Below are 111,105 nucleotides of genomic sequence, written 5' to 3'. Positions count from 1 at the left end.
TCTCTGATGATAAAGGTTATCCTTTGCTGAGGTTCGCGTAACAATTACTAAAACGGCTTCAAGCGTTAGCTCACTCAGCGTCTCGCCGAAAATCGCACACCTGGCAGAGAGCGTGTGGTTTTGGCACAGCAGCGCTGTCCTGATAAGACACTGACCCAGTTCCTTTAAGCTTTTGTCTGTAAAACGGTTCAGTTCAAATGAGCCACCTGAATGTGAAAAGTGAGATAGAAAGAGAGAAAGGCGGACAGAGAGAGGGTGAGAGAAAGAGAGAGAGAACGAGAGCTGGAGTAGCAGAGGTGTCTGACAAAACGGCAGAGGAAAAAGGATCAAGAGACACCTCATCTCATCTCATGACCACTGGCACACAGGCCCATGGGCACAGCACGTGTCCTGCCAAGGCCACTCAGCACTTTTCACGCTCCCTCATTTTCTTTCTCCCTCTCTCTCTCTCACACACACACACACACTCAAACCCATCTCAAATCAAGTGTTACAGGGCCACCAAAGCGGAACCACACCCTGTATGACTAGCTGAGAGAAATGATTCCCTGAGTGAAATAGTATTACCTCCTTTATTCACCTTTTCGGCTCCTTTGACTTGCTATTTGCTATGACGTTTTGTCATTTGGGCTAGTCTAATTCATTTCGGGCAAGCAAAATCTGAAGCACGAGGGGCTACCAGGGATTTAGAACCTTAGAGAGCCCCTGTGTTAGCACTGGATCAGTGCAAATCTACAGTAATATCAGAGCTTTAAAAACTCCAGACTAATACTAAGTGACACTGCTCCACAGACAATGCTTATAACTCTCAACATGATATGGAATACACATATGCCTAGAAGATTTCACCCAAATCAGCAGTTTCTGCTCTGAAATCAGGTTGCAAATAACAAATCTTTCTGAAATTGATTGAACCTTAAGTACGGCGCATGTCGACACTAGTAGGATACTGTGAAAGATTTCACAATCTGATTCAATGTCTCTACTTCTCCTCACACTTCCTTCTCTCTCCTGTGCTTCAGGGGCCAGAGATGGGGTAACGGAACTGTGGCAATGTTTAAGGGACAACTGTCCAACCTCATTAATGAAGTGAAACTAATTCAATAAAAGAAGCTTTTTCCAGCAAACTTGCCGCCACTAAACTTCGGGAGGAACAAGCTATTGAGGGGAACAAGCTATTGAGGGGGCCAATGTGTGAGCAGGAGAATGGGGAGCACTTGTTTGTATGCTCTCTCTCCCTCTCTCTCTCCCTCTCTCTCTCCCTCTCTCTCTCCCTCCCTCTCTCCCTCCCTCTCTCCCTCCCTCTCTCTCTCCCTCTCTCTCCCTCCCTCTCTCCCTCCCTCTCTCTCTCCCTCTCTCTCTCCCTCTCTCTCTCCCTCTCTCTCTCTCTCTCCCTCTCTCCCCCGGTGTGTTGCACGCCTTTGCTGAGAGGCATTGCATCATGATCCCGAAATGGCTTCTGCTTTGCCACAACACTTGTCTAAACTAGTGCATATCACATGACAGCTGACGAAAGATGGGGGGCATCGCGTTCACTCCGCTGCCCTTTCCAAGCTAAAAGGACACCACCGTTTGAGGGATAGGTGGAGAAGGAGAAGGAGGAGGGGGGGGGGGGGGGTCATAGGACTTCTGAAGATGTGTGCATTCCGTAGATGTGTGCATGGGTGCTGCTGGCTGACAATCGATGGGCGTCTCCTCCCTCTCTCGCACGCCCCTAACAAACGCTAATTCCACTTTTAATTGATTATTGATTTGCAGTGGTGAATCATCCACAAGTAGACCCCTTCAACACCCCACCTCCATATATACACACACACACACGCACACACGCATACGCACACACGCAAGCCGCAACTCAGAAGGAAAAAACCAGACCACGAGCAGCACATGCCGACCCTCAGCAGTGGACAAGATAGCGGAAGGGACGGCGTGTGAAATGTGTACTGGCACTGTGTGAGTGTGAGTGTGAGTGTGAGTGTGAGTGTGAGTGTGAGTGTGAGTGTGAGTGTGAGTGTGAGTGTGAGTGTGAGTGTGAGTGTGAGTGTGAGTGTGAGTGTGAGTGTGAGTGTGAGTGTGAGTGTGAGTGTGAGTGTGAGTGTGAGTGTGAGTGTGAGGTGGGTGATATGGGCAAAAAAGAATATCTCGATATTTTTTTTCATTTTGACGATAATTAGACGATATTTAAAAAAAATGGGATTGGAATTCTCAGAGTAATACCTTCTTGGAGATTACAATAATGGGCACAATGTTTAAGGAAAACATTTCTTTATTGTCTTTAAACTAAAATAACTTAATATTGAACTCTTGTAATAAAGTGCTCCATGCATCCATGAGAATTATTGCACATCAACAGCAGTGCTTATGGCCTTATTAAACTTAAAATTCTACAGGGGGGGACAACGGTGACGCATAGTTTGGATGTAGCGACAAACATTTATGTGTTGTGAAAGTGTTAACCAGTATGTGAGTAACGTGAGTTTTATTAAAGCATAGCGTGTGGAATGTGTAGCTATTTCATTCCGTTTGCTAACCTTTCCTGCTGTCTGTATTTACTAACCAGCAGCAGCTGAAAGGAAAGGGAATTAACCCCGAAGTTAAAAACATGTAATCTACTTCGGCCGTGGAGCATTTTACTCCCCTGCAATCTCCAACTACGTTCATAGACTGACAGCAGGAAAGGTTAACAAACGGAATGAAATAGCTACACATTAAACACGCTATGTTTTAATAAAACTCACGTTTTATGCTACACCAACGGAGGCACAACAGACATCACCATGGGCCGCTAACCTGTTGCAAAGTGGATGCGAGAAGCCATGTCACGTGATCACGTAGGCCCACTAGTCGTGTGAGTGCCGTGCTGTGGGGACAGCTGCTGCGCCGTAGGCTATATTAAGAACATGATGTGAACAGTTTCCCCGTGTGTGTCATTGTAAGTAATTGAAATACTCGATAATGTAATTTTGCACATCGTTTAAACAACAATGACGATATTATCGCAGACGATAGATATCGCCCACCCCTAGTGTGAGTGTGAGTGTGTGACTGTGTGTGTCTCTGCAGAAGCCCCTGAGTTCGCTAGCGCTATTCTCCCTCTCTCTTGCTAACACAATTATCTCCCTTTCTCTCCATAGAGCTGTTGTCTGCTAGCACCGCCAGCTAAAAGGAACTTTGCATTGCAAATGGGCCCATTTATGGCTGTCAAGATTTGATTTTCCTCATGACAATACAAAGGGGTCAATGGGGAGTACTGGACCACACCAAGCAGGAGGTGGCACTGTAATCTGGGTCAAACCAGAATGCCATTTACGGTTGAGAAATTATATCTGTCAAATACAAAGAAACCTACAAAACCAAGGGAATGATATCATCCTTGAAATGCTGCTTTTAGTCTGCACCGCTTATGCAAGACCCCATCGGTGTGTGTGTGTGTGTGTGTGTGGTCGGACCCCCAAAAGAAAAGAAAAAAGATGGCTACTCACTTCTCTGGCAGTGGTCCTGGTTCCAGCAGCGGTCGCCAAAGTGCCAATTGAGCGTCGTCTGCTGGCAGAGGTTTTTTCCGGTCACAGTGCCGGGGCACACGTCACCACACTCGCGGGAGTCCTTGTTGGCCACGATGAAGTTGTCCTCCATCGAGTCCAGCACCTTGGACCAGTCGAGCGTGGACAGGTAGCACAGGTCCGGGTTCTTCTCGAGACGCACAGCACCGCGGGTGATGTTCATCAGACTGTACAGGCCGATCTCCTTCAACTGGAGATTCTCGAACATGACCAGCCCATAGTTGAAGAACAGGTTGTTACCGCGGATGACCGTGAGGTTGGGGAAGAGGTCACTCAAGGTCTCCAGGCCGTAGACACGGAAGACGAGCAGAAAGTCGGTGATGACCGTCAGCAGGGGGAAGCTCAGGCCACGGAAGTCCTCCGCCTTGGTCTTGAACATCAGCAGGATCTTCAGGTGGCCTTCGATCACCGTGCAGTTCTCTAGCAGGGTGAGGTTGGCTGCATTGTTCCGGATGTCAATGCTGGGGCAGACTGAAGAAGCAGAGAAAAGAGAGAGCAACAATTATACACCTTGAGACAACACTAGTGCATGTGATGGAAAGAACACATAGATTGATGTGAACAAATTTGCTGCGGTTCATGTTGCTTTGGACAAAACATCTGTAATTTTTAAATAAATAATTTAAGAACGATTTTAAAATGTTGACTAGATAGAACTGTCTGAGTTCATCTTTTCAACAAGAAATGAGTCCGACTAAAACTGTATACAGTCGAGTCACAACCATCCATAAAAAGCATCTTTAAATAAAGCGCACTCCGCAGCTCCTTATAACACCACTATGAGGGTTTGCTTATTGGCACACACTCGCTCTGCTCAGTCGGGGTACTTGAGCATTTCAGCACCCCACTGGAGTCTCTTCCCTGCGCCGGGCTCCCTGTGGTGCTAACTGACGCTGAGCCCCGGCTGCTCAACAACAGAGAGAAAAGAAAAAAAAGAAAGACACACAAGCACAAGAACGAGGAGCCTGGGAGGCAGCTTCCCTTCGCTTCATTCATAATCTACAGTGCCCAGTGTGTCTGTGTCTGTGTGTGTGTGTGTGTGTGTGTGTGTGTGTGTGTACGTGTGCGCTGATAGACGAGATCGGGAGAATTCATTAGCGGTGAGGATCGGCTGGCTCTGAGCATGTGCTGATGGAGCCGATGGATAATAATGAGTTGTGTGGTGTTCGGTGGCTGCTGGCCATGGCTACGGCGCTCCCGCTCATTACAAAAGAGATTACGTTGATGCCGCTTTCATTGTTCTCTCGCCGTTACACATTTTTTTCCTCCTTTCTTTCTTTTCTCAGCACGCCTCCTCATAAGGTTTTTCCTAATTTTCACCTGAATATGTTAAGCTGGCTTAAGCTGGAAACTGTACTTAAGACTGCTTACAGCAGGAGGTTCATGCATTTTACAGTTAAAATATTAGTCACAGTTTCCAGTCGGGGATGGTTTCCCCCCTTCCCCGATGTTACATCATTTTAAACTGGTTCCCTTAATGATTTCCTTCCTGAAACATTAAAGCAACGATGGCACTTCATCGTGGACATTGGTAACTACTACATTTTAGACAATGTCAAAGAACTGCACTTCCTACGTTCCCAAAATCCCAAATCAGGCAGGGAGGTATAAAGGTAGAGTTTATCTATGATGGTGGGAGTCAAACCGTGAGTGAAGTACTTCAGTCTGTGTGCAGGTGTGCTAACACTCTTGTCTCTAGCATCTTCAGCCCACACCTGCGTCTTAATGGATACAGCATCTTTGGATACGCCCTACACCACACTGCATTTTATCTATTTAAACACCTGCACGTAAACATCTTGTGTGAATCCATCCACACAAAGGGGAGCATAAAAATAACTTGCTTCGGAAAAACAGCAGAACTGAAAAAATAACATGAAGAAGTAATTCTGTGAAAAACACTATACGACAAAATGTACCCATGACGTTCACATTCTGTGTATGATTACAGCAACATTTCCTTTCTTAAAACGAGGTTCTTATATTTATAGTGAAAAAAAGGTATACACAATGTTGACAGAAGAACAAAGTGTACGTGAGAGCATATCCCACAATTACAGGGATTCTCCCCCAAAGGTAGAAAGATCTGTGGATTTTTTTTTGTCGTTTTTTAAGATGTAGCTACGCCTTCACGATTGTTTTTATAATGTCAGAAAAAAACAAATGGCGTAGAGGGAGGACAGGTTTAAAAGTTCATCATTGCTCACACATTACCACACAAACTCACAAGGGACTCAACCTTGTCTCAGCATTTCACATGGCCACATTTGGTCTATAAATTTAAGCAGTGATAACAAAGTCTTCAAAAGCTGCTTTGAACAGATTCATGCTACTGCCCACAATTCCATATAAGCACCAAAAAGGAAAGAGAAATTGCTTCATCAGGCTCGCTCAACTGGGTAAACAGTGGAGGCAACCCCTCGCCATGGAAACACATTTTAGAGAACACCAAACAGACAGGGAGCTGGACGGCAAAAAAAAAAAAAAAAAAAAAAAAACTCACAGGCAGGAAATATGGAAAATATTTTGGGGGAATTGATACAAACTGTATGCTAATGGCACTAATACAGTTGATTTATGCTTAGATTGACTTGCCTAGCAAATGCACAGAACAAAACAAACAAGCCATGTCACCATTTAAAGACTGTGCATACCAAGTCATTTACAATAGAGTTGTTGACTAGATGTATACTTTTCCCATCCAGTTGGTTCCCTACATTCATTTCCTAATAATATGGTTTTCTTCTTCACTTCTCTGCTGCCATACACACTGGGAAGGGATTTGTGATTCAAATCAGCACTTCCCAGGAAGCAAGCTTGCCTTTAACGGCTTAGAGCAAGGCCAGACTAACCCGATTTTCATACTAACCGTGACGGAACCATGACAAACTGGCCTCCCGGCCAGACAAATCTGCCATTTGGCGCGTCTCTTACCGTCGCGGTTAGAATCCTCTCTCCAGAGTGGGTAGATTGCATCCTGCCCTGCTATCAGAGCCTGTCTGACCGAATCTGATGACGTAATTATTCCACGTGTTGTCATGAGCCTGCCATTTGCTTGGAAGATAGAAAGCTGTTTCCCTAACAGAAAGTCTGAAGCTTAAAGTTCTTTTCAAACCTTTGCTTGGGTAGCACTGTTAAAATGAGCAGACATGCATACTACATTTGAGTACTCATCACGTAACATTCGTTTTTTAAAAACAATCACATAGTATTGCATGTTTTACTGTGGTAGAAAATACGTTGGGAAATCCTATAGACGCCGCGCTAGGTATTAGCATCAATTCATTCACGTTAATGTTTTTGTATGAGCTTGACATTTGCTCTGCAGATAGATAACAGGTTCCCTAACAGAAAGTCTGAAGCTTGAAGTTCTTTTCAAACGTTTACTTGGGAAGCACTGTAAAACTGAGTAGACATGCAGAATATTTTAGTAACCTCATCTCGTAACATTCGTTGATAGAATGCAGGCTGCGAGGCTCGCGTAAGAGCTTCTTCTCCGTTTCCGGTAGCACCCTTCACAGCGCCACCAACAGGCCTGGCATATGTACTACAGCAGATTCACCAGTTTCAGTGGGTGTGTGTGGCCGCAGGACAGCGCAGCACAGCTTTGTCTGGCCGCGATTGACTAAACCCGAATCCGTTCCGGTCATTGTGTATCTCAGGTTAGTCTGGCCTTGGCCATAGAAGTCAAAGCAAATTTCAATCAATAATTAACTCAACATTACTGTACAATACAGTCACCACAGTTCACTGACGCCATCAGCTTCATGAGGAAGACGCAGGAGTATAAGGTGGGAGAGAAAGGGTGCGTATGCATGTGTGTGCATGTGTGTGCATGTGTGTGCATGTGTGTGCGTGTGTGTGCGTGTGTGTGATGATGTGGGACCTCCTGCACTGAGCTGTTCTCACACATGCTTGGCATAACACACTTCCCCTTCTCCCAGCGCCTCAATCTATTAGCCTTTGGCACTGCCCCCCTGGCATTCACTCCGCCCACACTTCCCCGTCAGGCTCTGACCTTTGGCACTGCCCCCCTGGACAAGAAAGGGAACACCAGCACATCACTCAGGCCGCTGATTTAGAGCTGTCACCCTGGTGACGTCAAGTTCAAATACGACCACTTGTTTACACCATTGCTTCAAATTGCAGCTCTTTCTTGAGCAGACAGACAGACAGAGAGGGAAAGAAGGACAGAAGAGAGAAAGAGAGAAAGAAAGAGAGATACAGACAATTAGACAGAGGAAAAATGAGAAAGAGAGCTAAATGCGAGACGATAGATCTCAAACATTGCGCTGAATCTATGGAATCTGCGCCGGCCAAAGGCCAAAAGAATCCAACATCACACAGAGACAGTGAGCCACAGCACAAACACAATGACTGCAAATGGAAGGGAAAAACATCACTTGAAAAACCAAACAATCAACAAAAAAAAGAATGTATAAAAAAAGAGAGCAAACCAACAAAAGGATTCTGGGAAAGACAGCAGAGCCCATCTCTGGTCCGAGCGCCTGCTGCCCTCTGCCTCACCTCACTGCTTAAATGAGCAACGACAACGTTTCTGGTCTGATTCACTAATATAAACTTCAACTCATCTCTCACATCCTGGTCTCTGTTATAGATAGACCTTCACTAAAACGGTTTACAATCGTTTCCAAGGGGACAGTAACACGGTAGTAACCAGAGAGCCCAGACAAAAAAAAACTAACTTTGGATTACTATTTGCCTTGGCTACTGGCCCGTTCACTGCTCACACAGAAAAAAAAAAAAAAAAAAAAAATCATAAAATATCACATGACATAATGACGTTCATTACAATCACTTCACTAAATCGTCCTCAGGATAGACTACTGCGTAGGGCCTTGACTAGGGTCCGGAAACAAAACAAAAGAGGAGAAAACAAATGCCTGATAAGGGCTGGGAAAAAGGTAACCCAACACCTCGTGCTCTATCGTTGCAGCCCATCAGCCTGCTGCACGCTGACAGGTTCGCCTCTTGATTGATTGGGCTTGTTGCGTAACATGCAGTAACAAATGTCATACGAGTGCAACTGCAGTCAGCCCCCCAGCTACCATCGTCGCTCCTCCATTGTCGGCTCAGCCCTGACAGGAACACGCTCCTCCTCAGTAAAGGCAAATCTTGCTGCATTATTAAAAACATAACGCTACAGAAAACAGTTCTTGCGTAAGAGTGAGAGCGTTTGGGAAGCACACGACACAAAAGTAAAGTATTGCCTTAAGGCTTCAGATTTTGGGTTGTGAAATGTTGGTCAACTGAGCGGAGGCGGTGTGGAGTTGTACAGTGAAAAGTTTCTCCGCTGCAAATGCACTGTAAATTAAAGCAGACACTTTCGAACTGAAACATGAGTACCCAGTCATGTATGACAAGAAACTAGCAGGTTAGCTTACATCACACAAATGAAAAGGGGGGGGGGGGGGGGGGTTGGGGGCTGTAGACAGCTATTCACCTGGTGCAGACAGGCAGACAATGCAGAGTGTTCAATCTGATTTCCTTATCTGAGCTGGAGATAATATTAGATCACGCAATAGCAGAGGAAAGAGATACCAGGCTTGTGAAACACCTCAGGGGAGTGGACCCACATTACTGCTTTCTCCCTTCAGCTCTTAGCACATCTGACACTACTGCTTACAAAAAGACATAGCAATACACAAAAGAAAACTGTCACAGTTGTAAATAATTATACTGCAACAAGTGGACTTAGTTTGTTACACCATAACCGATGGAAAACTCTGCAAATCTGTCCAAACCTCTTTTTTAAAGTGCAGCTTTAATTGGTTTCAAAGGATCTACACAAAATGGACAAAGGGAATTAGAGGCAGGTGAGGGGGTCTATCCAACTGCACCACCCATCACAGTGTTCATTTTCAGAGGGATCCTTTATTTTTAGCTTGGCATTCCTACACCAGAGAATTGAATACGCTTCTACCAATAGTAACTGGTGCTTGGAAACTGGAACATGCACCGGGGCGAACCACATGGCAGGAATGCTGAGGCAGTGAGGGCTTTGGGTGACTGATAGCCCCAGCCAACAGAAGCATTATCACTACAGGAAACCTGCACTGCCAATACACTACCGCAGATGTCAACAGGAAACTACTGACGCTAAAGCACATAATACGGATGCCACCATATCTAAAATTACTACAATTATTTCTGCCAAATAAAATGACCGGATCGGATGCCACGATGACGCGTCATATCAAATCTGGCCAACTGATGTCAGAGTGCATTTCCATGATGCTAGAACAGGAACAACAACAAGTCCAGAGGGGGTGCATGGGGTGGAAAATGGAAAGTTCCAGACAGATATGTGAAGGCTGACTGATGGATGACTGCCTTGATTCTCCCATCACCTTCACCCTCAATTTAAAAGACCAACAGCAGGTATAAGGGCACCTGGCAGGGTGACTGCCTCCGCCGCCTGCTTCGAAAGCGAGCCTATTTATAATTAGGATCTAGATAGAGGACACAAGCCAAAGCATGGCAGATTGCTCCACGCATAAAAGAGCAACATTCAAGGTCTGCCATGCTGTTAGATCTCCTGCCAGGAGACACCTGACAAAATCCTGGAGGTAACATCAGATTCTACTCATGTTCTTCGCAATAAGATTCAACAGAGACGTGCCACGAGAAGCCATGATAGGTTGTTGATCCTTTCATTTTAGAGGAGAAGAATCGAGGGACGAAATAGCTCAGCTCAAAGTCTGGTTGCTGAGTGGAAGGCAGGAAAGCTTACGGTATCAAATAAATTGGTGATCAAAACCAAGGTATTTACACCGGATTTTGAACCAACAGCGAAAGCAGGTCTGTTTGAACAGAACTTTTTTCCCCTGAGAGAGGACCATGGGTATGCCATTGGTAAACTTATTTTAGTCTGTGCATGAGGTAAAGGGATCGGCTGCTAGGCTAATACTTGCTTGCAATGTACGCCTTGGAAAATATTTCAACAAAGAGGGAAGAAAAAAAAAAAAAAAAAAAAAAAAATCACAAACCAGGTGCTGAGCCAAACAAATAAAAAAGAGAACTCCAGAAAGGAGCATTCCTCAAATAGCAGCCTAGCAGAGGAAAACACACACGCACACGCACACGCACACGCACACGCACACGCACACGCACACGCACACACTAATGAAGAGCAGACTAATGGGGCGGCCCTCTGATAGCGGAGGCTCTGAAAACACACCAGGCAGCGCAGACGAACATGTGACGCTTCTTTTCATTTCGCATGACTTTTTACTGCAGGACAAAGTAGCCCAAACACGGAGGAATCTGTCTAGAAACACACATAATTCCCCCCCTCCCCCTCCCCTTCACTCTCTCCCTTCCAGCAGACCACAGAGCAGCTGCAGCCTCCCTCAGGGTCGGCGGACTCGGCCTCAGAAACCAGAGGTATTCCGCTCCGAGTACATCAATTGAAAAACAGATGGATACTGGCATCTTGACTATTTGACAATTTCTCACAACATTTTTACGGACCAGATGGGTGGAGCTCACTACCATCGCTGGAAGGGGAACATTCGTCGTCCCCCCCCATGCATGCATGATCACTTACGAGAGGACATTTTCATGTCTGAGGTTTAGGGAGCACTTCACTGATCATCTGGACAATTTTCCATTAAAGTGAATGGTTCCTCCTCTCAAATATGTGCCACTAAAACACGAGGCGCTCGGCTGAGGGAGACCAGCACCCAAGGAGCGCATCCTCCCACTTAAAGCATTAAAGAGCTGGGGCCCTTGCTGACTGTCATTACGCTTAATTACGTGACAACATCAAACTGGCACAAGGGCCACCTCTGTCACATAGAACAAACTCTAAGTAGCCTTCAGCACTTAAGTGAACCAATTCAAATTAATCCGAGTTTACTCGTCAGATGCAAAGAACATGTGTCAAACAGAGAACGCTGTATGTATGTACTGCTATTCACTGCTGACACAAACTTGATAAATACCTATATGATGAGGTGGAGCATGTGTGGAACTGCAAAAACAACTCTTGACGAGAAGCAAGGAAGGGGGAGGGGAGGAGGAGGAGAGGAGAGAACAGCTCGTCTTCCCAACGGAAACAATGGTGCCGAGTGTCTCTCCCCTGACCAGTATGAATGTCCAGCTAGTACTCACTACCATGCCTCTGCCACCCCCAGTTCTATGTTAACTCGACAGATAAAGGGTTTCATATGAGGTCACTGTATATGAGGTCAACCCATGTGGATGAGCCCACAGCATTAAGATTTGGAAAAGTTTTCTGTGTAAAAGATATAAACAAGAAAAAATAATGACAAGATTTTTCACTTGTTTCGCCTGGCTGCTCCTAAAGCACTAAGGCAAGCAAGTGAGCCATTATCCCACTGATATTTAGTTGTGATAAGAAAAAAATTGACCATTCCAAACAAATCATATCAACCAGGTGATGCATTTCATAAGTAATAACCGCAGTCAAAATTAAGACCGAGCTGAGGGGCTCAGCAATACTTTCAATATTTGCTCTTCCATTGCAAACCCTGTTGCCAAGATGCATGTTGTGTTTTCCATTCCTAATTATGCAATGTTTGCACACTGAATCACAAAATATTCCTGGAGGCCCTACATAAATCCATATCTAGGGCCCTATCATTTCGGCAATGGGGAAACCAGACGGAATCTCTGAATTCAGTAAGGAAACGGTAATCACAGTTAAACACGGAATTGCCTGAGAGAAACACATTTGATAGCGTTATAAACTACATTTTTGCCAGCTTAAGTGACAGGCACATCAAAAATGTTGTCAGAGACAGCTAGACAAAGTTTATGAAAAAACAAAAAGCTAGGTGAATGTCATTATATCAACCACTCGCATTCTGTGGTTTTAAAATAAATAGTGGCATTCATGGCAAACAGATGCATCCCTATGCATTGTGAACCATACAGGAAATATGGTCACTTGTTGAAGACTGGCACAAGAGACTGAAACTGGCCACTGTGGATAGCATCTCAATATTCTTAGAACAACAATAACACTAACAATGTACAGTGCCCTCCACAATGATTGGCACCCCTAGTGAATATGAGCAAAACAGGCTATAAAAAAATATGTCTTTGCTGTTTATTCTCTTGGTCTTTCACTCAAAATATTCAAAAAAATCTTACCTTTACATTGAAGTAAAATTATTGAAAGAAAAAAAAAACTGTTAAGATTAAATAAATATTTTTCTGCAAAACATGTGTGCCACAATTATTGGCACCCCTAGAAAAATCTTATGACTGAAGTATATTTCCAGTCATGTTTTACATTTTTAAGTTCACCTGTTTGATAATTAAATCTAAAGAGGTCTACCATTACTTCCTGTTCCACTGGCGTACAAATATGAGGTGATGCAGGCCAAATTCCATTAGTCATTCATCACTATGGGAAAGACCCAAGAACACAGTGACGATGTGTGACGAAAAGTTGTTGAGCTGCACAAATCAAGAAATGGACACAAGAAAATCTCTAAACAGTTGAAAATACCCATTTCTACTATCATGGAAATATTAAGAAGTTTAAAGCGACAGGAGATGTTAAGAATCAGCCTGGAAGAGGATGTGTCTGTACATTGACCCCACGCACCGTGAGGAGGATGGTTCGACTGGCAAAAGAATCTCCAAGGATCACAGCTGGAGAATTGTAGAGGTTAGTTGAGTCTTGGGGTCAGAAAATCTCCAAAACTACCATAAGACGCCACCTACATCACCACAAGTTGTTTTGGAGGGTTGCCAAAAAAAAAGCCTCTGCTGTCAATCAACAACAAACTAAAGTGCCTACAGTTTGCCAAATGTAGGTGAGTCTTTATTGGGACCGAGTTATATGGTCAGATGAGACCAAAATAAAGCTTTTTGGCAACAAACATCAAAGGTGGGTTTGGCATAGACAGAAAGATGGCCATACAGAAAAGCACCTCATACCTAATGTGAAGTATGGTGGAGGATCTTTGATGTTTTGGGGCTGTTTTTCTTCCAAAGGCCCTGGACATCTCGTTAGGATACATGGTATCATGGACTCCATCAAATACCATCAGACAATTAATGAAAACCTAACAGCCCCCTCCAGTAAGCTTAAAATGGGCCGTGTTTGGACCTTCCAGCAGGACAATGATCCTCAAATACAACACAAAAATGGTTCACCGACTGCAGATTAATGGTTTTGCCATGGCCATCACAGTCCCCCAACCTTAACCCCATAGAAAATCTGTGGGATGAGCGGAAGCCGAGTCTACAAACGTTGACCTCAGAATCTGAAGGATCTGGAGTGATACTGCATGTAGGAATGGTCTCAGATCCCGTTTCATGTGTTCACCAACCTCATCACGCATTATTGGCAAAGGGAGGCTGCACAAAACATTAAATTAAGGGGTGCCAATAATTGTGGCACACATGCTTTGTGGAAAAATATTTAATTAATGTCAACAGTTTTTTTTTCTTTCAATAATTTTACTTCAATGAAAAGGTAAGATTTCTGTGAATATTTTGAGTGAAAGACCAAGAGGATAAACAGAAAAGAAATGTTTTTTTAAAGCCTGTTTTGCTCATATTCATTAGGGGTGCACTGTACATTCAGACTATTACCACAGTAACTCAGTAGTTGTAACTGTATGTTTTGTAACTGTAAGAATGTATCTCCCTTTGCAGTGCCAATTACTGTGCCAAACTAGACCAGGAGAATAAAGGCTGACACAGTCATCTCAGGTCTAGAGGCAAACCCCATGCCCTATCCGTCACACAATGCCGGGAGTGCCTAAGTCCACACGTGGAACCACGGCACAGCAGGTAGGCCTTATACATGGAAATGACACCGTCACCGAAGGTGGGCAGATATGCTAACAGAGGAGGGGCTAGACTAAGGTAAACATCAATTAAACACAGAAGAAGTAATAAGTAAGACACTCTAATACCAGACACAAAAGGGAAGGCATACTCACGTTATTTCAGAACAACGACAACAAGTATGCACGCCCAAGGCATGATGGGAACCAAGTCTCAATGCACATTGAAGCGCTGCTACCCCCTTACATGCTACAATACATTTGCAATTTTTGAATTCTGTCAAAATAAATAGAAAATATATACCATATGCTGTATCCTAGCATTGCTCCCCTACACTCCCTACTAGGGGTGGGAAACTATTGGCACCTCACGATTCGATTCCGATTCAGAGGTCAACGATTCGATTCTAAACCAATTATCGATTTTAAACCGATTATCGATTTTAAATCAATTATCGATTATCAATTCTAAAACGATTATCAATGCATTTCGACTTTTAAATCATTTGAGTTTGAAACTCAGAGTCTAAAATCACTTCCCACTTTGTGTTTGATAATTAAAGAAAATCAACAGAGGAATTACCTTCTCTATTTTCTTTATTAGAGAAAAAGCTTTTTCTTGTCACAATTTTGATTTTCTATGAGCAATGCAATAATCGAAGCAGCTTGCATTTCAACATAAAATGGATGTGTAAAAAAACCTAAATTTTCTATTTATTACAAAATCGATTATAAACTTTTCTGAATCGAGACAGAATCGTTTTTAGAGAGAATCGAGAAAAATCGATTAATCGATTTTTTCCCCCACCCCTACTCCCTACCCTATGACAACATAGGCCCATCAAGGACAGATAAATTATGTTTGTAAAAGACAGTAGCATATATCCTGAGTAAATCTTTTTGATTGGATGTATGATTTGATGTTAATCAAATTGATAAAACTGAATCTAGCAGAAATAAAATAGAAAAAAAAACACTGAATCTGGCCACAAATAAAACAGATTTCGACAACAGATATCTACCCTACATACTGACTGTTTGCAAGTATACTTCTTTTCTCTTCTTTCCCTACTTGAGATCCACACCAGCTCATAGTTACCCTCCCAGAAAAGATTAGACCCGGAGTCGAATCATGAAGCTGCTGGATGGGGTGGTAGCCTTCCCTTTTTTCCTCTTCCAAAGCAGTAGCCTGTCAATTCTGGAGCAGTCGGGGTAACACTACACCTCACAGGCTCTCTTCTCATCTGTGTCCGTCAAATTGGTGTTGACGTTCAACAACAAGCTGTAGCTTCTCATGCTTTTATATGAACTAGGACCTAATGCCTGGGAAATAGAGGGGGGGATAAGCCCATATAAATAAAAAAGTGGCTATGTACAAGTGTACTTTCTATTAACAATACCTTTAGTGTTTAGTGCAACAGCACTGTAGACCGTGGATAAATTCACTCAGTTGGTCAGACGCCAAGCCCAACAGGACCCGTGGCTTGGGCGGCTGGCATGCAGCAGTATTTGGGCTTGTTTCTGAAGACTGTCACTGAACACACTCTCCTGTGCCGAGACGGCCGCCCAGTCCGCTGCTGCCGGGAGCCGGGGAACACCACACACACAGGAAAGAGCTGAAGCCACACTGTCTGCAGCCCTGTGTGAGCACACACCAGCGCTACAAGGACTGTCAAATGAGTGGCTCAACTGCAACAGGATTTATTAAAAAACTGATTGATAACGACAACTGTAAAATTATGCCTAAATGTAGGCACAATCTTAAGTGAGACTTTGTCGTTGGAGTCGGAGTTATTCTAACATTCTAATAAAGTTTTCTGCCCCGATAGTCTTTAAAACCCACAGATTTTTTACAACTTCGCACAGACACACAGGCAGAGGCAGGTCCCTTTGAGGTTGAAGCAAGACAAAAGGCTCTTCAGGCCTACAACACTAAACACTCTCCAGCCACTCATTTCATTGTAGTCTTTCAGAAAACCAAGAGACCGCTGGCAACTTTATTAGAAACTATGCCTGAGTGACCTGTTCCAAGTGCCGGCCCCTAATTTGCAGGTCCGCCGAGTCATAACATCATAATTGCAGCCGAAATGGGATCTAGAATGGGTGCTAAATGGCTGCTGTTCGCACCTTTAGAGGCTGTGAACAAACAAGAAAAGAAGAAAAAAAAAAAACCTGCCTGCCTTGGTGAGGACATCGGCCAGGTCGCGGAGATTGGACAATGTGTGCCATCACAAGGGAAAGAGGTTTTGTTATGTGCCAGCGCAAACATCTGTGGTTCGGCAAAGACAAAACACACACCCACAACAAACAACCAAAAAAAATTGCCGGGCGACGCCGAACTCCATGACCTCGTACGGCTACGTGCAACGCCAGCGCCAGCGGCCATTCTGACAAGCGGCCAGGCAGCCAGGCAGCATGGCCGGGAGGGAGGATGCTGGGGAGAGGTGGGGCCCAGGTTTGCGCATGGCTCTGCGATGCGCCGTTGTGTCTCAGGTCTGAGCTAAAAATACAAGGACAGACAATCCACACAGCCAAGAGCCAGCCAGTCATCAATGGATGGGAGCTCAACCGTGCCTCAAGAAGGGAATGGTCTACATGGGGCCTTTCAGAGGGAAAACAAGACCAACAAGAAGAATGTAACATCTTGAGTGCTTGAGAGGTGGATGGCACATGACACAAGTAGCAAAGCAGAAGAGAGTTAAAAAGTTCTAAGGTAAACTGTTTGTAACCAAAGAAATTGACTTTAGAGAGTTTGGCACAAAGTAACCTTTTGTTGGAAATGTGCTCAAAAAGGAAAAAGATGTTAAGATCAACAACTTGATCTACAGGCAATTTCTTTCTTTTGAATTGCGTATGTGAGAAAAAGAACATTTAGAGCACTGTCAATGCCTTTAACCAAAACACCATCAACCATCACACAACATGTGCACCTTGACTGGAAAGGGTGCTGTAGCTCTCTGCAACACTTACTGTGCTGCACCAGAGAAATAAACTTAATTTTCATTTTTCAGCACAAGATGAAACAAATTACAGCAACCCCTTTAACCCTGCTGAAAGCTTTACTGCCAGAATAAGGTTCCATATCACAGCATTTTTATGAAAGCTCTCCAAGGTCTGGTTAAGGCTTCCAAACCCAAACCTACAGCAGTGCTTAGACTTACTGTCTGGTGAGGAGAGGCCATGCTAATGAGACCATATTAATTTTGGCCACAATCAGCACCACTACCACAGGCTGCTGGGAGTGCCGTCACATCCCCTGATGATTACCAACCCCACACAGAGCTGTTTATTCTGGCCCACACGACTCCATTTAGCCCTCCAATATACAGATAAAATGCAAATGATGGAGTTTTATGACTGGTGCTATCCATCCATTTATTCCCACGTTTAGGTCTCCCAACATTTTACAGTGCCTATCAATCGTGCCTCACTGCAGGGACTTCTCCTGTACACAGCCCAAACAGCAAGTGGTGATTAACAACTCAAAGTGGGCTATGAGTCAAAGGTCTGGTTTTCAGTCATACGACAGTCCTTAAAATACATTTAACCTATCAGCCAATGGAGCTTGGACAAGACTGTGCACGTGCAGACATACACACACACCACACACACACACACACACACACACACACACACACACACACACACACACACACACACAGTTATGCTGCAGACAAACCCCTCACCATTATTACCCCTGTTATGTTGGCCACAAGAGCTTCCAACACAGCCACAACTGATCCCAGCATTACCATCATGGCTTAAGGTAGGATTTTTTTTGCACGAGGTCACCGACCATTAAAATAGGACAGATCCAAACAGCAACAAGCCCATCAAATCAAATGGTTCAGTTGTGTTGTAACTGCCCAGCAATAGCACTTTCTAGATGATCTCATCAGAGAGACGTATATTTTGATAGTTTGAGAACCTAAACTGGTATCACAGTCAAAAAACATGCACCTGTGCAATAAGTGTAAATCATATAAATGCTGATTTTGAGACAGCCAGACAAAGGACTGCTCAGACACACAATACCAGAATCCACCTCTCACACATTTCCATTTTGTTAAGCAAAGGTTAAGCCTTTTTTATTGACTCTGGAAGGGTAAAGAGCTACATAGGCAAGAGGCCCTTGTAAACAAACAAGATTGTGTAACGTGAAAAGCTAAATTCATAGGTGGGTGAAACAAAGTAGTCGGACTATTCAAAGTGTTAAGAAACTATTTAGAAACAGTTAAACTAAGCCTACAATATTTCTTAATGAATACTTAATTGAAATGTATAAGACCAAAACATGGTATTATAAAGTTCTAAATTGAAATTAGGTGGTTGTGATTGAGATGAATTGGCAAACTTCACAACAGAAGATGGATTTCTTTAGGGAGTGCATATCACTGAACACTGAGAACACCCAAACTTCTTTTTGGCCTCCAGCAGAATGGACCAAAGATAGTCAGACATCTACAGTCATTCTTAAGAAGCCAGTAGACCCTAGTATCATCTGAGCATCTCAACACATGGTTTAACTGTTCACAAGCAACAGCTGTCCTAGGAGAATGACCTCAATGTATTCAACCGTTTTCCACAACACTTACTTCTTAACTTGGAGCCAGATTAAACAAAAATGGTTGGCTGACACATGCTGTGACTATCTGTCAAGCGGCCAGCACTGCATTTACACAGTTCACATTTGGGAGCTACTCCATGTGAATCATTCACTTCTTCACTTGAGGAACAGCCATTTACCTCACATCAACACAACTTAAAGGACTCCTGAGTTGGAGTTTGCTTACTCTACACATGTTCACACAGCCAGCTTAAAGAGGAACCTCAACTCTACAAAGTAGCATAGGTTAAATGAAGAGAGAGCAAGAGAGAGAGAGAGAGAGAGAAAAAAGGCAGTGCCGATTCGGAGTGAAAAGGGCCACCCATGAGACTCAAGGAGAACTTGGTGTTCACATGCCAAATAGCAAATGTGGAGATGCATGACCTGGGAGACAGGGGGGTCAGTCAAGAGCCAGGCAGTAGACAGTGGGCCAAGATCTTGCCCCCACCACTGCCCCCCCCCCCCCCCAAACTGCAAGAGTACCTACAGGGTGGGCCACTTCAAACACATTCCACACGCAAAGCCTGATGGGAAGAATGCCACTGTGATCTGCTAAGTGCCTGAGGATCCCAAACAGAACTGCTCACAAACACAAGCTAGTGGCCCCATTCCAAAATCATTTCAGAATTCTGGGACAATGAGCAATCCCCATTCAATTATTTTAATAGAAATGTAACAAGGCACTTTGCACTGACAATGTTCATTAATACAATACTTTTTTGTTGTTGTTGCTTTGGCTGATTCAATACATCAGGTGGGGGAAAAAAACAATGATTACCACACAGAACCAAAAGGATTTCACCAAATCTGGCTACACTTTATTTTTATGAGCATGAATGCTTTCACACAGGTCCTCAAACATGTTCATAAGGGTCTCACTAAGCAGCCGGTGGTGGTTGTAGCACATCTGCTTGTTGATTAAATGAAAAGGTCTTTAAAACATTTCCTTGTGGCTCTAAACAGACTATGACTATCACAATCACCAACAGGTTCATAAATAATCTGAATATCTCTTATCAGTAAGGAATGCCAAGTAAGGCATGCGACTCATAGTAACCTTTCCCGAAAGTGGATGAACATATTTCATAACAGAGGAGCAACTGGTGTGCGGTTGTCTATGTATGGAGAGATCCATGAGCACCCTTTGCGTAGCTGAGATCCAGTTGAAGAAACAGGTTCATGTCATAGTACAGGAATCACAGAGGGAAGAAAACTACACAGAAAATGATAACACCATCTCTTATGCTTCTACAGGAAGAGGCCAGACTCTAAACCCATTGTATAGACGATTGCTCAAAGAGGAGGGATTGTTGGTTCCTATTGTAGGTTAGGAACTATTCACTCCCATATATGTGATCACTTGTTTTCGGGGGAAATGTTTGGGCTTACCGTGTGTAAATTTGAATGAAACTTTAGTTGTGTTGTGCTATTATGAAGGAATGATAAATCATCCTAAGGCAGATCCTACAATATTCCTATGCCTGCGTACAATAAAACTAAATATCCCTGCTGCTGAATAAAAACAATGTTACATTCGACATATCAATGGCAAACCTGTCAGGTATACAAGGAAACAAGGAAGTGTGTGAGTTCAAGCTTGTGTGATTAGACGAAAACAAACATCCTTTTCCTCCTTCTTGCTTCCCAAGTATGACACACCTTACAAACTCCCTGTGCTTTTTTGGTGGACTTTATTTATCAAAAACCTACTGGTTAATGAGTTTCTTTCCCGAAACACAGCCAAACACAGCCAGTAATATCACAACTGTATTGCCTGAAATGTAAAGTATAATATTTGCTGATATGTCAGAAATAGCCTCCACAGAGGGGGTTTAAACATGTGTAAGAATGAAAAGAATGAAAGAATGAAAATGTATCACTTCAGTCGGAAGTCCTTGCAACAATAATTGTAATGTATTCTACCTACAAAGAAGTACACAAAGCTTTCAGTTACCGTGTTATAAAATCAAGTAAAACTGAATACAATTAAAAGTAACAATGCAAAAAGAGACCACTGCATCGGTTAAATAATTTAAAATATGCTACATTTCATTTCAGCGTCCAAAATTGGAAATAAGCCAGTGATGCACATTTTGCTGTGATTTTAGATTGTTTTGAGATTTTCGTTACTTAACGTAACATTCTAAAACATGCACTTACTAACTAGCTAAATGCTTTCGCGTGTATTATTTTTCTTGAAGATATTAATTGCACTCAAATGTAGTAAAATAAGACTCATATTAGCGTTGCAAATAGAATTGTGATGGGGAAAAGACAATAGGATAAATCATCAAGGTGCATTGATGTCTCCACGGTGTAGTAACGTTTGAATTGCTACATAGAGCAAAACTGACGCTTGCTATTCCAGCTAGCCGAAAAAAATCGCAATGTAACCTACTTTACCTATTAGAAAACTAAACATTACTGTTGTAGTGATATCGTGTCCCATGCATGGTCATGACTTGAAATACAATCAGCGTGCAAATTCAAATAATTTCTGTGAACGCCACACTGTGGTTTAAGATCAGGTTCATGAAGCCGACCACAAGAAAAGACAGGGCACCAGTACAGCAGTGGTAGTATGTAGGCTAATCCACCACTTATGGGATCTCGGAATCCTCTTAACGTCGGCTAAATTTGTTTACGTTTCCAATACAACGTGAGGAGTGTTGCAAAAGTCGCCGCAGAAAGAGGCCTAGGCGTGCAAGCAAATCCTGCGACTTCCAGTTTAGATTCGCAGCCACAGACCACCCGGGTCCGGTGACGAGAGCTAATCTGGCTGCAGGCTCACGTACAATACCAGGCCTCGGTAATGTTTTTAAGAGGGGGGCGGGGGTCTTATCAGCAACTTCACAAGAAAACATAACTGAAAAGTTGAGGGGTGGGGAGCAAGTTCTCTATTCATTATTTCCCTTAAAGTGTACGGTTGCATTTCTTTACACGAGACCAAACTGAGCTAAATTTGACATAGGTTGTCTAAGAAATGGGTTGAGTTAGAAATAAACAAGCTACATCGCAACTCAGAAGTTTTTGATGATGGTTACACTCGTTGCTATAAATAGAAAGTAAGCTAATAAACAGATGTAAATCTTCTGGAAGTAAACAAGCAATAGCCTACTGCCAGGCGCATATGTTAATTACAGACAAACTTATTTGAACACATGCTTTTGAATAGCCAATTTGCAATGCAATTAGGATGGGGAATAGCCTACTAAGAGTTATTAACAGGCATACTTACTCTCTCCATGTATTGACCCACAGTGACTCAAAACGTAGACAAAAGTAACCAAAATGACCGCTGACATTCCCAGACGCATTGTGACAGTAAAATAGTTTGCTTGTTTTTATCTCAAAATCCGTGCAGGGTAGGCTATTGGTTAGCCTAATGTAATAAAAAAGTGGGGGGGAAATTATCAATCAGGAAAAATATGTTCAAAACGTTACACAGTCCTCCGAAGGACCAGGGGTCCAACGTGATTTAATTTATATCAAAAACGTCTAGTTGGCCAACTTTGTTCCGCGCCCCCAATATGATTTGACCATTAAATGACGTGATCTTGGGTTCTGACCAAAAATATGCAAACGAAAATCTTCATTGTAAATAGATATTGGGCATATTCCACACCGGCTTAAGTTTCTAAAGTCCTTCGTTTCGAAAAGAAATCCCACACCGCTAGTAAGGAGGTACCCGAAGGGGTACTATATGGGAGCTGCTCATACCACGTGTGATGAAGTGCCAGTTAGATAATTCCAGTTGAAATAAAGTTCGACAGTTATAAATTACTATCTATCTTCTCGTCCAATGATGCAACGTGTCGACCTAATTGATCAACCACATAGCATGTCCTGCTTCCACATCAAGCCTGTCCTGCTGGACACAGATATTGACCCAAGACTCAGAAGGGTTTGCCGAGCTGGTTTTAATCCACAGGTCGCTGTGTTTCATGCAATGCCAAGTCTTCTCCCTCTTCGTTCTATCACCAGAAGTTCGCCCTTGAAGAAGTGCGAATGGGGAAACGAATACATTCCAAGATCGCCGTTTGAGCAGGCGTACAGGAAAACCGCGAAGAGTTCCCCCTATGTATGAATCGATGGTCATACAAATCCGCAAAAACAGCCGTGTGTTCCGGCGTGACAGACGAAAACACAAATATCAAAACGTCACTTAGCCTTGGCTAGGCAAACTGCACCCCTCGAAAAAGGGTAGCCTCCACGGAGGAGCGGCAGCTTCCAGCACAATGCTTTCAAGTGTTGAAACTCCACGCTGTAACCCCCGATTCCTCGGATCAGCAAATAGCCCTAGCTAATCTGAAACAAACGAGGCTTTGGGTTTGACAATAAACACACGCAAATGTCTCGTCTGCAGGACTCAGGATGGCTGAGTAAACAAAATGATTGGCGTGAGGATAGCCGAAAAGAAGAGGAAAAAACTTCACTCGACCCGTCAGTGGTTCCTCTCTCTCAGGTTCCCCCTCTCGTCTCTTTCTGTCTCTCCCCCAGTAAACAAGTAGCCTACTGCCAGTCAGCTGTACTAGATACGTGGTATGCTTGAAAATATGGACCGGATTCTGTTAGAAGACCATTTTAAAACGCGGAATGGAGCGGACTGGATATTTTGAGTATTCTGTGTGCTAGGCTGGCAAAAATGTTAAGTGATTTGTAGCATCAGATGAATAGTGGGTTTCACAATTTTTGGTGCGCCTAACTACTGTAGGTTACTCATTCCAGATGGACTTTTATCAAATGAATGATCTGTTCTACATAGTGTCTCATTTTTTGACTGCTTTTCCATTGAATAGAGAAGGGCAGAGTGGAGGGAAATATTTGCTGTTGTGGTCCTTGTTATTGGTCCCAGGTCATGTTATTTCACATCAAGGCAAGGACCAAAGAGCGAACTGTAGCCTACCCGGCAGAGAATATGTGTCCTATATACACATACTCTGTGTATATATTCTGTGGAATAGTTTAAGATTACTTTAATTTTGTGTGGTAATTTATAATTAACAATATTATCCCACTATTCTGTCCACTTTAACAAAAAAAAATCAATTGCCTTCAATCTTAATAATGCACAATTAATTATATTATAGCACCTCTGAAATAGTACTGTCTATACATTTGTGTACACATTTCAGTTAATCTTTGTAAACCCAAATTCAAACATTAATATCCTAGATATAATCATGTTTCATATATAGTCGTTACTTAAGTTGTTGAGGGCCTTTATTTTACTTAAATTTCTGGACAGTGTAAACAGCATAGACATGCACTGATATTGCTGAACATGCTTACTTGATCAACATGTTACACAATATTTTCAAATGATTCGTCCAAATCTCTTAAAAGTATAAATCTGTACTATTGCCATGTATTAAGATAACAAATCAAAAGTGTAGTTCATTGTCATGTTATGGTGACAATTTCAGTATCTTTTGTTCTTACACTCCTTTGCCCATCCCAAATTGAAATAAAAGAAAAGAAAATTAAACAAAAAGCCATGCATACAGCTACATGAAAAATACATGAAAAGAGAGTAAAATTCCTGGAATTTTTCAGACTTCAAACAGATGTACTGCAAATCTTCAGTTCCTATTATGCCCAATAGTTGGCACTGTATAGACCTCAATGTAGACGTCTGCACCATGCTATCTCATGCTGAAACACCCCATATTGGATCTCATTGATGGGTGCACACTGTAAGGCTACGCTGACTAATACTGTGGTTTTACTTCAGGTATTTTGCGTCCTTTAAGGAGAGAATACATCTGAAATAAGATCAATCTTGGTCATGTGATTGACCCCACCTCTATACTAAACAGGCTGGAAGTGATTTCAAATAATCAATAATGGAGTGCTATAGTTGAGAGGATTTGCCATTTGCTAGACTACATCTGATTTGTAAATAAAGGTCATTCATTAAATTAGCCTCTCCTGCTGAGAACTGACATCTTCCATTTATTTAATCTTTTTTTGTTGTTGTTGTTTCTTTGTTTTGATAGGAGTTCTGTTCCACAAGCTGTTGATAGGGGAAAGTTCTGTAATTAGGTGCTGAGAGGGACAGGAAGCTGAGTCTCCTCTTTAGTGTCACAATTAATTGTGCCTCAGGGTCCGTCACAGAGGAGGCCCATCAACCAAAATCCACTTGCAGACAAAACGCTCTGGGATTATCCTCCTTAAACTGATCCTGAGGTTGGGAACGCACCCTTAAGCACTTCATGTTCTCACTGAAGCAGCAGGGGCTTTGCCATCAACAGAGAGAGAGGGAGAGAGAAAGAGAGAGGTAATTGTCAGTTGGAATAACAGATTCACATGTCCTACGTTTAGACTTCCGAGCACAGTCACAACCTTTCTGTGTGTGCATTATTACACTCGATGTATGTACAGTATATCATTGTCATAATCCCACTGAAATGTCATAATAATCAACAATAAACCCTGCAAACCGATAAACTAACATGGAAGCCTATTTCCCATACGTGCCTGGCAGTAAAGCACAGAAGGCATTTCATGGCAGACACCCAGGGTAAAATATAAAGCCAGCAGGCATGTCAGACATGACGGGCACAGTGTGTGTGTGTGTGTCAGAACAGACGGCACAGTGTGTGTGTTTGTGTGTGTCAGACATGACGGGCACTGTGTGTGTGTGTGTGTGTATGTGTCAGACATGACGGGCACAGTGTGTGTGTGTGTGTGTGACAGACATGACGGACACAGTGTGTGTGTGTGTGTGTCAGACATGACGGGAACTGTATGTGTGTGTGTGTGTGTGTGTGTGTGTGTGTGTCAGACATGACGGGCACAGTGTGTGTGTGTGTCAGACCTGACGGGCACAGTGCGTGTGTGTGTGTGTGTGTGTGTCAGACATGATGTAGGCACAGTGCCCAGCGTGTTCACCTGCTAGGCTGCTGACTTGTTGTCGTTCTCCAGCACTCAAAGCTCTCCGTTACTGAGGTTGGAATCAGGTGTGCTGCATCCTGTGTGTGAGACAAATAGGACCAGGAAGCATTGTCTGCCATGTTCAGCACAAAGTCAAATGAAAAATGTAGGTCACTTCATTGTAATGGAATTGTAAGATGGTGAAAATAGTAATAAAAAGTTATTTCACAAGATAGATGAATAATTGAATTAAATGTTTTTAAAAAGGGATATGCAACAGCTGTTCCTATCATTTTATCATTGTAAAAATACCAACTGGGACACCGGGGTGTATTAATTGTGTGTAATGTGTTTTTGTCATCATGCAGTATAGAATCTGACAGAGCTACCTCAGGCATCATATGCTGCTATGCTTTATTACACATCTCAACCATAAGGCTGGCTTAGTAGTAACAGTTCTATAACATGTGTAAGTATGAGGCTGTAATTGTTCTTTGTCTTTCAGGTTTTGTACTGTAAGTAAGATTCACTAGGGCACAAAATGCTGTAGTCAGTACTGTAAATTCAAGTGTTTTCACCTGTTAATATTCAGTCTGCCACCTATCATTATATTACATATAACAGGATAAATAACACACCTCAATGGTCTTAGATAAAATACCATTCATTTTCATCCTCTCTGTCCTAATAAGTACTATACCCTCCTGCACAAGTTACGTTTGATAGGCTGCAAATCTGCTATTCTGTTCAGCTTGTAGTGAATCAAGGTGAACAGGGAAAGACTGTGGACAAATACTGAAACATTAATCAGCATACGGCGTGATGACCAATGCTATTAAGCCAATGAGAGGATTTTTAAACCCCCCAGAGAACATCTTGCTTGATGCAAAGCCATGATTATTCACTCTAGGATGCAAAAGGTAATTTAATAATACTGCATGGCAGTCAACAGGCTTCCATAATCCATAACATATCTAAATCAGTGGGACAGCACCAACAGCGCACCCAGTTGCCACACAGGTCTTGGTGCGCCCTCTTGTGGCAGAAAGGGGATTTTTACTGCCACAGAGTGTGGCTGGTCCCCTCAGCTAGTTTTCATTTCAGGGCAAGATAAATATGCATATATATATATATATATATATATATATATATTTTATGCACCCTGCTGTTTTCTATGTGAATGACTTAATTTAGTCTGCTGTGTAAATCCTTGCTATCAATCTGTTCAATCTTCCATTAGACTTTCGGTAGATGCTTTAATTCAAACTCATAAACTTGTAGGGGTGAGAACACTGCTGCTACCACCAGAACTCAAAAAAGCACATATTCCTTTGCTCCCAGTTTAAGCACAAGGTAAACAAACACCACCAGTGTAAAAACCCCTATCAGCGAGAACAGGCCGACTCTGGCCGTGGTCTCCTAGCCACCGCCCTCTCTCTCACAACTCCACGCTGAGGGACACTTGATCCCACATTCTATCTACTCAAGTGGTCACGCTTTCTTTTCCCCCTGCTAAAGACACAGCCGAGTGTCAGGGGGTTGATTACACTCCGGCGTTTGTTTTCCTCCTGCTTTCACAGCCCTGCTGGCCCAGTCTGGGGGTGGGGGGGGATTAGTTTGATCAATGATTGGAGTGTAGTACTGCGGGCCGTTCAATCCCCTTCCACAGAGGATGAGTGAGCCTCATCCGGTGTTTGTGAGAGGAGTCAAGGTCGTGTCAAGGTCATCTGCACGGGAACAACAAACACATTTGCAGGAAACACAATTTATCATCATCCATTAAACTCCGGGTATGAGTATGTGACATAATCTTGTATAATTCCTTTGCTTGGCAAATGTTGCATTTTACATTCACAATACGCCACTGTGACATTGCAAGCCAATCACCAAACACCACTCACACAGAGGTCTCTCTATTAACACCACATGATAGTCAGAACCAAATGATAAAAGCAGAGGAGTTGGCAGATTCCTGCCTGGTGTTTCTCTGTGGCATGTGCTGTCAGTGTTTACTGAGGGAAATGTGCCAGGCCTCACCCCCTGTTATTTAGGCAACAGCAGAGCCAAAGTTGCAATTTTGATGATGATGTTCTTTTGGTGATCAAAGGGGAAGAATGTTCTGAGTTGTACCAGGAACTGTATTGACAGATCTGTCAGCCAAATCATCCAAAATGCTGTTTTGAGGAGGGGAAAAAACTCCTGTTAACAACAAGAGGCAAATTTTGAAATGAATGTCTTTTTCCTCTTGCTACAGTGTTCTTCTGAACTTTGATCAAATGCTCTGCAGGCAACATCATTTGAATATCCTTTACCCCATTTAACAGTGAACAGCAGATAGCATAACTTTATCCGATACACATCTAAAATACATTATAGCAATACATCAATAATAATAATAAACAATTACTAAGTTAGCAACCATTCTATTTACAATACACAAATTTGACTTGCCTTTAACTATAAAACATAATCGATTCACATGTAGATGTCTTTTTACCTGGAATTATTCACATAGCAGCAGAAGGGGACATGTTTGTAAAATACTACCTAGCACAGCTTTAATGATTAAGGAAAAGTGCTGAATATCATACGCTGATCTATCTGGCACATGTGAGCAGCGCAAAGCCTATCTCTTAGAGGCTAGACTCTAGGATACTGACCTTTGCTGTGCAGTGCGGTTTTTACAGAAAGCCTGACATTTTCACACCAGGCTGTGCAGGAAGAGGTGGTAGAACTCCTTGCCCCTGGCTAAACCCACTGGCCTGACTGTTGTTGCTCTAATCTACCCGAAGCAAGATCTCTAAGCTCCTTTTAGCTGGCAGTGGTTGGTGGAGGTCTTGTAGCTGCTGCTGCAAAACGTTCCTCCACTTTTAGCCTTTCACCTTTGTACCAATAATTGCAAGATCATTCAATATAGCGATCTAAGGTTGCCTATAAAATTACTCACCACACAGACAATATAACATAGAACAATAGAACATCCGCTCACACCTCTCCACCATTTCTGCCATGCCTCTCACAACTGCCAACCCACTGTTAAAGTCTGGCCCGCCCCTCTGCTTCTTCTCTGATGTCACGCAGGAAGAGGTGGAGGCTATCATCAAAAAAATGAAGCTGTCCACCTGTGCCTTGGACCCTTTCCCTTCAACCCTGCTGAAAACCAACATCTCTGCCATCTCTCCACTCATCACCAGGATCATTAATCTCTCCCTCCTGGCCGACCATATCCCTAACTCTTTAAAAACTGCTGTCATCAGACCACTGTTGAAAAAACCCTCTCTGGATCCTGAAGTCCTCTCCAACTACAGGCCCATCTCCAATCTTCCTTTTCTATCAAAGGTTCTGGAAAAAACTGTTGCAGCACAACTCCAAGATCACCTCAAACTTAATAATCTGTTTGAGAAGTTGCAGTCAGGTTTTCGTACTGGCCATAGTACAGAGACAGCCTTAGTCAGAGTCACCAATGACCTCCTGATGGCAGCAGACACTGGCTCCCCATCTCTCCTCATCCTCCTGGACCTAACAGCTGCTTTCGACACAGTGGATCACAACATCCTCCTCCACCGCCTACAATACACCATTGGGCTCTCAGGCAATGTGCTAAACTGGTTCAACTCCTACCTAACCAACAGAACTGAGCACGTCGCCTTGGGCAAAAACAAATCTTACACCCACAACGTCACCTGCAGCGTCCCTCAAGGCTCTGTGCTGGGCCCCACCCTCTTCTCCCTCTACCTGCTCCCCCTGGGTAATGTCATCAGCAAGCATGGGATTTCCTACCATTGCTATGCTGATGACACACAGCTCTACATTAGGACAACACCCACTTCTGCTGCACCTCTGCCAACATCTACTCTGACCACCTGCTTGGAGGAGATTGAGGCGTGGATGAAGGTAAACTTCCTACAGCTGAACAGTTCGAAAACGGAAGCCATACTAGTCGGCACACCACATCAGCTCCGCTCTTCCACCATCACTAGCATTACCTTCTCTGGCCAAAACATCTCTCTCTCCAAATCAATTACCAACCTGGGTGTAAAAATGGATGCTGAATTGACTTATGACACCCACATCAAACACCTCTGCAAGGTTTCATTCCATCACCTCAGGAACATTGCCAAACTCCGTCCATCACTCACCCTGGCAGATGCAGAGAAGCTTGTCCACGCCTTTGTCTCCTCCAGACTTGATTACTGTAACGCACTCCTCATTGGGATCCCTGGCAAGAGCATACAGAGAATGCAATACATCCAGAACAGCGCTGCCAGGATCCTGATGAGGGTGCGTAAACACGACCACATCACCCCCACCCTGAAAGCACTTCACTGGCTCCCAGTCCCACTCAGAATTGAGTTCAAGGTCTCCCTCCTCACCCACAAATGCCTATACGGACATGCTTCCCCCTACCTCAGGGAACTCCTCTCCCCCCAGACCTCCTCACGCTCCCTCCGTTCTGCATCTGCAAACACCCTTCAAGCCACCAGAACTAAGCTCTGAACCATGGGTGACCGGGCTTTCTCCTCTGCTGCCCCAAGGCTGTGGAATGCCCTCCCTGACCATCTCAGGGCCCCACAGTCTACTGACGTTTTTAAAAAAGGCCTAAAAACTTATCTTTTTTCAAAAGCTTTCTGCTAATTATGTTCATTGTTGTTGTTTTTATGTGAATATGTAGCACTTTGAGATCTTTATGATGTAAAGTGCAATACAAATAAAATGTATTATTATTATTATTATTATTATAACAGAATATAGATAACATGATAAACAATGTAGAAACTTAAATACAAAAATTAATCTGTAGACTCATAAAAGGACATATTCTTGATGCCCTTTTTTTAAAATGGTGGTTACGAAAGTAAGCCTGCGTGTAGCCTTTCAAATTTGTAATCCCTTTTGCCCTGCATTGTTTACAGGAATGACTGGGACCACTTATTGTCACCTCCGGAGAAAGAACAAGGGATTGGGTCCTTACACAGAGAAGGGGGTCCTTATGAACCTGCAACCCAACCAATGGAAAACCCATACCTTTTCTCAAAAACATTTTCTAAATTTGTATATATTCTTGTATATATAATTTGTATATATATTCTATTCTTATAAACCGAGTTGTTCAGTTTCTAGATCTGGGCTGTTAGTTGGCAGCAGGAAACACAGTGGGGCTGGCAGAACTCATGAGAAGCAGAGGAATGGGTCTGTGCTCATGGCGGCTTACGACACTGAACACAGAACTGGAATTTCTCAAACAACAACTCAAAAATACGTTTCAGTTGCAATGAGTTCTGAGAAGTCTTGAAGCCAGTTTGTCTCACGGGAAATCCTGGCAACTAATTCCAAGCAATTCAACAGCACCAACAGACACAACTCAGTGTGGACACATGCGTCCAATTTCCGATTTCAGTCCGATTTAAATTGGATATGTGACTCCCCAGAACTAGATTCATTGTGTCCAACTTGAGTCCGACTGGACTCCGATGTAAACCCCCAGACACACGATTCGATTCCGCTGGTAATTGGACTGGGCGCGCATGTGTCTCTCGTATCTGATTCAAATTGGACAACAACAACTTTTGCACGTGCTTGAGATCGTGCCCACAGACATATACATGCATCATATATAATGTATATGATATGATAAACGCTGCTAGACGCTCAGTTCTTGTGCTCCCTCTCATTCACGTTGAAATACTGAAAGCGAAAGTGAAAGTTAGAAACTGGAAGCAACTGTTTGGGACAGAACGCGCTAATTCAGTGAACAAATATTTTTTTATTACTTTTCCACCCGTTGTTAGTCATGTAATCCATTCATATCGATGTGAATCAATCAATACTAATACAACTTTAACTGTGGTGTGTTTTTGTTTCATTTCACAACGTATTTACTGTATAATCAACGGTTTTGTTTCATTTCACAACGTATTTACTGTATAATCAACGGTAGCAGATGTAAACATTCCGCATTTGATTTGAACTGATCTAGTTTTGTCACTTCCATGTGCTTTGAGATAGAGCAGTTAACCCCCCATGGAGACCCCATGGAGAGAATCGGATAGGATCGGAGTGCTGCCATCTTGTGCCCGCACATTAGACCCTCTAATAGCATTTAAATACCACAGAACATTGTTTTCATGATTTTTTTTTTATTTAAATGCAAAATGATTAACTCTTGCAGTAACCACCAATAACAACAATGAACATCACCTGCTCCAAGTAAACTCTTTCATTTTACTAACTAAGTTAATACCGGGCTATCAATTACAGGTTGAATATAAACAAGATAAACATGCTGAAAATGTGACACGCGCACACACACACACACACACACACACACACACACAGAGAGATATACATACACTAGAAACTGATTCAAAGTTATTTTATTAAAATAAAACACTTCATATAGTTTTTTTCTACAAGGACAGTGAGAGGAAGTTTTTCTCTTGTCTTCAACAAAATTCCTCAGGAGACCATTTCGGATATGGGTGATGATTGGGAAGAAATTGAACATCACAATGAAAAAAAGCAAGGAAGAAATTTCTTTTTAAGAAAACAGGTCTTAAAAAGACATGGTTGATTCTTCAATTGAACAGATCTGCATTACCTTTCTCTAAATCAAAATGAAGAACTTAGCCTGACAGACAATCCATCAAAAACTCCCAAATGACAAACACGAATAGACGGTTGGGATTAAAACTAATCCTGGCATGTCAAAGAAACTACAGGAACGCTTCAGGAGGGTAAGTATTTCTATCACACCCCCACACCCCCTGAAGAAACACATGCCTCCCAACTACAGACACTCATCCAACTATACTTTGTTTAACAACAAGCCTGGACAGGCCGGACTCCTCGAAAATAGTCCATTTGCAACAGTTAAGGTGGTTAGAGACCATGGAGACACATGGAGACAGAGAAGAGAGTCTCTCTCGCTCTCTCTGTTGTCTCCAAGTGTAGTTACAGTCGGTCATTATTACACTTAGGGGTGATCTCTGCAGCCTAATACAACGTTAGTTCCTTTTCATTTTCTATTGCTTTTACACATCACAGGTTCCTCAGGAACATGCAGGAATGCTAAATATCCACCAAGGGGCACCATGAACAAGATTCATTTGCAGTGGTAAACATCATTGAGGGACAGCAATGCACAACCTTCAATTAAAGGAAAAGTCTTGGATGCCAAGAGAGGAAATCCCACATGTAAAATGTACTCCAACATACTGACAAAGCCAACCATCCACAAACAAAATCAAACAAACAACCCTCCCCCCCCCCCCCCCCCCCCCAAACCCAGACGACTGCATCAACACACCCCATGACTGCATAAATAACACAAACTGGACAAGTTATGCACAAACTTCAGTGTTCACACGCACAACTGAAAATGACACGACGAGAGAAAGATATGGAAACAAGAGCGGAATCGCCCTGTGCTATTATGCTCTGGCATCTGCAGCAGATTTTAAGGAGAGGAATGAGATTATGCGTTGCGATGACAGTGCAGTTTAGTCCAAATGGTGAGGAGGGCTGTGCAGACGCCACTGCAGCAGACGGCTAGCGGACAGCCCTGGGTGTAGATTAAGGCTCTCACTGATCACGTTCACATCCTCTCTGATCAAGACAACAGCATAGGCTGCTTCATCTCTCCTCTGTTAAAATAAATACAGACAATGTTTTTTTTCTTCTTCTATGTGTGCACGTCCACACGTGCTTCGTGTGTAAACGGAAATTCCCAAATATGCTTCTACCTAAGTGGCGCCGGCTGCGACTTGTCATCATCTGAGTTTGGGGAAGATTCTTATGAATAGAATCATACTGATGAAGGTGAAGGACACGAGGACCAGCATGAGCCACAGGAACCAGTTGACCGACTTCTTGGCGTGCTGCTCCAGTCGCTCCGACTCGGTCTTCAGCTTCTCGAAGTTGTTGTCAGCCTGCCGCATAGACTGGCTCAGAGTCTGAAAGAGACGCAGAGTCAGCGGTCACTGCTCCATACCGTTAACACAATGACTCGGTGCTTAGGACATAGGACTGAGCATTTCTAATGCACCTCATTCATTCAGTGGACTACTGGAACCAGATACCAAGAACAAAAACAAACTTCCAAAGATGTTCCTAAGTGCACTAAACTCTTAAAAACAATTACTGTGTGTAGGTTAAGGAGCAACAGAAATTGGTCAAACAGTATTTGAAACAGTCACACGAATAAAATTTACATCTCAGCAGTTTGTGCTCTTCAGTAGAATCAAAATCTTTACAAGGTTTAATGTCTCTATCTGACATTACACAGGCATCTCATGTGACGGTGCCTACATCACCCTGAACAGCTTTATGTAAGCTTGCCCTGCCTGTACTCTTATCTGTCTTGGCTTTATGATGGTCTATGCTGCTAGTCCGCTCTTTGTGAGGTACATAGGCAAGCAGAATCATTCATTGGAGTTCAGGCCTAGTTTAAAGGCGCTCACCTGATTGTCTTGCTTTATTATGTTCTGCTGTGCCAACGTGTTGTTCTTCAGGTTGCGGGCGAGATTCAGCATTTCCTCAGCCAGCTTCTCCTGCAGGTTGTGATGTTGCTGGAGGATGGAGTCCAGCTCTGCAGCAGACTGCCTCTCATCCAAAGGCAATGCTCTGAGGAGAGGAGAGGTGAGGAGAGGAGAGGAGAGGAGAGGAGAGGAGAGGAGAGGCAATCATGACAGGTGCACCACAACGCCTCAAAAACTCTGAGATGCTACTTTATCTCATTGGATAGAGCAAGCCACTAGGAAAAATCGAGGTAATTCAGTTCACAGTCAGTGCCACATACACAGTGAAAATGAACTATATGCATACACTGTGGTAGAATTCCCTATGGTGGAGATCCTCTGAATAAGTGTGGGTTTCTATACAATATAATGTTGAAATACTTCTAGATCTTGATGCAATAGCAATGCAATAAGTCCCCTATTAATTCCTCTGTCGCATGAGAACCTTGTGACGATGCAGCTCTGAAAACTGGCAGAATTTACCTTCTTTGTCGCAGCTCTGACTCAGAGGGATCTGTACAGAAAGTGATGAAGAATAACTGTTACAATCATCGTTTTGCCCAATAACCAGGTTTACAACCGAGAGAAGAACATTAAAGATGTTTACCTGTGCCTGAGGACCCCTGTGGATTAACAAAACAAAAGAAGTCAAAAGAGATCAAAAGCATATCAGCATTAAAAAAAACACAATCGAAATGGAATTCCAACTTTCTTGTTAACGAATTTCTCTACTTGTTGATAAATTTCACAGATTTACAGAAGCACTAAACTGCCATCAATTTACATTACAATTTTGACCCTGTTTTCACGATAATAACATAATTCAAAAAGCCATAGGTTGTGTACCGTAGCATAGCCTAAACGGTATGTCATTCCCGTATGTTATTCAGGGTAGACTGAGGAGTAGGAATATGGACCAATGCATTTCGCAAGGCTCGATGGCTGCTGAAATAGCTTGCCTATGAATATCCACATCCACAGAAATGCTGAGGTATCTAAACCTATTGGCTAGTCTTCCGGTTGACCCAGTCAAACACCAGCCACTGAGGATGCTTTTACTTTTAGGATGAAAACAAAAGATACCTCCATAAGGTTGTTTTATTCCAGTTATAATCACACATTGATCAGAAACCCAGTCTTCCAAGGCTTCATTGACAAGTTGTCCACCACAACATCAAATTTACTGCCCTGCCGGAAGAGCTACCTAGCTATCCTTTTCCCGAGATTGAATTAATTATGTCGTAATGAAGTCAAGATCTTGATAAAGGGGGGGGTCTAGAATAAACGTAAACTGATGACATAATAGGGCTTGATTTGATTCAGATTGAATATCGCCCCCTCCCTCCTTTTCTTTTCTTTTTGTTTGTCAAGGGCTATGGTTGTTGATTCTGGTAAAACCACATTACTATATATGTGGAGTCAAGTGTGTGATAGCACAGGGCAGGAAACAAAATGAAGAGGAATGCCATGTTGTAGACATAAGACATATAGACAAGATATTTTGTTGCTTTACCATGATCTGATATACATTTGGCATCATACATATATCAGTATTACAGCCGGGTCTGCTGTAAAGGTGCCTCCATTTGCGGTGCCGCTCACCTTCCCCATCAGCTCATTGCGCATCTCTCCTGTGCATCGGGCCTTGGTCTGCATGTGAACGGTCTTGCTGGCTGGAATTCTCTCATGAGCAATAGTAGGTGTTCTTCCAGGGGCCAGGAACTGGTTAGCCAATGCCTTTTCAGCAGAGGAGGTCTAAAAAAAATTCACTTTGTCAGGAAAGAATGATTCTAGTAATGTTTTGTGTTGTAGTTCGTTGGGACTTATATGCAATACCATACTTCAAAATTAAACAACTTAACTTTTACTGTTTACTGAGTACTGTATTCAATATTTTGATCATTATCTTATGCTTTGGAGTTTAGTTTTGTTCATGCCACATGCAGATTCAGTGGTTTCTCAAGTATGTTTACTTAGACGTTCTATGCTGTTTTAGAAAGAGACCTCCAAATGTACCAACTTGGGTATTTCTTAATATTTTTCTACATTCTCGCACAATTGCCCACACTTCCATGGCATACATGTTTTATAAAACTCACCAGTTTCTCCGCTTCCAACAGCCCTTTTAGAAAGTCCACCTTTCGAGTGTAATCTGTCAAGACTTCAGGTGTTGGTTTGCTGAAAGTGATAAGAAACTATGTTTTTGCACCTCTTGGTTCCCTTTTACATGTTGTAAACATGATTATTTAGGTACAAAAGAAATCAAAGGGAACCAACGAACCTTGGACTCTTCCTGAGGGCCACCAACATTTCCTCTAGCGCACCAACATACTGAAAGAGAATGAATTGAGCTGTATTGCAGCATTCCATTTCTGGAAACATGACTAGCAATGTTTGTTCTCATTTACAGATACAAGCCTCTTAACGGCATTGAGACACTGTAAAACGCTTACGTGATTAAAATGAAAACGCTTTATACAGTTTAATATGGAGACAAAAACAGCACGGGTTCTGAGAGCGTTATCCACTGCAACATTTCCAAACCAATCACCAGGCAAGCAACGCATTATCCGTCTTATTTAGTTTAAATGAATGAAAAACACTTGATGTATAGACTGGCTATTAGACGACTTTAGGATAGTTTGTCACACGAAGTAGCTAATAAGGGGTGGAATGTGGACATCTTCCACCTTTGCTAGTTAATAGCAGATTAAGCTAGTCTATCTTTCAATAGGAGTAAGACTAGGCTAACGTTAGTGGTGTTAGGTAGCCAGACAATCCACGGGTAAAATGTGACCACAAAGTAGGGTGGAAAGAAACACTCTACATCTAGGCTTATGCAATTATTTTAACGGGTATGATCGCTCTCATAGATGGGAAAGAAGAGAAATGTCAAAGACAATGCTGTAAACATAGATAAATGCCTTGTGTTACTTGTGTCCATTAGGCTACATCCCTAGACAACATTACGACTTTAAGTTTGTGGCTTGCAGGTAAGTATAAACTGAACAATGATCAGGAACACAAGCTTCACCCGGCTGTCAGATTCAGATGCTGACGACGTGGCTCAAGCTCGCTACGTTCGCTAGTTAGCCAAGATAGCATGGGATAGATAGCGGATGAGGTTAGCTAAGACTTTTACACTGAATATAAAGAACGTCATAATATGACAACAAAAATAGGCACAAGTAGATACACTGCATCATGATTTAAGATTACCTTCTCTAGTCTCCATTCCGTTTCCACACGCTTTTCTGAAGCGATAGATTCGCACCGCGACATTAACCTAATAAAATTTATTTCAAGCCTAGACGCCGCCATGTTTGAACCTGCCGAGTGTCGCAGGGATTTTACGCAAGAACCACGTACGATTTTGAGGGGGTTTCTCTGGGGGGTTGGGCAAAGACTTTTTTTGCTGTCTGTGGGCTTTTGAGGGTATTGAACGTACCGTAGAGGCCTAAATAAATTAATGACTGAATAAATAAGATGGGACCTAAACTTATTTCAAACTGTTTTTCCGGCAGAGGAATGAGAACTAGACCATGACGCTTACTATCCTCTACTACACAAATAAAGTACTACAAATTGTCGCGCATAGGCTTCAAAGCTTCCACAATCAACAACATGGCCAGATGTAAGTCTAAAACATTCAGCGCAAAGTCTCAACATTTTTAGGGCATTCCTAAAACATAGTATAGCCTACACGTTTAACTGTCAGACTTTCAACTTAGTTTAGGGAAATTATAGCCTATTACTATTACCTTGCTTTATCCATCTACGCAAACACCACTGGTACAAAACAAAATGCTTTCGTCTGTGAATATTACACAATAAGAGATAACGATTCATAGTGTGAAAGGACCTTTGTTAACTAATCAAAACTTAGGATAGACCCCCAGTATTGTGAACTGATGATTGTGAGACCATCAATTTGAAGACTTTATTTTTCTTTATCTGTTGGATTATGGTTGCAAACCTGAATCTATGAACACATTTTCATATTTTCAGAAACCAAAATGGGTGATTTTATGTTGTTTTATGAATATTTGTATTCTAAATTACATAAAATCTGACCAGCACCAGAAAAATCCTTTGAAAAACACTGTGTTTCAGATAGGTGTCAATATATTATACAATAGCTTACAAATATGTAAGTGGCTGAGGACAAAATATCTGTGATCATTTTATTCAAAATCATTTTATAGACATTATATGTCAGGTGGTTTTAACCAAATCTAGCACTAATCGAGAAAACAACTGATCCAAAAATGTTACAGCTAGGAGGTTGTTCCAAAACATTATTAGAAAGCTTAAACCTCATTTAACAAAGATTTATACATTGGTTTTGAGAATAATCCAAGTATTTTTTGATTAATTCAACTCCAAAAATCAAACTTAATCGCAAGAATGACACTGGTTTTTACAACACTTCCTTCAATTCATCTGTGTTTTCTTTTCTTTTGGACCTTCTGAGACAGGGTGGTAGCTTCCTTCCATACTTGTATAAGTGGGCCACTATTCCCACGATAGAAAGCAAAAGTGTCGCAGACGTTCCCACGATAGAAGTGGTGAATTTGGAGACATCTTCCACTGAAACAGAACAAGCAGAATTGAATTGATTATTTTCTAGAAAAATCCCATCTAAATGTTTCAAGAATTACCATCAAACTTGATAGTCATGGTTCCCTTTGTAAGGTTAACTGCATGCCCTACTGAGTTCGTAGATATCTGTCACTTTTTGATTCTCCATCATTAAATCTGCAGCATGGCAGCATTACTAACTAGGACTATTCAACCAATTAACATGCCCATCATTAAAGACTGCAAGACATATACATGTATATTGTAATGGAAAATGTCACATACTGGCTTTCTCCATGTTGCTTTCTCTGGAGTCTTGAGTCTGTGGAGTTGAACCTGTAAAACATTCAGCAGTTTGAATTGCATTCCCACAGGCCTTTCTATATATTTCCATTTATTTTGCCATACATTAATTAGGTGGTGGGTACTGGAACAGATTCTAAAGTAATACCTGATATTTGACTACGGGTTACCGACGGTCAAAAAGGGACAAGAATATGGCTCTAAGCCACTGCTTGTCATGAGGATGAGTGAGTGCCAACACATGCCCAACTTTCCCAGGACAATGTGGGGAACGTTTGCCAAGGTTTAAGCCTAGGCCCGAGGAGATATTTTGCTACCTAATCTTTGCAACATCCCATTTCCTGCGAGTGTTAAATCAGCCATGATTACAGTGACCTCTTGTCTTGTTTTTTTTTTTTTTAAATACTATATTTGCTTGGACAATCTGGAATGTTTTCAGTCCAGCTTAAAACATTGAATGACTTCACTCTTGTCTGTGCCACAGTTTATTACTGCAACCCTCATTTCGACACTACCGACACTACCATCCTGGGTCTCATCTCTAACAACGATGAGACCGCCTATAGAGATGAGGTAAGGGGCTTGGTAGAATGGTGCCAAGTCAACAACCTGTCTCTCAACGTCTGCAAAACCAAGGAGATGATCGTGGATTTCAGGAAGCTGCAGAGGGGGGGGGGGTCAGGACCCCATACACATCGAGGGAGCTGAAGTGGAGAGAATCTCCAACTTCAAATTCTTCGGTGTGCACATCAAGGATGACCAAACCTTGATGACCTAACCATGCAGGCAGGCTCAGCAGTCAAAACTGCACAGAGGCGGCTATACTTCTTGAGGAGACTCAAGAAGTTTGGTATGTCTTCAAAAACACTGACAAACTTTTACAGATGCGCCTTTGAGAGCATCCTCTCAGGCTGCATTACTGCCTGGTATGGTAGCTGCTCCGCTGCCGACTGCAAGGCCCTGCAGAGGGTGGTGAAGACAGCGGAGCGTATCACCGGCAGCCATCTCCCCTCCGTGCAAGGCATCTATAACACTAGATGCCTGAGGAAAGCACAAAAGATTTTAAAGGACAACAGCCACCCAGGCTATGGACTATTTTCATTGCTGCCGTCTGGTAGACGCTACCGGAGCATCCGAACACGGACTACCAGACTCACAAACAGCTTTTTCCCCCAGGCTGTAAGGCTTCTGAATAAGCAACACTGACCCACTGAACAGTCGCCACCCTCACTTACTCCCTGCTCCCCCACTCATACTATTCACTTCCTAGAGATATATTTGCACAATTTTATAAACATTTTAACTTATTTTTAACATTCCTCACTTTAAACTGCTGCTAGCCCTTCTAATCTAATTGTTGAATGTTAATGTCATATTTTATATGTTATATGTTATATTGTTATAGTGTCATAGTGTTATAGTGTTACAGAGTTATATGTTGTTCTCTAAACAGTTGTATGTTAATGTTACATGTTATATGTTTTATTGTCATAGTGTTATAGAGTTATATGTTTTTTTTTGGTATATGTTATATGTATGATGTCTACTGCGTAGATGATGATGGTTGCCAAGTCGCAAGAATTTTGCTGTGCTGAAGCAATTTGGTACGTGCAATAATGAACACACTTTGACTTTGACTTTGACTTTTTTTTCACCCTGATATTCCACTAAATTACCCCCCGCCATGTAGATACTGCTGAGGAATGTGCCTTTTTAAAACAGGGCCCATATGTTCAAAACCAAATATCCAAAATATCTCTAGGTGTGCCTGTAAGATGAAGCTGAACATTTTTTACTTGGGTCAAACAGGATCCACCTTAGCAATTTGTATGTATTGTTTTAGCCTGTCAGTCAGGCCTCTGGCTCCTGAAATACACCCTAGGTTTTGATGAAGGCAAAAACCTTCACATTTCCCAAGAAGGCAAAAAGCTGTGTTATACTGAGATTCTAACATGATTTTTTTAAATTCCACATTTAGTTAAACAGGCCAGCTATATAAAGCACTTTTGTATTCAATGAATACTTTAGGGTAAATCACGAAACAGGAGTATGTAATACTTGAAAAAGGTTGTGAACAATATTTATAATAACGACAAATTTACAACTGGTAGTTTTTTGATATTTGCATAAAGAGAAAACATACACAATATAACAATAGGCCTACCTTCCAATTGGGATGACTTGGTTATTGGTTGAGATGAAGTAGCCTGTTCTTTTGAAAGACTGGAGTGCCATCAGGACCATTAGGCTCCATAGTAATAGCATCTGGAATAGCATTGAGTAGATTGAATGTACTTTATAAAAATAGGCTAAATTAATTATAATAATAAGAAGAAGAATTAGCACAGGGATTTAAGGAGACCCATATTTTTTTGAAAATGGAAACAAACAAACTGCAGCAGCACAACATAAATGTTAATTAATTAAGGTAACATTCAAAATCAATTTAGCACCTTACTTACCCTCCACTGGAGATGTGTCAGTTATTGGGACCATTGTTGTTGCAGCTCTACTGGTCAAAGAGTCCAAAGTTGGGCTGGTATCCTGCTTAAATTCCACTAGGAAAAATGAATAAAATATCATCATAAAGTCGACTGGTTGGTTCGTTGATAATGACAATGGTACCTAAATATACATTAACTGATTAGGCAGTGAGTACAGACTTACTCTCCACTGGAGATGTGTTAGTTATTGAGGCCATTGTTGTTGCAGCTCTACTGATCAAAGAGTCCAAGGTTGGGCTGGTATCCTGCTTAGATTCCACTACTCCAGTGTCTAAGAGTAAAATGTATATTTATGGAGAATATCAGATCACAAAAGCTGAGAGCAAAACCACACAATAATCTTTAGTTTTGAGCAAAAATGTGATTAATCAGAGACATCAGTTAATCTAGCATTTAGGGAAACTTCATTAGAACCAATTACACATAATCAGAAATTAAATCACTGGCAAGAATTACTCAGAAAACTACATTCAGCAGTAGAGTATATTATAATTACCTTGAAAATGTATTGTGGCATTTGCAGTTTTATTAATAGTATGAATGGAATATTTGAACTCTGCCAAACATCTGTAGTTAACTTTTTTTCCTCCCGTTCGATCTGTAGCTGACAGGGTGTGGTTGCAAAAGTTGGATTCATCACACAACTCATACATTGACCCACTCAACTCATCCTCTCGAAAAAGTTTGATGTCCACTTCGTAGCTAAGACTGCAGTAAACAGCAGTAACTGTGCAATATACCTGCACCGGCTGTCCAGATACAGGATTCAGAGGAACCGCGTACAACACAGGGTCAGGAAAGGCTTAAAGGGAAAAAAGTATATTATCAATATATCACCATAACTTTACAACAATATAAGTAAGTAACACATTATGGAGAATCTGCAAACACATGCCTTCTTCATTGCAAAAATCCATTATGAAATTGCACCACATGCATGAAACTCACAGAAAACATTAAGGGTTGCAGTGGCCCTCTTGAATGACTGTTTGCAGCGTGATGTACAAATATAAGATTCGGCATGATGTAGATGAAACAGAGAGTATATTTCCTTGGTGGATTTCAGTTGTAGAGAAGTCAGTGTTATCTTTTAAAATAACCCAGGAGACCCCCCCTCCAGGGCAATCTGTGGAACAGCTGAGGTTGAAAGCAGAACCAAGCTCCACAAATAGCTCGTTGGGCTGAATACTCACAGTGTGTGCATGCACAGCAGTACCTACAGCAAGGCAAAAGTCAACATTTTAAAATATACAATTTAAACAAGCATTTAAATGTATGTGATGAAAATGGCGGTACATGACTGTCCTGTCATTCCTGGTTGTTTTATTGTCTAAGTATGTATATTTACCCAGCAGATTCAGGGAAAGACACCGGACCAGATGGTGATGTTGCTGATGCGCCATGTCCCTGCTGAGTGGTCCCTGCTAGGGCATTGTGAAGAAAAGGGGTCGGGATGGTCGTTTCCGCAATCTCCTAACAGCCAACTGGTCCACAGCCAAACGATGATCACGTTTTCCAATGTCTGAACTAAACCCAGATAACAATTTTGAACAGGAAAGGATAAAAACACTGTACTGCTGTACTTTATACACAAGGCCATAAATAAGTTTGTCAGGTGTAAGATTGTAGCAGATATGTGACTTCTGTGTAATATGTGACTTCTATTTGCGATGAAGGCAGAAGCTGAGCGTGATGATCTGAGGGTTGGGAGTGTGGTAGCATAGAATAAAAGGTCGGGATGGAGGAATGTCAGCAAAGCATTTCCTGTGGGGTTTATAACTATTCAGTTATCTCAGTATCGATGCCCTGTCTCAAAGGGACATTTATCTTAGAATACACTGGAGAACGATGTGGAGTTATCCATACATACAACAAAGGTCCATATTTTACAGCACTGTTCTTTATTTTCCAATTAATTCATGATGACAATATGTGCTCAGTTAAATTAATGACAAACATTAATATTTAACCAAAATTATACAAATGTACCTAGAGACCCTCAGCTTTGCTCAGAAGTTTCCAAAAGAGCCTCAGACATTTGTTGCAGTGCTTGTGATTTGCTGTTGTTTCCTTTTGGAATAACCAGTAGTTATCACCCATCATGTTCAGGCTGAAATTACCTTGATACCTGACGTTTTACCTTCATTTCAGATTAAATGTCTTTCAAAGTGTTTATATCACACAATTTAGGTGTGGGCTATTTGCAAAATTTGATAACTCATTTAATGCTTTACTGCTAATGCCTATATTGATACCGATAAAGTGGCCATATTACCTACTGTTAATTGCTTAACTTAATATATCTCCTTATCTGTTCATCAAATTGATGTCTTTTAACCAAATGTTTTCTCTTATAGCGTGACCTTTGCTCGCAAATGCTGATGGAAACATTGCTCCTCATCACCATATCCATCGAGTACATCTATGCATATTGGCAGCCAAACTCTACCCACTCATTCTGTTTCTTTCTTCCCCTCCTAGTCTAGACTATCTCCGCTGTGGGATGCTGCTGTAGTCTCTTCACCCGATCTGCTTGTAGGAACCCTCGGCCCACATGTACCCATCCCCACCATACACTTATTGTACCCCATACTCCTGCAATGTATGTAATTGCCACCATCAACAGGTTTTTCTGTTCCTATAATTACCCTTGTAACAGTAACCCTATGAGCACACTGTGTATCCATTAAGCTGATTTTTTTAATGCATCATGTATATACCATATGTTGTCTGTATGTATTATGTTCATTATCTACCCCATGTTTGATGTGTACCTTTACCACTTGTTGCCCCCTCCTCCTTCCTATCTCTACCTGGCTGACCTCAAGTGGATGGGTCCCCCCTTATGTGTCCCGGTTCTGTTTAAGGGTTAACAGGGAGTTTTTTCTTGCACCCTATCGCCATTGTGCTTGCTCTAAGGGGGTGCAGGCACTGGGCTCTGTAAATCCTCAGGTTAATTTCAGTTTTGTTATCATTGTGTGTGCAAGCTGAGCATGTTTTACACATTTGTATGAATAGACTGTTTTCTTTCCCTTTTCTGATACGTAATGGTAGATTAAATAAGCACAGGGAGATGGAACAATGTAGACAATTTATCACAGAAATAATTCTTCGGCCTATTCAGCTTGACACGAAAGAGCTGGATGTCCACATTTCACACTTTAACTGTAATGCGACACGAGAAATTGTACCTTTAAACAATCATAGCCGGAAAAATGTACGTGTACAATTTCTGTGTGCAGCACTTGGTTCCATTGTGCAATCTTCTAATGCCACGGTGTTTGTGCATTAAGGAGAAAGAAACGTGTGTACAGTAGTTTGGCAGCTGAACTGCAGGAGTAACAGACTACCATTTACGCTCATTACAATGTCATTGATCACAGCTTTGACACAGATTAGGCAGGTTGACCCTCAAAATACAGGCCATTTTGTACATTTTGTAATACTGTATAATCCAAGTCCTGCATTTCCCCTCTTAGGCCTTTGTAAATATTTTTGCAGGAAAATCTCAGACTGAAGTACATTGCTGGAGAGTACTTTTCCAAGACATTAAATGTCACATTTGGAAAGCAAATGTAATGTCGGAAATTCTCAATACAGAACACCAAAACATGTATGCAAAAGGTTAGATTCGTTGTGTAATCTCCTTATGTCCTGTTTGGGCATCTAGAAAAGGTATGGATAAGTCTACGTTTTAGCAAACACAGGCTGCACCTAAGTGGATCAGCTTGCCAGAAGAGCAGATTATACTAATCGCAGGAAAAGATTTACACAAGCAAGCTCCAGATATCCAGGACGAAAACAAAAAGTGTCATGACCTCATGCTCGTAACAACCCATCTCACCCAGTCTTCCAAGAAGACATCCTCTGCACATTTGAATGCAGGTACCAAGTGCATATGAGTACTTCTTTTGTACCCAGTATACTATCTTTAGAACTACCAACAGACCCTGATTTTTCAAAGGTGAAAGACTTGCATTTTTCAAGTACACGCGGTCAACGAAACAAAAGTAGATTCATAACAGTTGCCAAGCTAGGAGAACCATATTGGAATATATGGAACAAAACTTTTAGGTTAGGCAAGATAAGCTCTGCAAATTCTCACACATAAAAGGACATTTAGTGGAGCTTAAATGGACCACAAGTTACTAGCGAAGGATTAGTTCAAAGAACGTTTTAAATAGAAATCTTCAAAATCAAAATGGTTTCTCCAGAGATGATGCTTTTACATGTGTGTACCAGAAATAATGGGCATCTTCCTCATCCTGACAACTGCTTTTAAGAAACCTGAGATACTTTGAAAAATCTTATAAACCAAAAGGTTTTGTATAGAAAGACCAGATTTAGAAGGAAATAAGGTTCCATCATATTTGTGTTACTTAAAAGTATTCTATAAAACATGCATACAAATTCACATACAAACTTTTCATACAAGACCCCCTTCCTCCCCCCATTGAGCCGACTCTTCCTACACATCTTTTCTGAGATCTTGATTGGTTGGATTTTCACCATAATGCCATATCATGGTTATGATCTCATGTTTTTGTCCTCTGAAGTCACATCTCTGTGGCCTCATTAACATGTAACGCACATAGAGGACACTAGGTGGTGGAAATGTTCTCAAAATGTATTGTGTTAGGACAATATTCTCCAAAGGGCGCATAAGCTTGAGGCTTGGCAGAGCATCTGGGAGAGGTACGATGACAATAAATATGTACATAAACACTTGACATTCAACTCTGCAGCCAGTACAAAATGTATTGTAAGAAAATAAAAAGGAGTTAATCATTTCTCCAGTCTTAAAACGCAAAAAAGCATTACTGATGACAAAATGAACGATCCACACCAACACTTTCTGTATTATCCATGATCAACACACATCTACTCAAGACTAGAACAGCATTCACTCAGTACATCACAACCCTCTGTCCATGAGCAGTTTTAATGACATTAGTATTTTAAAACACCATGGCTTTCAACCTAAAGGGTTTATCCTTCAATATGTCCATGTTCAATATAAACATCCTGTTTCACTCAAGAGTGTCCATCAGTCCGCTGAAGCCATGGAGACGTGGAAATGTTAACAAGAGAAACGCGATGATGGAACTAGTAGAATGTTGATTAAAAATAGGAGACCCTTGGAGGGGGTAAGCTGTTTTGTTTATCATCGGAGTGAAAGTGGCTTGTGCTGCTCCCATGTTCCCTTTGTTAGCAGAAAGCAGTGTGCTTGATATCCCAAAGTGGACAAGAAAGAGAGGAGGGGGCAAGAACACGGCTGTCGATTTAAAATCTCTTTACCTCTGCCTACTCCACCCCCACCCCCATCCCATCCCACCAACAAAGCAAGGGTTTGGTCCTGTTTTGGACATGTCTAGAGTTTGTAAATATACCCCACCCCATCCCCAAATACAAATAAAATTATAACCATAAAAGATGCATCCATTATTAATCAATGCTGGAGATGAAAGAATGTATAGACTTGTACAAAGACGTTGATGAAGGCACAACTGATTAAAATGTCCAGAGAGTTGGTTTAGTTCATACCAGGGAATGTAAAAGGTGCAATATCCTGACATTTGACATTATGATACTACCTCTACTACTAATAACAAAATCAAGGCTTCAAGAACAGTCTATGTGCCTGAAGCACAGCATTAATGGTCTTTAAAAACAATATATTAACAGTATTAAAAAGTGCTTCGTGAGAACGTTAACAATAATAAAACAAAACAAAATTGAAAAAAAAACACACACATGATGGCATAGCATTTCTCTGCTTCTCGTTGACGTTGCAGCCGGTGGCAGCTGGGGTATCAAGGCCCCTCTCCAGGTTTGAGATGGCAGCGGGTCGAGCCAGTCTAAGAGCGTTCTACATGAACTTTGCAACTAGGAGAGGACAAGCAAGTTCAGTCCAGACAGCTGTCTGCTCTTCAGCTGCCCCCTCTCTCAGCCTCTCCTGCTGGGGAATAGTCATCTATGTAGGGGATGTCTGGGTCAGAGAACCGCCTCTTCACCTGGGTGGAGGTCGGGGAGGGAAGGGTCGCCAACAACGGGGAGGGGGGTGTTGTGCCAGGGTCGTTGCCGGGGGCTATGTAGAGCGACTGTATGCTGTCCTTGCGGCGGCCTGGGTGCTCGCGGCGCTGCACCACGGTAAGGAAGTGGGCGTGGCGCGAGGCCGGGGTCAACACGGCGCCGGCGGCGGAGGAGCGGGAGACGCCCGGGGGCAACCGCACGGTGCCGGGGATGACAGGGTGGCGCCGCTGGATCTGCTGGCGCACGGCGTTCAGCCAGGAGGAGCTTTCCGCACCACCGATGGATTGGGGCCGCTGGGGCAGGTCTGTGGGTTTGGGGGGGCACAAGGGTCGAGGCCTGCGCACTGCTGTTGGCGTCCTGCCTGCAAGACAGTAGAGTGCATGAGTACATGGCAGCTACAACACGGCACATAAGCAACTTCTTCACGAAACGTTCAGAGAAAGGTGGAAAATCTTAGATGACATTTAGATGAAAGTTTACTGAAATAAACTGAAAATACAGAAAGGGAGAAATAGAAATGATGCTAAGGAGAGATATCCCATTAGCACTCTGGTGTCAGGGAGAGAAACGCCAGAAATTCCTGACATTTTATTGATTGTTGTTGCTACAGCAGACACGATCATCTCATCGAATTTTCATAATACATTAAGAGTCCTCTAAATTAGAAATCATTAGTGAAATATTTGAAATATTTGGTTATATTCTAGTAGTATTAATAATAATATGGATTACCCACTACGTTGGATGCTGTTTTGTTAGGCATAAATTTACCATTTTTCTACCAGTATCATTCTCACAATAACTCAAGAAATCACAAATGAATAACAAGAGGTCAAACCGATTCTTCTTCTTGGTTTGAATAGTTCAGGAATTTCTTTTGTGTGTATGAGAAACATGCATAACATAAATAATCCATGCGGTTTGCGTTGGCAAGAGACTCGTGGAGATCATAACAACCTGCTACAGAGCAGAGGGCACCGGCACCCGCTTTAAATGCACCACCACCAGCTTCTCCAGACCTGCACCACAAACAAACGACAGGGGGGGGGGGGGGGGGGACCAGACGTTGGGTCACCGAAGCACACGTGAGATAAGCCAGAAAGGGGTGGGGGGGGGGAGCAGCAGGAGAAGCAGGTCTGTACCTTTAATACTGACCTTCCTCAGCAGCAGTGGTGCCGGTGGTGGTGGTTGGGGGGCCGGTTCTGGAAGTGGGGGTGGCAACGCGGATGTCCAGCAGGCTCTCTGAGCTCAGCGACGCCTCAGAGTCCAGGTTCTCCTGGTCCGAGCCGGGCTGCTCCAGCTCAGGCAGTCTGCAGGCCAGCTCCTCTCTGGACCCAAAAGAGCACATCAGACACAGGGAGGGGCAGAGAGCGGAGAAGTACAACAACGTGAGGAAAGTGTCATAAGTGCAAAACCAGTGTCACAACAAATCAGAGGGGAAAAAAAGCCAGAATGTTCTCTTCCCTGAATGAGCTTGGCAAAGCTGATTTGCAAGAGAGTCTGATCCGTCTGGGCTTATCTAACACTGTGAAGAAAAGCATGTGTAGTAGAAAGGTTCTGTACTTCTCCTGCTTGATGGACTTGATCCTCTCCATCAGGTTTCTCTCCGCCTCCGTGTCCGAGTCGATGGGCTCGTTCTCGGGCACCACGCACAGGTCTGATGAAGACGCCCTCTCCCTCACCTGGGGAAGGGCCGGGCAAACACACACGTTAGCAACAGCACTGGAAACACGAGCTCTGCAGTGCATTCTGGGTTAGTGGAGTAGGAGGAAATGGGAAGACGTGACACCTCTGCCAGGCCGCATGCTCTCTCTCTCTCTCTTTCTCTCGCTCTGTTCACAGGATCCTCTAAAACAACGATTCAGGTTTAGGTGTTATGAGTAGGGGGTGGGGGAGGGGTGGTATGAGGAGAGTAATGCAGTATGTCACCGTGTAAATTGGATGTTAAAAGATTACTGAGCACAGATTCCAAAGACACCAATCACATCACCCTACAGGAAATAAAAAGAAAACAACACTCAAGCCAACACACACACACACACACACACACAAAGCACCAGTCTCTATGGCAAGAATTTCAAAGCCTTGCACTGCATGGCAGATCGTAGATGGAAGAATAAACAAGCTATTAACACATAACACATTTTAGCCCCAAGGGAGAAAAAGCCTGTGAGAAGCAGTTGTTTAGATCTCTATAAACAAAACAACACGCCACATGTGAAATACAGTGGAGCCATCAGACATCTGCACAGCACAGCTTTGATACTCATGCCATTGTCACAAAGGAATTACTCGTAAGCGCGCCCCCCCCCGCCCCCCAAGAAATTGTTTCTACACCCGACCATCCTCTCATCACAGCAGTCCTGAGACGGGCCACATGCACTCAGCTACGGCCCAGGAGGCGTCTCCAGTTTGGACCGGATCTGGCTTTGATCAGGGCCAGATTCGGTCCAGAGCTGGACGCCATATGGGAGTTAGTATGGGAGGGAGATGGATGGATGAATGAATGATGTGCACGTCATGCACGTGGAAAGATGAGCACTTGAAAACAATACAGGACCATGTCATATCCAACCAAGCAATGCTCATACATACCGAGCCTCTCACCACTGGAGAGGTGTACCTGAGTGGTAACCGCCAGGTCTAAAGAAATAAAAAAAAAAAGAAAAAGAAAAAGAAAAAAAAAAGGAACAAAGAACCAGACAGCAGGGCAACGGTTACGTTTCACAAACATTGAAGCAAACTGAAGAGACAAACATCAAACTTGTCTGCGGAGATCCAAACCAGCTTTGGGACTAACAGTTACTATGACGAGACACATGGAAGGACATTGAAAACAGACGTTGCTGTAGCCTTAAGACAACACACTGGCTGCTGGTACACAACAGTAATGACAAAGTGCTTGCTTTATGCTAAAGAGAGAGGGGGGGGGGGAAGGGGTTGCACACATACCGTGTTGTTTCTCTTCAGCTTGAGCTGATTGACGGCCAAGTTCTCGGCGTACTCCAGCTGTTCGATCTCCTCCATCTTCTCATTGTATCGCCTGATCTGCTCATTGATCAGCATCTCCACACACCTGACAGAAACCCCAGGAAGAACAACCACAAGATGGCGTCAAACCTCTCAAAGTCATACAACAAGCATTTACATTACACACAGGGCATAACAAGTCAAGGTGAACAGACATTAAGAACTGCAGGATGGGAAATATGCTTCTGTTTTAAAAGGTGGGAGGTGCACTGAGACGAGGCCAAGCTGTATGGACACACGGGACACTGACACACATCTAGAAAAACCTCAAAGCAAACAAATGTCACTGTCAGCCCTCTTCAGCTGTCAAACAAACCAGACTAATTCTGGTTACGCAACTTAAAAGGTTAGGCATGGTTGCAGGTCAGTAAAGTCACAGGTCCTCAAACTGAAGCACTATGGAAATGTCACATTACAGAAAAGAGAAAAAAGCAGAACTGTTTGTATGACAGCACGGCACACTCGTTGATTCTGACTTCAGTGGAAAGTGGTCATTAAGTTGAGCCTTATGTGAAGCATACGTACAAATCTCTCATTCTCTTACGGCTGTGTTGATTTTTTTTGTCATTTCTGAGGAACTATCCAACTTGTCTCTTGCAGTCCAGTCCTGTGTTTTGCTTCTGGATTACACCTATACGGATTGAGTGGCGTCCCACCACTTCCTCTACCAGGAGAGCTACCGACACTTACATGGTTGTCTTGGCGACATCCTTCATGCTCATAAGCGGATCAGCGCTGTCTGGACAGCGCAGGATGCAAGGGGCGAAGACGATGGCGAGAGAGTTAGGGTTCATGCGGTTATGCGTCTCCCCTTTCGACACTCTGCAAGACAAACAGAAGTCCAAACTTTAAATGGTGCTCCAAAAGGAAAGGTGCAAACAGACATTCAGCAAAAGGTGTGAATTACAATTGTCAGAGTTTAAAGGCACATCATGCCCTCCTCTACTACGAGCATGAAAGAAGTCTAGTGTACTTCAGGGGTGCAAGTACAAGCAATTGGGAAAGAAAGTGAATCCTGAATGTAGGTGCAAACAGACAGGTTACGTTTGTGCAAGTCTCCACTACATACATATAAAGACAATCCACTTTTATCTTTCTAGCGCTTGCCAATTTTATGAATTGTGAAAACAAGCAGCCATTGCTTTACTTTTCCTCTAGAGAATACTTAAAAATGCTGAGAGCTCTTGTCAGCCATTAGAGATGTGAGCACACCTGACGAGATGGAAGATGAGTCTCTCCAACGTGTTGAAGTGTGCAGAGGGAAGCTGGTCCAGGAGTCTGTAAATGGCTTGAACTTGTTCCTGCTTTTCAGGGAGTTCTGCAAAGACGAGAAGAAGAAGGATAAAAAACAAAACTGGTGATAATTGATAGTGTCTACCTAATGCAACCCTCATAACAATACAGACACAGACAACTGAAGGTATTTGCAAGAAGGCATCATAGCTAATTTGTAGGTTTTTGATAAGGTAGAATCTTCTTTTTAGATCTGGATAAAACTCTGTTCTTGTCGTTCAGGAAAAATCTTCAAAAGTCTTCAGAAGTCGGACAGAGAGTGTGGAGAAAAAGAGTTTTTTTTTTTTGCCAGTATAACACCTGACTTTTGCATTCCCTTTTTGAACCCCTGATGAATCCCTCTTAATATTTTTAAATTGGACGATCCGTTAGGCCCGGAAATATTCATGTCATATTTGGTTTGTTATCTGCGCCTGATTTCAAGGTCGAGACCCAACTGAATAATTCCTGGGCTACTAAGGAATAGCTCATGGGAGAGAAACTGGAAGGGTCAGAGGTTTAGAATCTGGGAGACAATGGGAGAACTCCCAGAAGACATACTGTGGTGCCCCAAGCTGCGTTTGGGTCCCACTTAGTCTGAACATTGGTGATTTCCCTCACCAGAACTAGACAGGGCAGGCTTTAGGACCCTGGGGAGGTGTTCTAGGTAGGTCGGGCCATGCCCTAATTGGACACACAGATGCAAATTGTATGACTAGTTTGGCAGTAAGCAGCAATTAGGCAGACACTGACTTTAAAGCGTCAGTGAGAAGCAGTGCTGTAGAGACAGAGGGGAAAGTGCCGGTTGCAAGCCGGAGGGTTTCCCCAGTTTTTTCTGTTTGTTTCAATACCTTTGTTTGTAATTTAAACAGTTAATAAAGAACATGCTTTGTAATTCCCTTGTTGCGTCTTGCTGAGTGCTGGGCTGACACAATACGGATAGTTCCCCTGATACACCTACTTTCAAGCCCAGCTTAATACATTTGACACATCAGCTTGTTTGCTATACTTGAAACACGTTTAAACATAGGAGTGCAAATAATAAAATTCATTTCAATTGTGCAAATCAAGTTCAGTAGCTCGTCAGACCACCACAATGGTTATGCTGATTGTTGATTTTCTTCACACACAGATTATTGAGTTTTCATTCACGTTTTCAGCCTCAAAAGGAACTTACCCACAGCTCGAAGGAAATCACCGTAATGGGTGAAGGTCATGATGGGGTCAGGGAGCTCTCGCAGCCACTGCTTGATCAAGCCTGTGACGATGTGGATGGAGTAGGCCTCGAGGCACACACTGCTGGGGTCTGGAGGAACAGAAGAATATCACCACCATAGGTAATTCAATTCAATTGTATTTATATAGCGCCATAACAATACAATTGTCTCCAAGTGCCTTACAGAGCCCAGAGCCTGAACCCCCTAGGTAAGAATGTAAAGATTTCAAATATAATATGAGGATTTCAACAGCCAACAGTTAACGGCAGCAGTTTATTTGAGGACTTGCCTGCTTCCATCTTCTGGTAGAGCTCCTTCATGCGGTTAGCGGAGCCAGACTTCCTGTAGATGCCCTCGGTGTACAGGCCGTTCATCTCCACGTGCTCCAGCATGATCTCCAGGACAAACGGCACCGGGGCCTTGTCATTCACCAGGCGGCACACACGAACCCCAAAGTTGCGCATCCCCGAATCGTCTTCATTCTGAAGGAGAGGCGTGTAGGATATAGTCACTAAACACACGCCTACACTGAACCAGCCCGGACCACACACTGAAGCTCTCAAGACGCGAGAGATGGAGACAGAACGTAACCAAACACACAAACCTTCTTGGCACAGAAGGAGGAGCAGTCAGAGGTTATTTTGTTTAGGCACTTCTTGTGGCACACCATTTTGCAGACTGGAAACACAAAAAGAGTTTTGGTGATACAGGTGAATAATAAGGTACAGACCCAGAATGACACACGGAAACCTCTGGTAATGCTTAAAGGAACACGTCTTTACTCACAGCTACACATGCAGGCCTTCTCCATGCCCCATATGTAGGAGGTGCACTGGTCACATGACTGCACGATGTTCACCTGGTAGGTAGTGAACATGTGGTCCAGTGGGCTCTCCATCTAAACATAGCACAGCACAGTGAGCGTCGTCTTCAAGCACTGCATTTAACAAACAGACTAACTGTTTCTTTTAAGATCCTCAAGAGGCTTTATAGGTTATCAAAAGAAATGTTGAGGATAGCATTGAATTTTGTTATTGTTAACCTGTGATGGTAAATTAGTTCAACTTACACTTTTATCCTTTTTCCGTCTCTTTTTCCGGGTTTTAGTGGGCTGGAACAAGCACAAAGGTCAGCAGGTGAGTTGTCATGCCAACACGGCCTTGAGCATTTATATTAATATTTGTGATAGGGTTACCAAATAATTACTAGAGTGCACCTGCTCCATCATACCACAAAACAGACTTCACATTACTTTAAATGAACTCCAGATGGACGTGCACATATGCGTGTGTGTGTGTACCTTGGCTGGCTCTGCTTCCTCCTTCTTAATCTCTCCTCGTATGAAACCGTCTAGGACTGACTGGAAGAGGTTGACCACCAGCTGCACCTCAGCCTTCTGCTTCTCTCCCGCAAGGGCCACAACCTTCATCTGGTAGTTCTTCATCAGGGTTTTGTAGCCAATGTGGGGCTTCTGTTAAGACATAAGACACATGATAGAAGGGTGAAGGCACACGTATCTTTCAGTCAATAAAACAGACAAGCATGCTGCAAAGAGGGACAAATAGGCTGTGGTGAGCACAGCAATGAGCGACGTACAGGCAGGGAATACATGCCCTTGATGGTCTCTCGGAACTCCCGTGTTGCCGTGATGAAGATGTCCTCCGTGGCCGACAGCTGCTTGCCTCTGGAGCGGAGGTCATTCACCTGGAGGAAGAAACGGCACAACTCACATGAACCAAAAGAGCTGGAACTGCATCACATCTAATGATGGGGCTGTCTGGGACTTCTTTGATCCATTTCAATGGCTTCATCTTTTGTACATGTGGATTGGGGGTTTGTTGTAATAAAGATGGCAAGTCTTACAAAACCTAAACTGCACGTTTAACAACAAAGTGATCTTTCATATAAGTTATCATAAGAGACACATTCAGCTAAATAAAAAATAAAATGATATAAAGACAAACAAAAAGATATTTTCAGTACAAGAGAGAAACCATAGCAGCAGATACACAAGAGTAGTCACTGGATACTCAAACTAGACATGATCTAACGGCTGATAATGAGCAGGGCCAGGAATGAAGCCAGACCTGATTGCCAAGGAACTCGTCCAAGTGGCGCAGCTCGTTGGTGTTGGTGATCTCGCGGTCCAGCGAGGCATTCCACTGTTCAGACACCCGCGTGGCGCGGCTGATCTTGATGGTGGGGTTGCGGCCTACGCGTCCGCCTGGCGCCTCGCTGTGGTGCGAGCGGGAGGAATGAGGTGGGTGGGCAACTGTGTGGAGGACAGTGGGGGGAGAAGAAAGGACACATTTTAGACCCCCAATGAGAGCAGCAGACATTACAAACAGAGCTGAGATCTTTTGGCCAAAATGGAAATGAGTAGTCACTGGTGTGGACTGCATACATCAGCAGTTAGTAGAAAAATTAGAGCGCAAGGGTGATCTTCAGCTAAGAATTTTACATTTTGGAGTTTCTTCATTTCAAAACTCAGGCAATTGCTAAACGTTGGGTACCAGACAAAACCTTTCACACTGATTTTGGGTGAAAACATGAAACAGCACACGTACCATTAACACAACAAAGACATGATTGTAGACCACATTAAAGACATTAGTTAGTGATGTTATTGAGGCCCTAGTTGTGCGGTCTTGTGTACCTTCTGCAGACCGTTCGGCCAGAGCCTGGGCCATAGTGAGGTCCCCATCCTCGGGTGTTTGGACTTTTTCACGCTTCTTCAGGATCTTTCTCAGGAACCCAGACCTTAAGCGGCACACACAACCCAAAGAATGGATTTAAAATTGACATGCTTCTCTATAGTATAAAATGCTTGCCTAGCCCTAGAGGACACACACATCGTCCTTTACATTACACAGAGGGACATGTGGTGACAATAACAAATAGCATGCGTAATTAAGATGTTACAAATACAGGGAAATGGCTGACTGTTTGAAGCACACTCTGTTTGGAAGCAGAACGTAACATGACAGACCCGCTGAGGCAGAACAGCAGGGTTACCTTCCATCTCATACGATGTGGCCGTTTTTAATCGTCTAATCGGTTATATTTCTCAACCATACATTTGCACTCAATCGATTCTAAAACAGACTAAAGCGCATCCAGTATCAGTTCAAAATAGAACACGTCTTTGAGTTTCCAATTACGGGATAATTGCCAAACATTAAGTAAAATACTGATGATGAAATTTACAAAACTACTGGGATGAAATTTAGCAAAACTCCTATTTCCTTTCATTTAGCATGATAATAGCTGACATTGGATTCCATTTTCCCGCTCTGCCTCCTCTGTGCACTTCGTATTGATTGTGCCAAAAAAAGGCTCTCTGAAATATTTCCATCATAGCATCGTCGAAACGTCATTGTCATGCACGAAAGCATAGTGAACGGTAAGTTACGTTTGATTCTATTGTGTCGATGAAATAAACAGAGATGCACGGAAAGGTTTAACTGCTTTACTTGCATGTGCCACTCACTCTGACAACTCAAGCACACACGACCTGAAGGAACCGGCCGTTACCCTAACAACTAACATTCTCAACTTACACTAACATCTGTGTACACAACATTTTCCCCCTCCCTCCGAAGAAACTGAATATATTAAATCATATGCAAAGGCACTGAACAGCATACTGTAAGACATATGGTCTACAAAAGGATATCTGTGACAAAGTCTTTTAGGTAGGAAGGGGGCGCCCTGGCACGAACGGGACGGCCCTCCTCGACCTCCGGATCTGGCATCTCCTGGATGGCTGGGAGGGTACCCAAAGCAGGGCCTGTGGCATGGCCCAACACTGGATCTGGGTGGAGATCGAGAGGAAGCTCAGGAAGCGGCAGGTCTGGTACCGGCTGCTGGACCGCTGGGAACTGTGGGGCCTGAGATGTGCGGGGAACCACCCCAGCCCTCGTTTTCCCCCCAGGGGTAGGCACTTTCCGTAGTCTCTTAGCATGCCAGCGTGAACCATCACTCAGCCTGAACGTGGCTGAGCCCAGTTGGCGTTGAACCTGCAATGGCTGAGCCCAGTATGAAGCCATCTTGTTGTTCCGGTGGGGCCTACGTGCTCTGACCCAGTCGCCTTCTCTGATAGCAGTGGTCTTCACCCTGTGTTTCCTGTCAAAGTACTGTTGCATCTGATGCTGGTGTTTGTCCACTGAGGCTCTGACACGATCCTGGATGCTGTCCTCCACAGGCACGGTTGACTCTCGTGTCTTGAGTCTATCTAGCGGCAGCTCCATTTCTCGACCCAGCATGAGCAGTGACGGGGAGGCTCCGGTTGTGGTGTGTTCTTGCCCTGTAGAGCATTAGGGTTTGGTTGAGCGATGTCTGGAACATGCACCCCTGGGCCAGTTGAGCACGGATCCCGTTCTTTAGGCTCTTGTTAAGCCGCTCCACACCGCCGTTTGCATGTGGATTGTAGTATGCCGTACGGATGTGCTTTATTCCCCTATCACTAAGAAAACAGGAAAAGTCTGCAGAGATAAACTGGGGCCCATTATCTGTGGTGATGGCTTGAGGCAAACCCCACCGTGCAAACAGAACCTCCAAGATGTCTATGACGACTTGTGCAGTGACTGTTCCAGTTGGAACTGCTTCGGGCCATTTGGAGTGTAGATCGTGCACCACCACAAGGAAGCGTTGGTGATAGGGGATCCCCCGGCCATGGAGCTCCCCACAGATATCAACTTGCAGGTGCTCCCATGGGCGGGACGGGACAGGAGGACCCGTTTTCCCACTGAGGAGGCATGGAACACAGTCTTTGACGAGTGCTTCAATGTCGCGGTCAATGCCCGGCCACCAAATGAGGTCTCTGCACCGCTGTTTGAGTTTAACGATGCCAAGGTGTCCCTCGTGTGCCATTGTTAACACACGAGCCCGCAAACTACTGGGTACCACTGTGCAAAGGCCCCGGGAGATGCAAACGTCGCCCCAGCAGGACGGTTCATCCCGCACTCTCGTGAATGGCGTAAGCTCATCAGGAACCTTTCTTGGCCACCCCGAGCGTATGTATGTGCGTAGCATTGTCAGTGTGGTGTCACGCTCTGATTCCTGCTTTAACTCCTCCAATGACACGGCTGATTGCAAAGGTGTGTGAAGCATTTGGATTAGTTCAGGCTCTGTATCCTCGTCCACAGAAGCAGTTGGTGTGGGGCCATCAGTAGAGCGTGAGAGCAGGTCAGCGACCACATTGTCCCTCCCAGGGGTGAATTTCAGTGCATTGTCGTACTGTCTAAGTCTCTCTCCCCATCTGTGTAGGCGCAGGGGTTTTTGCCCCGAGCCCGATGCTGACAGTGCCTGATGGTCTGTTCTGAGAGTGAAGTGCCTGCCATAGAGATAGAGATGCCACCTCTCTGAGGCCCAGACACAGGCGAGTGCCTCTCGCTCACCCACAGAGTAGCGTTGTTCGGTCGGTGTTAACGCCCTGGAGGCAAAGGCTACCGGCCGCTCCAACCCATCATGCACCTGTGACAGGTCTGCTCCAATGGCACGGGCTGAGGCATCACAGGTGACCAGCGTTGGACATTCTGGGTTGAAGTGAGCTAAGACGGGGTGTGTTGTGAGCTGGGCCTTGAGTGTTCGCACAGCCTCAGCACACTCTGTCGTCCATTGCCAGGGCTCATCTTTTTTTATCAGTTGACGGAGCGGCGCGGTGGTCTGTGAGTAGTGAGGTAGGAAACGGAGGTAGTAGGCCGTCATGCCTAGAAATGAGGACACCTGAGAGACTGAGGTTGGTTCTGGGATCTTGTGTATGGCGTCAATGTTAGACTGCAGTGGGGCAATCCCTTTGGCTGACAGCCGGAATCCCACAAAGTCAATGGCTGGAGCCGCAAAACATCACTTCTCTCCATTCAGGGTGAGGTTGTTCTTTAGAAGGGCCTCGGCCACCCTCTGAAGGTGCCTGTTGTGTGTTTCCATGTCTGGGGCATGCACCACGATGTCGTCCAGAAAGACTGCTACTCCAGGGATGCCCGCCAGGATTGTGCTCATCACCTTCTGAAAGCAGCTGGGGGCGGAGCATAATCCAAAGGCCATTCTGGTGTAACGGAACACCCCAGCATGAGTTACGAACGCTGTGAGGTCTCTGCTTGTTGGGTGGAGAGGCACTTGCAGATACCCCTGGCGTAGGTCGAGTTTTTTGAAAACTGCTGAGCCATGAAAGTGTACAGTGAGTTCCTCCGCGGTTGGCAGCGGATATCTGTCCAGAATAACGGCCTTATTCACTACACGTAGGTCTACGCATATCCTTATTCCCCCCGATTTTTTCTTGGCGATCACCAGGTTTGAAATCCAGGGGGCGGCGTTGACTGGTTCGATGATTCCCATGTCCAGGAGCAACCCCAGTTCACGGGTGACCTCATCCCTCAAGGCAAAAGGAATCCTGCGCAGGGGCTGGATCAACGGTGACACGTCAGGGTTCGTCAGTGGCCTGTGTGTGAAGGCTGTGAGACAGCCGAGGCCATCGAATAGGGCTGGCCATTTTTGCTGCCAGGTGGAGGTAATGTGATGAATGTCAGCGCCAGCATTGTCCTCAGAGTGAATCCCAGGCTGATGAACAGGTCCAGGCCCAACAGATTGGCTCCTCTCCTCGCAATATGGAATGGAAAGTAAGATAGGTGCTTAGAGCCGTAGTGGACTGGCACTTTGAGCACGCCCAGGATCTCGATCCTGGAGCTGTCGTAACCACATAGGGCCGTGGCAGGGTGGGCTAATGGAAGGTGAGAGAAAAACTTGCGGTACGTTCTTAAATTTAGCAGTGATGCAGCTGCACCAGTGTTCATTAGTAAAGGCAGGCTCACATCAGCTAACTGTATAGTACACGTTTTGAAGCCCACCTGGCCAGTAGTCACATTCCGAATCTCAGTGTAGCTATGCTGTGCTGGCGGAGATCTTGTGGTTTGTGGGAGAGTGGCAGAGAGAACGGCACATTTTGGCAAAATGGTTCTGTTTCAGACAGTTTCTGCACTTTTGTCCTCTGGCAGGGCACTGTTGTGCTTTGGAGTTGTGTGATTTTGAACCACAGTTACTGCAAATGTCTGATGTGCGCCTGCTCTGCCTGTTTTGTGTGAGTTGCACCAGAAGATCTGACTGGCTGTTATCTGTAGGGTCAGTGCTGTGATGCGTGTGATGTGCAGGTTGGAGCTGCTGCACAGAGCTGTCTGTCATGGGCCGCAAACTGGCTAGCAAAGACGTGCATTCTATGGCTGTCTCGACTTGGAGTGCTATCTCCACAGCTCTACATAAAGTCAAATTATCTGCTTCCAGTAACAATCTTTCTCTCGTTTTCCCACACGACGTTCCTTCAATGAACTGGTCTCGGATGATTTGATCTTGTAGGCCACCATATTCACATAAGCGTGCCATGTCTTTCAAGTTTGTAACGTAGTTCATAACTGACTCACCAGTACGTTGCAGCTGCTTCCGTAGTTGATAACGTCGGAGCAAAATCCTTTGATGACCAGTGAAATGGTTCGTCAAGAGAGTAACGGCATCGTCGTATTTATCAGGCGTCCCCAGTGTGCGAAAAATGCGCTGCCCCTCCACTCCGAGACAATGTCGAAGGAGTGCCATTTTCCTCTTGTCGGTTATGTCCTCGTAGCCTAGAGCGTCCAGGTAAACCGCGAAACTTTCCGGCCAGTTTGCCCATGAAACTGGTGGGTCTCCGGGGACGGCTAGAAACGGTGCAGGTGGTAGTAAGCCAAACTCCATTCTCGTCGCCAATATTGTGTCGGTGAAATAAACAGAGATGCACGGAAAGGTTTAACTGCTTTACTTGCGTGTGCCACTCACTCTGACAACTCAAGCACACACGACCTGAAGGAACCGGCCGTTACCCTAACAACTAACATTCTCAACTTCATAATAAAAGTCCCATTACACTAACATCTGTGTACACAACAGATTCATCTATCTAGCTAGCCAACATGAACGTGTAGCAAACTAGCTGGGTAAGGTTAACTTTTAGTTTGATACTGGTTCACAAACAAACCTTAACGTTACCTGACCAGCATAATAATCAGTAACATTGAATATATTTATTCAGACAATAATGTTTGGCCCGCTAACGTTAGCTGTGCAGCAAATATTTTCCTGCAAATTGCAACCTAGTCGGAAATCAAAAATGGTTAAACGGCCCCTACTCTGCCCCCCTCTCTGCTCCTTGCCCTCCATTTTCCAAAATTGAGTGGAGTTGCACCTCAACTGTTGTCTTGGTCTGGTCTTGACTGCTAAACTTGACTTGTTCTTGATTGGTCGGGGTTTGTCTGGATATCCAGTCAGCTAACATGATCTGTACTACCATACACACAGAACATTTGCTGACTTAACCTGTGTATTACAAGCCAAACTTATGTTTAACAAGGCTGATGTTTGCATTAGTGCCATGTTTACACGGAACACTGAGACAAAGTGTACAATTTGATCCTCAGCCTGATGATACCACCAGGGCAGTGAATGACCCTCTCCACCAAACCTCTCTGCTCAAAGCAAATTAAGTTTTCAGGAATCCAAGGCATCCATCCCCTCCCATAACTCTGCGACTATATAAGGCAGAAGAGAGTTTAAACACCATGTAAGATGGATGAGCAGCCCAAAGGGAATCAGTGAGTCATGGTGAAGCTCAGGTCAGGCATGGACGGCCTTTCACACGGTGTATCTACACCATCACCTTAGTCATATTTAATCATGATAATCTGACCTTCATTAAGCCTACAGTTTCACCACAGGATTTCATTCATTTTTAGTGCCGACCTGGTCTGAAGGGTGGGCCAAAGAGCCGCCAAAACCCTATTATATTTAATTTAGTGATATAAAAACAGGTCAGTGAACAGTACAGTAAAACTACAGGCCGAAAGTTTTAAGTTTGTGAAGGCAAAAGGCTGATCCTGAAAGAAGCAAGCCTGCTTTCATTGCCGGTTTTATTTGTCTCTTCATCTGCTTATCCACTGAGGAGACTCTCCGCCCAGCCCGTGCATCAAGTCTGTGTTGGGAGAGGGGTGTGTGTGTGTGTGTGTGTGTGTGTGTGTGTGTGTGTAAGTTTGTCTGCCCAGCCCGTGCTGCAAGTCTGTGTCGGGAGAGGGGCGTGCATGTAGTGTAGTACCTCTCTGGAGTGGAGGGCTGGAGGGGAGTAGTGTCCTGTGGGCCCGCACCCTCTGGGGACCTCCTGCTGAGTGAGCTGGCTTTAGCTCCATCTGCTATGGACTCTGTGCTGGCCTGGCCCTGTGGGACAACATTCAAAGACACTGGTTAGTAAAGCAGCCTGCGACCTCTCCGCAGCAGTGCCGAGAGACACTTCTCCTCCAAGCAGGTCTCCGTAGTCTTGAAGAAGAAACTGAGAGAGGTCAGATAAAGAGGATTTTTCCCCGGAGTTTACCCATAAATGCTGTTCACTCTTCCCATCATTCAACCGTGAATTTACCCCCAAAGCAAATTAGTAGCCCACCACCATTATGACCATTTTAGGGATTAAATCTTAAATATTCTCAGCAAATGTTTGATTGGACCACCCAAACCCACATAGGTAAGAGCAAAAAAAAATAAAAAATTGTTACACACAACATGATCTATAATCCGTTAATCTGGAATCATTATAGTATGTTAAGATGTACTTTTTTTTAGATTTTTGGACACATTAGAGCCAGAAGCCTGGGACTGTGCAAAGGGCACAATCCAATGACTAGAGTATGAAATGGAGGAGACTTGGAGGAAACCCATATGGTAAATATAATAAAGTTGGATATTTAGGTTTACTCAATATGGCTCTGTAAAGCACCATGAAGTACATGCAGCCCGAGAGAATGAATGTCTAAAATGTTTTTCTTTTCTCTCTGAGAATGGGGAAAGTAGAACATCTGGTGCAGTGACAAAAAAAATTCAGACACTGGCAGCCAGAGACTCGTGTCCAATCAAAACGTAGCAAGGAAAACAAAGGCTGGATTGAAAGAGTTTCTTTGCGTTTAAGAGAAAGGGAGGAGTAAGGGAAGTCAACCCGACGGTTCAGGGCTCCACACCCCAATGCAGTTTTCATATGCCTCCACAAGCAGGCAGCAGACCACCACACCTCCCCCCACCCAGCACACCAGCAACCTCTGCCATGGCTTCACCTGAACCTGCTGTATGTTTGGACTTGTGGTCTGGACAGGACTCGCGGGGGGCAAAGGGAAAGTCCAGTACTCCACATCTTCCATTTCTGCACTTTTTACTGCCAAGCAGCTACGTGCAAAGCCTAAGCCTCTGCGTTTGCGGTGCTTGCGGAAACGCACCCTGCCCTGAATGAGTCAAAGAAGCACAGTGACACACTTATCCTCTTGACGAACCCAGTGTGAGAACCGGACAGATATGACACCTGCTCCAACACACAGCGGCAACCACACATCTCACACACTAGGCAAAGTTAAAATTAGAGCATAGCTATTTACTACAAAGATCATAAGTTACCTTTCTGTTTCCAGGACCATCTGCAGTAGGGGGGACATAACTGGACACATCATCAAGAGATAATGAGATATCCCTATCCTGAACCCTGTAAATAAGATAAATAGATATAGAAAATAAAGTTAAGAATTAATAAAATAACAAAAATGCACTAAAAAATGCATACATCAGTAATAAACCTCCAGTGGTATACATTTTTTTGAGTTCTTATTCTCAAATCAACAGCTGAAAAATCTAACTAGAAATTGATCTGTGTTCACAGGTGAGAGGAAAAGTGGCTGTACCGCAGGGAGTTTATCTTTCTGCTCTTTGGGATCTGTGCTTCATGGGTAATGTTATCTGATGGTTCCCCTCCCCTCTTGCCCTTCCTCCTCTCCGACCGGTCATGGTCACCAGGCTTGCCGTGACCTGGCAGGCTCCCTGTTCCCATTGCCAGGGGACTGGTGGCCTCGCTGTGCCCATTCCGCTCCATCTTAAGGCCAGGAATATCCAAGGGCAGAGTGGTGGGTCGCACCAGTACAGGAGATGAGCTCTTACTCTCCTTAGCCGTCCCTTTGTCCTTCCAAGCCACAAAGGTGTATTGGTCCAGGCCTGTTTTGTCAGAATGCTCCTTGGGCTTGGCCTCAGCGGTCTCGCTTGTACTGGTACTGCTACTGCTAGGGGGCTCCTGTTTTTTGAGCCTGGGGGGCGCGTCATCCTTGTAGGCCGAGGCAGCCCTCTGTAGCTCCCTCTGGCTATGCTCTAGGCCTCGTTGTCGCCTCATCTCCCTCTTCTCCTGGCTCCGCGACACCTGGGCTTTCCCCTGCTGCTGGGGAGCAGCTCGGACTCCTTTCTCTGGGGCAGCACCAGTGGCATCTGAAGCAGCAGGAACCGCATGCGTCAAAGACTCCTGCTCCTTCTCTGGGTTGAGTGCTGAGTCATGGACCTCCTGATCTTTTGGTGAAGCTGGAGCAGCGTCTTTGTCCTGGGGCTGTGCGCTTTCAAGTAACTCCGGTTCAGGCCCAGCCTCAGCCTGTGTACCGTTTTCAGCATGCGGATGGGGGACATCAAGGGCTTTCTTCTCCTCAGATCTTGAGGATTCCTGGACGGGGGACCTGCCCTCCTCCTGGGCCTGGATGTCCTGACCCTCCTCTGCTCTTGCTGTTTGTACCACTGGTTCTGGCTGGCTGGTGTTTTGAGGCGTTTCCTCCCTACTCTCGGCCTCCTGAGGGTCTTCTGGTTCTACTGCCTGAGGACACTGTGGGGCAGCCTGCTGCTCCGATTCTGATGCCTGCTTGGCAGACTCTTCCTTCTCTTTCAGTCTCCTAGCCGCCTCTTCTTCCTCTTCCATCACTCTCTTTGCTTCAGCCTCTGCTGCTAATAGAGTCTCATCTTCTCTTTTCTTTGCCTCCTCCTCCTCCTCCCTTTTCTTAGCTTCCTCCTCTTCAATTATCCTTGCTTCTTCCTCCTGCTCCTCCTCCCTTCTCTTCGTCTTCTCTTCCTCTCTTCTCCTAGTTTCTTCCTCTTTTCTTCTTGCTTCTTCCTCCTCCTTTCTTCTAGCCTCCTCCTCTTCTCTGTTTCTTTTCTCTTCCTTGATGGATTGGCATCTAGAAAATAAAGTTTGCAACAAATTTTAGAAACCATTCAAACCAAAATCACTTGGTAATCATGATCAGAAAGGAAGAGGTTGGTTGTTGCTGTGGTGCAGTACCTGCGGCGTGCAGAGCTGCCCCTCACCAACGCCTGCATCTTCTGGATGACGGAGCGTTGGCGTAGATACTCCGTCCGCTGCCGGCAGCCCCTCCAGTGGGCCTGCAGTAAGGTGGCTGCCCGACAGCGCCGGTTCCTATAGTAACGCCGCCAGCATCCCTGTGAGTTGAGAGAAACAGTCAGAGGTAGAACATGTTCCTGGTTCATCTGTTCATTTTGCAACATGTAGGCCTGGGACAACTTTGGAAATCAATGATTCACAAACAATACAAATGCAAAATGAAATTTGCTAATCCAGATTCTTTAAATCAGTTTTTTCTCACAGCTGTTTCAAAGTTTAATAATATTTGTGTTCAGAATACAAGTAACAGATGGACACAAGTATTCCAAGATTTCAATTCTATTCAATACGATTTCAACAACACTGAATGCTAGCACACTATTCTATCAGATTTAGTACTTGCACTTCCTACAAGTTAAAACTATGACTTCAATGTTTTTAGTGTCTTTAAACAGAAGGCCACCACAAGCATATATTTATCATCTAGCTACAGTCACTCCCCAGTGCAGCTGAGTCATAATTCACGTAGGGACTAAACAGTCTCCAGATGTGTTTGGCTTACCTGAAGGAGGATGGCAGACTGCCTCATGCTCTCAAAGTGCCGCTGCTCCAGCTTGGCACGGAACCAGCGCTGCAGGAAGATGATCTTGCGCATGACGTCCTTGTGCAGCGTGTCCTGCAGCTTTTGACGCTCAAGCTCCTTGAGATAAACCTGATGAGGATATTCACTTATGATTACTTTACAAGCTTGATATTAAAACGCATACAATCAGAAATCAGACTTTGCAATTTTTTTCCCCAAACTATTTTTTTTTAATTCAGTGCAGTTTCAATGACCTTGGTTTTGCCAATCTGATAGGTAGTGTTGTCGAGCCCCATCTTTTGAAGGAGAGTTGAGATGTCCTCTTGGCATGCAGCATTCCTGGGCAGCAACACTCGAAACTGCTCCAAGAAATCCTGAAAGATCAACGCATCCAATGACAGTTTAGCTGAGCTACAATTTCTGGTTGAATGCAAATCCCCAAGCAGCAGCACCGTGATCTGAATAAACCGCACATCTGTTTGGTGCAGCATCTCTGCAAGTCACACTAGGCTTAGAGCACCTATAGGAAAAGGCATTAAGGAATCACATATTCAGCAATGACTCACCTGAAAAGTATACTTGGCACCATACCCAGACCTCCGGATGCGGACCGTTTCCAGCATGCCTGTGTACCGCAGCTGCTGCAGGATCAGGGACTCATCAAAGCACATCTCCCTCTGATTGGAAACACATACACACACACAATTACCATCTTACAGTATAGTTTTAGGGATAGTTTCATGGTCAGTGTTGGTTTAAGGGTATCCTGCATTTGAAACTAGCAAGGGCCAGAAAATCTTCATTTAGACTTTGAACAAATTTCATCCGAAGGCACATACAGCCAAGTAAATGGACATTTGGGTGGTGTTCACTCAAGTTGTTACCTTTTCAGCATTAGACCTGAGGCAGCGAATGAAGAATGGTTCAGCCCTTCCCAACGTCTCCAGCAGCTTGCTCAGGGAGGTCTGAAGAGGAAGAGAGCGGCACTGTGATTCAGTGTCTACAAGAGCTTCAAATGAAATCAGAGCACGAACCGTTCAAACGGAGCCCATCAAAGCTGTCAATTTCCATAGGAAGGTTGCCGGACACTTTCTGAGGAACTTTTCGAGCAGCCATCTCGCCAAATCTACCTCAAGTGCTTGATTTTTGGCCTCATCTGAACCAGGCCCCACTAAAAGTTCCAGTAATAATTTGCAAACTGGAGGTACTTCATTTCAGCTGAAGGCAATTTTGGGCTTGTTCCCATCAAGCCTTCTCTCATATTGCGGTTGTGTCTGGTTTGCGTTCAGGAAAGACATGCACGTCTTCTTCCAAACAGACTAATGTCTCCAGTTGCTTTAAACTTCTTGAGACTTGAAATGGAATTCTACTTCCTTGCAGATACTCTTGGAGCATCTTGTTTGTCTCTCATATTAACTGTGTTCTTGGAGTCTTGGAGTCATGTTGATGGATGAGTGAGGGGATTTGTGTGTCGTCTCATATTTTTAGCCCAGTGCAACCGGAGGTCTTGGATGACCACTTAGTGTTACTTTAAAAGCTTCAGATTTGGAGATTGTTAATAATAAAGACCTTTGTCATAAATCATTTAAGGGTTTCATTTAAATATTTTGTGAGGAAGACCAAATTGAGGGGAAAAAAAAGACATTTTTCCATAGTGCCTTGTGCCTTATTTTTCCAATCCCAATATTGCCAAGATGAGGCAAATACCAAACAACTTAAATAGATTTTTAATGAGTATGGGGAATAATTTTTTTGCCAAAATAAACAAGGTCTGGCTCTGACACCTGGGGACCATATCTTCAGGTTATCAAGGAAATGTGTCAATATAGCTGACTGAAGAATAAAACAATCCTTGGACTACCAGCTGACAGAAGTGGCTTGGCAAGAGGACATCTGTGTCTTGATCATCTTGCTGTTTTTTCTTAAAAAGTCATGAGTTTATAATTGTACTTTTACACTGCCAGTTTGGGACCGACATATCTGGACATTCTCAACTGATATAAAGATTTTGTTTGCAAAAGTATCCAAATTCACACTTCCCAACATCAAGACAATGGAATTCAGACCACATGTTTGGCACTGCTGACATTTCCCAGAGCTTTAGGATTCATGCTTATACCAGCAAATTGAATCCAACATGATCAAATGTTGGAATACTGGCAACCTTAGCGTTGGACTACGGTCATGTATGAGGAGGGCCATTGCAGTGGACTACAGTGGCCTAGGGTGGGAGGGTCAGTGCAGTGGATTACGGTCATGTATGAGGAGGGCCAGTGCAATGGACTGCGGTCATGTATGAGGAGGGTCAGTGCAGTGTACTATGGTGGCCTAGGAGGGCCAGTGCAGTGGATTATGGTCATGTATGAGGAGGGCCAGTGCAGTGGACTACGGTGACCTAAGAGGGTAAGTGCCGTGGACCTACCTGGAACTGAGCGCTAATGCTGGGTGGCTTCTTCTTCTTGTGCAGGTGCAGCAGAGACTTGGTGGTTCGATCGTGCAGTGTGAGTCTCACAATGTATTTAAGGGAACGTGAGTCAAGGAGTACCTACAAGAGCAGGGATGTCATGGCTAAGTCAAAATCCACAAACACTGACTGAACTTAAAGACCTATACAGTTTAAAATCTTTGCCAATTTTACCTTAGGAATGAGCTGCTTCTGCTTGGCGTTCTTATTTTTCCTGTAGAGAAGGAGTGTAAGAGGGTTTGTTTGTGTGTAGAGGTGGGGGGTTGTTTATGTGCGGGTGAGTTAGTACAGTAAGTCATGCTCAGTCGGTGAGGGAGGCGGGGAGCACCTGCAGGAGAGGGGTGGGGTGGAATGGGGTTGGGGCAAAGGACAATGGGAGGGTGACGCATTTCAGCCCACCCATCTGATATTACCATACCCTGACACTAACAAACATCTACCTGTCTATTCATCACAAGGTTTAACAGCTTGAGGTGGAAATCTATAGCAGACTGCGGGATTCCTACATGCCATACATTACATTTAGCACAGTTGCTTGTCGAAATGTTACAATCAGCCTACTTCTTGTGATTCACGACCAGAGAAGCTCAAGAGCATCTGCCTCAAATCATCATCGCCAGCATCCAGGATAGAAGGCCCTGCAGAGGCCTGTAGACCTGCCAGGAAAAGGCGGACTTCACAGCACAGCGGCTCTCTTCTTGAGAATATACGTGTCAGTAATGCTTGGTCATGCAGCAACAGCAGCAGCAGCAGCTACACAGAAGCAGTATCATCCAGTTAGCAATGCCAAAGCCTGGTCAACAGAGAACTTGGACCCCACAGATATATAAGACCAAGACATCTTAGCCTATCTGTGCTAACAAGGATCACGCTGGCAAAAGACACATGAGGGCACTCCTCGATGGGCAGCCATGTGCTGTTCTATAAAAAGCAGAAATGGGTTGAGGCGTCTACTCATTACACCATTAGCCTTTAGGAGTTTCCATGAAGGAAATGTGAGGTGAGGAGAGGCGTAAGGTGGCCTCTGACTAAAGAGGAAGGTTACTTTGTTTTTTCTGAGACCAAAATAATACCTCAAGTGATTGCGAGGACTAAAACGTGCTTCAAACTGAGGTAAACATCAGATGCTTGAAAGACGCCAACAGAACACTGCTCTACTTGATAAACACTACATGCACTACATGGATCTGTGTAAAGGACCAACACTTTGTTTAAGCTATCCTTCACATGGTTGGTACTAGGGTGGGCTGATCCAGGCATCGGGGAGGGAGGGGGCATCACACTCACTGAAGGACGTGGCGTGGGAACCGCAGACGCCCCCAGGACTGCAGTAGCTTGCGAGGGTCCTCACCGTCCAACTGCAAATCTTTAATGGAGCTGATGATTTGGGCATGCATGTCCCTGATATAGCCCAGGAGGAGGCGCAGTGGAGCAGGGAGGGGCAGGGAGGGTATGGGAGGGTGATGGGGAAGGGGTTGGGGAGGAGGTAGAGTGGGGTAGGGTGGCACATAGGTATGAGGTAAAGACACAAACCCCAATACTGAGCAGAACAGAAAAACACACACGCACCCGCCACCACTAGAATCAAAGACACCAAAATACTGGCTGGCATTAAACACACACACACACCCGTGTCCCACAAAAACAGCATAATACAGAATAGCGAGGGCTTTGGACTAAGAGCTTATGGCAGGAGGGAGCAATCAATTCCCTTCTCAGGGATGCATAGAAACAATCGATCCAAATGATGGGAAATCCTGCTGCCTTTGCTCAGTAGTACAGGAAGACCACCAGCTTTTACTGTGAGCAAGGCAGAACCAGGTTCAGAGAGTGAAAAACCTGCCGCATTCCTACTGAACCTATGCACGGAGATACTGCTTTTACTTTCACGGTTCTACCTCAAAGCTCAAGAATGGTTCTATTAAATAAATTAATGAATACAGACAATTCACTATGACTTTCTGAGCCTGGATTGCCCTTCTCCGCTCATAGTTCCATTCAGCCCTCACCATTCTGCCAGCATTAGAAGTGAATTTGCGCCTGGTGTTTGTGACCTCACAAAGCAGATCGAGAGGCCTGTGAGCATGCACGCTTCAGAACATCATCCCTGGGTTTATTTGTGCTGCCTTCCATGCGAGGGGAGGTGAGGGGGTTACTCTGGTGTGACCTTGAACCGGTGTTAACTAAGAGAGTGGACTTTCACCTCCACTCTCGGCTGAATCCATGCAGGCAGTACTTACCAATTCTCTAAAAACACTAGCAGGAGGTCAAACAAGAGAGACTAATGTGGGGCGCCCTCCAAAAAGGAAGGACTAAAAAAACAAGTTTGCACAAGAAAACTCTCTGGGCTATTTTGGGATCTACAAAGCATCAGCTCTTGGAGACAATGTTGAATAAATGTGTATCATGTGGTCATTTAGCAGACATATTTCCCTACGAGACCAACGGTGGACAGAAGCACAGAACTGAAAGGTACCTTTGCTGCCCTGTACATGATTTCTTCTCTACTGGACTCTACAGGAATGGCCCTTTCCCCCTAACAAACCACAAGGGCTTTTCTACTTTATTTCTTTGTGTGCAGAGCTTTCTTGGCTTCCCGTTCTATAAATGGCCATATCACTGCCTAAGCAGAGCAAACAGTCCCATGCTCTGTACTGCAAGATTAATAAACGTGGCTGAGGATTGAGAGCACAGGCTGAGCTCGGGAGAATTGAGTCCCAGCGAAAGAAACTCTGTGAAAAAGAAGAAAATAGACAGCAAAGGGAGAGGGATCATATTTCCCTGTGGCTACAAATGGAGGACTGAGAAGAAAAACACAGGGACTGCTCTGAGAGCTCTGACTAATATTTCTGGGCAAGGTCTTTCTGGTTCCAGTGCGTTTGAAGGCTCTGGCCAACACAAACAACTGCCAAACCGAGACTGCTTCTCTCCTCTTTAACTCAGGATGAACAACTTAAGATGGTGACCTAAAGAAAATCCATTACCTTCTCAAAATTGAGTAAAATCAAACCCAAACCCTTGGAGTGACTAAATACTCTTGAAACCTCCCCAACAGCTGCTTGTTGGTAGATGCTAATAAGACCCAGAGAGTTTGTGAGTATACGGAGGGTTACCCCCCACCCATCTGTGCAAAATTTCCTTTTTGACCTCCCAGTGTTTTCTTTAGTTCAGTACACTTACTTTTTACTCTCAAAGCTAGCAAAGATGTCCTCAAAGGCCTCTAGGGGGCGCTCCTCTGAATGATCAAAGGAGAAATCGAGCATAGAGGTACGGCTGTGGAGGGGAACAAACGGCACACAGGGGGTCACTAGGGAAGACTGGAGAGGAGACGCTGCCGGAGACCACTTTGGTCCAGGGAGAGGCGCTTGGACCTGCTTACTGATCATTTTAGGATCAGTACAGGTGGATTTACAGATAATAGACGGAGTTGATGGCCCGAATGAACAGATATAACACCAAATAAGATCATGACGATTGACACCAAAGCCTTTAAAAGGATAAGGCTTTTAGGCAAGTACAACCGACAATAATCTGGTAAATGTTAGGGGAGCACTCAAGGGAAAGCCATCTCCACAGGATCATTGTGAAAATCTTGCCAGCAGTGTGTCTTAGGGGATGAAAGAAGGGTCACATGACATCCCAAAACACAAAAGCTGAAGACAGGAAGAGATCAAATTCCCCAACTGAAGTTTCCTTCTTTCTGTATCAGCCTGTTCCTTTCTGCCCTGTCTACAGTGAGCGCTGCTGTACTCCTTACCGGTACATCCTTTCAATAGGTGTGTTGGACCGCTGTAATTCTCCAAGGGGTGTCCTAGAAGTGGGTCTGGCCACACCTACACACAAAACACACACACACACACACACACACACACACACACACACACACACACACACACACACACACACACACACACACACACACACACACACACACACACACACACACACACACACACACACACACACACACACACACACACACACACACACACACACACACACACACACACGGAAAATCTATTCTTGAGACTCGAACTTACAGCATTAACAGCTATTTACAAACACAATGGTCCTGTTGTTCCAGTGTAATTTCTTGTTTTGTTCTCTCTACCATAATTTAATTTAATCCCAGATGGAAACTGGCCTCCCTCCAATGTCAGTTGATCACTATTTTCACATAGGTGAGATTATAATGTGATAAAAACAGAAACAGGCAATAAAGAGTCAGAATTGGCACCAAGCATTTGCTACTGGCAAAAAGAGCCGTACCTGCTGTTTTAGCTGCCCAGCGTCTGCCTGCCTCGTTGAAGGCAGCTATGCCACGGACGGTGGCACGGAGGATGCCCCAGCGGAACATGGCAATGGGATCATTCCCGATTAGCTGACGCACGTACGCCCGGTCACTGCTGCGCAGCAAAGCCACAATATCAGGCCGCATGTGGTCGGTGTTCTTCTCCCTAAAGTCCTGCCAGCCGGGGGAAAAACAAGCAGTCAAGTCAAAGTAGCAGGGCTTGACACTAACTTTTTGGCTTAGGAGCACTGTGCTCCTAACCCAGAAAAATTGGGAGCACCAGCAAATATCTAGGCGCACCACTATAAAAAGTTGGCCAAACCAAGTAATACTACTATTGATCAATGTTAAAAACCTGGAATAACATGTTTGAACAGATTATAAAAGGAAAGGCATGACCTTGCTTAGGCCTAAATTGATAGGTGGAAAAAAATTGCATGGTATTTTAGGTGATTTAGATCAGGGATTCCCAACCTTTTCGACTTTTCGTATTTGTAACAGGTCAGGGCCCAACAGACACTCCGCTTATTTTAGTTTATCTATATTCCATTAGGCTAATTTAATCTATAATCCATTAATTCTTATTAATAAGCGAACATCCGCACCTGCTACAGGTGAAAGCCTAGAAATTAATAAAAGAAAATCTAACTCTAGATATTGCATCAAAATTGTGCACCAAAAAACAACATAAAATCAAATACAGAACTTAGTTGCAGTAGGCCTAGGCCTATTTGTGCACAGCAAACAAGCAAGGAAATAACACCAGAATATACCCAAAAGATAGCATGCACTCAAATCAAGTGATAAAACATGCAAACAAGACCACTCAGCTAGGCCTAATTAAAATAGGTGATGCTTCAGACATGCAAACAAATAGGTTCAAATAATGTTCAATACAATGATTCAAATAATTGGAAAAATGTATTTAAATCTGTGGCTGCAATCTATTATCAACATAAATAGCACTTCCTGGGCAGTAGTTCGAATTGGTAGCTCTCCACAGAAAGGCATGTCCTCTTGGAGAATAACACTCCAATAATAACGCACAAAAAACAGCACAAATGCAGCTTTACTGACGTCCGTCGACTCGTCTAACATGTTTTAAAAGGAGCGGGCTGCCTTTCATCTGTACGTGATTGCTGGATGTCGCGTTGAATCAGGGTTGTATTTACGCTGAATATTAATAGGGAAGTCGTGGAGTGTGGGTTGGCGACCATCTAACCTGGGACTGCTTTATGTCGGGTGCTTTGCATTAAGGTGATCACTTAAAGACGAGCTGCTTCTGTGCTAGCTAAATTTAGCTTTCAAATGCTCCATACAACTTTAGTTTGGTCGATTGTTCCGTCATTTTGCCTCTTAAGTAGAAACTTTCCGCTCAGCTCTCCCCATCTTCCACTACCGCTTCGTTATCTCCTGCTAAATGACTGCAGGCAACGTTTCGTGTCGTGGAAACGCAAACCGAAAGTAAACAAAGTTGCGTTACCTGCGTTAAAATATTGTATCGCATTAAGCCCGTCTACAATAATATAATAGATTAACGCATTAACGTTGATAGTCCAAATGAATAATGTGGTCAAGTAAAAATCAGTTCTTCTTGGAAAATTAGTGGGGGGGAAAAACACCCTGAAACACGCAATTTTTGCCTATTTCTATAGGCGCACGCGTGCGACTGATTTCAAATCAAGTCGCACGGCCAAAATTCCAGTCGCATGTACGACCAGATCAGTCGCACTGGCAAGCCCTGAAGTAGCTTTATTGTCAGTTACTTCACATGTCAAGACATACAAAGTTATCGAAAGAACGTTTCCCACTCTCCCACAGTGAAACATATAAAGTGCACAGGAACAAGAGATAAGACAGGACATTTCCTAATACTAAGTGGAACATACAGCAATGTGACGCCAGTCAAATAAGGAGCACTGTACAGCTAAGCCCAATACCAAGAGATAAAATTCAAAATGCCAAACAAGACTAGCTGATAAAGACGGACAAAACACACTGCATTTCTGGTCTATGGATTAAACTGGTTACCTTGATCTGGTACTTGACGTTCCCAGCAAAATGCCAGATGACGAATGCCGGCTCCATCACCGGCGTGGCAACAAAGTACTTGTTGCTGTGGTGCTGCTGCTTGAACTTAGCCAACAGTGTTTTATCAGTGGCATGAGGAAAGCTGCGAGGGACATACAGCATTATAAGCAAACACATCAAAAATCATCAATATCTTCATGTTATTGCCAATGTGTTCCATTTCATAACAAAAGCCACCCGTCCCTTCAGCTGAGAAGCTTAGAGTTTGACTGAGACCCAAAGAGGTAGAGCTGCCTGCATGATTCCACATACACCAATACTCTCACATGTGTGTTGCCTTACTTGCTCTCCTCATCCAATAACTGGAGGAGTCCAGTTGGCTTCCTGCTGATCAGGTGAATGCATCCCACATTGTCCGTGTAGTCGATGTTGTGCCAGGTGATGCCCTCTGCTTGGTACTCCTCCTGTGGGCGAGAGGGCAGATTATCAGTCTCCATGGCATTACTAAATCAGAGGACCATCAGAGACGCTTTTGTTCAAAGCGACGTACAAGGGAGAGAACAGTCACGCTACGAGCAATAGAACCTGGTGTAACAATAAATACTACTTTACATTAGAAATATAAAAAACGAAATAGAAAAGAAAAAGAAGTGCAGGAATGTAACTGCTGTAAATGCAGGTTAAGCACTAGTCGAAGTGCCAGTTAGGAAGGGCGGTGCTCTCTGAAGAGTTGGGTCTTCAAAAGCTTCCTAAAGGTAGAGAGGGACACCCCTGCAGAGTCCAGAAGCTCACTCACCTGCTCAAGTTTAAAGATGTGCTGGTTGAAGTAATACTGAAGCTGCTCGTTGGCATAGTTGATGCAAAACTGCTCAAAGCTATTGTTCGGGAAGTCCTCGAAACCAAAAATATCCAGCACACCAATAGACAAGCACTTGAGGAAGAATAAAGAAAAAAGAAGAGGGTCAGTAAACACTGAGAGCTCTAAATACATGGAAAATGGGAAAACCTTCATTCAAACATCTGTTTGGTTACTGAACACTAATGACGTTTTGATCAATGAAGTATAACCACAGAAGGCTTTCAGTGACAGTTGCAGCTCCAGCACATATCTGAGCTGTCCACTTTGACACACACTCACCGGCACAGATTCCTCCATGTCTTTCTTGTTAAGCAGCGCATGATTAATGCGCAGAACGATCCAGTCGAACAAGGCACTGTACAGAGATTTTGCCATGGAGTCCCGTGCTGTGATGGCCTGGGGGAGACATTGGTGTAAGGGGACACTTTGAAACACTTCTGACAGTGCCCAGCAGAGGAGGAGGAAAAAATAGCTACCTTTCTTGACAGGCAATTAACTTTAAGGGTAAATAATGCATGATAATGGCAGGCTTTCAGGCACGGGAGCTCACCTCGCTTTGGCTGTAAGGTAGGATTAGCTTGTCATTGACTGTCACTGTTTTCCTTTTCGTGAGTGCCTCTACAAGAAGCTCTTCTTTAACCTGCGAGGACACACACACACACACACACACACACTTTACAGCGGCTGCAAGCTTCTGCTGACCTTATTTCGGCTTTTTAAGGTCACACGGATATTGCATGGCACAAAAATGTCAAGCATGGGATTTTGTCTGGCTTAGGGTCAAACAGCACAGAACTTAAAATGCTTGAGAGAATGAGTATATTAGTTGATACATGCACAGTGTTGTGCAAAAACTAAGAACGCTACAGAGACGACACTCTTTGTCTCTCATATCGGGACTTAAAGGCAGCACTTCACCTTTAGCAGGTCGGACAGGGTGCTGAGGACCTCGGGAGGACCCACGTCCAGCCCCTCATCTCGGCCGGTTGACTTGCGCCGGTACGTCACATTGCCCAGATACAAAATGGCCGACAGTACTGAGAATATTCTACAATGATCAACAAAAGACAAAAAGAACTTAGGACACCATTGTATGCCTAACTGAGTGCTCGCATTCTGGCTATTTTACGATCAAGGAGAAATTAAATCACCAGCACACACAGGCATTTCCATCATTTTCCTGAAAATGAACCATCTTGCAAGCAGAGAGTTGCAGCAGGTCAGTCCTGGATGTTTTGCTATGTGCTTTCAGGAGGAGCAGCACACGATAACATCAACAGGAAATGTTGTAGTCACTCAAGTTGGCCTAATACTCTGAGCGATCACTACTTTCAGAGGCGCAGAGAAAAAAAAAAAACTAACAGGACACTATTGTACATAAAGTGAGTCCTATTTTATTAACCAGATATAACCATGTTAAGTTCCTTAGTCTCAAATGTGTCAACAGGACAGGTTATCTGGGAGGCTGCGTTATGAGTATGTGACTTGTCTACTCACTGTTTTTTGGTGGCAGGCAGGAAGCCCACCATCTCCATAGCCTGCTGCAACCGCTCAAAGTCATGCCGAAGGTCTTCTTCATCTTCGATCATAGAGTTTTGCTGCAGAGACGAGAGTTCAAGAGAAAGACAGAAAGAAAGAGCAGTTAAGCACCTCTTCAACTATGCTGCCATTAGCTTTCAAAAGAGGAAGTGAACTTGGTGAAAATAAGGAGAAAATAATGGACATGCGTATGAATGGGAGACAGAGGTGAGCTCATATACAGCGGTTTCTCCAAGGGCCTATATTGGTCTGGTGATTGACAGGTTATGGGTAGTGGGATGTTGAGAAGGGAGTAGTGTAAAGAACTTGCCTGCTTGAGGTAGAGGTAGTCTTCAGGCTGTAGCAGCTTGAACTCCTTGCGTTCCTCTTCGGAGGCTCCCACCAGCAGGTAGTAAAATACGTGGTAGTTCCTGTCCAGGGATAGAGCTTTTACTGACCACTGCTGAAGAACGTTAACAGCCCCTCCCACCACTAACACACGCCAGCCATGACTATGTCAACTTTAGTTAACCATACAGGCATGCCATCAAAATAATGTGATTGGGTAGAAGAACACAGGATTGATATTTCTGCTAATGAAAATGTGAAATTGTGTGTAAACAACACAATGGAAGATAAGTGTTTCAGACAGGGGTCTGAAATCAGCAGAATATTGAATGTGATGAATGGCCCTGATATTTAGACAAAGAGCTTCTGGAGGTCAAGAAGAAGCAAAGGTCATGCATGACCTTTCCGGGTTGCTTTACCTCTCATTTTTCTCCCTGGAGACCAGGCGGGATTTCTCCAGCAGATACTTCTCCACCACAGCCCTGCAAATGAGGAGAGGGCGGGGGGGAGGGGGGGGAGCAAAAGAAAACACGAGTGAAAAAAAAAATCAATAAAGTGACACCAAGGCCAGTCTGGTCTCTCACTCGGTCTCTCCATGGACGCGTTTTAAATGGGCTCCTAACATGCTTTGAGATAGTCAGACTGCTAGAGCAGATGGTCGTCACAACCCATTGAATAGAGACAAAGTTGTCAGAAGGGCTGCAGTCCTGTCGCACCAGCCAGTGTGTCTGCAAGTTAGGCTAAAAAAAGACCTAATTCAATTTACTATTAGGTACTTAAGGTGGGACAGGAGAAAAACAAAAACATGCTAGCCACTCTATAATGCCCTCATAATAATACCCTGCAGGTATGCTGGCTTGTATTTCCCCACGAGTTCAGGTAAACACACGTGCACACACAAACAATTACACCCACAGAGCTGGAGAAAAGATAAAAGCTGTTTTTTAGACTCCCTTTTCTGGGACTGATTTAATAAAGCCCTTGCTAATGAACTCCACAGGAAAGAATGTTCTGGTCTTATTTATCTCAAACCACTCTTATTGGCCACTTACTGCCTGCTCTTGTGAAGTGGTGTGAGCTACAATGGGTCCGTAAAAAAATCAGGCAAAGACAACGCACTGAATGAAAACATCCTCTGACCGGCCGAAGTGCCAGGGTTCCCTATTGTGATAGGCTCTATAGAGTGTGGCCTGAACGGGCCCACTCTTGCACAGCAAAGGTCTATTCTGATGCGTTCTAGACGGTCACAATGGCCACAGTGTCAGCCGGAGTCACGCTGAGTGAGAGCCACTCCAGGGGAGCCATAAAATTAGAAAACAATCAAGTCACGCCGTAGAAGTCTCAGTCTCACAAAAGGTTTGATTACTATTTAAAACTAGCCGTTTTTCAGCAGAGCATACTTCCGTAAAACATGGTGAAGTTTAAAAGTAAAATCATTAGGACACTGACTTGTTGGTTAGCCAGATCATACAATTGTTTTATAGTCCACACTCAAAATCACCATTGAATAGAAGATAAGTATTATTTTGCATTAAAACCCTGCAGGTGGTCTGACTAGTGCCCAGTGAGGTAGCTAGTTATCATGCAAGTGGCTTATTTGTAGAGACATCGTCTTTGTTTACTGCTACCCAAAAAAACCTCCTCTGCAGTAAAGAGGAAATGACGAGCTTCACCAAACTCTCATTCGGGTCATAACCTGAGAGTGCAGGGGGAGGGTGCATGCTTTGCAGAAGCCTAAAAAAGGAATTAAAACCTGGGGCCGTATTCACAAAGCCTTTTATCTTACCACTAGGAGTGCTCCTAACTCGCGCTAAAACCTTTTACGTAGGAGTAATTTCTTAAAAGTGATTCACAACGGCTCTGAGACCTACTCATACTAAGGATAATACCAACTCCTAAGCTTAAGATAAAAACTCCGTTGCTATGGATGACGTCGCTTCTCATGCACGAGTTTAGATGGGGTGAGGACGGTGATTGGTTGTTGACAGGCTCTCTCATTAAAAACTCAGTCCTAACATCCCCCTAACGATCCCACTAAATAAACAGAAAATAAGAGAATAACCTAGGCTTCAAATGAAGTCATATTAAATAGTTATGGACAGTGCACTTAGCAGAATGCACACGCATGATGACAAGTTTGTGCATCCAACGAGAATGACGCTTTGCACGTTAAGAGAAAGAGAAATTGCCGAAAAAAACACAGAAATTGCATGAAATCAAAGAAGTAATAATTAAAGCACCCTGCAAACTATGCGTGAGGCATGGGAGGACATATGTGTTAACATAAATGCTTCATTCCCTGCCGTGTGTCGCTCTGTCGATGACTGCGAGAAGCGGTGGTATGCGCTCCAGTCACAATGTAGGATGGAGATTGCGGAGTGGACTTTAAAAGAGCCGTCGCGGCTACAGGTATTGTGTCCCCAAAATAGGCCTCATGCGTATACTTGCATGTTGTAGTTCAACTGTGCTCCCGGTTGTGGATTGAGGAAGGGTGTCAAAAGCCATGTCTTGCATGGATGGTCACTGTCACCCAACAAGTGGCATCCAGCAGGTACATGGTGCCGCTCAAAAAGCTGGCGCAGACCGCGCTCTCCATTAAAATGCGCGAATCGTGAGTAGATCCAGGCCACTTCGCAACAATATCCATGATTGTGAAATTTGGATCAAACACTATCTGTGTATTAATTGAATGTACCTTTTTGCGGTTTACAAAGACGTCCTCATCTCTGGATGGAGCAATTATTTTAATGTGTGTTCCATCGATGGCACCCACGACACCGGGCATTCCTGCAAACGCCATGAAATTAACCTTGATCCTTTGAAGTAGGCGATTGTCCAAAGGGAACCGGATAAACTGTTGTACAATGTGTGGTCTACAGAGTGCGGTGATTGTTTGATGAATGAATCGGCTTACTGATGATTGCGATATTCTGAAGTCGTCTGCGTTGCAAAGTTGCATTTTCCCCGTAGCCAAAAATCTTAATGTTATCAAACATTTAACTTCCGGACTGATTGGGTTGTTTCGGATAGTTGGAGACGTGATTGCATCCCGCACTAATTCTAGTAAAATGTTGATGCCTTCACGGTTTAAACGATATCTTCTCAACAATTCAGAGTCGTTCATTGTCTCCAACACGTTACGTCTGGCTTCAGCCATTTTAAGACTTTTTGTGAATAGGTCTTAGTGACTTAGGAGTCCTCATGAGGAGTTTTAAGCTGTCCTAGACTTAGGTGCTACTTTTAGGGATAAAATATTTTGTGAATTGCTCTTAGTAAAAAAAAATAGGAGTCCTAAATTTAAGACTGACACGCCCATTATTTTTAGGAGTTTCTCCTAAATTCGCCACTTATGAGCTACTTTTAGCCCTAAAATTCTTTGTGAATATGGCCCCTGATGTCTCTACATCTTATGAAGGTGATCTGCGCCATGCCAGGTCAACCGAGTTTGCCTTGGCTGCTTCTCCGTTAACTGGCAGCATCAACACGTACAGTACAAAAACTATTACAGCTGACACTTACCCACGGACCACGCCATTCTCCAGATAGTTGACTTGGATGAACTTCCCAAAGCGACTTGAGTTGTTGTTGTGGGCCGTCTTTGCATTGCCAAATGCCTGTTGGGGGATGCAGGGAGAATGACATCAGCAACTTTTACAAGACTGCAAGTTTAGATAGTGCTTGTCCCCAAAAAATAACCCAATTACATTAACAAAACAAAATGTAAAATGAAGTGGAAACCTCATGCGTACTGATTAATCAAGCACTTTCACAAAAAAATAAAACATAGCTATGTGCCATGTTCATTGTTGCCAAGCATTCTCAGTCAATGGCCTTTTGGAAAACAGATGAATACTGTCCATTCTCAATGACGGTATGCTTATTGACGTAACATGTTTTGCCTGTGTACCCATCCACACATTATACAGTCGTACGTCACACACAGCACACAGATATCACACTGAGGGAGCCATGGGGGGGTACGGCATTGTGGGTGCACAGCTGAGGAGGGAGGAGCTGGGTTGTTTTTCAGCTGACAGTCACACTGGTCCCCTGTGTGATAAATGGGCATCAGGGGTGGCAGTGCCCCCATCTTACTCCCTGCTGCGGGGCGAATGCCACCCCCCTCTCTGCCAGGAGGGCACCGGCTCTGCCTGCAGGTCTGAATGGAGATCAGTGTTTCACTCGCACACAGGCCCAACAAAAGGCCCTGAGCGAGGGGAAGTCCACCCGGTGCATCTCAAATAGGGCCCTGCATTGTCCCCTCACACACACATACACACGCACACACTCACAACAGCAGAGCAGCAGGGAGGGCAAGGGCCTGGGGGCTGTGTTTGGGGCCGATAGTGAGAGAGAGAGAGGAGAGGACAGGCTTTTTTGATTATGATTACCGGCACTGAACCCCTGACCTATTTAATTTTTTTATATATATACCAACATTATCACTGAAGAGACATGTGCGCAACCATTCCACTTGCTTTCGTATCACACCTGTGAAGGGGAAAAAAATGAAAAATAATCCAAATACCAAAGTCTAATTCCAGAGGGGAGTGCAGGCCATGTGAGCGACACATCGGAGGGGGGACCTGACACAGGAGCTGGCAGACTTGAATTTAATTCTGCTAAAGCCTCTTGGCCCTTGGTGAACGGTGTTTGGGAGAGGGCATTGTGCGCTCAAAGCTCCCAGTGCCCCCAAGGAAGCGGCTCCGTTTCGGGGGACCATGGTGCTGAGGCTATGTGACTGTGACTGAGGTTTCTGACACATTGCCCTGGTCCCGTCACTTTAAGCCGCAAGAGAATACACAGTACTGTAAAAGAGGTCTCAGTGTGGCCTTCACCACGCTGAGGCCAAACACAGAACTGAGACTCCTGGGAACGGCTTTCCCTTCCTTAACTTACAGCATCACAGTTGGAATTCTTGACGAATGTGCAAGTGCATTCAGCTTCCAACATGCCGCCGTTTCAGCTCCTCGATTGGTTGGGAGACTCAGCGAGTATGGGGGGGAAAAAAGGCTGAACTTCTGCCCAAACAGACACGCTATCAGTCCATCTGAGTTTCGCAAGAAAAGCAAACTGTTGGTGAGAGCAGAGTGAGAAGGGGAAACAGCAAAGGAGGGTAGAGAAGGGGGTGGGGGTGGGGAGAGAGAGCAGCAGTAGGTTTGTTTGTCATTATAGTGCCTGAGAAGGCAAAAATGAAAGGGGGGAGGAAAAACAAAAAGGTAGAAAAAAAAGACAGGAAGAAAGACTAAGTAAACAGACAGAAGACAGAAATGAAGAAACAAGGAAGCACAGAAAAGAAAATACAAAAAGAGAGAAACGTGTGGAGGGAGAAGGAATGTTGGTACTATTGGATTCAGTTGTAAGGGCACTGCGTGTTCATCCTGCTTGTCTTGACTGGTCTGTTTTCTGTGGTGTTCCCTTGCAGGCAACTGCCTGTAGATTTACACAATGAAACCTCAACAGGCGGTTCTTCATTTTTAAAGACAGCACAAAATAGAAAGCTAATATTTTGTGATGTGGCCCAACAGCCTCATGCCATTACATGTAGAACATAAAAAGAGACCAAAAAGTGTCTCTGGTCAACATCATGTTCATATCAGTGCAATCCTTAGATTTAACGCCTTTAAACTACTTAAAATTCCAGAGCAGCTTAAGCCCTTTGTGCTACTTCTGTTTTAAAAACAAGAGTTGGCCGTCAACTTCAACACTTAGTGTGCGCACCACGTTAGTTAGCAAGTCATAAACAGCCTAGTGTCTACAATGCCAACATTATCAATATGAGGGCTGACAATGGCCGTGCACTGTTCCTCTGGACAAAATAAGCCTGTGGGCTATTCATATGACTGGTAAATATAACCGCTCCTGTGGACAGCTTCTCCTTTATGAGTGGCCTGCCTTTGGTCCTCCAGAACAGGGCGGACTAGCCAGACATCTCCACTAGAACGACATTATTTCATAATGAGCTCATTCTTTTGGGGAGATAATGCCAGTGGCGGGACTGTAAGCTCCAGCAAATAACTTCACCCAGAACGCGGGGGTGACAGTCATGGAGGTCAGGCTGTGTCAGGTGACGACATTTTTAGCTCCGGGCTCGAAGTCTCCATCAAAGATGAGCGAGCGCACACACACACACACACACACACACACACACACACACACACACACACACACACACACACACACACACACACCCAACCCCCCCCCCCCCCCCCCCCCCCCGCTTGGTTTGACTACAAAACATGATTGCAACATTAAGAAGATGTAAATGTAATGATTCAATTGAAAATCGTTTGTGACGAGAAAATAAAGATAAAAAGAATGACAGAGAAATGCAGTTAAAGCCTTCAGAGAAGACAAAAGGTGGGGGACATGGAGATTAAAACAATCTTTAGACACATGTTGAAGTGATTGAAAGTACATTTTTTAAAGAGGAAAAAAAAGTGTGTCCCAATGACCATGTTTGGCACCGCATAAATGAATTCCTCATGCCACTCTTCTACAGGAAAGGCCCACTTTAGGAGAACTGGCTCTTTAAAGCCAATCTTCCAGACCTTTTTGTTCAAAATCATCTTTTACCAATTCAGCAAAATGAGCGTTCCTCATCATTTCCAGGATGTGATCTGACCATAACTAGCCTCACTAACACACACCACCTAAACCTTTCCAGCCAGCTCAGACACTAATGATGAATTCCCCCTGCCCTCATTAAAAGAACATTCTGCCTCTCTGCACAGAAGTGTGCAATTTGCCTACATAGACTTTGGGGAGGTAATAAAGACTACTTACAGACAAGTTCTTAAAATGAACCATACAGTGTGTTTAAGTACAGTACAACCAAGGATGCCAATACAGCCCTTGCACATTAAACACTGGTAGACAAAAGCTGGGGTCACATTAGGAGTAGGGGTGTGCCAAATAATCGTCATGACGATGCATCGCGATTCTAATTTTCACGATCTACTGCATCGATTGTTGACGCCAAGTATCGATTATTAATTAAAACATTTTTTTAATTGCATGAATGGTTGGCGAACATCAAGCATTTCCGGCCGCGCGATACTGCGACAAGTCATTCATAAACAAAACATGCAGTGTATCCAGTAAAAATACTATTTGTGTTAAGTAACCTCCAAAAGTCGTTTAAATAAATACAGCTATGTATGAACTGAGTTGCTTTGAGTTATCAATTGAACACACTATCCAGATCATACACAGCCAGTCAGCCACTGGTAATGGCTTCATTTTTTTCTAACAGTGTTCAGTGAAAATTCGCAATGCATCGCAATAATTCAAGTATCGCGATGCATCGTGATAGAATCGCATCGTGGCATGTGAATCGTGATACGAATCGAATCGTGACTTCTTTGGCAATACCCACCCCTAATTAGGAGCTAAGCATTTTGCAGTGTAAAGTATGGCAATGTTGGCATCCGTAGGAGCGTCACGGACGCTGCAAAGCCTAAGCAGGCTACTAATCTGAATGGTTCACTCATTTTTTTCCCCTCACTAGTGTCAGGTGTGATAAAGTGGGCGTGTAACTGCCAGCTCAGAGCATTCACTGTCTGTGTCATCTCTGTGTGGCCTTGACTGTGTCATAGCGTCATCACTGTCTAGAGAGTGGCATTGTTATATGCTGAGTGTGCCATCAACAGAGGCAGTTTTACCAAATATAGCCAGAGCCAGAGATAGTGGAAGCAGAGGAGGACATAAACAATGGACACAAAGTAGCAACTACTACTTCAGACTTCCTTAAAAACAATATGCAGCTTGTCGACACCCTATTGAGATAGCTAGTGGAGGCCGGCTTCGCTGTGGAGGCTACCACTTCCTGTTAATGCAGAGGAGGGGGGGGGGGGGGGGAATCCTACTTCCTGGCAGCTGGAGCAGAGCGATAGGAAATTCCTGTCTGTGAGCTAAACTCAGTAAAGCACCACGTGCCACCTCCAGCGGGTCGGGTCGGCTGGCAGGGAGGGGCGCTGCCGCAGGGAGGCCCGTGGGCTGGGGAGAAAAAGCAGCGGTGGAGGCTAAGGGAGTTGCCTTTGGAGGAGCTACACACTAAAGAAGAAGAAAGAATCAATCACAAACAGAGCATGGAGGAGGAGAGAGGAATTTTAAGACCTTAAAAAAAATATATATATATATATATATACATATATATATATATATATATCGCTCTCTTACTCTGCAGCAGGGAGTAACCCCTTTTTTTGCATTTAACCCTTTGCCCCCCCACCCCCCCACCCAATTTACAAAAAAAAAAAAAAGAAGAAGAACAGTGGCTTTGCACAAGTATTGAAGCACGTCTTCATAACCATATACAGACTGATCTGCTCCAAGGTTCCATTACACTGTGGTGCCCCTATAGCAAAATAAAATAACGCTGGTGAACTTGAGTGAAGAGAAGGCACTAGCCGTGTAAGACCTTACATGTGGAGTTGATCTGAGGTTGAACCAGAGGAACCAGTTTGTGTGGTGCAAGGGCTGGCCCTGTGTGTGTGTGTGTGTGTGTGTGTGTGTGTGTGTGTGTGGTGCAAGGGCTGGCCCTGTGTGAAGTTACCTTCAGTCTGTTTATAAAACAAAGCTTGATGGCGGTTTGAAGAAAAAAAAACACACACATTTGTTCATCTGCAAGGTATGTTGCACGTTGCAAAAGTTGTGTCTTAGGCCCCCTTGCTGTGCCATAAACACGTTTCTTAAACCTTAAGCTCAGATTTAGGTTGATTTCCATTGCTGAGTCATAACACAATCTCACAACTGACCGGTGAGATGATAGTTTAAGGAGAAATTAGATCGATTTCCCCCTAGAATTAGACAAATATTACATCCATCACACAGAGGACAGGCTCGTAGGCCATGTATTTATAATTACATCACATCACACAGAGGCCTATGTCATTTTTTTAGGACTACTTTGACTGTGTGAATTCAATGCTACATAAATGCTACAAATATAGACAGTGTGGACAACAATAACTGTGGGATGGTTTCTCTTCTCACGTAGAAATGCAGAATGCAAAAAGCGCATTCTTTTTCACCATGCGTACACCACACGCCATTGTGAATGTTGATTTATGGGCCATTTGATTTTGTGACATTCAAACAAAAACCACCTTCGCTTAGGCTGCTAGATGATTTGAGGATGTATATTGCTATCTAATATCGATTCCTAATGAACAGATTGTGAGTACGACGACAGTAACAGCTATATTCTTTATTTGTTTAAGAAACAATCTTTTTGTTAGTAGGAGGATGTTATGTTGATCATATTAATAGCCCATAAAGGCTAATAAACGCATATTGATATTTAGCGGCTCCAACTCTCCGTCACATACACCTCTCTCGAGAACTATGTAATGCTTTATGGCACCACCTCACGCAAGAACAACTAGACCCTTCTGCAAATTTTAAGAGGAAGCTTGTGCAGTATTCTGTGTATGGACATTGTGGCAAAGGCGACAAAGAAACTGAGGAAGACATTGTTTGGAGGAAGCAAGAAAGACAAAGAAAGAGTGACCATGCAAGAGACCGAAAAAGAGTCAGTCTCAGAGTTGCTTTTACTCATTGTCGAGGGCTAAAAGTTACAAAGGGATTCCAGTTGGATGCCGAGTTGGCCTTTTTTGAGTTTGACTAGTCAGTAATAACTTATTAGCCGTCTTGCTATGTCTTGTGTTGTGTTTTCCATCATAAACATACCTGCCAATGTTGAAAGAATGCAACGAAGCCTGTAATCGTATTGGCGTCATCCCTGTCTCATGGTGTCTCAACATTTTATTCAATGATACATACAGCACACTCAAACACGTAGAAAACGATGTTTATGAACTGAAAATGCAAGCAGTATTTGAGGAAAACTAAAATGTTTCATTTTTTGATTATGTTCGTGTTCATCACCGATGAAATCTATGCAGTCATATTTGTGTAAAATCATGTTTTATTACTCTACCGCGTTGGTCTACAAGATTCTTTGGCCTTTACCGTTGTCTTTACCGGAAAGCAATAGCCTAGTGGTCTTAACAGCGATTCATGTGCCACTGTAATTCTGTAACTGGCTTTCCATCGTAAAGGTTGAGGGGCCTGAGCTCTCCCCCAGTGACTCTGTGGAGCCATCACCGTCGCTGGCGTCTGAGCTCGCTGGGAAAAGCTGAAGCGGCTCTGCTCTGGGCTGGTTTCACAGCCTGTTTCTCGACCGCAGGCAAGGGGAAGCAGGCGCAGGCCTGTAATAGAGCCAGTGGACTAGCCTGCCAAGGGGACAATGACTCTGCTGACGGAGGGGAAAATTGTTTCTCCGTAACCACGGCGAGGCCCAGAGCGTCTACATGCTCTCTGGTCCTTTCATCTGATTTCACTTGGGCATGCAAGGGTAAATGGGGGGGGGGGGGAACCACCCACAAAGACAAGGCACTGGGCTGTCCACTGCAGCATTGTGCTTCAGTTTCAAAAATGATTGCCACACATTCTCCTCACAACACATTACTTGCATCACAAGACTGCTTTAGCCTATTACCTATTTATATCCTTAATACAAAGTGCTCCTCGTGTAAAAAAAAATAGTTGGTGGATTAAATCATAGATCCCTCAGAGGCTCCAGGGCAAAAGAGCCCATGACTGCTGCAGGACAACATTAAGGGCTACAGGCTAGCATGGCCATGGTGGCTTTGTCTGTGCACGGACACTGCAAACGGCAGCCCTGAAGTGGACCAGTCACTACAACAACTACAATACACATCAACAGAGTAGAGCTGGGTTTCGATTAAAATTTCAAGAATCGATTCGATTCCGATCTTTAAGTTTCAGAATCGATTTTTTCCGATTTTTTCCGGTTTTCTCAGATTCCATCCGATTCCATCCGATTTCGATCTGATTTCCGATTCCATCCGATTTCGATTCGATCCGGGGGTTAATGTTATTAAAAATGAAAAATGTATTTGAACCGTTTCCTTCACTTCATGACTGTGTAGAGAAGCAACATATTAAAAATAGTATTATATCAATATTAAACAGCAAATCTTACAAGTATTGGTAGTTACTGATGGCTGGAAGCCTGATGAAAACGTTAAGGGTCAATCTACCTTCAAGAAAGATAATTCAGGACAATAAATGGAGGACATCATTGAGGTGACTATATCTGCAACAGTGGATTCCTACTGGGACACCAACCAGTGCATTATTATTATGCTTGAAAAAATAAATAAATAAATAAAATCGAAAAAAAAAATGTTTAAATCGATCTTTGGACGTACAAATCGATAATCGGTCATTAATATGCGAATCGATTAAAAATCGGAAAATCGACACAGCTCTACAACAGAGTAGGCTAAACCACACAACAAAACCTGGGCCACACTAGACAGTCCAGCCCAATTAACTTGGTTATAGTTTGCCGGTTATGACATGTTTGAGATCTTAAGTCACGCAGTTTTGCATAGAAAGTCTATCTTTATTTGTGTTTTAACTGTAAACAGGTGAATCAAAGACACCCAAATTGTCCATATGGTTGTTTTCTGTTATGGTGATTGCTCTATGTCCAGTCAGGGTGGGGGTTTCTTTTAAATATATATACAGCCGCGGAAAAAATTAAGAGACCACTTCAAAATTATCAGTTTCTCTGGTTTTACTATTTATTGGTATGTGTTAAAGTAAAATGTACATTTTTGTTTTATTCTATAACCTACTGGCAACATTCCTACCAAATTTCAAATTAAAATATTGTCATTTAGATCATTTATTTGCAGAAAAATGACAATTGGTCAAAATAGCAAAAAATATGCAGTGTCTTCAGATCTCGAATAATGCAAAGAAAACAAGCTTATATTCATTTTTAAACTACACAATACTAATGCTTTAACTTAGGAAGAGTTCAGAAATCAATATTTGGTGGAATAACCTTGATTTAAAATCCCAACTTTCATGTGTCTTGGCATGCTCTCCACCAGTCTTTCACATTGCCGTTGGGTGACTTTATGCTACTCCTGGCGCAAGAATTCAAGCAGCTCGGCTTCTTTTCATGGCTTGTGACCATCCATCTTCCTCTTGATCACATTTCAGAGGTTTTTTATGGGATTCAGGTCTCGAAATTGGGCTGGCCCATGACAGGGTCCTGATCTGGTGGTACTCCATCCACACCTTTACTGGCCTGGCTGTGTGGCATGGAGCATTGCCCTGCTGGAAAAAACATTTCTCAGAGTTGGGGAACATTGTCAGAGCAAAAGGAAGCAAGTTTTTCTTCCGGGACAACGTTGTACTTTGCCTGGCTGAGGTTTGTAAAAGACCATAAGGATTGAAAAAAGCGGACTGGAGGGTCTTCTAGTTCGTCTTCTCTGATGAGTCCTCAGCCAGGCAAAGTACAACGTTGTCCCGGAAGAAAAACTTGCTTCCTTTTGCTCTGACAATGTTCCCCAACTCTGAGAAGTGTTTTTTCCAGCAGGGCAATGCTCCATGCCACACAGCCAGGCCAGTAAAGGTGTGGATGGAGTACCACCAGATCAGGACCCTGTCATGGCCAGCCCAATTTCGAGACCTGAATCCCATAAAAAAACTCTGAAATGTGATCAAGAGGAAGATGGATGGTCACAGGCCATGAAAAGAAGCCGAGCTGCTTGAATTCTTGCGCCAGCAGTAGCATAAAGTCACCCAACGGCAATGTGAAAGACTGGTGGAGAGCATGCCAAGACACATGAAAGTTGTGATTTTAAAGCAAGGTTATTCCACCAAATATTGATTTCTGAACTCTTCCTAAGTTAAAGCATTAGTATTGTGTAGTTTAAAATGAATATGAGCTTGTTTTCTTTGCATTATTCGAGATCTGAAGACACTGCATCTTTTTTGCTATTTTGACCAATTGTCATTTTTCTGCAAATAAATGATCTAAATGACAATATTTGTATTTGAAATTTGGTAGGAATGTTGCCAGTAGGTTATAGAATAAAACAAAAATGTACATTTTACTTTAGCACATACCAATAAATAGTAAAACCAGAGAAACTGATAATTTTGAAGTGGTCTCTTAATTTTTTCCGCAGCTGTATATATATATATATATATATATATATATATATATATATATATCTCAATTTTTTTTTTTAAATCATGTATATGTGGATAAATAACTGTCTGAATTATATTTTTTTCAATAAAAATTAAAAAAATTAAAAAAATACCGCCATGATTTAGGACAGGCTGATCCGCAGTCAAACAATGTCCTTAATGCGAACCAGACTTCACTTATCAGGGCAATTGCGCATGAGAGTCCTACTTCAAAAGGGGGAAGTGATTTTCTGAGGGTACAATGGCTACTAAACTCAAAGAGAGAGCCTCTTTTTTTTCTCCGCTGGCGAGCAGGAGATGATCATGATCGCTTATGAAAAATACAAGATCATAATCATTGCAAAATACAAAACCGCCACAAGAGCAAGAAAATAAGCAGTTTATGGGGGGGATATCTATGTACATGTATATATTACGACAAGGGTGGGTAGAGGAATCGTTAAGTAATCGCAAGGTTGCTAGTTCGATACCCCTCACCTCCTTACCAAGTGTAGTTTAACATTTCCTTGTACCGTATTTTCCGCACTTTAGGGCGCACTGGATTATAATGCGCACTGTCAATGAATGGTCTATTTTCGATCTGTTTTCATATATAAAGCGCACCGGACTATAGGCGCATTAGGCGAAACAAAACAGTCAGTCAGTCAAACTTTATTAAACGTGTTCACAATAAATCTCAACATTGTTCAAACGTTAATGAGCGTATTCACAATAACTCCCAACCTTGTAACACGTAAAAAAAAAAAAAAAAAACTGTCGGATACCGCTAAATCAAACGTTAGCGTAATTTACAATAACTCAAAATGTTGTAGGTCTTAACTGAAGCTCTGCTAACGCTTAGACCAAAAATCCAATGAAACACATACTAGCTAGCTACCCTCACTGCTAATAAGTATAACGTTAGCATGCTAGTTTGCCTCCAGTCTCTTGGCTCTTTCACTGCCGTTTTATGTAAGGTCAGCCATTCTAAATAGGTTCTATACGTGTAATACATTCCCTATTTAATGGATAGAGAGAAACGCTCCCAGCATTACTCCATAGCAAATGACTAGTTGTCATTTCAAGCTTGCTGGAGAAGGCACTTCCAACACCAGCTAAGAAAGCAACAGTGGTCTGAAGCAATGTACTGTTCGAGTGTTTATGTAAAGTACGGTAGCCGTAATGCTGCAAGCGGTTCCGCTCTGTAGTTTACCAAAGTCGTACTAAAACATTTTGACAGAGCGCCGTGTACCAAACAAAATTGCTTCGAGGTCAGTAAGCACAACAGAATGAATCCATATAAAAGGCGCTCCGGATTATAAGGCGCACTGTCGTTTTTTGAGAAAATGAAAGGCTTAGTGCGCCTTATAGTCCAGAATAAAAGTCGCTTTGATTAAAAGCCTCTGCTAAATGACTAAAATGTAAATGTTTTAATAAGAAATTCAATAATGATATGCTATGGTTACTTAGAACATATAATAATAATAATATAATTATGAGTGCTTTGTTCTCTGCATCGCCGACACTGGAAAAATGTACCACTGGCAAAAAAATGCAAGAAAGTCAATGCTCAGCTGTGGTGTTTTCAATAAATGGTTAGAGAAGGTCTTGTAAATAAATGATTCCTTGTCGGCTGAATCGGTTGCGCTCGCAAGAACATCATATTGGAATAACGGATCTTGGCGATCGCGAATAACTCTTTCCCTATGAAACGCTAATCTAACTAATATCGCTCCTTGGTCAATGGAATCTCTTCTTTTCCCAGGGGTGTGGCAAGCTTATCCAGCTTCACTTAAATTAGCCTGCGCTGAAGCAGGTTCAAGTTTATTGATGTGTTGCTATTAGGGGTGTAAATCTCTCATGACAAAAACGATTCGATTCGTATCTCGATACATGGGCACGATACGATACAAGAAAAGATGCATGTTGATAAAAAACCATTCAGTACGATACGATACGATTCGATGCGATGCGATGCCGTTCAATTATTGAAAACACTAAAAGTCAGACATCCCAACCTGCAAAAAAATCATTTCAGGGAGGTATTCCCCCCCTAGGCCTACATATTTCTGTTGTGGTCCCTAAAAGCATAATATCATTATATAGGCTATAGTCCTATGCAATTCTTTGTTAATTATGTTTAAATATGTAGATTACTTTTACTATTTATTATATGCTGCTAATACTTTCCTATTTATGTAAACTGCTTTTATTTGTATTCCATTGCAACTTTAAACAAGTCTAAGGAGCTTGTTGTTTTCATGTAGCCCTGGCAACTAGCTGGCATGAATAATATGCACATGAAATGAAACTTCAACATGTCTTTTACAGTAATTTAACCCACCATGGGCAATGCTGAAATCACAGATAGTTCAGCGTGCAAGACGGTCATTGTGATTTACTTTTATAAGACAGGGGTACACCTTTGTATAGTCTGTTGTAAATTGTCTTATATTTTCTTTTTAGGGGGCACTCTCCCTGTGCCATGGTGCCCCTGTTCCTAGATACACTGAACTAATTAATTTGGTTCGGGAGAGGAGATAAAAGCCCGCCATCACTAAAAATTGATTGGTTGACTTACCGAAACAGGCCAATCAGGATGCTCCTGAGGCACACACGCACACTGCCTCGTTACACACACACGCACAGTCTCTTAGGTCCCTCTCCCTCTCTGCCGTGCGCGCGCTACACAGATGCTAATGAGGTTTGGAGCACGTCTGTCTCGTGTGCGCGGTCTTGCTCGCTTGCTCTTGGTGCCGAGAGATTTTAAGTAACTTGCGTGCATCAGGGAGTCGTTATCAATATGTGGGAGACTCCCGGAACTTCCGGGATACTTGGGATGTCTGCACTGCCATTTGCACTGTTCATACAGTGCTTATATTAAATGTTAGGACATCAAGATGGCTCGGTCTCGGAATCATGACTATAAATGTTAAACATAATTGTTAATGATACAAAAATTCTCCTATTTATTATTTTATAATTATTTAAATCCGAGTATGTCTGTAGAAACACGCAATCAACAACGATGTACCTTCCTTGGCTGAAGTAGCTAGCATAGCATCGGCCATTGAAAATGAATAGTGTAGCTAGCATAGCATTGTTGAGAGTTGTAATCTGTCATTCTCTCCAGGTTCTCTCAGGCGTTAATAGTGAGAATACAGCCTGATTGGTTTATGCTATGCGGGCTTTGGCCAATGACAAGCTGACATTGTTCTGACTGAGATAAAAATGCAACAGGCCAGCGAGTGTTTTGTGTTTAAAAAAAAAAAAACGGAGGGACAAACGCTTGTGAACCGATTCATAACTTTTCAATCGGGCAAAGACCGGTTGATGACATTTTAAAACCGATACGGGACTTCACGCATAGATGTAGTCGTATCTTACACGCTAAAAACGGATATAGATACGTATCGGTTATTTTTTACACCCCTAGTTGCTATGGTGATTTAGCCAAAATTGTTTCGACGAACTGAAGAGAGGGACTTATATTAACTCATCCTGTACAAAAAGGGAAGGAAACCCGGTCTTTGTATTTCATATACATGTGATATCACCATTCAGAGTTTTTTTTGGTTCATAGCACCCAGTCTACTGAGATTAACATTTTTTAATTAAAACACATTTATAATAAATATAATAATGAAATATACTGATTGGTTGGTTTTGTTTTGGGGGGGGGGGGAGAATTGTCTTGAGTTGGACTAGCCTAAAAAAAATATTTTGCAAGCCCTGCAGTGTGCGATGATTCTGTGGTTTGAACCACATCCACGTGACGAAACTCAAAATAAAGCTGATGGGTAAGAAAGTTCTATGAATGCCTTAGAGCGCTGGGAAGAGTGCACTGGGCAGAGAGCAGAGGGCGCTGGGCAGAGAGCAGAGGGCGCTGGGCAGAGAGCAGAGGGCGCTGGGCAGAGAGCAGAGGGCGCTGGGCAGAGGGCGCTGGGCAGAGGGCGCTGGGCAGAGAGCAGAGGGCGCTGGGCAAAGAACAGAGGGCGCTGGGCAGAGAGCGCTGGGCAGAGAGCAGAGGGCGCTGGGCAGAGAGCGCTGGGCAGAGAGCAGAGGGCACTGGGCAGGGACTGTGCTGCCTGCCATTAATTAATCATGATATGAGACTGCACTGACAGCAGACAGCCTACGCAAATCCTTGGAGACAATACATTTCTGCTAAATGTGATTGTGCAACAAAAAACAATGTGCATGTGCTTTACAGAATATAAGTGGGACAACGAAATCATTGTCATGCTGATAGACAACATGCTGATTCTGAGTTGCCATTTGCATTTCAGATCTGAAGCAGGAACATCTGGTTAGATGTGAAATAGTTTAGAAGACACGGAAAGACGTAATTTGTCCTCTGAAGATCTACACAGTGCAAACAAACACCCAAGTATAAACAAACACAACACAGCTCTAAAGCATCCTTGCACTTTCATCCAGGCAGAGGCTGCTAAATTCCTACATCACCCTAAATCTGACGCTTATCTGAAGAAATCCTGAATGCCCTTTTAAATTATTTACATGAGAACAACACCTCTGTGTGTCTGCACCTCTGTTCATATTGAGGGCAGTGGGTAGTAAAGAGAACACTGTGGTTAGGACATGAGCCCTTGAAGCCCACCAGTCTGGGGCTAGCCATGTGGGCAGAGCAGAGAGTGTTTGTGGGCCTTATGGCCTTCCACAAACAAACACCAGACTGCCAAAATAGTCACAGAACTGCCAATAGTGAAAAAAATTAGTTTGTATGTGGGGGAAGCACATCAAGGGACCTTTGTTCCACATACATGCTCACTGATGGAGAAATCTAATAAAGTCCCCGATGGATCCATGAGTGCTGCCTTGCTAATTAGATAAAAGACATTTTAAGGCTGAAGGAGGCCATCAATTTCAGCTAAAGTTGCTAATGGGATGGGCAAATGTGCTATCCTACATGAACTGCAAAGCACAGATCTCCCAACATTTGTCATTTTGTGGTTGTGGTCATCTTTGTTTAGATGTTTTGGAGACATGAGACCATAAAAATAATTTCCCAACACACTGCAATTTGTCAATAGTGGAGGAGCTAGCAGTTTGCTTCTTATTTCACTTGAACACTTTCTATTTTCTTAGTTTCTTCATACAACTTTAGAATATGAACATCACGACTGTCCTCATATCAAAAGGCCCATATGCAGCTTTCTGGTTAAGTTAAAAACCTTTCATGTTCAATGCTACCACTCACTGATGACGATCACACAGACCTCACAGCATACCTCACAGCATAAAAATATTGTAACATAACAATGACTCAAAGCTCATGCTGCTTGAGTACTCATAGCAGAGTCAGAATCAGTGTCTCACCTCCAACACAGGTCCTGCCCCAAGGATGGTTCTCTCTACACCACTAGCATAGCCTTTTTGACTCAACGCTGTCAGACAGTGGATGAGGAAATTAGTGCTCTGGGTTTTCCCAGAACCACTCTCTCCAGAGATGACGATGCATTGGTTCATGCGCTTGCGCAACATGGCATAGTAGGTCACGTCGGCGATGGCGAAGATGTGGGGCTCTAGCTTTCCCAGCTGATGGTTCTCATACATCTTAACATACTTGGGGTTGTAGATGGGCAGGAACTTAAAGGGGTTGATTGCAATGAGGATGCTTCCAGCATAGGTGTAGATCTTTTTCTTGTGGAAACGGTTGCGCAAGTTTTCCAAGATGGTGTCCTCGTTCAGGGCAGGAAGGTTGCAGAGGTCATCAAAGTCCTTATGGGGAGGGGGCAGGAAGCCTCGGGCCACCAGTCGCTGGGCCTCCCGCTCTTGAGAGAGGGCCGGGAGGTGCACGTAGCGGACGGTGCCATCTCGGTTCCGCTCCTGCAGCAGGAAGTAGAAGCCCTCGCTCTGGAGATGCTGATCCTGAGCCTTACGGGGCCAGAGCAAAACCCGATGAACAGGGAGGTCCGTGGCCTCTAGCACCCATTCCTCTCCACCGCACTCCTTCACCTCGGCCAAGACGTAGCTCTTCGACGTGTCCAGGCCCAGTTCGGCGGACACATCTTGTATGACTGTGGCTGCTGTGGAATCCTTGGTGACCTTGATGGTGCAGCAAGTGTCCGTCTCCCCTGGGATCCGTGGGTAGACCTGGAGAACGTAGGATCTTCCATCTTGGCTAGCTGCCCCATTTTCATCCATGACACTCATTCTGGCACTGGGAGAACAGGCTCAGCATGCCTCATGGCCTTCACATACACCATCTAGCACCTACAAGGACACAACAGATGAACACTGATTAACACACTTGCACCCATTCAAATGGGTTTTTATGAGATGCCCAGTTCATAATGACTTTATTTTGAGCTTCTTCATACTAAGCGTAATAGCTGAAATAGTGATCCATGTCAGACAGAATGTCTCACTAAACTGAGCAAATTATCTAAATGTAATTAGACTGTTATAATCGATAAAATATAAGAAAATTCATTCCAATTTTCCCCCTAAGAATATCTTCCCAAAACACACAAGGAAATCTATTCTTAGATGACCCACTTGTGCAACCTTCCCTGAATATTTATGAACTTCAGATTGATGTTGGTTTTGGAAAACTGCTGAAATGCAATATGCAGCAAAGCAAAAAAAGGAATGAGAGGTCTGGGATTTAAGACGAAGCTGGAGGTTAACAGTCAGCAGTTACTGCTGGGGTTTCTGAGATTTCTGGAAAAGCTTAAGTCGGTAAATAAACATGCCTTTAAATTTGTAGTCCTTTTTGCAGCGGGAATGACTGCTAGGGTTATTTCCAAATGTCATCCAAAATATGTCCCATAAGCATGGCAGACACATTCTACTGCAACCTTACACTTCCATCAAGTCTAATTGTGAGATTGCTAGAGTGAGTCACGCAGGAAACTGTGGTTAAAGTGCCATACACACAAGTAGCCAAGTTATCATACACAATTATATCTGCATCATAGATAATAATGTTTCAAAAGCCTTTATAGAAGCCTTTAACGCAAGGCAAGATATTTCTAATTCAAAACAGATACCTTACTGTTAAGACTTACACAAAAGATAAACTGCCATAATATGGCAACAAGTGATAAAGCAAATAAGTACCTTCTGCTTATCTGCATAGCATAAAATGGTCACATAAGACTAACTAATAATAACTAGGCCCAAGCCTATGCTGACTGCATCATTGGCATGCAAACACAAATTCTCTCCAACAGGTAGACCCTTGCTGATGAGTAAGCCTACTGAAAGGTGGGGATTAGTGTATCATTCTGAAGGAAACGCTACATGGATGAATACATCCTCAATAATTGAAAAGGCAGGCTGTATTGAGATAGATTGAGTGACGCAAAAGGGGAACCCTGCATTGTGACCTTCCCATTTCTCTGAACATAAAGAATAGATAAAGCAGAGAGAGAGAGAGAGAGACACACACAATTATGAGGACCGCTGCACTTCCAAGCAAGCCAAGATTTTCCAAGAACCTCTGGATTATTACATTCCATCCTGGATAGATGCCACTGTGATATCGCTGGCCAAATGACTGAAACATTAAGGCCGTTGTTTGGGCTGCAAACTGAAGGATATAAGTGATTTCCTGAGGAAAGTCCAGCTAACGCTCGCTAAGCTTTGTAACCAATTGGAAGAAATTTGATTACCGTAAAAAGTACAGAGGCTTTACATCAGAAATACAAATGTACACTACAAATACCTCAGTATAAAACCAAATGAATGGACATACAATCACACTGCGAAGAGCAGCATTTCAAACAGCTAAGAGTCCCTTACATTATCTGAAAGCCATCTTAGGTTCCTATAGAAACCTCACTATCTCTAGTTTGACAGGACCTCAAGCCCTAAAACTCTACTTGGTCCTTTAAACCTTCTGAAGGGTTTTCATGAGTGACTCGTTACTTCAAGTAAAAAATCAAGTATTAACCCACAACATTCAAAATGATTACACCCTTTACCCTGATCTCCTGCTCATCACCTGCCATTCATTGATATCCTCCAATTTCTACCATTAAAACATTCAAAGTCCTTAGGCTGAAGCATGCATACAGAAAAGGGTTATAGACCTGTCCCCCTCTCACACTAACACAATCAGAGAGAATCTAAACCATTCTATTATGCCATGGAACTGAATAGAAAACAGCTTTAGGCCAACCGACAAGTTTATGCAAATTCCTGACACTTTGGGACAGCCCCTCGGAAGATCCTGGTGGGATCATCACCTTTTTTCCCCCACCGCAAATTCAGTCACTTTTGGCTGCAACAATTTCAACAAACCCTTAATGGTGACTACTATACAATACTCCTAATTGCCCCTGATGTGCAGTGTGCCATCAGTGTAAATGTAAAATGTATATACATCCTTGTAAGTCATTTTGGATAAAAGCGTCTGCTAAATGAATAAATGTAAATGTCTTGAAAAAGTCAAAATATTTGAAAAGGCCTTATCAATAGGCTGCAAAACTGCATTTGGCTTGTTAAGTCAGAGACTACCATATGCCAACTTTAGTTAATCAATAGTTGGCAAGAGGCATCAAAGATAAGATGCTATGCTGACGCTAGGGACGGGAATCGGCAGGGACCTCCCGATACGTTACCATCACAGTACTTAGGTGGCGATTCAATATGTATTGCGATTCTGTGGGTATTGCGATTTTGCAAGTGAACGATTTCTTGCAATTTCTTTTGGTTATAATTTTTTTTTAACTGGACCATTGGAAACACTTGAATCATACATTCAATTACAACACAGTCTAATTCACTTTGAGCTTTCCAAGTTTAATTTCAAGTTTGAATTCCTAAATCTTAACATTAACTTAATGACTGCAGGGCAGCCAATAGAGAAAATAAATACAAATGTGCCCTTTTATTGTATAGCCCCTGTAAACTGCACACAAACTGACAGATTAAGAAATGAATGCCACTTAGGCTACTTTTAAACAATAAATAAAAGGTAGCCTACATTAAATAGAATCAGTACAAGTTTTCTTAAAATAAGGGCTGTCAATAGATTTTAAATCATATTGAAATTCATGATTATAAATTTATCGGGATTAAAAGTTTGCTTTTCTTTTCAAGACTACATCTTATAAATTAACGAGTAATCACTTCAGACAGCGTGTATTTTAGACACTGTTGTTTAATTGTATTTTTTTTCATGCTCTCTCGCTGTCATACGAGGAATGTATGCAAGACACAATGGTGTCCCTCTAGGGGTAAGCAATTCGAATCACCTCAGTCAGCCCACCATCTTCAACTACCGGCAACCCAAACTGCTACAGAGTTGGCCAACGTTCTTCCAGACTTGCGATTTAAACTGTTGAGGTGCAGCATGAATTTCGGAACTTACGTCTGACATGTTTGCAGTCCAACATGTTAGCCTTTGTATTCCTACCTAGTTACTATGTGTGAAGCTGAGCTGCTAGCTGTAAGGAACTCACAAATAGAATGCATTGTGCAATATGTAGGATTATAAGCGGCAACAATTTTTTTCCCACCTTATATACAATAATTAAAAGCAGGCTAGACAAAAAAAATAATCAAAAAATAAATACATTTAAATCGATTTTTGAGGAAGCGTGGCGATTAAAAAAATCGTCACACACAAGAATCGCGATTTGTAACTAAATCGATTTTTTCCCCCATCCCTAGCAGACGCGTTTGACATTCATCCTCGTGAAACTGGCCACAAATGCAATCCTATTTTTCTCTGGTCCTCAAACCTAACAACAACAAAAAACCTTAAAGACTACGGTGATAAGGAGTGGGGAGCGCTGTCCATTTTGAAATGAGCAATAATGCTGTCTATTTAAAGACCTCTCGCCGACTTATTGACCACCCTGTACAGTTAATGGCTTTCACATTAAATAATGCATTAGTCATACCTGGGTACGCACAACTGCCACGGATAAACAGCTGAGACTCAAGCAGACACACCTCTGGATGACACAGGAATGGACAGGAAGTGAATGAGCCATTACCCAAAGAAACAGGAACGAATGAAGGGCATTGCTCATTTACGTCACACAGGCCACTGTAGACAGCGACTCAGAAGAAACCCACAAAGCAGTCATCAGATGGTTCAAGGGCACACCAGAGACAAAAGCCCCAGACTTGCCTTGGACAACCACTGATATGCGACATTACAGGTAGTTCAGCTCCACAGACGACCCTCAGACTATATTAGACCAGAGCAGGTACTGGTTTTCTCTCTCCCTGCAAACAGAGGATGCAGAGCCCATTGAGGTGTCAGTTCACTGCAACACTGGGAGAGAGAGAAGAGGGGTGCTGCCTGGACCCAATCCCAGCTCATTCTCTCCCAGGAACAAAAGGCGCTCCCCTCCCCAGAGTGCTAAATCAGCCTGGGGTCCTCAATGGAGTGCACATGCAACAGGGGCCAGGCTCTGAATGAGGAGGCCATACTCACATGAATGAGTGAAACAGAAACACCTACATTTAGGACTTTAATGTTTTCTGCAGATGCCGTGGCCAGAACCATGTGAAAAGAGCATCTGCTCCATTCCTTTTTCTGTGCAGAAATGGCAAGAGAATTAGGGAACTTCCAGTGTTATACTGAGCCCTCGCTCACGTCAGCAGTGATAAGAATACAATACAAAAGACAGTTTAGAAACGGCTCATACCATAAACCTATGATCTGCCTATAAGCATGAGTCATATCAGTCAGGTTTGTAACTTGTGATAAATTGCTTTCACAGAGTTTGAGACCACACACACACACTGCATAAGTAGGGATGCACGATATTGAATTTTAGCCGATATCCGATATGCCGATATTTACAAGCTCTTTTTGGCCGATTGCCAATGCCGATACCGATATATACACCTCAGCTTTTTAATTATTGAAAAGTCTCTCCTGTACTATAATTAATCTGCTATTATGCTAGGGTATTGCTGTAAATACAGGACATTACAGACTTGATTTGTATCATTTTAGAAATAGACATTCACTCATGAAACTGAAATGGTTTCAAATATGGCAGATTTATTTATATTTTCACGTCACAATTTTCATACTTGAACAGTACCTCCTTAAACTTGAACAACTACACTCTGGAAATGCAGCTTGGCTTACTTGGCAAGCTAACGTTGGTTAACTGACTTACAGTTTAATAACGTCCCTTCTAGGATTTCTAGGCTAATCTATGTAACGTTATTGCCAAGTTAGCTGTATAAATTTCATCTATGAAAAAGTAAGCCATGTACAGATAGCGTGGGCTCGTGACATAATGTTTCACATCGCGTCAAATGAGGCATCATCAACTTCTCTGGGGTCACGTAGCATGCTTTGCTAACTTCTCAAGCTTACCTTGGTTAACTGACTTACAGTTTAATAACGCCCCTTCTAGGATTTCTAGACTAATCTGTGTAACGTTATTGCCAAGTTAGCTGTATAAATTCCATAAATGCAAAAGTGAGCCATGTACAGATAGCGTGGGCTTGTGACATAACGTTTCACATCCCGTGAAATGAGGCATCATCAACTTCTCTGGTGTCACGTAGCATGCAAGCTAACAAGCTAGTGTTGTCTAGCTAACTCCGTAACTTATTAACGTCTATTACAGGACAGGTAATGTTGTAAAGCGTGGCACGCGGGTGGTCTTCATCTATGCATGCAACCTATGTTATGGCCAAGATGCATCTCCTCCTCCTTCTCCTGAAAAGTTTTCTGACAAATAGGCATCGTCATCATCCTCTGATACTGTGAAGTAGGCTACTGCCACACAGCCGACGCTCATAACCATTTGCTTCGCGTGCGCATAATTTACACGTCACCTTATCGGCCAGGTATATCGGCAGAAATGTTTCATATCTGCAGATACCGATAATTAAGTTTTGAAGCCGATATCTGCCGATACCGATGTCTTGCCGATATTATCGTGCATCCCTATGCATAAGTGAATTAGATCTCACTTAAAACAAAAATACCCACATTAAAAAATAGGAGAAGAATAGAAATCACATGAAAAGGATACTAGAATGATGTATTCAGTAACACCCAGGCCATATACTGTCCATCTGTGGTTGGACAATGGGTTCATAATGCATCTAAGGGTTCGATGGTTGTGCTAATTGACAAAAAGCAACATAAACACAGAGTTCAACACGACCTGCCACAGAACATGTGATCGTTAAACACTTTGTAATTTCTGCTCTAGTCGGAGTTCAGCACCAATTTTAGCACAGCTCAATAAAACATTCTTTGTGTAATTTACACAGCAGGTCAGTAATCCAACAGAGCTGGCTGCAAACCCAAAGCCAGCCCCCCGCAGACATACATGTGGCCCCACTCCAGTAATGCTCTCCAGATGCCAAGCCCCCAACCCCCCCCCCTCTCAGGGTGTCTGTCGTTCAAGTACGCCTGGCCAATACACGTAGGGGCCAACTATCAGGGTTGATCACTAATGGACGCCCTCAAAATCACTACTAGCATACCCGGCTGTAAACAATCAAATCATGGCAAGTCCCATAGATATTTCCAGGCATTGATATTTCCAGGCTGTTTGGAGATACATGGCCATCTTTTCGTTTTTCTTTTTCTTCTTCTTCTTATTCAGGCTCAAACCACTTTAAATGGATTTCATGAAATCACAACTCCCAACATGTGGTTTTCATGCTAATCTCATGCAAATACCTCTTTGCCAGAGACAGGCATGGTCAATACAACAAACCCTCAGGAGGCCCTGCCGTCGTTGAGCAGGGAAAAAATATGGTCTTCATAAGCCTGATGGGCTGAAACCTAAAACTCCAAACTGAGTGCATTCGTAGAAAACTACCAGAGAGGCTTCTGGGAGATGCCAACCAGCATCCTCTACTTTGTGGCTATGACCATAAACCAAAAGATTGAGAGAGCCCTCATCTTACGTCAGCATAAGATGATCAGCACAGACCTGTTCCACATGTGTGTTGCAGCAGATGCTGCCTCAGAAACAAACTGAGAAAATTACAAATTAAAAAAAAACATGGTGGACTTTTCTAGACATTGCAGCTACGTATACGCAAAACTCAGGAAGAGGCTGAAGGGAAGTAGGCAGGACAGAAGGAATATTGTGAATGGGCTCTGATGTGGGTCTCTTTTTGAAAACACTTCCCAAACACACAAGGACATTCTGGCAGCAGAGCAGCTGCCATAAAACACTTCCATGCTGAAATCAAGCGCTCCCCTTTCCTACTTCCGTCTCCACAGACAATAACACTTCTCTCACAAGAGGAATTATAAGATCAGGTATAAAAATTTGGCTGCCTTCATTGCTTCATGTGTTTACCTGGCATTTATTGACAGAGAAACAAGAGACAAGCAAGCCATGATAAGAGGCTTATCTGATCCTTTGTTGAAATCCTCTCATCCTGTTAGGCTTTGCCATGGCTACTCACCATGCAGTATTTCTGGGTTGTGTTTGGGTGCCTGCTGCATTGATGTACTAAGATGTGTGCATAAGCACATTAGGGTGCTTAACACAGCCTTTCAAATCACAGATTTTCTGACTGTGGTTTTGGATTTAGAATTTGTTTGATTTTTAAAAATGTGTCAGCCACACATCAAAATATAAATAAAGGATGGAGTAAAAAAAAAAAAAAAAAAAACACTGCATTAACCATCCATCATCTCAGCTTAAAATCACATCATAATTTGGCATTCATCAGTTCGGTGTTTTGGGAGGTTTATAAAAAAAATTATATCATGGGTGGTAAGCTCTTTTTTTTCTCCCTTCATTTGGTCACTTGGCGACACTCTTATGGCAACATTTACTGTGCCACAGAAATGGACAGCGAGCATGGTCCTGCCCTCTGAGTCACTGTGGTTTCACCAGCCAACGTATTCATCAGGAATAGCTCGTTAGCGAGACGCCCTGCCCCAGCAAGTCAAACTGTTGATCCCATATGCCAGCTACTTACCAGTGTCACCACTTCAGCTCTCTTATGCTGTGACAGCTAACATAACTGGAAACGAAGGGAGATCAAATAATGGTGTATCCTCTAGCCTATTTTACTCTTCGCTACGTGCAGTTTATATAGGCTAAAGCTTGAAAACATGGCCATCTCCTAGAGCCTATTTACAGTCGGTGACCTCATACTGCCCTTACAACTGCACTTATCATTAAACAGACACACCACCACACAGCTACTAAAAGTAGCCCTTTCCAGATTCATTTCTGGCACATCACATTCAATATCCCTAACAGACAACCGTAGAGAATGGACTTCATTCACAGGGAGAGAGGCCGATAGAATGCAGGGCTTGCAAAATCGCTTGCCCGATGTCCGGGAACAATCAGGTTGTCCTATCGGGCTACCAAAATGTAACACCCTGTCCGACAGGCCATCAGAAACGATCCCCTCCTTTATTCCCCTTTTCTTTTCTTCTGACTTGCTATTTGGAGACAAAACTTTGATCAGCAAACGAACAAGTTGTTGACCATCTAATCCAAATATCTTAAAGTGCATTGAAATATAAAAAATATAAAATATTTAGTGAAAAACAGATAGACAGTAGGCAAAGAATCTAAGGATGAGCATAATGTTTTCTAAACCTGATTGTTCAAATCCTTGATTGTGATTGGCTAAAATCCGTTGTAAAATCCAGCATTACCTTACAATTGGACCTGATTACATTCCATATTACTGCGCAGCGAATGGCAAGGCATTCATATAGCGCATTTCATACCCAGTGTTCCATCTGGCTGTTGCGTTGCTTCAAGGGTTGCGTGGCAACGATTTATTTAGGAACTATAATTTTTAGTGGCGGAAGAATGACGGTTTATCATTAAACTATTGTTTCTTAAATTGAATTGTCTTTATTTATGAAACCATATCAATTATGTGTAGTAACAGGTTTAGAAAAGCAATAAGCCCCGCGAGTCCGTGCTTTGCGCTGATTTTAGAACAGGTAAGGGGGTTTAACGGCACTCCGCTTCGCGTCGTGCCTAACAACTCCCTTACCTGTTCTAAAATCAGCGCAAAGCACGGCCTCTTGGGGCTTATTGCTTAAATACGCTATTTCAACTGAATGACAAGGAGAACATCTGTATAGCCTGTAATGCATAGGCCTTTTATTTGCTTTAGTTGTTTGCGTTTACATTTGTGTGACTTGATGTGTTATTGGGGGATGGGCACCACAATGGCCACTAGCAAACCCCAAAAGAAGAATGGTTAGTATACATTAATTGTGGAACTGGGTAAAATGCATAATGATATTCAGGATGATTATAAATGTAGCCTAAATGTTTTTTACTGCTTTCTCAAACATCTAGCTTTCTATAAAACCAAATGGTCTTCTTTTATTTCGTCTAGTCCAAGTCATTTCGGCAAGCAACATCAGAAGAATGCCCGTCCAAAGGGCTAGTATGGATTTCTAAATTTTGCGAACAGTGGAATGGGTGAGTCTACGAGTGGACAAGCTCCACTGGCCTGGCCACAGAGGATGGAGGGGGTGTTTCACACAGTCCTGCGTAAACATCAAGTCATTCTGTCCAAACCCAGCAAGCCAGACAGGGCACTTCCTGTATGAGGTCAGCGGCTCAGTCAGGCAGGAGGGAGAGAAGGACTGAAAACTAGCACACAGCCTCTCTGACCTCTGGTCCTGAGAGAGCAAGCATATGCACCCGTTCCTAAAGTTGCTGCTAAGGACCCATGTCACCATACAGGTTCTTCTCTCCTCTCAAACACCTAACTGAACTAATAAGACAGTATTAGGTCATTAATAAGATGAATAAGGTGTGCCGTTTGCTTTCTGGTGGACACAAGTACAAGGGTGAGGACTCTCTTCCTAAAATAATGTAGACCAAAGACATGAACAGATGAGATGTTACCATACTTTGACAGCCATGATAACAAGTTGTGCTTTCCAAGCAACCTTTAATAGCCAAATGAAACATGTCTGCTGTCTGTCATGAATGTTGAAACTTTATGTTAAACTTGTTGGGGGTGATGAAAGCCCAATAAAAGACAACTTTTTAAAGGGTAGTCTTGCATTTTGGAACACACTGTAATTATGGATATTTATAAACTCTAACAGTCTCCGTCTGCCCACAGCGACGGCACAGAACTGCCAGGACAGCTGAGCAGCACATGCACACATTCCAAAACCACCCGCTGTTTGGTGTTACAACTTAAACAATTTCCATACTCTGGTGCTGAACTCACGTCATCAAGCAACCCGCACTACATAATCTTTTGTCCCCCTCTTCTTCTCTCCCCACAGAACGACACACCCATATGCATTCCTGTCAGACGGCTTCAGAGCTCCTTTTGGATTATAGAGCAATACCACAAGCCCAGTAGTGCCATTTCCACCTGGCCAACCTGCACACCGAAGTGCCCATGAAAGAGAATACTGAGCAATGATTTTGCGCAGATATAAACTCAAGTGGAGCATCATGTGTGACTCTTGCAGAAAAAATAAAGCGATACCTGAAGCAAGTCAATGGTCAGTTAAATATTTTCATAATTATGCATTCAGAAAGTGTAATACTGTTAAGACAAACACTTTCACGGTTTCCATTTTTTTTTGCTATGGAGCTTAAGGTGAATGGCTCAGGTGTAAATGCACTGCCCTCATTTTACCGCACACAGCATCTGAAATACAAAGATCCCCATGAAAAAAAACGACTACCTTATAAGCCTGAGCTGGTCAGTCACAATGAAAACAAGGCAGAGAAATGTTAGATCTTTAAAGCTATTCTTACGTTCTGTGTCCAAGCCACCATATAAATACAACAACTACTATACAACGATACCTTGCAAAGGAGCAAGGGTTGTTTCCCTGGTCTGCAGAATTATGTTTCCCCGCGGAGGCAACAATATCAAGGGGATTCATTAGACCGTGTCTATGCCCTCTACTACGCTGCAGTCTCTAACGCTCACAATGAACGGCCATGCTCGTGTCCATTGATGCTTTTCGGAAATTTGAATCGTCTTACCTGCCTCCCGATTGATGAGATTTTTCTCCTCTTTTCTTGATTTCCTCCATTCTAGCGCTCCAGAACGGTTAAACCAATTAGTTCTCTACAACTCAAAAACGACCACTCCTCCAGCGCCTTTCTCCTCCCACGTTTCCAATCTCCTCTATTCGCTACCATATAGGATGTGAGCTGAATGCCATATGGTTCCTCTCCGAGGATGAAAAGGGGCTGCTAGTAGGCTGAGAGGCCCCTATGTACTGTGTTATTGCGCTTATCGATCAAACTCCCACAATCAGTTTAGATCGGCAGCTTCAAATTCATTCAAATTGAGGGAAGGTTCGCTGTTTGTCGCAACACCTTGATATGCTTTCAGAATATCGCAAGTTAATATGTACTCGATAGTATAACATTAATTTGAAGTGTCTATCCCAAATACCAGCGTTTATGGCATCCAGTGTGCCTATGTGTGTTGTAAAGCAGATTTGTGTTATTTCTACTGGAGAATGCTTTGCTCCATTTAGCTAAAACACCAAGCAAAGCCGCAGCGCATGCAAAGGCCAACATTTCTTTCTCCCATTTCCATTCACTTCTTTCAGACTACATGATGCGTTTTTTCCATGGCTGCGATGCTGGGACATTACTCATGTACAAAAAGAAGGGATTTAGGTCAGTTAGGGAAGACATTGTATGTGTGAAGCGAGGTCTCTCGTTAGACAACTCCACTGGATGATGCAAAAAGATTGTGTTAATCTTTCAAAAGCAGACAGTGTTTATATCAACGAGAGAATCCTGTCAGGTAACTAATGCCTCATAACTCAACAACACAAAGTGAGACGTATAACTGCAGCTGCTGGAGAATCCTTGGCTGTTAGCTAATTTGCAACAAGTTGCAAGCTCTCCCTTCACATCACAATAGCTAACATTAGCTAGCCAGACAGCTACCGATTGTCTGGATGACATTATATTCAAACGAATAAACGTTGCCCCTCACAAACCAGTATACAAGTATGGTATTTCGGCAGTCCACTTTAATCCTACATCTGATCATTGATTAAGTAAATTAAACAAACTCAGTTATGTCACATGGAAGGGAAAAGAACGAATAAGGCGCAATTGAAAATTCAACCAAGCCGTGGTACAACGTTAAAGCTGGCTATCTATTCTAGTGATAGGTTTGAAACAAAATAGGCCAATCAATGTTAGCCCATGGCAAGAAAAAAAAAATCTAAGTTAGCTTAATTCGACCTGTAATATGACATTGGCATACTGCATCATTCATAACAGCTGAGTTAACTTATATTTGCATCCTCCGGAACAAAATATGAGCAACTAACGTTAGACTAGAGCAATAACTCAAAAATAAACTTTATAATCCTTAATTTAATAAAGCCGACCTAGCAAACAAGTAAGCTACATAGCCAGATAAGTGAATTTGTTTTGTTGTGAAATCTTCCACGTTTGTCGTCCGTTGGTTACATTTAGCGTTAAATTAGCTTTACCTGTAATAAAACGAACTGACACCACAGACAAAAAAGTTATCAACGTCACTATTGTTACTGCTAACTAGTAGTATCAATCAATTAACTAGACATAGCTATCAACAGTATCAGTAATCACTCTGCCCGTAGTCTCCTAGCCAAATGGCTAACATAAGGCAACGTTAGCAAGTTACGATTAATATTATTTCCACATCATAGGACAAAAGAACTCCCACGAACACCATCGTGAACTTACCTCATCAAGTTACTCTGTAGAAAGTGTAGAATCTTATGCGTTCATTCCTGTCTCGTGTTCAATTTCACAGCTCTTACGAGACTGAAAACAAAGCTTTGTCGTTACAGAGCAGTTCGCCTTGTCTGCGATTCGTAAACCAAGTTCCACAATCAACTAAGGCCAGTTTGTTGTGCGGCTAATCTCTAGCTAGCTTGTTCAATAAGTTACTAATTGTCTTTTGCCAAACCGGTTAGGTTTACCAAGTATATACTTTTAAACCTAGCTGCAAACAATAGCTACCTTATAAACAACACTGAAATCAGTCGGCAGACATCGAATACTCTTCTATAAATTCACATAAAGCAACACCCGCATCCTATATGACGGAACCCAGTCTACTCTCCTGGCTAGTGTACTTCCTCTCTCCAGAGAGCAGGCTTTCTGGTTCGTTGTGAAGAAAAAAAGTTCAGCGAAAAGCCGCAAGTCCAGTTTTAATTCATTGCGCCTTTGAGACTCGATAATGTCGTGTCGCTCAGCGCCCCCAACAGTACGGAGAGTATCGAGCAGGCAAGTGCATTAACATCCGTGAAATTAAGTTTGTTTAGCGAGTTCAGTCAGCAGGGATTTTGTATGAATATTATGGAGGCCTAGTTATCATAGGCTACTTTGCTGCCAGCCAGCTCCTTGCTCCTTGTTTGAAACTGCGTTAATTCATTTAGAATGTTTCATTAAAGAACTCCCTAAACAGGAAGGTCTGCTACATTTTTTAACCCTAGTCACGGGATGGAAAAATATCCAACATTTCTAGCCCAGGGATGGAACCCATGACATTGGTGTTAATAGGCTACTCTAGTCCATCCGTTGAACTGTTATGTCTCAATGTCAATTTAGATCAACGCCAAATTCTTGGTTGGATACAACAAACATCTACAAATATGCACATTTATGTTGTAACAATACGGATGAGACGATACCAGCTTATTTATTTTGTGCTGTGGTGAGACTTAATCAAAGTAGTACAACTACTAAACTACAAATGTAGCGCAGTTAATTCAGTCATCCAAGAACCGGTCAAATCGACAGCGTGCCAGCAATCGATGGGCATCTCCTCTTGCTATAGCTTGTATCCCTCTGTCCTGACCTTAAGCATAATCCAACGTAATAGTATTGGTAAAAATATAAAAGTCTTGTGAAATTAAAATTTAGATACTGAATATTCACAGGTTTTTGTATTTTTTCTTCTTGTCATTCTTCGTTGTTGTTGAGGTTATCGGTATAAACCCCCAGTGAAAGACCCTAGTTACGGTGTTAATAGCAGTACTAGTAGGCTACAAGTAGACCTGATAGAGTAGGCCGGCCTAGTAGTTGTTCGATTGTTCTCTCCTTTGTACGTCGCTTTGGATAAAAGCATCTGCTAAATGACTAAATAATGAATGAGTAGTTGTTGTTGTTGTTGTTGTCCATCATTCTCACTTCCTTCTCAATTGATTGTATTCACCACTAGCTGATATTATTTGTGGTAGCACCAAGTTCAACTATAATATTTAGGCTACGATCCATCCAGCTTTCCAAAGCTGTGGCAGGTAGCCTACAACCAAATTAAAAATGTTTAGAGTGTGAGGTTGATGCCATCCCACAATTAATTCCTCTGCGATAAAAGAAAGCATTACCACAATCATTCATGACATTTCACCATCAGCAGCTAGGCAGCCAAACACCATTCCAGCAACAAGGAATAAGTTATTGGCAAACAATTATGTTTACCATGTTTTTATTTGTGTAGTAAGTAGCTTGTTCCCCTGCTTTAATACTAAACCTTTTAGAGTATGCCTCTGGTCAATCTGGACATACGGAACAAAGGCAACTGATCCAACGGTA

The 111,105-nt window shown here is 43.3% G+C and overlaps 3 protein-coding genes across 4 annotated transcripts in view; all 3 read right to left on the bottom strand.

Moving 5' to 3' along the window:
* The window catches only part of insrb (insulin receptor b), a 90,571-nt gene extending 67,153 nt beyond the window's left edge, over positions 1 to 23,418 (bottom strand). Inside the window, exons 1-2 of one of the 2 annotated variants that reach the window (XM_080860527.1) lie at positions 22,198 to 23,418; positions 3,483 to 4,031 (exon numbers count right to left, since the gene is read on the bottom strand). In XM_080860527.1, coding sequence (XP_080716653.1) covers positions 3,483 to 4,031; positions 22,198 to 22,276 — 628 coding nt within the window. In that variant the 5' untranslated portion in view covers positions 22,277 to 23,418. Of the gene's footprint in view, positions 1 to 3,482; positions 4,032 to 7,578; positions 7,631 to 22,197 lie in introns of those variants that run through there. The other variant, XM_080860528.1, reaches the window with a different exon arrangement.
* Positions 23,419 to 33,126: 9,708 nt separating this feature from the next.
* Positions 33,127 to 37,672, bottom strand: use1 (unconventional SNARE in the ER 1 homolog; the record flags this gene model as incomplete). The annotated part of the gene is made up of 8 exons (XM_080831963.1): positions 33,127 to 33,787; positions 34,295 to 34,457; positions 34,835 to 34,865; positions 34,959 to 34,974; positions 35,954 to 36,106; positions 36,451 to 36,529; positions 36,633 to 36,682; positions 37,571 to 37,672. 8 exons carry the CDS (start codon positions 37,670 to 37,672, stop codon positions 33,605 to 33,607), a joined length of 777 nt encoding a protein of 258 aa, XP_080688089.1. The 3' UTR covers positions 33,127 to 33,604.
* A 9,532-nt stretch (positions 37,673 to 47,204) lies between these two features.
* Positions 47,205 to 109,404, bottom strand: LOC308382066 (myosin IXB). Its single transcript, XM_080859748.1, has 43 exons — positions 109,249 to 109,404; positions 95,942 to 96,838; positions 81,098 to 81,192; positions 77,998 to 78,060; positions 77,562 to 77,661; positions 77,210 to 77,310; positions 76,631 to 76,760; positions 76,263 to 76,352; positions 75,992 to 76,108; positions 75,650 to 75,784; positions 75,196 to 75,317; positions 74,854 to 74,995; positions 72,801 to 72,996; positions 72,289 to 72,364; positions 71,712 to 71,804; positions 69,819 to 69,932; positions 68,706 to 68,745; positions 68,490 to 68,612; positions 66,952 to 67,032; positions 66,634 to 66,744; positions 66,322 to 66,441; positions 66,047 to 66,196; positions 65,425 to 65,582; positions 64,019 to 65,320; positions 63,738 to 63,822; positions 62,401 to 62,519; positions 55,948 to 56,051; positions 55,379 to 55,563; positions 54,888 to 54,995; positions 54,592 to 54,762; positions 54,361 to 54,402; positions 54,078 to 54,189; positions 53,896 to 53,969; positions 53,581 to 53,773; positions 53,252 to 53,380; positions 52,015 to 52,120; positions 51,493 to 51,624; positions 50,725 to 50,848; positions 50,368 to 50,415; positions 49,336 to 49,454; positions 48,924 to 49,100; positions 48,730 to 48,791; positions 47,205 to 48,133 (listed from the first exon to the last, which is right to left on the bottom strand). Exons 2-43 carry the CDS (start codon positions 96,776 to 96,778, stop codon positions 47,670 to 47,672), a joined length of 7,050 nt encoding a protein of 2,349 aa, XP_080715874.1. The 5' UTR covers positions 96,779 to 96,838; positions 109,249 to 109,404; the 3' UTR covers positions 47,205 to 47,669.
* Between the last annotated feature and the right edge of the window lie 1,701 nt (positions 109,405 to 111,105).

This window comes from Sprattus sprattus (genome assembly GCF_963457725.1).
Source record: "Sprattus sprattus genome assembly, chromosome: 2".
Taxonomy (NCBI): Eukaryota; Metazoa; Chordata; class Actinopteri; order Clupeiformes; family Clupeidae; genus Sprattus; species Sprattus sprattus.
This window is presented reverse-complemented; position numbering and strand designations above follow the sequence as displayed.

What these genes read in the sequence shown, in the direction of transcription:
- LOC308382066 (XM_080859748.1), bottom strand. Translation starts at nt 96,778, where the DNA reads ATGAGTGTCATGGATGAAAATGGGGCAGCTAGCCAAGATGGAAGATCC. An exon ending in TACCTTACAGCCAAAGCGAG is followed by an intron (nt 76,109 to 76,262) that starts GTGAGCTCCCGT and finishes TGTCTCCCCCAG; the next exon opens with GCCATCACAGCACGGGACTC. An exon ending in GACGGAAAAAGGATAAAAGT is followed by an intron (nt 54,190 to 54,360) that starts GTAAGTTGAACT and finishes TGCTATGTTTAG; the next exon opens with ATGGAGAGCCCACTGGACCA.